The following is a 144,179-nucleotide window of genomic DNA, read 5'->3' as shown; positions in this document are numbered from 1 at the left end:
CAATCTGGATTAGATCAGTCAAAAATAAACAGAAATCTTGTCCTTAAGGAAAGTGACCACTAGAGGAGAGCTGTAAAAGTGACCCCAGCCGCGTGGCTCAAGGGATGAGCGTCAACCTGTGAACCAGGAGGTCGTGGTTCGATTCCCGGTCAGGGCACATGCCCGGGTTGTGGGCTCGATCCCTGCTGTGGGGCGTGCAGGAGGCAGCCAGCCGATCAGTGGTTCTCTCTCATCATGGATGTTTCTATCTCTCCCGCTCACTCTGAAATCCATAAAAAAATATTTTGTAAAAAGTCACTCCAGGGAACTTAGCTGCAAAAGTGGTGCTGGAGTCCTCTTGCTTTGGTTTGATGAGCAGTGGAAGCCCCGCCCACTGTGCTCCAAACCAGGGCCAGAGCTCTGCTCCTGCTCCTGGTCAAGATGCCCAGCGTGCTGGGGACACGCGGGGTCGTTTGGACAGCATTCTCTCTCTCTCTCTCTCTCTCTCTCTCTCTCTCTCTCTCTCTCTCTCTCTCTCTCTCTCTCTCTCCCTTTGGCTGACTGTGCTGTCGGTCAGTCCAGAGAAGTCTGAGTGCTTCTAGAATGTCTGACAGATTGAGGGAGGCAGTGAAGTGAATGGACTTGGGCTTAGAAACCGAGAATCCTTCAAGAGCCACGCTGAAGTTCAGTCTAGTGTGTCATTACACTAGAAAGATTCCTCCTGGTTCTTGTTGAACAAGACTTGGTCTGAGTGCAGGACTAGTTTGCCATAGCAGCGGGCAGATGGCACTAAACCCCTTTTGCTATTCAACCTTAGAATTCCTGGGTGAGAAAGGAGCGTCTTACTCCTCCATCCCACCTTCCCCAGTGCCGAGTAGCATCAGGTCATTGCTTCTCGGTCACTAAGTCTTAACATCATCCAATCTTCCCAGGATATGCCCCTTGCAAGGCAAGTTGGGCTGCCCGGGCATCCTGCCCCGTAGGGTCCCCCAGCCTTGTCCTCGGCCGATGATAAAAGGACCTGGACCTGGACCTGGATGTCCTAGACTAGATCAGTGGTTCTCAACCTTCTGGCCCTTTAAATACAGTTCCCCATGTTGTGACCCAACCATAAAATTATTTTCGTGGCTACTTCATAACTGTAACGTTGCTACTGTTATGAATCGTCATGTAAATATCTGATATGCAGGATGGTCTTAGGCGACCCCTGTGAAAGGGTCATTTGACCGCCAAAGGGGTCGTGACCCACAGGTTGAGAACCGCTGTCCTAGAGGTTAAAGCTGACTGTGGAACATGCACACCGCGTGGTTGGCTGCTTTCGAAGTTCAATGTCACGTGTATGTACTGAGTGCTCCTCAAAGCACTGTAGTTCTGAGATCTCGTTTGTGATCTTGCTTGATCCTAATTAATAACACCTTGTGCTGCCATAAGTAGTTGCGGTTTATAAAACACTCCAGCTTACTTTCTTCAGGACAAATTTATGAGGCAGGTGGAATTAGGCCCCCCTGACAGGTGAATTAGCTAGTTCTCAGTGAGGTTACGTGGTTTACCCAGAGTGCTTCGCCAGTCAGCAGCAAAACCCCAGTCAGAGTTGAACCTCTTAACTCTAAATCCAGCGCTTTCCCCAGCAGCCTGGGAGTGCAGTCGGGTATTGCTGTTTACATGTAATAGATGAGGACATTGAGCAGCGATTAAACAACTTTGCCCACAAAAAGTAACTTGTGACTGAGTCTAAGAAATAACCCACATTTAAAAAAAGATATTTGTATTGATTTCAGAGAGGAAGGGAGAGTGAATCATGGATTGGCTGCCTCCTGCACGCCCCACACTAGGGATCGAGCCCGCAACCCAGCAATCAAACCGTGACCTCCTGATTCATAGGTCAACACTCAACCACTGAGCCACACCAGCCAGGCTCATCCACTTTCCTTGACTCTCAGTCCCATGCTCTTTCCAGGGCCCCAGGAAGCTGGGAGGGGGAATCTGTGAAGGTGGGGGAGAGTTTGTGGTTAAAGGAAAAGATATCTAATATGTAAATCCTATCTCACAGGCGATTACAAATATGTAGGGTGTATATATCATCACAAGGTACAAAGCAGTGGCAAAAGAAAATCTCTACTCCTCTGTTCCACTTATGGAATCTGTCGTCTGGCTGTCCTGTTATATTCTAACAGGGGGTGTGTGTGGAATGTGTCTCCCTTGTGAAGGCTGTGATTTTGTGGTGAAGACATGACAGGTAATCATACAGAGTCGCACCTGCATGTCCCACCCACCAGCAGAAAGTGATGGAGTCAGCCCCGCCTTCTCGATGACGTGTGCTTCTTTTCCTTTCCAACTCGAGTTTTACGGACAAGGTTCCAGGGTTTCTCTAGACCAGTGATGGTGGATCCAAGACACGCGTGTCAGAGGTGACACGCGAACTCATTTTTTTGGTTGATTTTTCTTTGTTAAATGGCATTTAAATATATAAAATAAATATCAAAAATATAAGTCTTTGTTTTACTGTGGTTGCAAATATCAAAAAATTTCTATATGTGACACGGCACCAGAGTTAAGTTAGGGTTTTTCAAAATGCTGACACGCCGAGCTCAAAAGGTTCGCCATCACTGCTCTAGACTGACAGCCAGATGGTGACTCTGGAATGAGTCCTGTCACATGCAGGGGGACCATATCTCTTGCTGTCACTGTGCGTCCACTGACCCAAACCAGTTAGGGCATTATTAGAAATTCTTGACCGGATCTCTTTAAAGGCATGGGTTGTATTCTGTTCATTTTGGTGTTCCCCGAAGGTGTAGGAAAATGCCTGGTACGGGTTAAATGCTTCAATCTTGGTTGGATGAGCAATTGGATGATGGGCAGAATGAGAGAGAAATAGAAGCAGAATGACTGTGACTTATTTTTTATTTATGAAAAAAGATTAGAAGGTTTAGTCACAATTTTAGACCAACAGACTGACCTCTTGGGTGGCAGGCTTCCAGATTACCAGCCTCTCAGCTCAGTTCCTGGCAAGCATGAGGGGCCCAGTAAGGTTTTGTTGACTGAATGAATGAAATACACAAACAAAATGGTCTGAGATTCTCCGACAAATATGGAGGTTGGCCTTGGGCTTAATTTATTTAATCATTTAGCTTAGTTTAGAGGCCTGCATTTCTTTTCCTTGTCCCCGACTAATCCTTAAGCATTGGGGACACTAATACCCCTAAGATACGTGAAAGATGATACAGGGAAGTTGAGCAACTTTGTGAAATACGGTACCAAGTAAAGGCGCACTGGTTATTTTTAAATCCGACTTTCCTTGCTTGGGTTTCCAGCATCCGAGATCATTAAAAATAGATAGCATTTAGGCCCTTTTAGACACCTGTGTTACTTTATTTCCACCACTAATTTTGCCTTTTCTTCCTGTGGTTCTCTGAGGTTGAAGAGAGAAACCTCAAGGTCATTTTCAATGTCAGGCAGTTTCATTGCTTGGGGCCCATATTCCTATTCGAAGGCTGCTTTATTCTTACCTTCTGTTCCTTTTCATGAAAAGATGGTTTGCAGAACTATGCTAGATGCAACATTTAGAGTTGAAAAATTGTAAACTCTGAGATTAACCTAATCACTCAAGTGCTATTTGGATTTAAAATGTGTAGAGAATATTTAGCTAGGTGACCTACCCAATGATACATTCAAGCTTTTAAAAATGGATAGTAGGATTTCATCATCAAATAGATGGCAGATTAACATTGTCTCATTTTTAAAGCTTTAAAAAATATATTTTTTTAATTGATTTTAGAGAGAGAAGAAGAGGGAGAGATAGAAACATCAGTGATGAGAGAGAATCATTGATCTGCTACCTCCAGCATGCCCCATAATAGGGGTTGAGCCCATAACTGGGAATGCGCCCTGACCGGGAACCGAACCATGACCTCCTGGTTCATAGATTGAGCTCAACCACCGAGCCACGCCAGCCAGGCAATAGTGTCTCATTTGATCTTCATATTCTCTCCCATTAATAACCCATCTGGGACTGGCCTGAGAACCCTTCCTCACCCAGCATCAATGCAACTCACACCACATCCCCTGCTTATCTCCTCCTTATCGCTTTGATTTGGTTCCTCGTGGCATTAATATTCATATCTGTTTCCCTTCTGGACTGCAGATTTCTCTGAGGCAAAGTCTTCCTTATTTATCTCCTCCCCACCCCCAAGCCTGCCATCATGTGTAAGAAATGTTGAATAAACGCCGACTTTTCCAAAAAGGGTACCAGACCCCCCAAAAGTACCAAAGACAGAGGCATCAGGGCTCGTGGACAGTTCTATTCCGCTTGAATCCTGTCCACACCGATGCCAGTTGGCCTTTCATCTCTCCCTCCCTCCAGCCTTTCTTTCCTCCCGCTCTGCTTGTTAAAAGGATGAAACTGTTGACTGGCTGCGTCACTGATGGAATCTCAGGGAGTGAGGAGACGGGCCTCGGAGGCCAGGCTCTGCTCTCCGAGGCACCAGGCACGCGGCTGTGAAAGCCGGCCAAGTGCTTGACAAGCTGCAAAGGCGCTAGCTTTCAGTTTCGCTCTGAAACACTGTCTGAAATCAATACGCATCGCCTAGACTGCGGGGAAGATGGGGAGCGTGCAGCGCACTCTGACATTTCAAGAGCATCGTGCCGTTCCCAGGGGTGGTCTGGTCTCATCTGAGCCCAGGGTAGTGCTGGTGGGGGAGGGGCCGGAGGGGTTCTCTTCGAAACCCCCGCGGGCAGCTTTTGATCGGTGCCAATCAGAGGAAAGAAGAGCTGACACCCCGGGCTTGTGTTTTGATCTCGCAGGGCCTGTTTTAATTCATTTAATTGATTTTCAGGGCTGATGTCACCAACAGAGGGATTCATTTTTCCGCTGGGCGAGAGAAATGGAGCGAAATGGGACATTTTGGGGGAGATCCCCAGGGCCAACTCATGCAATAGGTGGGTGTCTGGCCTCACCAGTGGACAAGGCCACCAATGGGCAGGGGCACCTGTGAGCTGCTGGCATACGGGTCTGGAGAGAGCATGTCGCCGTGGCCAGTGCGGCGCCTGGCAGAGCACTGATGCTTTCAGAGCTGGGGCTCTTCCCCAATGACTGCATCTCTCTTGTTAGAACCAGTGTAGGCACATCCCCATGTTAAGGGATCATGTCCATGGAAACTTAGGTACGGAGCTCACTGCCACTCCTCATTGGGCATGTTTTAGCACCCAGTTTCTTTTGTGGGCACCTCCTCTTCTCCCTGGTCCCTTTTTTCCTGCAACTCCCAGCACCCCCAGTTGTTCTTCTCTTGTGTCCTCAGGCTATTTCCCTCCTGAATTAAGTGACAACGCATCCTCATGGGTCCTTCTGTCCCCAGCTCCTTCAGCCTCTAATGAAGCCCCTCCTCTGCTTTCAGCATCCTCATTCGAACACAGCATCCTCCTCATTTCTAACGCGCACACTCTCCAGTGCTTCTCATTATTATCTGGAGGGCATTTACAAAAATACTTGCGCCCGAAGGTCACCGGTTCCGTTCCCGGCCATGCCGCAGGCCCGGGTTGCGGGCTCGGTCCTCAGTGAGGGGCCTGCAGGAGCCGGAAGATGGATGTTTCTCTCCCGTCGTTGATGTTTCCATCTCTTTCTCCCTCTTCCTTCCTCTCTCTGAAATCAATAAAAACATATTTTAAAAAAACCCATTTGAATTGGGTCATTGCATCTTGGCCTCTGTCGCCACAGCAGGCTCTGTCCCTGGCCTCTCCTTTTCCATAGACTTCTTTCCTGGGAATGCAAGACGGGTGCCTCTCAGACACCCCCGTGCTGTTCGCTCACTTGTATGCAAGCTCCTCTCCATCCATCAAGACTCCGCTCAAATGCTTCCGGTTTCGCTGCAGAGCAAGCCACGACCCGCCCTCTAGAATGTCAAGGGAAAGGTTACCGCGTGACACAGTGCCTCCACTTTGCCCCCAGAGCAGACCCGTGACCAAGGTCATGGCAGAGTCTGCTCCGTGTTCTTGAGCTGGGTTTAGAGATGATCTCTTTGGGATAATGTAAACACCACCCTTTGCCTAAGTATTAATTGGACTCTTCTGCATTTTGTCATGATTAAAGCATTTGAAAAGATAGCTTTCTGTAACGAAGTTAGAGGCATTTTTATTCATGTGCAGTGGGTTGGATCAGTGATTCTCAACCAGGGTCCATTGGGCTCCCCCCTTCTCCTTCCTGCCACCAAAGGGGACATTTGACAATGTTTGGAGACATTTTTGGTTGTCATAGCTGGGGTTTGCTACCGGCATCTCTTTGGTAGAGGCCAGGGATGCTGCTGAGTCTCCTACCGTGCACAGGACAGGCCCCACCCACCCTCTCACCAGAAACATATCTGGTCCAAGATGTCAATAGAGCTGAGAAACCCTGAGTTAAACGAAATGGCCTTAAAAACCTCTTCCCCCCGTCTAACCTGAAATCCTTTAAAAATACTCGTCCCTTCCAGCACAAGCCGAGTTAAAGGAGTGAGGTACTGACTTATGTGGCTTTGTCTCAGCTCCCTGTGGAGGAGATGATCAGTGCCTGGAATTCCTGCCTTGCTGTCAGTTATCGGCTTTCTCTTGGTCTCTGGTAGCCAAGCTCTTGTTGCCGGGGGGGGGGGGGGGGGGGGGGGGGGATGGCGGCGAAGGGGACGCTCTCAGGATGGGTCAGGAGATGGAGATCTCGATCCACCTCCCATCTCCCTGAAATGTGCCTTTAATTAGAGAAACATTACCTAATAAAATCAGGTTAACACCAGGTCAAAGAAGAGATTAAGGAGACGGGAATAGATCTCACTGATAAGAACTAGGATTATGACTTCAGTGTTTTAGAGGAAATAATTTATTTTTGCGGTGGATAGAGTCCTCTCAAGTCATTTAAAAATATAATTGTTACATTCCTAACCCTAAGAAACTCCCACTCACGTGCCAAATATGCTGGGTGTTGCCCCTGGCGTTCCATCTCCAGTACACTAAGTGAAATACAGATGCCTGTGTGATTATTTTATATCAGATTTCAACCTGACTTCCAGCCCTTGTCTGTATTTATACATTAATTAACAAATTACTTTTTCAAGGCATGTTTTGATGTCTCATCTATTTCAGTACTCTGTTAGCTCTTGAGCAATGCAGATGTGTACAGAATGTGGCTCTTACACTTGAAAAACTGATGAAGTCTCGTGGAAGAGAGAGATTTTTAAGGAAATATTTAAATTTAAGGGGATCACTATACAGAAAGGCAAGGCGCTCTAGGAAGACACACATAAGACAAATCCTGTTTAGGGAATTGAGAAAAATTTTATGTGCAATATAATGAGTTGGGTATTGAAGAATGAATAGTTTTCCAGGCAGAGGAGTGACACACAGAGGCAAGAACTTACTACAGAGCATGGAGTGATATAATGTGACAGGGATGTTATGTTATTTCAGATGGATGGCTGAGATGAGGTTGGTTTTATTCTCTAAAGTATGTTGAGCTCTTTGGGAGGAAAGAGTTCTGCCCTACTCTTCCTTGTACCCCCCAGGGCTTGCGACAAAACCAGGCACAGGGCATCTCATTGGTTTCAGCATCATGAACATCAACACCAGCACGGGATTGTAGATTGTATGCTCCAAGTCCCTAAGCAGAGAAATAAAACGATGAGGGTTGGAGGTACTGGGAGAAGTTAGGTAGCCACAGAAGTAGAAAGTCTGATCATAAGTCTGATCTGGGTAAGTTGTGATAAGAACCACGGCAGAAAGAAAGAAGGAAAGAGGAGGGATTCTAGAGATATTTGTAGGGAAATCTAATAGCACTTGGCAGACAAAAGAAATGGGAGAGAGATGCAAGGTGAGGTGGAGGTGCCACCATTCAGCTTTCAGAACCTCATAGTAGCACCCATAGATGCCGTGGATCCGTGGTCGGCAAACCGTGGCTCACCAGCCACATGCGGCTGTTTGGCCCCTTGAGTGGGGCTCTTCCACAAAATACCACGTGAGGGCATGCACATACAGCGCGATTGAAACTTCGTGGCCCATGCACAGAAGTCGGTATTTTGTGGAAGAGCCGGTATTTTGTGGAAGAGCCACACTCAAGGGGCCAAAGAGCTGCATATGGCTCGCGAGCCATGGTTTGCCGAGCCGCAGTTTGCCGACCACTGCCATGGATCATCAGAGGTCTGGTCTGAAGATCTGGTGATTTACGGTGATTGTCTCCTGTGCTTTGTCTTCAGGGACCTTGGCTACTGGCATCCTCTGTGTCTTCCCAGCGTGGTGTTGGCCTCGCCATCTCCTTGCCTTGCCAGCCCACCACTCCCAACTCTAACCACAGACTCAGAACACTTGCCTCATCTCTAGATGCTGGTGACAGACAGCCCATTGGCTCCTCTTGCTCTCAGCAAACTCATCACCCACGCTCATCACACACAGGAAGAGGTGAGTAGACCTTTTCATCACTTTGATGATACAGTTGGCATTTGAAAGAAAGTGTATTGTGATACAGTAGCCCTAAGGTATTTCCCTCCTTAACAAGATTTACATAAGATTAATAACATGTCTGTTTCTACCAAATTAAATTTTGAAACACATTCTTGTTCTTCACACCAATTTGGGACATTTGGGGGATATGAAATTATCTTTAGCATACACAGCAAAAGACAAACAACAGTCTATAGCAGTGATGGTGAACCTTTTGAGCTCGGCGTGTCAGCATTTTGAAAAACCCTAACTTAACTCTGGTGCCGTGTCACATATAGAAATTTGTTGATATTTGCAACCATAGTAAAACAAAGATGTATATTTTTGATATTTATTTTAGATATTTAAATGCCATTTAACAGAAAAATCAACCAAAAACATGAGTTTGCGTGTCAGCTCTGACATGCGTGTCATAGGTTCGCCATCACTGGTCTATAGAGACCCAAATGCTGTGAGATCTACATTTCTGAGTCTCTCAAGAAACAGAACCCAGCTGCTCCTAATTGCTTTCACCTTTTTGTGTTTGACGGTGCCAGGAGATTTTCTTAGCATTTATTTTGAAAGGAACCCACCAAATGTATTCCTTAAATGTCGGGTGATTCTGATTTGCCAAACGGCTCCTCCGTAGGCTTGACTTGGTATAACAAAGCATCTCTGAGGCCCGCTTCACTGTTTCAAACCAGGAACTTTCACGTAGTCTATCGCCAAGCAAACAACATTATCTGGAAAAGTGCGTAGGCCAAAAAGATCCAAGTTTGACTCCCCAGTCTGCCGTTTTCTTGATGCAAGAAATGTCCCTCCTCTATGCCTCAGTTTATAGAAGTAGTATTGCAACATTGTGTGAGTATAGAGCAGTGACAGCGAACCTTTTGAGCTCGGCGTGCCAGCATTTTGAAAAACCCTAACTTAACTCTGGTGCTGTGTCACATATAGAAATTTTTTGATATTTGCAACCATAGTAAAACAAAGACTTATATTTTTGATATTGATTTTTATATTTAAATGCCATTTAACAAAGAAAAATCAACCAAAAAAATGAGTTCGCGTGTCACCTCTGACACATGTGTCATAGGTTCGCCATCACTGGTATAGAGTGTGTATTGAACGTATCAGCCTGTCGTAGGTCCTTCCACAGAAGTTGGAGCTTCTGGCTTAAGGCCTGGCTCATGTTCAAGGAACACCAAACCACATAATTGCCCTCATCCCCTGTTAATGCATAAAGAATTTAAACTAGTTGGTCAGTCCAGCACAATGTGGTCATAAAGATATACATTTTCCAGTTTGAGTCTTTTTACACATGGAAATTGGGTAGACGTGGAACCCAGGGACTCCGAGTTAATAAGAAGCAATTGAGTCCATGGCCTGCAAGGCAGAGGTGGGGCCAGGTTGTGAGAAAACCACAAGGAAAGGGTGGACAGACACAGTCTGATGTGTCCCGTCTCCTGTGAACCAGTCTATACACAGGGTCCTGTTCTTTTACATTTGCTCCTTATGACCAATCATATGCAGTGAGATATTCCTGACTTGATCTATGGATGAAGTAATACATGGTCCGAGAGGTTAAGCTACTTTCCCAGGTCACATGGCCAGTAAGGATTAATAGTGGGTATGGCTTCCCATTACATAGGTCTTCCAATGTCCCATGCTCCTTCCTGGGGACTGGAAATGAGTCCCTTTGTCTATAGTAAAAATTATGTGGGGGTTTTGCTATCCCCACTCCCAGAGAGAAGGCTGTTGGCATTGACTGTGACAATAGAAAGGAGGCTACACTCAGCCATGGGGGTCAGTCCCTACCTGTCATCCCCAGGAGTTCTGCTCAGGCTCGGACATTGTCCCTATGGGCCCCGCCCTGCTCCAGGCTCTGACTCCTGCCACCCTCTGCCTTTACTGGGAGTCTAGGCATGGATGTGGGGAGTGTCAGGATTGGACACGCATGCGTCATGGCATCTTGGAGCAGAAGTGGCAGCAGCTGTCTCCACCCTGGCTGGCAGTGCCAAGGTGCATTTTGGTGGTGACCTGGGGGGAGTGAGCCACTCATCTACCCCCATTCTGGGTACCTGGCATGTCTTGGCCTGCAATTCCATTTGCCATGAGTTGAGGTGGAAGGCTCAGGGTAAGAGGAAATACTGGCTCAGCTTCCTCACCACGGGAGGAACATGGTGCTGGTCCAGCAGCTTGCAGGAGGGGGTTCTTGGAAGTTGGTGGACTGTGGGCCAGTCATGCACACAGGCATGTACACGGAGTCCCAGGGAGGGCTGTGTGTGAGTGTACCTTGCCTTTGCCGTTTGCGCACCGAGTCCTGCTGCGAATTTAGAGGACAAGTTGTGTGAACTAGTTACCTGGGGCCCGTGTCCCTTAGTTGTGTGGCCTAACTGAGCCTGCAGATCTGAGTTTTTGGCTGTGACACCCAGGATGCACCTTGAAATGACCTGTGGACTGTGCAGCCAGGGTCCCTGGTACCACTTGCTGTGTATGAAACCCTGGGAATGAGGGAATCCCTTGTTTCTCCAGCAGTTGAGTGCCTCTGTTCCCAGCAGTCGCTCTGACTCTCAGCATGACCTTCAACATGTAAAGGTGGGTCACAGCGCCCTGGAATGGGCCCTTGATTGTGGAATTTTCGGCTGTTAACGCTGTGGACCGCCTGGTCCTAAACTTCTCCTTTCTTACAGTGATTAGCATCCTGGCCGCCAAATCTTCACCTGCTCATCCCTGGGTGAGTTTAAAGCCATCATTTAACTTCCCTGATGATTGACTTTTATTATTTAAGGGCAGAAAAAAACAGCTACTAATTGAACGTGCTGTGGAATATTTTTCCTCTCGCTAAGAAAATACGTTGGTTGCTGGCTGGGGACTTGTGTTCAAGGGAACCTGAAGGAGCTGAGCAGACTTTGTCTGGCCCTGTACCCCACGGGCTGCATGTGTGTTGGGAGGCGTCTTGGTTTCGGTAGCATAGTAAGCTGAGTTGCTGTTTTCCATTTGTGAATCGAGGGGGGTTTTAATATTAATTAACCAGGGGGAAAAGTCAGAGAAGCCAAAATCAAATCTTAATGACTCATTGTTATGGAGGAGAATTTTAATCTGATTTATAGAATTTCCCTCTCCCTTTTTAATGAAAATAGTTTTATTGCTTTTAGTTACAAAGAACATTTCTAACCAACTGCTAAAAAAAGAAGAATGTTGGTACTGCCAAAGAGAAGTCCTACTGGGCCTAGTTAAGGAATAAAAAGAGGTTCATTTATAATTAAAATTGTTCCTCAGAGGCAAATTAACACATATGTTCTTAACCTAATTACTCTGCACACATGTGCATGCATGTGTGTGTATGCGTGTGTGTGTGCATGCAGGTTAAACAACTACTGTGTTTGCTTACTGTACTGATTGCGTACAGAACTCCCTGGCTCAATTAGCAAAGGCAAAATCCGCTCAGGTTTAGGAGCCCAGATTCTAAAAGAGAAAAGTCAGCTCATAGCGTGCGCCCCATCCATCACACCCCTCTTCCCCACCAGGGTTTTGAACCGACTGAAAAATAAGATACAGGAATAAGGTAAGTGGAAAACAAAGTATTACTCTTATTGGTGGCAAAAGTGACTGAAATGTGGCTTAAAACTGAGAGCCATGTGGACCTCTGCCTAGCAAACCTGTAGGGTTAGCCGCCCTCTCCATTCTAGGCGTCGGCAGAGTGGATGGGCCAGGCCTGCATGAGGGAAGTAGGAGGTGAAGTTATCAAGGAGAGTGGAAGCCCTGAGAAGTGGCTCCTGTCCGTGGAGATATACAGTGGGGCCTTGACTTACGAGTTTAATTCGTTCCGTGACGGAGCTCGTAACTCAAATTACTCATGTGTCAAATCAACAGTGAGTGAGTGAGACACGTGATGCCGGGCTGATGTTGTGGCGTTCACTGTGACGTTCGCTGCGCCAACTAGCGGTGGGGTATCTGAAGCTGGCTCGTAACCCGAATTTTAGCTCGCAACTCAAAGCAAAAAATCGGCCGAGAGACGGCTCGTATCTCGAAAAACTCGTTAGTCGGGACACTCATAAGTCAAGGCCCCACTGTATGGGGAGTGAACAGGAAGTGGACCACGATGTAGTAGGTGGAGCACAGGATTGGAAGCCAGAGGGACTTTCAGCGCTGTCACTGCTGACGGAGCTGGGGCGTAGTCTCTCAGGGCATCCGTTTCTTCATTTTAAAAAGTAATGATCTGCCCCGCCGGCGTGGCTCAGTGGTTGAACATGGACCTCTGAACCAGGAGGTCACGGTTCGATTCCTAGTCAGGGCACATGCCCGGTTGCAGGCTCAATCGCCAGTAGGGCGCGTGCAGGAGGCAGCTGATCCATGATTCTCTCTCATCATTGATGTTTCTATCTCTCTCCCCCTCGCCTTCCCTCTCTGAAATCAAATATATATATATATTTTAAAGTAATGAGCCCGGCTGAGGAAAAGTAATGATCTACTTTGCATGATTATTGTGAGGATTGGCCTTACATATACGCGTGTCTAGTAAGTGCCCAGACCAAAGAAGGCATTCAAGAAGCGTCAGTGATGGTTACAGGGTTGAAGGGTGTAATAGAAATAGATGTATTATTCAAGTGGACATGGGACGGGAGTGTCCTGGATGTGTTCCCACCTCCTGCCTCGCTCCCCGGCGGGTCATTCTCCAGCGAGCTAGAGATAGAGACAGACGTTGCCTCGGCAGAATGGGTTGGGCTTGCCCTGCAATTTGCTTTGTCGTCCCTGGCACTCAGATGACTTTGTGTGACTGTGTGGCGTCTCTTTCATTTTACCAAAATAGACACTGTATCCCTGTGTCACTGGAGAAAACCCTGCTCTGCCCCCAAGCCTTACAGCAACTTTCCATCAAATTCCCTAGACCAGGGGTGGCAAATGTCAAGCCCGCAGGCCGAATAAGGCCCGAGAAATCATTAGGTCTGGCCCTGCCAAGGCATTAGGGCTGACTTAATTAAATGTCTGACCAAATAGAGCAGGCTGATTTTTAAACTGATAATACTTGTATGGCCCGAGAATGATGTTATCAGTATCCACATGGCCCATGGCAGAAACAGGTTCCCCACGCCTGCCCTAGATGCTCTGCCCTCTACTTCCGGTCAAATCGGCGTCTCTAGCGTCTGCATTTTGGAAATAGGGGAAGGGTCACAAGTTTGCTCCCCGCTGGCCCTTGGAAGGCTGCCTGGTTCTGGAAGTTGCAGTGAGAGGCTTGCCATGACTCATCTCTGCTCTTTTGTCCCATCCAGAGAAGGGCTCCTTTGCTCCAGGCTGGCGTTCCATTTGTACAGACCCGTTTCCTGCCAAAGGCTCTATTTCCCCCAAAGAAAATCAAAGATGTTCTGAGCCGTTCATTGATTCTGCATATGAGGAGGTGATGACCAAAATTTCATTAAAATTAGCGAGTCTGCCCTGGCCAGGCGGCTCGGTTGGTTGGAGCATTGTCCTGTACACCGAAGGTTGCGGGTTTGACTTTTGGTCAGGAATGTGTAGTACTGGAGGCAACTGATCGATGTTTTTCTCTCACATCGATGTCTCTCCCTCCCTCCCTCTCTCTCTCTCTCTCTCTCTCTCTCTCTCTCTCTCTCCCTCCCTCCCTCCCTCCCTCCCTCCCCTTCATCCTCTCCCTCTCCCTCTCCCTCCCTCCTCTTTCCTTGCTCTCTAAAAAATCAGTAAAAACATATCTTCAGATGAGGATGAAAAATTAATGAGTCTGAAGCCAATTTTTTAGAAATGTATACCTATTTTCCATTGAAAGCATATGCCAGTTTTTTTGCTAGACAGATTTAAGATTTGGATACTCATATCGTGTACTGATTATCAATGTGCGACCACTGCTGGATTATTTAGGAAAGATGGACACATGTGCATGGCTCTATCTCATTTTCTTTCATTTCCAAAAGCACAGAGTGGATGGCCTGTATTCAGTGCTGAGTTTGCCAGCAGCAGCAGGGATGTGCAGGCATCCGGGACGTCTCTCCTGTACCTCCTTCTCCCCGCTGCCCTGTCTCTACCCTGGCAGGGCTGGTGCAGGTTTGACAGAAGCTCAGCCTGCTCGTTCTAGTCTGGGGCAGATTTGCATTTGGACTTGCACTTAGGTTTCTTGGTTTTATCCTTCCGGCTTGTCTCCTCCTGAGTGGCAGGATTAATAGCGCTGCTGTGTCCGCTCCTGGGACTCAGCGCGGCCTCGGCCTCGGCCGGTGGTGGGAGTCCCGGCAGCCTCCCTGGCTCCCCTGCCCTGCACACGGGACCCCCATGGCCAAGGGCTCTGCTTACTCTTTTTAAAATCCTCACACACACACATGCGCAGACACATACACAGAGACAGACACATACACGTTGTTTTTTTCTTTTTTGAAACTGGGTTAAAAATACACAAATTTCCTTCGGTTTTTAGAATGACTTTTTCTATGTATATACATGTATGTAGGTGTGTATAAATACAAATGCATATAAAAATGGAAAATTATAGCCGTAGCCGGTTTGGCTCAGTGGATAGAGCCTCGGCCTTTGGACTGAGGGGTCCCAGGTTCGATTCCGGTCAAGGGCATGTACCTTGGTTGCGGGCACATCCCCAGTGGGAGATGTGCAGGAGGCGGCTGATCGATGTTTCTCTCTCATCGATGTTTCTAACTCTCTATCTCTCTCCCTTCCTCTCTGTAATAAATCAATAAAATATATATTTTTAAAAAATAGAAAATTATATATTTATATAATATATAAGAGTATATATTTATATAATATTTATCAGTGTTTTACCTCTGTAGTCAAATCTCAAGAAAAGGACCCTTTTTGGGTAATAAGGTGACCGCAATGTTTCAGATGGAAATGAGAACTTGGCAATCACTTCACTGCAAACTACCATCCCACAGTCAGAAAGAGAAAGGGACCAGGATATCAGTCATGACAGAGACCGTTTCCACAGTCAGTCCTGCTTGAGGACATCCGATTAAAACCATAAAAGGCACACCACGCGGAGACCCCCCCTCCTGCCCCCCGCATCTGACACACTGTGAAGGTGAGGAGAGCCTCTAGAAATAGAATCCTGCACCAAACTCCAGGGCCGCAAGCCTTGTAGCAGCTCCTCCGGGAGGGCCAGCCCTCCACGCGTTGTGCGCGGTGGTTACGGCTGGGAAACGCTGGGAGCCTGTCATTCGGGCCACATTGTTCTTTGGAACAAAAGCCACAAGTCAGTTGCGGTTGGGGAGCTTTCGTGTTGGACGTGAGGTAGGGGTCAGTTTTTCAGGGAAGGAGGGTTTCCCTCTGGCACCCCGCCGTGAAGAGAGGCTTTCTCCTGCGCTATGAGTTGAATTCACTCCTTGGGTTTGTATTGTTTCCTCTGGACTTCTGTGACTTAAAGTGCACCCAGCCTTTTTCAGCCTTCAGGGGGATGTGGCTCCGTGGGCGGTGCGAGAACCATCAGGGTACCGGAGAAGACAGACGTGGCTTGTCACCCCCAGGGAGGTGGCTCACGGCCCCAAGCCGTCGGCACACGCAGGCCGTGGAGGACGCTGGCTCATCTCTATGCTCTACTGGGTCCTCTTCCTCACTTACTTGAGGCGCATGCGTGGTTTACCGGAGCTCTCACCTTGAATACCTGCAAGGAGGCATTCACGGTCACTGACAGGACACCTTCCCTCTCCTGGGCAGAAGCAGATGAATAACAAACACGCGTTCCGTTCAGCAATGACACCAAACAAGGGACGCCCAGCTGGAGACTTCATAGTGTGTGGTCTGGAGCTGTGTGTTTGAAGTCTGTGTTCAGCGGGGTGGCCAGGAGTTTGTGACACTAATGATACCCGTGGCGTGCTGGGGCCATTTCTACCTGTGGTGCCTCTACTGGAGAGACTGTGTGGGAGGCAGGAAAATGCCCCGCGTGTTTGGAAATGCTAGAATTACCACTGCTCGAACTAAGTCTGATCTGTTCGCCTTCAGAAAGAAAACCCCCAGGTGCAAAAACCATTGGCGAACAAAGAGTTTTATTTAAAGTCCATCTCTCTTTCTCCCCCTCCCCACTCACCACTCTCTCTGGCAACTTCTTTTGACTTCAAGGGGCCAACAGTCTTGAGACCTTTCTTATGAAAACAACATTGAGAACCGTATCGCGAACATCATGCTGTTTCCAAAGGTATTCTTTTCAGAATGGTTTAGAAACGTCTAGAAAAAATACATGGAGGTCCATTTGGGACTTTGAATCATTTCTGCTTTGGACACTGGGAAGAAAGACTTGGGGTTTCAGTTTAGTGAAAAGATAAAGAACTTCAAGGTATGCAAAGCATATGCATCCACATAATCACATTGTTACCCTGGCTGTGAGCACTACCTCGTACAAGAAGGGACATTCTGAGGAATATTCAAATTTGTTCTCATGACAAATGATACGAAAAGGGTAATTGAGAGGACTTTCCCTAGGATTCCTGGTCACTAACAAACTGCATGAATAAAAAACATTGTTTGCCTCTTCAGTCATCTCTTGCCTCTTTCCTTGAGTGATCTGAAGAATAAGGTCTAGTGCAGTGGTTCTCAACCTTCTGGCCCTTTAAATACAGTTCCTCATGTTGTGACCCAACCATAAAATTATTTTTGTTGCTATTTCATAACTGTAATGTTGCTACTGTTATGAATCGTAATGTAAATATCTGATATACAGGATGGGCTTAGGCGACCCCTGTGAGAGGGTCGTTTGACCGCCAAAGGGGTCGCGACCCACAGGTTCAGAACCGCTGGTCTAGCGAATCGTGCTTGATCAGAGTCAGTAAAAAAAGACCAATGACCTGACTCAGCAGTCAGACTGGAGGAGTTTTCTTACTCAGCCTTTTTGTTGTATTCAGATCTTCACCTGATTGGGTGAGGCCCACCCACATCGGGGAGAGCAATCTGCTTTCCTGTGTCCTGACACAATGTTATTCTCATCCAGAACCAGCCTCACACACACCCCGCATAATGTTTTACAGATGTCTGGGCCTCCGTGGCCAGTCAAGTTGAAACCTAAAAGTAACCATCAGAAGTGAATGCTATGGGCTGAAGGTCTGTGCCCCCCTAAAATGCATATGTTGAAGTCCTAATCCCCAATGTGATAGTATTGGAGATGGTGCCTTTCGGGGGCAGTAAGGTTTAGATGAGGTCATGAGAATCGGCCATTTCTCCAAGGTCTCCTAGCTCTTGTAGTGAGAATACCATCAAAAACTTAGATCCTGACACTCGTCTGTTTGCTTTTCCTGGGGTGTTGTTTCTTCAAGCCCCTTTAGTTGCCAGAGCAAGGAAATATATACATGCATGTGCACATGGATATATGTAACCATCTGTATCTCTCTGTTAAGCTAAATATGACTTGATACTGATATCTCCAACTGTTATCTCATTGGTCACTCTAGCCTCCTCCCCTGCTTGTCTATAACCTCTCCCTCAACAGTGAGAAGCCTGGCTCCCACCATCCATTCATTTAATTGTGATATTCCAGTATACATATATAGCGGTCTCAGAATTATTAACACCTGTCCCATGAAAAACAGCTTTAACAACCAGAGCACAATGAAAAAACAGATTTCATTCATTGACTTTTCCTCCCAGTGAGCTTGTTTCATTTAGATTTGTAATACGGTTAGATTCATTGATCACCATCTGTACTCCACCCTGGGACCACCTGACCTCCTAAATGATTTTTCAAGTTCATGTCCTTGAAGGTTCAGTGTTTATGCTGTGAAGTTCTGTGGGTTTTGACATATAGATAGTCTCAGAGACAACAACCCCTGGAATATCCTTTTACAATAAATATTTAATATATATTTATCTTCACCTAAAGTTTTTTTTTTTTTTGGATGGATTCATGGTTTTACTCATGAATCCATGTATTTCTTTATTTAACAAGCACATAGATAAAGTATTTACTCATTTAATATTCTTAGCATTCCTATGAGATAGGTGCTATTATTATCCTTATATTACAGACAAGGAAGCTTGGGCAAAGAAAGGTTAAATAACTTGACAAGGTCACACAGCTAGTATGTGCTTATCACCCAGGCAAACACAGCAACTGCGGCCTGTTGCATAGATATTCATATCACATGGGTCCTTGGGTGCAGCTGAGCAGGTCTGCGTGCCTTCCTGCATGTATGCTGTGCTCTGTGGTCCAGGGCTGCAGAGACACAGCAAGCAGGAGCCATGGGATACGCTTTGAACAGTTTCCTCAGCGGTTGTGACATTGATGAGATAGAGTAATTTACAGCTGCTTTGCTGAATAATTCACCAATCAGATCATTCAGAAAAGCAGCAAAGTGTGCAATAGGGAAACAAGGGAGGAATACAATTGGATCGAGGGAGGATAAATAGCAACCAGCCAGGCTGACTGCTGCCCACCAGGGCCAGCGGTGGTGAAAGGCAGGTCTCTGGGCCTCCCTGTGCTGCCTCCAGGAGGCACACGTGATGGCCTGCTCAGCGTGCTGCTTCCTACATCGAGCCGTCGAGAGCCAGCGTCCGCTTTCAGTGGACAGTGAACTTGTCTTTCTCTCACGTGTCTGTTCATTCTGCATGAACGTGTAAGTTACTGTCTAGGGCAGCGGTTCTCAACCTGTGGGTCGCGACCCCTTTGGGGATCGAACGACCCTTTCACAGGGGTCGCCTAAGACCATCGGAAAACATATATAATTACAAATTGTTTTTGTGATTAATCACTATGCTTTGATTATGTTCAATTTGACACAATGAAATTGGGGGTCACAACATGAGGAACTATATTAAAGGGTCGCGGAATTAGGAAGGTTGAGAACCACTGGTCTAGGGTGTGGAGCAGCCCTGGGTGTTAGGGTCTCTCTCGTAGAATCCCCTAGACCAGGGGTGGGGAAGGTCTGGCCCGTGGGCCGTATAAGGCCATGGAAATCATTTGGTCCGGCCCTGCCAAGGCATTAGGGGTGAGTTAATTAAACGTTTGACCACATAGAGCAGGCTGATATTTAAATGGATAATTTTTATGGCCCACGAATGATGTTATAAATATCCAAATTGCCCTTGGCAGAAAAAAGGTTGCCCACTTGCTGCAAATTGCATGGCTTCTAATAATGATCACATGGGGAATACTTTGCAGTTGGTAAAGGACTTTGCATGCGGTCTGTTTAATCTATGCAACTTACTCTTAAGGTCAATGTCACAGGTTACCTGTGCCTCAGAGGGGAGGACCAGTGCATAGGAGGGTAAACCGTCCTGCTCAGAGTGTCTACAGTTCAGAATTCTGACTCCAAATCCCCCGTTCTTTCCCGTCTTCTTCACTTGTCTTAGTCTGATACGCCACAAGGAAAGGAAAATCAGATTTAACTCAGAGAGCTGGCCCTCGTGATAACCATTCCATTAATTTCAGTCATTTCTGCTTTCTTTACTCCATCTATTACTCCACATAGACATCTGTGTACTATCACTTGGGAATCAAAGACATGTGCCTTGTAGCATAACTTCAAGATTAAATGACCATTTCGAACGCTCGTTTTTCTAATCTTGTTTAGTGCCTGTACCACAAGCACTTTTGCTGCACTCTGGGCTTTCGGAGTGACTTATCTTAATTAACCGAGAAGAAAGCAGAGTGACCGGGAGAAGAGCAACGATGCCAGCTTTAGAATCGATCCAGACACATAAATAGATGGAGCAGGACTTTCTTCAGTGTCTCGCAGAGAACCTTCTAGTCTGGCTTAGAGAATCTTCAGAGAATTATACTAAGGAAATAGTTACGTCCAGCTTACCATTTCTCATAGTTGAGATGCCAGATGATTTTTTTTTAATATATTTTATTGATTTTTTACAGAGAGGAAGGGAGAGAGAGATAGAGAGTTAGAAACATCGATGGGAGAGAAGCATCGATCAGCCGCTTCCTGCACACCTCCTACTGGGGATGTGCCCGCAACCCAGGTACATGCCCTTGACCGGAATCGAACCCGGGACCTTTCAGTCTGCAGGCCGACGCTCTATCCACTGAGCCAAACCGGTTTCGGTGCCAGATGATTTTTTAAAAAAATATGTTTTTATTGATTTCAGAGATGAAGTGGGGGGTGGGGGGGAGAGAGACAGAGAGAGAGACAGACAGACAGACAGACAGACAGACATCAATGATCACTGATTAGCTGCCTCCTGTACGCCCCACACATGGAGCCTGCAACCTGAGCACATGCCCTGACCAAGAATCAAACCGTGACCTCCTGGTTCATAGGTTAACACTCAACCACTGAGGCCACACCAGCCGGGCCTGATTTTTTATACTAGCAGTAATCACTACTAATTTTATATTGTAATGTATAACCCAAAAAGTGCTTGAGTCAGTATTTGTATGTTGATTGGACATCTCCAACTTCCTTCTAATGCTGAAGGCATATGCTGAGAGCTAGACTTCCCAGCGTCTTTGTCATTTTACCTAGGTAAATGGGCCATTAGTTAGAGCATCATTTCTTTGCCCATTTTAGCATTGAATAGAATTTCCTTCCAGTTGATTTATGTGTTGTAGCGATATTTGCACACCAGAACATTCCCTATCAATGTGTCATGGCTAGTTGACTTATATTGCAATGACCAGCTAGGTCCTGCCTTTTCTCTTGTGGTTGGAATTATGGTTCATTGTCTACTTTTGGTACTTGGTATGTTCGAATGTTTAATGCATATTTTGAAACTCATCTTTTTCTATCGTCACTTGAAGTTAGTCATTGTATTCATCTCTGACCACTGAAAAACCTTTACAATCCCATCTCCTTCTCTTCTCTCTACCATGCCATAATCTGTTGTTATCGTTTTTTATTTTCATTAATCAATAAAGATTATATATCAACTATTGTTTAAGAATACCATCATTTATTTTGGAGATATCACATCATCTTCCCTGTTACGTAATTAATTTGTAATTTTTCTTCGTGCATCCTTGAGTGATTCAGATCAGGTTTGGTGTGATAAACCATCTGCATTCTGGCATGGCCAAAGTATATTTTTTCTTTTCTGATATACAAAGTGTCCCCAAAAATATGTGCACACTTTAACAGCTGAGAACTCAAATTTGAAAATGAAATGTATTTTAATAAACACTGCCTTTATAATTATTCCAAGTGTGTGTATACATTTTTGGGGACACCCTACTTACATACATTTTTTTTTTTTTACCCTTGACTGTATATAGAATCATAGGGTCCAAATATCTACTCCTGAAACTTCAAACATGTTGCTTCTGATTTGTAGTAATTTTCTAGTGATGCTGGTAAGAACCAAATGTAAATTTTTAAAAGGGATATCTGTTCATTTCTTTGAGAATTTCATGCTTTTGTCGTTATCCCTGGAATTCTAGTTATATAAGGTTGTGTTTTATACGAGTTGTTTATAATTTTTTTCATATACATTTTTAAAAAATATATTTTATTGATTTTTTTTTACAGAGAGGAATGGAGAGGGATAGAGAGAAACATCGATCAGCTGCCTCCTGCACACCCCCCCTGGGGATGTGCCCACAACCAAGGTACATGCCCTTGACCGGAATTGAACCTGGGACCTTTCAGTCCACAGGCCGACGCTCTATCCACTGAGTCAAAGTGGTTAGGGCTCATTTATACATTTTTTAACCTGTTAGTGTGCTTTTCAGTATAAAGAGCTATGACTTTCTTCATATCAAAGACATTTTTTTTCCTGGACTCAATTGATTAATTAATCTCTACCTTTTATGTCTTTATGCTTTAGAACTCTCACTAAATGGAAGTTGTGCTTTCTAAATTAATCCTTCAGCATTTCTCACAGTGGTTCTCATGTCCTAGGTACATTATAAAATCACTTAAATTAAAAATGCCCTCAGCAAGGAACACAATGCCTAATCTTGATGGGCTCACATATGAAGAGTTCAGTGCACATGAAATGTACCCTGAAGACAGAGCCAGATTATGATACTTGGAAATGGGATTTAACGTGAAGGCAATGACTTGAGCTAAGGCGTGGAGAGACACTGGGGAGGTTCCGGTGGCAAAAATCTCCCCGTTAGAAGAGAGGGTTTGGGCCGAGAAGTAAGAAAATACACAGCTGGAGGGTTCTGAACACCAGATACAGAAATGTAGGTACCTCATGGAGTGGCCAGTCAGAAGCCCCAGGATGGGGCCCGTTCCTAAGATGCCACAGAAAGCTGAAGCTGGTTAGCTGTCTGGGTGACGCAGCTTGGAAGAGAAGGGTTGAAGGGTGGTCAGTTAGGAGGCTTGATGAGAAATGAGAAGGGTTAGGACCAGCGTGACGCTGTTAATCAAGGAAAGGAGAGATGGAATGCAGGAAGGGAGAGAGAAATGAAATAGGTAAGGACATGGCCACCAGGAAAAGTTAATATCAGGAAAAGTCGAAGCTTACGAGAAACAGAGGCAGTCAAAAAGGGCTTATTTTGGTGGAAAGATGATTTCAACTTTCGATGTATTGAAGTTCCGGTTTTTGTAAGCTTTCCCCTGGGGCAGTGGTTGGCAAACTGCGGCTCTCGAGCCACATATGGCTCTTTGGCCCCTTGAGTGTGGCTCTTCCACAAAATACCGACTTCTGCGCATGGGCCACGAAGTTTCAATCGCACTGTACGTGCGTGCCTGCACGTGGTATTTTGTGAAAGAACCGCACTCAAGGGGTCAAAGAGCCACATGTGGCTCGCGAGCTGAAGTTTGCCGACCACTGCCCTGGGGCAATCCAACAAGCACATAGAAATGGGGTGTTAGCAAACAGGGGAAAGGAACCCTCCTTGGCCACAGTATGAAGGGTACAGGTGTCATCTAAGGTGTTTTCCCCTTGGGGGGGTAGAGGGGGGCTTAAAACCTCTCTGTGAGGTCAAGATAACACTTTATGGCTAAAACAGTAAAGAGAAAGGAATTTAGGGCTAAATTGACCATAACACTTCCTTTGTCATAAGAATTTAGGGGAAAAGAGAATTACAACTTCTTGGGGACATTGAGGACTTGAGCTGGCCTTTGGTGGGTAGGGAGGTCTAGCATGGGAAGGTTGACATGGATGCTGTCTTTTATTTATTTTTATATATATATATTTTTATTGATTTTTTTACAGAGAGGAAGGGGGAGAGATAGTTAGAAACATCGATCAGCTGCCTCCTGCACATCTCCTACTGGGGATGTGCCCGCAACCCTGGTACATGCCCTTGACTGGAATCGAACCTGGGACCTTTCAGTCCGCAGGCCAATGCTCTATCCAGTGAGCCAAACCGGTTTCGGCAGGATGCTCTCTTTTAGAATTAGCAGGTACCCATACGCTGTGGTCATTATGAGTAAACGTCTTGACAAGTAATTAGTCCTGTTGAAAGGCAGGTGCGGGATCCCCACGCACTTGTGGGCTCTCTGCTCTGTGCCCAGCTCGGCATTGTAGGCACTCCCGTCCTCCTAAACCCGAGGTAGGTCTGCGGCTCCTTAGGGCTGTGGCTGGCACAGGGCCACCAGTTTAGCAGCAGATGCAAACTGTGCAAGTGCAGGAATCTGTGTCCTTGTAAGCAGGACGGTGCTTCATCCCTTGGAAAGTAATATAAGGCAAGATATACAGCGTGTAGGTGATTTTGTTTCCCAGGAAAATCTAACGGGCATTTGACAGCTGAGCACCCTCAGGATTGGCACCAACAGACCAAAAAAAGTCCTTTCCCAGCAAAGAACAGACTGTCATCTCGCCACACTTTCCCCGCATTATCCTCTCCCTGCTTTCCTGGAAGGGAGTAAAACACATGATTTGTATGTGTGTGTGCATGTGTGTGTGAGAGAGATGTGACATTTGCTCTGAGTTCTGCAGAGCAATATTGGGAAGCCAGGTTTCTCCCGGAGCTCTCGGTGATTTTGGTGGGAAGCCTTTCGCTTAATATTCCCAGTCCCTGCTCCTCTGGCAGGCCTGGAAAGGGATATTCTGGAACCGCTGATTCTGCAGATGGAGACTTGCCCCCGCCTCTTATGACTCAGCTCAAATGTCATGATTTCCAGGGAGCTTTGGCTCTCCGGCTCCTCTGGTCCCAACCCAGTGCCTCTCCATGCTGTTCCTTTAGCTGCATTTACAGCACTGACTCCTATGGCTGTTCATTGTTGGCTGAGTTATCGGTCAACCTTGAGCTTCTTGAGTGGGAGAGGCAGGGATAGTCATCTGTAGATGCCCAACGCCAAGGCCCCTTTCTGGGCCATTGCAGGCCCTTAACAAAGGCTTGCTGAATGGAGGGATGAATGAATGGATGGCATTAACGATGAATGAATGGATGGCTGAGCTGAGGGCCGGCATTAACGCATGGGCTCAGCCACATTTTGTGTCCACGTTTTGTTTGGGTCCACATTCGTGAATGAGCTCATTATTGTTACTCAGTCTATATCAGTGTTTGAAACAATTCCATTAAAGGGAAGAATCCTAAGTCTGACGTTTAGATAGACTTGGGCCAGCAGCCACTTGGTGGTGCGTAGCTTGGCCTCAAGGCTTCAGAACTGCGCTCCCTCCAGTCTGGTGGAGACTTGGGTGGAATGAGATACAAGTTCTGAGTATACTTGTCACCTCTGTTCCTCATCGATTGGGAATTGTCATTTGGGCTGTCTCTCTTTGTAGGCCCTTGTCCAGGGCTGTGGCGTCCTTAGGTACCTACGCCTGAAAGAAAAGGTAGCCCTTCTCTGAGGGCACGTGACTGGCGTGGCTTGATGAGAACTCCATCTCTCGTTGCCTCACCCTCGCTTTTTGGCCATCTTTGTGCAGCACCCATGTGTTTAAGCTTCCCCAGTGGGCCTGCCCGGCCTCCCACAAATCCTTGGGCCACCCCTCAATGACCCTCCATCCCTCCCTGCCTTCTGGGCTTCGGGAACCCTCTCCCTGGTGTAGGGTGAACTGGAGAACCTCAGAGTTTGTTCCTCACAGGTTGTTGGGAATAGAAACCTGGTTCTTCCAATGCCCCAGTCCCCTCAGGCTCTGCCCACGTGGTATCACCTTATCAACCCCAGTGACTCATCCAGACCAAGTCGAGGCATTTTCCTGAACACGCAGAAAGTTACGCTGCCAGCCACACAAAGTAGAAATGCCTGCAGCCAGGTTTGTAGATTCAAAGCAATGGCCTTTTTGGGGGGTAGTTTCCCTAGAGTTGTATATGAATAGCTCAATGGATTGAAAGACCTTCGCAGCTACTTGTGATCCTAATTACTTCTAAAGGGTAGAACTGGAATTGATACCCAGGCCTGTGGGCTCCAGGTCTCATTATTTTCCCATTTGCTGCGATGGCCCAGGATAGCCTGGGATGGTGCTCATCACACTTCTCCAGCTGAGAGTGCTGCCCTTGGCAGACGACGCTTCAGGGACATGGGGTGGGCTTTCAGGGCAGCCTGCTTCCTGTGGGGAAATGGTGAGAATGAGCCTTCACTGAGGGCAGACACCAGCCCCCTGTGGCCCTGCTCTTTCCAGGCCTCCACTGACACCACTGGGTGTGGTAGGAATTAGAAATGTATCCTTGCCCGGCCGGTGTGGCTCAGTGGCTGGGTGTTGACCTATGAACCAGGAGGTCATGGTTCAATTTCCTGGTCAGGGCACATGCCCGGGTTGCGTGCGGGCTTGATCCCCAGTGTGGGGTGTGCAGGAGGCAGCCAGTCAATGATTCTCTTTCATCATGGATTTTCCTATCTCTCCCTCTCCCTTCCTCTCTGAAATCAATAAAGATGAATTTTTTAGAAAGTATCGCTGAGTTTTTGTAGTACATAGGGAAAGGGCAGTGATACTCAAGCAGCAATAGGCCTGAAATCTTAATGGCCCAGCAGCATTTATGGCTAAACATTGTCACAAGGAAACACTCATTTCAATAACGAACTGCAAAGAAGTGTGTCTATGGAATGTTGAGCCCAGAACACATTTGCAAAAGGAACCAGAGAAAGGAACAAAATGGAAAGCAAACACTCTTTCCAGTATTTCCAAGGCTCTGATGTTTGGCCCTGGTTGTCAAAGAAAAAAATAAGATGGAAGTACTTGGGACACATAATGAAAGCTTGTGAGCCAGAATGAAATTCCAGCTGCTTTTATTAAAAGATTTTATAGGAATCCGTAGGGACACTGTTGAGACCGTTTTAATTTTGGTTCTCCTCAAATGGCCTCGCATCATTCCCTGATTAGTGGATTTTTTGGACTGGGAGGAAATGACTTCTTATTATTGACTTGATATTTAGGGGATGACACTCTCAGAAGGACAGGACAAGGAATGAAGAGCTCCTTTTGTGAGTGACACAGAAAATCCTCCCAAAACGCACACTTAACAGATGCTCTTTGATGAGGATAACTCATTATAGTGGGGGACATACATTTGCAAGACCTTATCATGATGAGAAAGTTGTCTTATGTTTTGTGAATTTACAGATATAATTTTTCAAAATATCTATTTTTATTGATTTCACAGAGGAAGGGAACAGGAGAGAGAGAGAGAAATATCAATGATGAGAGAGAATCACTGATCGGCTGCCTCCTGCATGGCCCCCATTGGGGATCGAGCTCACAACCCGGGCATGTGCCCTGACCGGAAATTGAACCGTGACCTCCTGGCTCATGGTTTGACACTCAACCACTGAGCTACACCAGCTGGACTGCATATATAATTTTTAATTCATTTCTATTCTCCTCCTACAATTTTAATTCCCTTACCTCTTTTGTAATTAATGCTGAGAGTTTTCCTTTGGGTGATCCATGCAAAAGTGGGTATTATCCATAATGAAAAGGAAAAGGGTTAGGTTGTGGAGTCCAGAAAGCCATGAGTTTGGGATCTATAATTGATCTGTTTAGTTAGTTCACTAATTTGAATTAACTAACTGATTAAAATAGGGAATTTGCATAAAGAGCCTTGAATACAGCTTGGCATGTACTAAGCATTGAAATAGTCATGCTCTTCTCTCTTTGCTACATTGAAGTGCTCATGCTAACTATCATAGCCAACTTATTCTTCAACACAACACTTGGAGAACATCAGAGGCAACCAGATGAGCTTTTGATGAAATTAATATATTACCTCATTTATTTATTCAGTAACACTTATTAATTCCAGACATAGTGAGCCAAAGTAGAATGCTTTACTTGCTATAGTAATTTCTTTAGTCCTGAGACTTAAGTTCTTTGGACTTTAAGTAAAAAAAAAAAAATGTCTAGTTTTCTGAACATACAGGGTCTATTTTGGAGAGTCAACTGATTCAAAACACATGGAGGGGGAAAAAACTAACATACGATTCTGTTGTCAGTTGACTGATATGATTTATTTCTACGTTTGGTGGACGTGTATTTATGTACGATGCAAGGTTCTTATCCCAGTAGGAAAGGTTTGCTGGCTTAGCTTTGAATTTACTACATCGATAAGAGGTAGAGTGAAGATATATTCTGTGTGTGTGTTTTTTATTTAGGCTTGATTTATATTTATTGACTTGATGTACTTATTAGTAAAACCTTTCTTACTTTCAGAAGTGTTCCAGGAGCTGCAGAAAGTGTTTGGGGGACGTATTACATGGGCTTCCCTCAGACACAGTGGTTTTGTGGCTCCTTTTGAAAGATTCTGGAAAATGCTCTTCTTGACCATTTCCTTTTCACGCCCTGGGATTCCTTGTGAGGCCTTGGGAACAGCAGAGCCCAGCTGTCGGAAGGTGTGTTATGATGAATGGAAATTAATGGGCGATTGAGGCCAGAAGGAACCAGATAGTGAATGTCCACTTTCTCAGGGGGCAACAGTGTGAACAGTCCCATTGCTAACCTAGTGAAAAATCGGCCTTAGGAAAAAGGACTTCCCATTTCCAACCTGTTATGAGAATACAGTTGTGCAAAGATGGGTGAGACGATGCTTTGAGCAATCCTTGATGAGGCTGGTACGAGAAATAAAACCATTCATCTCTCCCATTCGACTGGCTCTTGTATCAAACAGCTATGTAATTATCTTAAACCAGAACGGCCTGAATGGCTAAGGACAGAAACTCCCAAGGCTTATGTTTCCGTCACCCACAGCTGCTCATCAATAAGAAAGAAGCAACTGTTCCAACAAGCACTTTCTCATGACAATACAGGGCATTCAGGCATAACCGGGAAAAAAAAAAAAAAGGAATCCGTCCATGGATTTGTGTGCACTTGTGCGATGAATTTGGCTCAGCGCTTCGCTTGATCAAAACCAGGAGTGCCAGAAGCTTATTGTTGTTAGACTAAGTTAACCCGGAGCCCAGCTCGTTTCCACCCACCCGACTGTTTACCATTAAGATCCTTGGTGGTCTTAATGCCCGGTGTCTGTTCTGCCGCCTGTTGAATTTGCCATGTGCCGCGTTGATAATTCAACTGGTTATCAACAGAGTGTAAGCCAGTGATGGCGAACCTTCTGAGCTCGGCGTGTCAGCATTTTGAAAAACCCTGGTGCCGTGTCACATATAGAAATTTTTTGATATCTGCAACCATAGTAAAACAAAGACTTACATTTTTGATATTTATTGTATATATTTAAATGCCATTTAACAAAGAAAAATCAACCCAAAAAATGAGTTCGCGTGTCACCTCTGACACACGTGTCATAGGTTCACCATCACTGGTCTAAGCCACAGAAGGCTTCCTGGGGAGAAAGTGTGGTCAGTTGGAGGGAACCCTGGGTGAGGAATCTGGCCATGTTCCCTTTGGGATCTTGGGAAACCTGGCTTCCTTTTCTCACCTGTAAACAGGACTTACCTGGCTCCCAGAAGCGCTGTGATCTAAAATACCGGTGGTTCTCTCTGTACACCCTGTACTTCCTCACACTCCCAGCGCCTCCTGGACTCTCCACCTGCCACTTGTTACGCAAAACGTAACAATACTTTGAGGTGCTGCCGCATGCCAGCTTTGCCCCGGGACAGTTCCTGTTCTCCCAGGTTCTGGGAAGGAAGTCATGTCTGCCTCCCCTGAGCCCATTCACATGTTCTCTCTGTTCTTTCTTGGTAACATCCGTGTGACTGACCACTGTCTCCATTTTGTTACCATCTCAGGAGCATGTAAGGTGTTCCTGTGGACTGGCTCTGCTGCAGCTCAATCTGCCTGGGAGCCAGAGGCAGAAACGGGCAAGTTTTACCTGCTTCCCTTCCGTTTTCATCAGCCCTCCACTCCCCGCCTCAGTGCTGTCAGGACCCTGGTTTCTAATTCCTTCATTTCCTCTTGCACCCGCTGCACCTCTCCAGCCTCCTGCCAGTGGATGCGTTGCTAGGCCCTCCCAGTTCTTCACGGCTAGTCTGTTTTCTTCTGAGTTTCCCCAGGTCTCCCGCTAACAATTGTCTACAATGCATTTGTGGTCTCTCTCAAAGACCTTTCTGGAATCTGACCAGCTTGCCTCTGCTTAAAATCGGTCAAGGACCCTTGATTTCAAGTCTTTAAAGGGCAGGCTTCACAAGGCGACCTGTGCAGAGCCCAGGGCCCCATGTTTGGGTTAATGCTCTTGCGGTCCTTATCTGGAATTCTTAATGATTTTTAACCTAGGGGACCTAACATTTTATTTTACTTTTAAAATGTATTTTTATTGATTTCAGAGAGGAAGGGAGAGGGAGAGAGAGAAAGAAACATCCATGATGAGAATCACCGATTGGCTGCCTCCTGCAGGCCCCCTACTGGAGATGGAGCCCGCAACCCAGGCATGTGCCTTCACCAGGAATTGAACCCGGGACCTCTTGGTCCATAGGACGATGCTCAGTCCACTGAGCCACACCAGCTGGGCCTAAAATGTTATTTTGCACTGGCTCTGCAAATTGTGTGGCTGGTCCTGTCTTTGGTGTAGAATCCAAGTCCTGTAAAGAGCCTTCATGGCCACCTCCCCTGATAGAACATGCTGGTCACCGCACGTGACCCTCAACCCTCGCTTTTCTGCTTCTCCCCTGCAGGCTCCCCCAACCGTTTGGTCTGGTTGGTGTCATTTAAGCAACAATTCACCCCCTGCCTGATGTGTGCTAGAGCCTACAGTCGGCTACTGGGAATACACAGGTGAGGGAACTGGCCTGGGCTCAGAAAATACCAGCTACACACAGATAATGACACAACAGTTTGGGGCGTGCAATGTAGGACACATGAATATTGCATAAGCCACACACACACACACACACACACACACACACACACACACACACGACTTCTGTTTGATTTTACCAAAAGAGGATTATATTTTACTTATTATCCTGAACTGGTACCTATTTTTTTGTAATTTTTCTCTATTTATGTAAGGGTTTTCTCATTGTTCGCTTTAAAAAAAAAAGCCACATTATATATTCTTTTTCTTGCTTTTCTCGCTTAGTAATTCTGTGTAGGTCTCTCCTAAATCAAGGATGAAAACAAAGTCTGGATTATTTTAATAACCCCCTTTTAATCATTTCTTTGTTTCTATCATTAGCTTCAAGTTCATTTCCATTCCACTGCTTTGTAAAGGAATATTGAATAGTAGCTTCTTTCCAACTCGAGTTACTTGCTTATTAAAATGAGATATTCAGTTCTACCCTCAGATTTATTTTTTTCAATTAGGCAAACTAGCATATTATTTGGAAATTTTGTTGTAAATGCTGGCCTTCCCTTGCAATTTTGTTCTTGAAACATCTGTGTATGGAGGAAACAAGTAAGTCATAAAATAATTCCACAAATAATATTCAGATGAAAACTGCCAGCTCAGCCTCATTCTACAGCCACGCACAAATTCTGTTTAATTAATCTCACTTGTGCTTTATGTCCTTTCTCCGGTCCCTGTCCTCTTCCCAGAGAACATTGGGGTTTTTTATAGCGTTCCCTTTCCTCCCTCCATGTAGCCATAGGTCACTGCCGACACCATGCTTCTCTCTGCGACTCCACCAAGACGCCCCCCATGCAGGTGCCAGCTGCCTTTGCCTTCCTTCCTCAGCCAGGGGGGCAGTTAGCAAGTCGAGCCTGCCTTTTCCCCCCAGATGTGCAAAGGTGGGCAGTTTTTATTGAATCTGAATTCTGGAATCACCAGTTATTTTTTCCTAGTCTGGGTTGTCTGGGGTAGGACCGAATTGTGATTGGGAGCCTGGGGGACATGGCAGGGAGCAGGACCAATCAGAGAGCAGAATCTCTCTGTACGTTTAACTCACCTTCTTCCTGTTATGTATTTAGTTATGTATTTGCTCCTTGAAGGCGGGACAAAGCAGAAGGAGTCCCATCAAGACTCGCTGTGCATCCCATAGAACCTTCTGCAATAACGTAGATGTTTTTTCTCTGCCATCCTCCGTGGCTTAGCCACGTCTACTGAGTTTGTGAAATTGGCCAGCGTGACTGAGGCATAGAGCTTTAAATACTATTCCATTTAAATTTAAGTTGGAATAGCCCCATGTGACTGCCGTATTGGACTGTCTTGACCAGGGGTCCTCAAACTTTTTAAACGGGGCCAGTTCACTGTCCCTCAGACCGTTGGAGGGCCGGACTATAGTTTAAAAAAAAAACTATGAACAAATTCCTATGCACACTGCACATATCTTATTTTGAAGTAAAAAAACAAAACGGGAACAAATACAATATTTGTATTTGCATGTGGCCCACGGGCCGTAGTTTGAGGACCCCTGGTCTTGACTGTGAACTAGGCTGTTGAGCGTGTGGGCAGAACACCACCAGCACCACGGAAGTGAGTGACTGAATATGGGAGTGAAGGAAAGTCAAAGTCATGGCAGGTATTAACGCTGCATTTTTCATACTCAACATACACTCCCACCCGCCCACAAGCATGCACCTGGCAGGGCTGGGTTGGCTTCAGTGTAGGAGGAGGCCGTCGGTAGCCTCCGGAATTTGTGAGGTGTCTTAGCTGGCACTGAGGGAGGCCAGGTGAACAGGGCCGGCTCGTTCTCAGCCTCGCTTCACCCTTGCATAGGGTCCTGCCTTCCTCTGGGCGCAGGGAAGCCATCATGAGGCCAAGGATGTTGGCGTGGTCCCCTGAGTCACCAGGAAGCAGCAAATCCTCGCTGGGCGAGTGCCCTGCACTGGGAGGATATCCTGAACATGCTGTGACCTGAACAAGCACATGTTTATCTTGTAACATAAAAGCCCTCTGTTGGCCGCACAGCCTTGCTAAGCCAACGCAATCCTGAAGCCTGACTCAGAAGGTGGTAAGTAAAGACACACGCTTACCCTCTCCACTCCTGCAGCCCACGCTGGCTGCACATGCCCGGACTGGGGCTGCCTTTGCTGTAACAAGGGGTATGTTCCCAATGGCACATTGATCCGTCTGTCTGTTGATGATACAGGAGGTCCCAAACCCGTTGGCTCAGTTCTCCATTTAGAACTGGACGGGAAAGGCCTGGCGTGGGAAGTTGCACATCACTTTCCAAAGTGTGTGAGCAGGACGGCGTCGGCTTGTACCTGCAGGTACAGGTGGGCTCTCAGCAGAGATGCCAGTCTCCAGGCTACGGAGCGAGAAAGGCCTCCTGACCCTCCTAAATGCAACACCAGCTTTTCAGCAGCCTTACGCACATCTGCGTGCCCTCGGCTGCCGGCTCACTGTTGGGACTCAGTGTTGTCCCGGGGAAATCGGCCTTTTCCATGGCTGGGCTGTGCTACTCAAGGGACCTTTATGTATTCAGTCAGCAGGGACAGAAAATTCCAGCAGATGAAGCATGTTGTATTTTTGGTTTTAATAATATTGTGGAATAAAGTAGTTGCTTATGCACTTTTATTCCACTGAGTTTCTGTACCTTTTCAGATGTCTCCGGTTCCTTGCACTGTGGCCCTGAAATGAAGCCATAGATCAGTCTATGGGGATTGGATGTACTGGGAGAATAGCATTCTGCAAAGACAGAAAAATAATAGATTGATATAAATATATTGGGGCCAATTGCTTATCTACTTGAAAAAATACCTCATATCACACACAAAAATTATCTATATTTCAATACAATCTTTACAAAAGTGTAAAGACAAGACAAAAAGGTGGTAAGTAAAGACACACACTTACCCTCTCTGCTCCTGCAGTTTTAGAAAAATAGAGTGACATTTCGGCATGTTCAGCATCTGCCGTCATGGGGTCACAGCAAGGCCAGGAGGACATCTCTGCAGCGGCCACTTCACTCATGCCAGGCCCCTCGGTCCCCATGAGACGGAGCCTTCTCCCAGTCAGTGGCTCGGAGGCCACTGGTTGCAGCAGCAGGACCATGTGGGCATTGCACACACAGGTGATTCAGTATACACCTGGCCCATGAAGCCAGAGGAAGAAAGAGCAGGCTTGCTCTTGACCACGTCTATCCTCAGTTTAATTATTTCATACGAGACTCAGGTCCTTGCCCTCATGACCTCATCCTTTGTCTGGCCTGATTCCCAGACTCCCTCCGAGGTAAAACCAGCCCTAGGTGAGGTGGCTGTGCGATTCAGCGCTGTTTCTTCCATTTCCATGCAGGTCCTGGCTTTCACTTCATTGTCAGAAGGCGAGGAGACTACTGTCTGGGCCACTGAGAAACGTGACCAAGGTCCCATTGTGTTCTGGGCATGCGTCCTCCACCAGTGGTTGCAATTAAGCACCACTGTCCCTTAGCTTCGTCTGTTACTTTAGTCTGTACTTATGTCTACATTTTATTTCTGTTAACATACCTTGACACATGTACCCCTTTCCACGGATCCCCCCCGCAGCCCAAGCCCGCCAACTCAATACTGTATGCTTGCGTTGTGACTAGAACTTCTGCCTCACATTCAGAACAAATGGCCAGACCTAGGTGAGTTGGCTGAGGAGAGCAACAAGGAGAAGGTTCTGGGAAGCTGTCGGCTTCCCCCTTCGGCCAGGCCTGTTTCTCTCCTCACAACCCTCCCCTTCGAAGGGAAGAACTGAAAAAAAGCAAGTGGAGAAAGGGCACCTTACAGGCAGGGTGATTTATGGGATTCCCGATCACAGGCATCAGTGCTGCGTCCAGCTTCCACATTTTCATTTGAGTCGAGGTAGAAACTTAAGTGGCCTTCCCAGTATCATATACCTAGACGTGAAACTCAAGTGAAGTCAACAAGCTCACTTCCAGAACATTCCAATGCGATGTCTGCAGCAACCTCTGGAACACACACGATAAGTCTCTAAACCGGAGTTTGGGAAGGCGGCAGGGCATTGTGCTTCTTTGCATACCGTGCTTTATGCCAAATAATAAAATGAATGTGTGCAAAAGAAGAGCGCCATTTTAATTTTATAGCCTGATTTATAGTGATCTAATCATTTTGATGAAATCGTCACTTAATATTCATGACAACTTCGTGAAGTCTGAATAAATCATTCTGCTTTTGAAATTTAATTATCACAGGGTGATTGGCTTTCACACAAACAGGGTTAACTGGTGAAAGAAGGGCTCGGATATGAGTCACATCTCCCCAAGGGGAGCCGCGACCAGAGCCCAAGCAGAAGAGGCACCTCTCATTCATAACAACGATGTATCACCTACTGTTTCCAGAAAAATCAAGTCACTGAGCACCAGCCCTCCCTCTCGGTGTGACCCGTTACTACGGAGACCACAGGGGATCATGACACAGCATGTTCTCTTCAACAGTTATAGCTTCAGATGTCGAAAATGACAACAGAAGCCAAGAATGAAGTCATACTATAGTAGTAATTTTTTAAAAATAAGAGTCCCCAGTTCTGGCATTTTTATTTACAATAATTAAATTTGAATGCACCCAAATTAGTTTGAACCAAAATTAGAGAATGGAAGATCCATTTGAGAAGGAAAATATAAATAAGCAGAAATTATTTCCCATCTAATTGTAAGCAGTTGATAAGGTGTCAGGGAGCATATTGAAGGCTCCTTACCCAGCATCCGAGTTCCCCCCTCCCCCCCTTGGGATATTCCTATAATCTATCTTCCCATGCAGGAGGGATTCAATTTCACACATATTTTTGCCCATGATGTTTCCAGGATAATGCCAACCAGTCTGTCAGAAACAGAAAGAAAGACACGCTTCTTTTGCTGGAATGTTATAGGTTGTTCCTCGCGCAAGTTAAATTCCTGCAAAATTGGAAACTTAAGGGTGATTTGTTGTGGTTTATAGTTTTATGGACAGGGAGCCAGAAGAGATGCTGGGGGCCCGAGGGCTGAGCAGTTTTATGTTGTAGTATGTTGTCGTAGGGGATGGAATGAAGACTCCAGGGGATTAATGGAGATAGCCTGGATTTGCCTGGCAATTTTCTTGAGAAACAATAATATTTAGGGGCAGAACTGAGTCTAAAACACATTAGTACAGGTTCAGGTCACGTGCTTTTCCTGCTGTACCTCACTGCCTCCAGTTCCAAGTCTTAGTTCTCCTCTCCTGATCTGCTGTGATATCCAGACAAGTTCACCTCCGTCTGCCTCTCCTGATCCAGGAATTCTGATATGACTTCTGTTTTTAAGAATGTCATTGAAGAGCCCTGGTCAGTTTGGCTCAGTGGAAAGAGCATCGGCCTGAGGACTGAAGGGTTCCAGGTTTGATTCCGGTCAAGGGCATGTACCTTGGTTGCAGGCTCAATTCCTGGCCCTAGTTGGGGCGTGTGCAAAGGCAGCCAGTCGATGAGACACATGGATGTGTCTCTCTCCTTTCCACTCTCTCTAAAAATCAATGGCAAAATATCCTCAGGTTAGGATTAACCCCCCGGCCCCCCCAAAAAGAATGTCACTGAAGAAAATTTTTCTTCCAAAATAATATTTTGTGCGCTGACTTTTAAAATGGCTTTTCTGCTTTAGCTTATTTTGCTAATCATTATTGCTTATGGGGACAGATTGGCAATCGCTCCTAAAATTAATTACTGACCAATGATGAATTTTCCCTTTCCCAGACCACATATTAGATGACATGGTAGTTTCATATTTCTAGTCTGTGTCCACACACGAGAACCTCACCACCATTGCCAGAATCTGCATAATACAGATCAGCTGGATTGCTTCAGCATCATCATTCATTTCTAAATAATAGCAGCAAGTATTAGCTGCTGATCATACCGTGATATTGATCATCTCCTTAAAGAAGGTACTGATGCTAATTTCATTATGAAGGTGCTATGTCTGAAAGCAGTTAAGTGCATTCCTAAGGTCCCAGGCTGAGTGGTGGAACCAGGGTTTGCAGCAGGATTTACTCACTGTGTGTGATCTCATTCACTGTCTCTGGCATGAGCTCACGGGATCCCAGTAAGAATGAGAGAGGCCTGGGATCTGAATCTGATTCTGTAATGTGGTTCCTCCCCACCAAGCGGTCATTTGATTTCTGAACATCTTGGTCATACTTTACAGTCTCATGTTTAGTTTCCTTTTTTTAATTTAATTTTGTATTTTAATATACTTTTTATTGTTGATAGTATTACAAATATCTCCCCCTTTTTCCTCCGTTACCCCTCTCCTCCCAGCCCCCACCCAGTCCACCCCCATGTCTTCATTACCCTATTGCCCGTGCCCATGGGCTATGGCTAAAAGTATTATTTTCATGTTTTTAAAATAGTTTCAGTTCTGTTTATTTTTTGAAAGTGACCAGGTACACACCTTATATTCTGTGTCTGATAACTGTAACATCTTAAGTTGTTCCTTGCACTGCTCTTTTTGTTTTTACAGATTCTTATTTACTTTCTGCTGGCGCCTTCTCCTCCAGAGAGTAATTATATTTTGTTGTAGATACACGACCAGCAACAGCTGAGGACAGCCTGAGTGTAAATGCTTAGCTGGAGGTGTCGTGGACACGTACGGTGTGGCTCTGCCCTCAACTTCTCGTAAAGCCTGGCTCAGGTTTACAAATCCACAGGGGAATGTTTTCCTCCCTCTACCCAACTCCAAGAGAGAGTTGGGCAACTCTTTTGCTCTCCTGTTTGCTCCATGACTGTTCCCTCGTTCTCCAGAACACGGGGACTCGGCTTGTGGGGTCCCGGCCGTGGCAGGCACTTCTTAGTTGAATGTCATCCTGGGGAAAAACCCGTGCCCGTGCTAGTCTCCATGCTGCATGGACGCATGGAAATAAAACCAGGCTTCATCAAGATAGATGAATCCAGGGTAAGCACTGCATTCAAAGGGTGCTTGCCTTTTGGTTTCAGACTTTTACTACATACTTGGTTTTGAAGAATTTTTTTTTTACCTTCTTGAAAATAAAGGGATTTATTTGAAATTGAAGTGCGTGTGTGTGTGTGTGTGTGTTATTTTTCCACAATGGGTTTTGTTTTTTTTCTAACTGTGTTTTTATTGATTTTTAGATAGAGAGGAAGGGAGAGGGGGAGAGAGAGAGAAACATCAATGATGAGAGAGAAGCATCCATCGGCTGCCTCCTGCAAGCCCCACACTGGGGATCAAACCCACAACCTGGGCATGTGCCCTGACCAGGAATTGAGCCCAAGACCTTTTAGTTTTATTCCTCACTTTATTTGTTCCTCCTTTAGTTTGATTGATATCTGAAGGCTTTGATAAAAATGCATAATCAGGCTGCTTTTGAGATTTTCTCTTTATTTCTGATTTGAAAAATTTTGCTACCAAGTTTCTAAGTGCTTTTTTTTATAGTTTTTATTTTTTAACATTTTTCTTCATTTGTTTTGCAGTTTTTTGAATTTATGGCTTGATGTCTGATGTCTGCTTTGGAAACTTCTTAGCTGTTGTCTCTTCAAATACTGCCTCACTATCCTCCATCTTTCTGGTTCTTTAATTACACGTACATCAGAACTTTTCATTGTCTCATATATTTTAATACTCCTTTCTGAATCTCCCCATCTACTTTCTCTTTGCTTCAGGCTAATTTATCTACTGCTTTATCTTTTCACTCACTGGAATTCCAAACATGAGCAAAGCCAAGCTGGAAGCCGAAATGGCCATGAAAACATAACTTTGAAAACCTGACCTAGCAATTTATGGACTAACAATGGCATAAGTTTGTTGGTGAGGAACCAAGCTAGCACCACCTCTTATATCCAGATTCACTAACTTCCCCCCTTTGGCTAGTTGGTCTAGAGCAGCGGTTCTCAACCTGTGGGTCGCGATCCCTTTGGGGGTCGAACAACCCTTTCACAGGGGTCGCCTAACACCATCGGAAAACACATATATAATTACATATTATTTTTGTGATTAATCACTATGCTTTAATTACGTTCAATTTGCAACAATGAAAATATATCCTGCATATCAGATATTTACATGACGATTCATAACAGCAGCAACATGACAGTTATGAAGTAGCAACGAAAATGATTTTATGGTTGGGGGTCACCACAATATGAGGAGCTGTATGAAAGGGTCGTGGCATTAGGAAGGTTGAGAACCACTGCCGGAAGCGCCAATTATATATGTTAGTGTGACAGTACAGTCATGTAAGTGCGCTAACTGCGTACAATAAAGCTTTGGGACAGTCTCACCATTTGTATGCCATAAACGCCTATAGATGCAAGCAGTGGAGCTTTTTTTTAATTAAATTCAAAATATCATGGCAGTTAACTGGTTAAGAAGTTTCCCTGCGACAGGATTCGGGATGCTCTCATTCAATGCACATTTGCACATATCTGAGCGACTAGTTCATCTTTTGACTCAATTTCTGGTGAAGGTCCACCTCCATGTTCCTCAGTGGCCTGTGATCCAGGTGTGACCGACCCTCCCAGCTGAGGGATTAAAAGCACATTCGTGTTGGCCTTTTTGCTTGTTTGTTTCTTACGCGTGTTAATGGTTTTGCCACAGGCGTGATGGAGGCCATCTTTCTCAGCCCCAAACTGGCTGCTGTGTGAGTCCTGCAATATGAATAATTGGGCTTCGGCATGCGAGCCGTCTGGTCATGGTTCATTTCAGAGTCTGCCCATGGAAGACCCTCCGCCTTGGTGTGGCACCTCACTCTCTTCTCATGAATTCTTAGACACTTGTTTCAGAGGAGACTAAACTTCCAGGGGCGAGGGCAGACCCCCAGGCAGATGGCTGAAGAATGATGGGGTTAGATGACAGACCAACCTACATTCCAGGCAGAGAGCGATAGCTGGGCTGGTGTGTGAAGGTGGTGAGATACTTAGGAAATGAATTATGTCAAATCCCTGATTTTAACCAGCTGTTCCCCATCTCCAGATGGACAGAAAGCGTTCAATTCCCCCTTGTCTTCTGTGACAAACAATACATTATTATAAATTAACGTTTATTCAGAAATGTGCACAACAGCTGCAGGTCGGGTGCAATAATGTGATAAGCATATGAAAAAAAAAAAATGCCTGATGTGAATGAAGCCTTCTGAAACAGAGGGAAAAGTACAGGCAATTACTTCGGCTGTGTCTTGCGAGCGGCTTGGTTGTTTTGTCTCCTGTCCCTTTTCAAAATACGATGCTAAATCCTTCTGTCTGTAGGGGGATTTTTGCTGTTCCTGCGAGCTTATAATCTTTCTCCTCAAGACATTTTATTCATTCTGTTTTGGAGAGCAAAGTTTGCAGCAAGCCATAGGGAGAAACTCACAGAGTTTGTCTCTTCTTTTCATGAGCTACAATCTTTTCTTCGGTTAATTCCCAAACGCCTTTGCTATTTGTTCCTGAATAACCGGTCACGTGAACAAATGAGTTAAAGCAAGTTTTCTTGCTCTTGGGAAAACAAACTCATCTATGATGCTATGACTTTAATTTCTTTTTTTCCCCTTCCATTTAAAAAAGACGACCTTCTGAGATGAGATCTTGTTGGGAAGAAACTGAAAGTCTAATTTGTATCTGAAATTTGCATGAACTACAGAGAGAATGGAGTTTTGGTTTTTTTTGAGCTCACTTCCCTCTTGGATCTACGTGGGATAAATGGGCTTGGTTTAGAAAGCCAGGGATATTCGATGACCTTCAGATGGACTGTGTGGCTTTCCCAAGGCATTCGCCCTGGCGAGATGGGACCCGTGGATTCTGTATTCCATGGGTTCTCATCCAAGGTCATTGTCTGCTTCCTTTTGCTCTTCATGTTAATCCTAGAGAAGCTACAAATGCGAACCCCAAGTCATACAATGGCTCTGAAAGAGGTCACCCTGCCCATTTTGTTTATAAAATACATAGATTCCTCTCCTCGCCCTAGGCCTAGGTCGAGGGAGACAATTTCTCTAGGGGAGAGATTTTAACCTACCCATTGAGAATCAGACGGGTATATGCAAGCTCTTCCCTCGCCCCTAAACACATCAAAAATTTCGCAGACGACATACAGGAGTTAGGAGGCATCCTGAAGACATTTCATGTACACGAACAAAGAATTTTTGCTTTGCAGGCACGTGGCGGAAGTCTCAAAACCCAGGCTTTGGAGCTAGAGAGACATGATTTTGAAACTCAGTTCTGCTACTTAATAACTGTGGGAATTTAGACCAAATACTGAAAATCATAATGCACCAGTTTCCCCATCTATAAAATGAATATTATAGTACGCATCGAATGCATTGGTTATGGTGGATATGGAAGTGCCATATAAACCATGAGAAAGGAAAACAGAACAATCACAGCTTGTAATCCTGTCCTGTAACTCACCAAACAGATAAAATGTCTCACACGATGCCACGCAGCAAAACTGTCAAAACTCAAGTTGTTCAAATACCAGCTCCTTCCGACCTGCATGTTCTGAGATTGGACCCTGAAAACCCGTTTTCCCAGTAACTCTGCATGGTCCCAGGTGTTTCAGAGATAAGACCGCTGAGGATTCCAGCAAATCACCCAGTTTTTAAGTCCTGATCAGCCCCTGCCCAGGTCTTGATTAATAAGTGTCCTAGCCCTAGCTGGTTTGGCTCAGTGGATAGAGCGTCGGCCTGCGGACTGAAAGGTTCCAGGTTCGATTCCCAGTCAGGGCATTTGCCCTGGTTGTGGGTTCAATCCCCAGTAGGGGCCGTGCAGGAGGCAGCTGATCAATGATTCTCTCTCATCATTGATGTTTCTATCTCTCTCTCCCTCTCCCTTCCTCTCTGAAATCAATTTAAAAAAAAAAGATATATATTTAAAAAAACCAGCCTATAACTTCCCTTCTACATTCCCATTCTGAGACACTTCTGGAACTGTTTGATCAATAGGTTTCTCTATTGAGTGTCTTTGTTTCTGGGCTTCAATGACTACTAGGCACCCCTTGAGGGAAGAAATTGTTTTGCCCTTTTTTTTTCTCTTTTATGCAGTATCCTTCTAAGCCCAGCTTTAATTTGGGGAAAAGAAGTGTTTCCCCAAAGTGTGTGGAGTTTGTTTACTACTCTCACTGTTGTGGTCACCTCCGGATGAGAAGGAAAGAACAGAACAAGACTGGGGGGCTATTTAAAAGTGGGCTATAGCCCGGCTGGCGTGGCTCAGTGGTAGAGTGTCAACCTATAAACCAAGAGGTCATGGTTAGATTCCTGATCAGGGTGCATGCCCAGGTTGGGGGCTCCATCCCCAGTAGGGGGCGTGTAGGAGGCAGCTGATCCATGATTCTCTCTCATCATGGATGTTTCTGTCTCCCTCTCCCTTCTTCTCTGAAATCAATAAAAATATATCTTAAAAAAATAAAAGTGGGTGATAGCAGTCCTTTTCCGTGAATGTTCATATCTTTTGCCTGTTTTCCCTTGTGTTGTCAGTGTTTCTGTTTCTAGGAACTCCTTATACATTAGGGGAATTAACCCATTTTCTCTTATGTGAGTTGCCAGTATTTATCCCCCCATTGGCCATTTGTCTGTTCACTGCGTATATGCTTTTATTTATTTCTTTTGCTTTGTCTTTCAGAAGAACTTACTAAATACCAGTAAGTCGACCTCAGCCCAGTTGTCATATATGCAGACCGATAGACCAGTCTTTTAGTAGTTTCTGAGTTTGAGTTGGAGTTATAAAGATCTTCCTCACCAAAGATAAAGTTTCTTGGGGGAAAAAACAGACAAAAAATTAAATAAATAAAAAGATAAGGGAAGTTTTTTAAAAGAAGAACAAACACTAGAGATATGAAAGCAAATGTAGAAGTGTGGTGATGACGATAGAGGGAATAGAAAAATATGGAATTGATAGGAAAGCAAAGGCAAAAACGTATAGAAAGTTTCTAGTCCATAAAGGTAGCATCTCAAACCAGTAGATAAACTATTGGCAATGGAATAAACAGGGAATTGAAACAATTGGGTCACCATCTGGAAAGACTGAAAAGTTGGAACTTCACTCTGAATAAATTTTAAATGGATCAGAGATTTAACTGTGAAAAATAAAATTCGTTATAATTCTAGGAGGGAAAGTCATTTTTAAAATAAGTTTGATTTCTCTATCTGGCCCCCTGGAAATGTGCTAGTTACCTTCCTTCCCCGCACGATTCCTTTTGTACTAAATGTCCAGATTCCCTGTAAATGCATCGACACAGGAAGGACATTGGTGGCTGCCTGGCACTGGGAGTAGGAGCAGGAATTGAAACTGCAGTGGGCATGCGGGATCTTTGGCGGACACAGAAATGTGCTAACCGTGGACTGTAGAGATGTCACAGTGATTGAATTGTACATTTAAAATGAATGAATTCTGGGATTTGCACATTATACTTCAATTAAGCTGTTCACATCAAGTATGGCTTAGTGAGACAGCTATTCCTGGGCGGAAAGAGCCAGAGCTACCCTCTTGCCGAAGTATGTGTCTGTCCAATGGCGATCCTTCACCAAGACTAGGATTCCCAGTGTGGGGCATGCAGGAGGCAGCCGATCCATGATTCTCTCTCATCATTGATGTTTCTCTCTCCCTTCTTCTCTGAAGTCAATAAAAAGTATATTTTTTTAAAAAGAATAGGATATTCAGAATAGAGGTGTCTGTGACTCCCTGAGGAATGAAGAGGTAGAGCTAGAAGGAAGGGGAGATTTCCTTCTGAACGTCTACTCCCTTCCACTGGTTACCTGGCTCCCAGTGGGTCCCAGCGACCTGTGTTGGCAATGGTGTGCTACCTCGTGCCCATAGACGGTGACCAGCACAGCCTGCCTCTGAGTTGGACAAGAACCAGCATCCTTCGCTGACTTCAGCCCAATTGTTGCTTCTCTGGCTTAATTGGCTTTGCATGGAAGTGCTTCAACCGAAAGCATATCATTTTTTTTATGTTTTTTTACGGGACAGTGCCAGAAAACAATTAATTTCAAATACACAGCTTTTACATCCGAGCCTGCGGTTCCTGTCTGAGGCAACATTTATTTATGTCCCTGTCGGAGGGAGATAACACACCAGCTGAAGGAGCAAGCAAATGCAGACCCCTGGGAGTAGCCTTGTTGTTGGTCTGAGTCTTCTCTTGGCTTTTGCTTCCTGCAGCTGTGGCTGCCTTTGCAAAATGGTAGCAATCAGCGGTACCCAGGGACCGTGGCTCTTCTTTCTCTCTTGTTTGAAAATTTAATTTATTAGATGAGTTTATAATCTGGATTGGACCCTAACAACTGTGGGAATGTTCCCATGAAATCTTACATGCAAAGGAATATGATTCGAATTCCGGGGGGGATTTTCATGCCCCTCTCAACTCGGACTCTGGAAGGAAAAAAAAAAGAAGGGAGGAAGGAAACCATAGTATCTATTCTGTTCATGTCTCTGAAGAACCTACTAATATTTCATTCACCCTGATATGTCTCTGAATCTGTGTTTTATTATGCTCTGCTGGGTCCTGTTGCTGTCATTTAAACTCATGAGGCTGGCCCTGGCCGGGTGGCTCAGTTGGTTGGAGCATTGTCCCGTGTACCACAGGGTTGTGGGTTCACTTCTAGGTCAGGGCACAGCCTACGTTGCAGGTTCAGTCCCCATTCAGGCCACATAAGGGACGAAACCAGTCAGTATTTCTCTCTCAGATCCATGTTTCTCTCCCTCCCTTCCTCTCTCTCTAAAATCAATTTAAAAATCATATCCTCGGGTGAGGATTTAACAAAATGAAAAAATAAACAAACTTGCAAGGTTATCTCAGAGCAGGATTGCCCAGAGGGACAGCCGCACAGCAGGGTGGCACTGGGGCACATGGCGTTCTAGATCCCATCTGAGGGGTGTGGTGGGCAGCTCCGAGGAGATGGGCCCTGAAGGACAGCATCATCCATTGCTGTCTCACTCCATTGTGAACTGGAGAGCTTTACAGTCACCTCTGCTTAGATCTGAGAACTCCTGTTCCCTTGGCCAACCTTCCCTCTCCTGGTCAGCCAGCTTGCAATTTCTCTTCTGTGCGGATGGAGCCTGCTGGTGCTATTTGGTTTAAATAAGCCAGGTAGCCCGGCTGGCATGGTTGAGTGGTTGAGTGTCGACCTATGAACCAGGAAGTCATGGTTTGATTCCTGGTCAGGATACATGCCCGGGTTGTGGGCTCGATCCCCAGTGTGGGATGTGCAGGAGGCAGCTGATCCATGATTCTCTCTCATCATTGATGTTTCTATCTCTCTCTCTCCCTTCCTCACTGAAACCATACAAAAATATTTTTTTAAAATAAGCCATGTAGCTTGTGTTAAAGAGTTGTTTCTATTTAAGAAGAATTTGGTGCTAATGAAAATTGTCATATTTGTTTGTTCGCAAGTGACATCAAGCAGGGAAAAGAATATGCTGATCATTCTTGATTCCTTGAGTAGTCTAATCCCATATCAACATTTTCTCTCTTCCTTCCTCCTTTCCTCTCTTCCTTCACTTAGACCCGTGGTCGGCAAACTGCGGCTCTTTGGCCCCTTCAGTGTGGCTCTTCCACAAAATACCACGTGCGGGCGCGCACGTACAGTGCAATTGAAACTTCGTGGTCCATGCGCAGAAGTCGGTATTTTGTGGAAGAGCCACACTCCAGGGGCCAAAGAGCCGCATGTGGCTCGCGAGCTGCAGTTTGCCGACCACTGGTAGACAAACATAAAGAATACAAAATATCAGAAGAGCAGTACGTAAGCTCACGATACAGGCAACACCATAGACTCGCACACTGTTGCGAATGTTGAACTGAAAATCTGGCTAATGGGCAGAGCAGCAGAGAATCATCTTCAGATGACCACACAGAGAACACATGCCAGTTTCTCTAGAAAAGTAAAAAGTTCTGGCATTTGTTCTGGAAGCTACCATCTCTGATTCTACATAGCGTAGGATTCAGGTGTCATGCAGTGGGTAAGGCGATGGCTTTATAATAAAATGGATACAGCTTTTAATAACCCTGAATCTGTAGCCTTTCCAGGGAACACTGAGGTCTGATACAAGTGTGCGTCCTAGTAACACGAGAGCCCGGGCAGTTTTGTACAAACTGATGTCGCTTTCTCATTCTCTGGCTTACACGATAGATGAAGCATGGAATTCATTGAGAAGTGGATTATCTGGTTGGTTTTCAGACCACACAGTATCAATATCAATGATCTTGGCAAGGATTTTGATGAGAGTTGGGCAGCAGTAGCTGAGAGATATGTCCTCTGTCAGATACCATCATGGAATAATTTCTCCCCTCTCTAACCTCCCACCAATTTGGCGATGATTCCAAGTCATCATCCTGAAAGCAGAGCATGTGCTGGGGAATCCTTGAATGCTGAGGACTGAAGCATCACCAAAGAATTGGCTTCACCTTAGAAAAAATGGGGAGGTGGAGGAACCTCGGTATCTTCGGTGAATGCTGATGTCTCTCTCTTTTTTTTAATACATTTTTGTTGATTTCAGAGAGGAAGGGAGAGGGAGAGGGAGAGATAGAAACATCAATGATGAGGGAGAATCATTGATTGGCTGCTTCCTGCACACCCCCCATCGGGGACTGAGCCCGCAATCCAGGCAGGTGCCATTGGCTGGAATCGAACCTGGGACCCTTCAGTCTGCAGGCTGACGCTCTATCCACTGAGCCAAACCAGCCAGGGCCTGATGCCTCTTTTTGACAAACAGCACAGCGCAGCTCTGCGGAGCTGTCCATCTTGTTGGAGGGCGATCACTGCTTGCCGTTTCAGACTCCAGGTGAACCATCTGTATTCATTACGCTGGTGGAGGGGGTGGATAAGTAGTCCCTTCTAGTTTAATAAAGGTCTGGTGTCACAATGGCAGTTTCTCTAGAAAACCCAGGCTGATATCTGCATTATTCCGTAACAAGAGTTCAGTGTAGGTCCGTTCAGCTTTTGTTGTTGTTGCTGCGATCTGATCATCTACCTTTCCATTAACAACCAATGTTGTCGCATGATTGCGGAAGCACACTGGAATATCACCAGGCATTTGTTTTCAGGAAGCTGGGAGTTTCCAAAGGCGGTCATGATTTAAGACTCTGTTCCCTTGTCTTATGATCAACCTTACTCAACAAATGGAAGGTGCTCCCCACTTTCGTCAATTTCTAATAGAGGTCCTCCTATCCCCAGCTCCTGGGCATGGAGTCAGTGGTGTTTGGGGTGGATTAATGAGGATCAAAACAGAAGAACCTTATCCAATGGGAGCCAGCAGAGCAAGGGAGTAAGGACACAGTGAAGGGTGTTAGAGGAAAAGGGGCACATAGCTAAAAATATTTATTTTTCCCCAGTAGGCGGGGCTCAGTGGTTGAGCGTTGACCAGGAGGTCATGGTTCGATTCCCAGTCAGGGCACATGCCCGGATTGTGGGCTCGATCCCCAGTGGGGGTGTGCAAGAAGCAGCCGATCCATGATTCTCTCTCATCATTGATGTTTCTATCTCTCTTCCTCTCCCTTCTTCTCTGAAATCAATAAAAATGTATATTTAAAAATCTCTAAATCACCTCCTTATCCTTTTTGGTACCTGGGCGAATTACCACAGTTCCTGCCTCTGGTGAGTTTCAGTATCAAGTTGACCTCTTATAAGCATTGCGGAGACATGATCAGACCTTCTGGTCATATTACTCTCTTCTGGGTCTGGTTGAAAACACTTGGAAGTATGGGACTTACTTTATTTTATGGTCTAATGTGTCCCCTGTTGGAAGATCCTTCCATCCTCTGACCTTTCTGAGTGGCCCACACCCCAAGTTCTGAAAATGGCAAGAACACTCTTCCATGACCTGTCTTTCCCGAGGCAAAGGGGCATTGCTTGCTGCCTGAACAGAATGTCTCATAAACCACCGTGGTCACCAGGAAGCCGGCTGGTATGTAGGCAGAGGTGAGAAGCCATGTTTTCCCTTCCTCATCAGGTCCATGCAATTTGCATATCCCATTATCTGCTTATTAACCAGAGCATCTCCTGACAATGGCAGAGTGTGAAATACGCACACACAGTGGGATATGCAGCAAGGGAAGGTAATCAGGATTTGATCTAATGCAACATGACGTGCTCACAGCACAGGCAGAATATCAAATGGTCCATGTGAAACTCAATCCTTGGTGTAATCTTTCTTTTCCATCCATTGTTCTTCCCTTCATCTGAATGCCATACAGAACAGTATGTAAATAAGGCTTTCATTAACAGGCTTCCTTTTATCTTTATTCAGTTTAATTGTGACTTCTATTTTTTTAGCTTAATTTATTCTGGGTGCGTGAATATCTGGGTAGATTAGCAATATGATGGAAAAGAAAAAAATGAAGCTATTCACTGACTTCTGGGTTATGTATCCTCTGTACCATTGAAGTTAGATATATAAAAGCGATTTCTTTGAAAGCAGGAATAGTCAGAGTTAAAATAAATGGTCTAAAATGATACATTTTTTGGAATTTGCTATGTATTAACGTTATCCTCAGGGACCTCTCAGAAATACAATCTTTTGCACTTTACCTTCTGTTAAAACAGCAGAAGATGTATAATGTCTTTGCAAGGAGGAAAACTAACAGTTACATAGGTGCCCTGGGCCACTACTCTGATACAACACACAGTAGCTGATTGGATTTGCACAGCAACCCTTGAGGAGGTCATTACCATGACTGTTTCTGTCCTCAGCCAATCAGGAAGCTCACAGGAGCGAAGGAGGCTGCCTGGGGGAAGGGGCAAGTAGCAAAGATCCTCTCTACTTGGAGCTGCCAGGACAAAGGTGATCCTGAGGCTCTTATGCCCGGGCATTGGGCTCTTCAGTCCTGTCAGACTAACTGTGCTGCTTAGTGAAGAGTCGCTCTGTCCCTTCCTGGCACCTGGGCTGTCATCGCCGGCTCCGTCCTCAGCTGGGATGGCCTGGGTCGCCCTCCAGTCTTGCCGCCGCCACCCCTCCCTGTGATGGGGTTATGGGATGTAGACCCTGCTGCAGGCCGCCTCATTTATTTCTCAATCCTCTCTCAGAAAGAACCCATGCTAAAGGTTGCATTTATTTATTTTATATCTGGAGTATGCTTGATCAGGCATCTGGAAAATGGGTAAGCCTTCTTTTTTTAAAAAAATATATATATTTTTATTGATTTCAGAGAGGAAGGGAAAGGAAGAGAGAGATAAAACATCAGTGACAAGAGGGAATCATTGATTGGCTGCCTCCTGCTGGACTGAGCCCACAACCCAGGCATGTGCCCTTGACCGGAATCGAACCTGGGACCCTTCGGCCTGCAGGCTGGTGCTCTATCCACTGAGCCAAACCGGCCAGGGCAAGCCTTCTTTTTTTGAAAATGCAGAAATATTCAGTGAACACAACACAGCCACAGGAATTCAGCCACTCTAGTCATTGTTCTGGAGAAGATATCTAATGCCAGTAAAATTAAAACCAATTTCTGAGCCTGCTTAGAAAGAAACTTAAGCACCTTTGGAAATGAGCCTTTTAAAGAGAGACGCTGGCTTCTCGGCTCTCCTCGCCATGGCACTTGGCTGCATTACCAGGTCCTGGTTTAAACTTGAAGGTCAAATAGTTAACTTATGATAAGTGATACCATATTGAGGTTGGAGCCAAGGCAAAGAGTGTGGGAAAGCTTATAAGAAAGCCATTAAGGTTCCAGTTCTTCTGACCTGTGAGGACTCTGGATAGAAAAAGTATAGATTCTTGCAATAAGCACTTTGTGAGGAAGCCAGAGAGGGCGTGACTGGCTGAGCTGAGGTCAGAGGGAAACGCGGTTTCAGACCCTGACAATAAGCCCATTTAAGGTTCTACTTAAAAGCTGTCCTCAGAAATGTCAGATTTTCCCTCTCTCTCTTTTTTTTTTTTTTCATCCATTCTCTCATTGGATAGAAGAAGATTCAGGTAATAACATGTTTGATTTAATAGAGAGCTGGGATAGCGGCAGAGTGGGATGCAAGTCAGAAGGGCTTGGCACCCGGCCGGGATCGCTCAGTGGTTGAGCATCAACCTATGAACCAGGAGGGCACAGCCCGATTCAGGCCCATGCCCGGGTTCTGGGCTTGATCCCCAGTAGGGGGTGTGCAGGAGGCAGCCAGTCAATGATTCTCTCTCATCGTTGATGTTTCTATCTTTTTCTCCCTCTCCCTTCTCTGAAATCAATAAGAATATGTTTTTTTAAGGGCTTTGCATCTGTGCTGAGTACCTGGAACCCTTTCTTAAAACTAGCAAAGAACATCAAAGCAAAGGGTGCCATGATCTGATTATTTTTAAAGACAACACTGGTGGATAGTGGAGAGCAAGAAACGCTTAATTATTGGGATCTTGTCTGTACATGGGACCCTTCTCGTTCATCAGCGAGAACTTTCGAGGGGTTTCTAGAAGCAGCTGCCCCTCAGTTGTGAGACCAGCCATACCCAAGTTCGAGGAATGCAGAAGGCAGAAAAGGGGCAATTGGCCAGCAGTTTGGAGGCAGTGTGGCTCTTGCACACCTGTTTGCATTAATTTGAAGGCGACATATAAAAGGTGAAGGGCCACGATAGAAGCGAACAGGAGATAAGCTAGTTGCAGCCAAGACAACATCAGTGCAGATGTAAATTCCTCCTCCTTTGCCTATCTTCATGCTGTACCGGACCCATTAATTACAGATGCTTTTAACAATGCCAGCATAAGATGGCAGGACTCAGAAGCTAAGTTGCTTATCACCAATCCCTATGTGACATTTCCTCACTTAAGATTTGAGCTCAGGGGTTGATGGAGGTGAGGTGGGTGGGTAGGAAGAATAGCAGGTTGCTGTAGTTCAGAACGTACTGTTAACATGGAAACAGATTTGCACGTACCTCATTAGTTATGTAACTACAGCTATTTATATGGTCATTGGTCTTAATTACATGTCTCCATGTGCTACTGGGTTCAGTTGAGACTGTGTTATCCTAGAGAGAAGTAACTGGACCTGTTGGACTTGACTTTAGCTTAATGATGACTCAGGCTCAAAAAGGTAACGCTTAACTCAATGTTGACATTTCCCAATTTAGTAAGGACTAATGACTAAATAGCCATTTAATTAAAGACTAAGCAATTTAAATCATCCTGTCATAAAAATGCCTTAGAGTTACACAGTCACTTGCTATTTGGAAATCGTCATACACTCTGTGGTATTCTCTGAAACGTCTGCTGTGTTAGTAGGGTCATACGAGCGCCATAGTTAGCGTGGAGAAACGAGGGGTAAGGGCTTCGGCAAGATCTCTCGCCTCAACCCCTTCTCTCCAGGGCTGTGTGCATTTGGTTTCTTCCATCACAGCAAAGCCACATGGTAGTCATTCTCCAGCATGGACTCCCAAGAGCCTTAACTCTGCCGCCCCAAAACACTGCACTGGCAAACCCATCTTTTGTGGATTTGTCCGCTCAGGCGCAAAATGTCATTTTAAATTTTTATGGATTCCAGGAGTAGGCTGGCCAGTTGGAACCCCTTCATCAGTGCCCTTCAACTTGGCTGACTGGTGCCAGGCAACATTCTCCAACTGGCCTGCTGCTCATGTGCTCATATTTCCCATCATGCGCTCCCCTGGTCCCAAGTTCCCTGTTGCCATTTCATGAAAGTCCTATTTTTAATTACAGCGGATTTATCCCAAAGGGTAGTGCCATGGTCATCATACAAAATAGCTAGTTTCTGAGTTTCTGCTCATGGTTGGGGAGATAGATGCAAGAGAAAACGGCTTCAATCTGGAACCGATTACTTGGCATGATAGATGACAAGCGAGGACCCGAACAGATGGAAAAAGGGCTGAGAAAAGAGGATCGCTCACCTGATCCTAATTACACACACCTACCCTTGGAAGTCTTGCTGCCAGACATCTTGAACAGCTCAGGGCTAGGAGGAGAAGAGGTCCCCAGGACTCAGAGTAAAAATGCAAACCTCACTGCTGAACAAAGGGGTCACGTGAGAAGAACTGGGGGAAGTTATTGCCTGACAAAGACACCTGGGACGTAACATTCTTACCTGGGCTGAAATTCTTACCTTTTATAATCACACATGTGATTGTATTCTCCAGATGTTGGCACCTTCGAAGGGCTGAACACGTTATAGATACTACTTTATAAAGGGAAGCTTGGACTGCTTTAAACACACAGTTTCCGTTATTTAAAAAGGAAATTCAGAGGGTATAATGTACATAATAATGATTTGATCATCTAGCAAGGGACTGAGTACCTGTCCCGGTGAGGAACACAGTTGACACTCGGCCAAAGATTAAGTATCAGCCTCTGAGGGTAGAAGGACTAAGTGGGAGAGAAAGTGGGCAGAGTTTGTCCAGGATCTGCTGAGTGCCAGCAGATATATATAATATATATTTATATATACATATATATATTTATATTTATATTTATATTTATATTTATATTTATATTTATATTTATATTTATATTTCAGAAAGGAAGAGAGATCAAGAGAGACACAGAGACATCAATGATGAGATAGAATCATTGATCGGCTGCCTCCTGCACGCCCCCTACTGGGATTCAAGCCCGCAACCTGGGCATGTGCCCTGACCAGGAATCGAACTGTAACTTCTGGTTCATAGGTCGGTGCTCAACCACTGAGCCGTGCCAGCCGGGCCAGCCTTTTATTTTTTAAAATATTTTTTTTCAATCCTAGACTCTCCTTCTGGAACTTGAATGCTGCAGGTATTAGATCTTTTTGCTGTTGTCCCACAGGTCGCTGAAGCTGTTCATTTCCTTTTCCAGTCTATTTTCTCTCTGTTGTTCTGCTGATGTTTTCAGTTTCGCTGATTCGGTGCTTTTCACTCTGCTATGATTGAATCTCTCCACCCACGTTTAAATGTTGCTTATTCCATTATTGTAATTCTATCATTTCCATTTGGTGCCTCTTTATAATTTCTCTTTCTTTGCTGAGATTTGCTGCTTTTTTTTCCAGGAGAATTTGTAATTGATTGTTGAAACATTTTAAAATCCTAAGCAGACAATTCTACCATCTGATTCATCTCAATGTTGACATTGGGTGCTTGTCTTTTCTAATTCAAATTGTGGCTTTCTTGGTTCCTTGGACAACTTATGTTTTATTTTATTCAGACACATTGGTTATTATGTTAGGAGACCCTTGATTCATTCTATTTAAAGCTTCTCTTTTAGCAAGCAGTAGCTTTGCTTAGATTTAGTGCATAACTTCTAGCCAACTTTTGTGAGCTTTATTTGCACTGACACTGTAGTGCTCAGAACTCTTACAATGCTTTTTGTTGTTTTTTTGTGTGTTTTTTTCCTGGTGCTGATGGAACCCCTCCTCAATCCCTGATGGTGACATCTCCCAGGGTTACCTGGTGTCACTGGGCCCCCTTGTGTGTGGGGGGGCTGTTGGGGACAGAAGCCAGTGGACCTGAGTGTCCTTATGTCTCTGGATGGAGCTCAGGGAGACGCAGAGCTTCCTGCTGGTACTGCTATCCACAGATGGGGCTGCCCGCCCGGCCTGGGTTAAGGGTGGGAGGTGGTTGGCCGGGGGTTGGCTGCTTTGCTGCAGGTGGACCGGACCGCTTGCTGGTTGGGGAAAGAGAGGGAGGTGGGCTTTTCTTGTTTGGTGCTTCAACCAGGGCACGCAGGCCTTGCTTATTCTTTGTGTTTGTCGGTGGCGGTTCTGGGCCGTGGGTCTCTCCAGAACCCAGCCTGGAGTAGATGGGACAGAAGATGATAACCCAGCAAACTCACCACACCCTTGTTCCTCAAGTCCTAGGATTCCTAGCCAGTCCTCCTCCTGTCAGCTTTGCAAGTCCGCTTATCATTGTCTGTCGAATAATTTCCAGGGTATTTGATCAAACTTAGAACAGAAACAAATGAGGCTATGTCATCTTTCTCAGAACTGGATGTCTATCCAGTGTGACACTTGTGAAAAGTTCATTCTGTTCTAAGTGAACTTGTAAGGTAGGGAACAGTATGCATAGTATTGACCTATGTTAAAATATACGAATGATACTTATAAACATGCATAAAAAATGGTTCAAAGAAATATACAAGTAGCATTTTTTTAGAGTGAGGAAATTAAGCCCGATTTTTATGATGTCGCATATTCATCTGGATTTTACAATTATTTTTATAGTGAACATACTAGTATATTGATTTTGTAATCTAAAAATAAAGGTTAGGTCTTTTATCATGTTACCGGCCTTTGGAAAAAAATTACACTGACTGGAAAATTAAATGTAATCATAGGGAATAAGGTTCTAATTTTGACAGGAAAAGCTGGGGGTGGATAAAAGGCTTTCTCAATCCTTAAAGAACTGTCAAGGTAAAGAGGGCTTAAACTAGTATGCTTCCCCCAGAGGCAAAATCCAGAATGAGGACAGAAATCGCAGGGAGGGACATTTGGCTGAATTGGGTAGAGAACTGTTATGACATCATTTTTGTGTAACAGTGTCCTACTCACTTGTCAAGTGTGTGAGAGAGCTTGTGTGATGGGAAGGTCCGCCAAGGTGACAATACATTGTCTTTGCCAAGTGTGCCCCGTGCATTCTAATGACCTAATTATCCAGATGAGAACACCTCCTCGAGACTTGACTGTTGATCAGAAAACAAATTTGTCTCATTGGGAGAAAGAGCCTGAGAGGGAATATTTAATATTACAGCTTTCCTACTAATTTTTCCTTTAAGAGGGACACCCACTTCTTTGATTCTCTCCTGGTGCCGATGATACAGGTCCGATCTCCATTTTGGAGGTAACAGATGGTGGCGAAAACTTTATTCACCTTCTCCCTATTGCTAAAGAAGAACAAACAAATTCTCGCTGTAACATCTGGCTTCTATCTTGTCCGACTATCTGTCATTTTGGCAACCAGATGACTTTTCCCCTGAACACTTTCCTTTGTGTTTAACGGTTTTAAGCATCTGAAGAAGGTACCCCACCTTTCGGAGGTGTGGACGAGAGGGGGGCAGGGGTATGAGACACAGCCCTGACGGGAGGGCCAGAGCCCTGAGTTCAAGTGTCTGTGCCATAGCCCACTTAGGGTCTGACGCTGAGTTACCTGCTCACATCTCTCCTTAGCCATGCTCCCCGTAGATACCCTAGTACAGGGGCATTTGGTACATGTTTGCTGAAATCGTATCTAAGTGCCTGCATCTGTAAAATACTGTCTTTGATCTACGCGAGTGGTTTTCAGATTGTGCTTGGGACATTGTCTCAGGCCCAGTACATTGTCTCAGGACCCTTCGTAAAGAGAGCATAGGAGTTGCAGGGAGAACTGTGGGTGCAGCATTAGCCTAACCCAGCACACTGACCAAACCAGAGGAGCAGAGAAGCAGCTTCGGACGGGATCTGTGTGGTGTAGAAACTCGGCCCCCTTAGTTCTTTCCAAGTAGAGCAGTGGTTCTCAACCTTCTGGCCCTTTAAATACAGTTCTTCATGTTGTGGCCGAACCATAACATTATTTTTGTGGCTACTTCCTAACTGTAATGTTGCTACTGTGATGAATCATCATGTCAATATCTGATATGCAGGATGGTCTTAGGCGACCCCTGTGAAAGGGTCGTTCGACCGCCAAAGGGGTCGCGACCCACAGGTTGAGAACCGCTGAAGTAGAGTTTTCCACGGCTCAACCTGGGGAGTTTGCTTTTTGCCTCTGAGCAATTAAAGCATCTCCTTTAAGAGCTAGCCAAAGCCAAGCCCACCTTGGGTATCAGTGGAAGGAGCCACAGGCCTCCGTACAGAACATGAAAGGAGCTTTGAACAGATGCACTTTGCCTGCATCAAATACAAATATTGAGTTACTCCAAGCGCACATGCACCTTAACAGTTCTTTGTTCTCAGGAGAGTTCAAAGCCGGCTCTCTCTCAAGTGCTGGGCTCCCAGGGATGGAGCCAGCATCAGAGGCTGTGCACGGAGAGGCCTGAGGAGAAATCAGAGGGCCCAGGGGTCTTTCCAAGGCTGCTGGCCCCCTACTGGGGATCGAGCCTGCAGCCTGGGCATGTGCTCTTGACCAGAATCAAACCTGGGACCCTTCAGTCCGCAGGCTGGTGCTCTATCCACTGAGCCACACCGGCTAGAGCTGGAATTGATTTTTGAATCTAGTAGTAGATGGGGGTCAAAATTTATTTTGTCCCAAATGGCTTTCAATTCATTCAATACCTCATGTAGAAAAAAAAAACACCCTATCCCCACAGTAAATCAAGTCACCATAGAGAATTGTGGTGGTTTCTGGGCTCTCCTTCAGCATTGTGTTGGATTTATTAACTTATTAATTGCTGCATTCATCCAATATACATTGGGTGAATATTTAAAGATTCTTCTGAGTTCTCCTTTATGCCTATAAATCAACATCCTTGGGATGCGTTCTTAGCATCAGGAAATCGCAAAGGCATAGAAACCCAGCCTGCTTATCTCATCACGACCCCCTGTCTACCTGCAGATGAACTTGAGTGAAGAATGAAGTATGTCAAATTGAACATTTCGCTGCACGAGAAAAGCAATGTTATCTGTTGGTTTGAATAGATGCATTTATTCTTGAATTTGTTCCCAGGACTGTAGTTATCAGTTCGGAGTCATTTCATTCCTAGGCTTTCACTCATTTGCAGTGTCTTCTGCTGGCTCAGTAACCTTTGCAGTAATTACATCCAATGTTATCAAGCATTGCAAGCAATGGCCTTTTAAATTACCATTTTAATTCTTATGTTGGATATTACTTAAAGCAAATTTTATCTTTAATCTGAAATAAATTACAACGTCATAAATATTTATTTAACTTCTTGGGGACATTGTTCATGCTAAATAAGATAACATTGTAGGTTGTTAAGCTTACTGTGAAATCTGCATTCATTTACTATTTAGGAGGAAAAAACTAAATTAGAAAAAACACATAAAACTAGCCATTAAAGTCAGGACTAGTTACTGTTCCCCCGGATAACATGACATTCCTACCTCCATAATATTCCCTTGGTTTATTATTGGTTCAGGCAATTCCCTTCACTTCACAATGCTTTTTCTTTATCTTGCTATAGATTGTCCTTCAAAGTTGAACTTAAATGTCACTCCCTCCATAAAATTTTCTTCAGTGCTTCAACTGACATTATTTCCTCATTCCCTTACGATTATATGGCTCTTCCAGTAATTTCGAAAAACAGTTTTTAATTGAATAATTTTTCCTGGACGGGCACATATAGGAAATTCATCTTAGTAAATACATCACCCATTCCTACTATGGCATTATGTGTCTCCTGGGCACCCACAATATCTGGGCATGTGTCCTTGACCAGAATCGAACCTGGGACCCTTCCGTCCGCAGGCTGACACTCTGTCCATTGGGCCAAACCCGCTAGGGCCAAGAAACGTTTCTTAACCTGACTTGGGTAGACTCAGTACCCAGAACAAAGGCGGCCGCTGAACCTTAATTACCTGGGGCTGTTTTCTTCTCCGGGAAGAAACACAGAACTCCAAGTGTAATCATCTCTTCGCACAGGCTTCCCCGTTACTGAATCTTTAATGTCATTAATTGGCTGGCTGTGTGATGACAAGAAAGGAGTAAACACCGTTTGCAAATCAATTGCATTCTCTTCTGCACCAGCATTTGGTTTTCCCGGTGAATAAAAACAATTACCAGCCTTTCACTGGCTGGGCTTCCAGGGCCTGGCTGATAAGATTATTGAACAAAAAAAATGTTTCTCAGAGAACATACCTCTTGTTACAGATGCTAATTGGAGGTTTTCTTCTCCACCGACGACTGCCATTAAAATCTCCCCATTGGTTTCATGGGGATCAGGGGTGAGACCAGAAAAGCCAGTATCTTAGGCTTTTCCAGATACAGAAAGCTCATTTTTAAGTGAATAATTTTATGTAGTCCATGAGTGGTGTTAGAAATATCCAAATGGCCCTTGGCAGGAAAAGGTTCCCCACCCCCTGCTCTAAGGGAAGAGGAAGCAGAGGGCAAGCTGCACGTGAAGGAGAGAATTCTGCCAGTTGAGAAATGGCACTCTGGTGAGGAGAGGAGAGGGCCGTAGTGCTGATCGGGGATTTTGTGATACTTCCGGACCCGTGTGAGAGCCACAAGGATGCTGGGAATGACGACGCTTTGCTGACTCTTAGTGGAGCTGTTGCTTCCTGGCTGGGAGCGATGAACACTTGCATCTTCTCCTTGGTGTGGCCACAGAACCCTGGCGGAGTCCCGGGCGGGAGCAGACAGAACTTCCAGGAGAACCACCCCTTCCTTCAGGTGAGGAAACTGAGGCTCTGAGTCGACCTCAGTGCTCTGAGGTCTTCCCTCCAGCCTCTTCTCGCCTGGCCTAGCCATGTTGCCATGTTGCCATGTGCATCTTTGCCAGCATCTCAGACCCAGAGCCAGTGCTGCCTTTGCAGTCGGAGAGCAGCCACCCTTAATCAAAGGGCTTACACTTCAGGCTCCTCCCTCGGGGTTCTCTCTATTATAGGTTGATGATGGAGAAGCTTGGGCTACGAATGAATTTCCGTATTTCTTCCTCGTCATTTACTAGGGAGCCACAGACTGTTGCGGGTGGAGCGTTGGGGATTATGTGACAGCTTGTGCAATGGGATAAATGTGGAGTAGACAAGTGATAAAACTCCAAAATGCCATTTTCGTTCCTGCCTCCTAGGACCCACCCACCCCGGCACCCAGGCCATATTCTGTCTTCCCTGGCAAAGGCCCTCTTCCCTGAGACTCTGAATGGGCATTGCGTGCAGTTGGTTTCTTGGGGAGTTTTCTCGGGAAATTGCCTGTAAGGGGGTGAGGAAAGTGGGATTGGGCGGGGCGGGGCAGGGTTGAACTGCAATGAAGGTGTGATGGTAATTCCCCAAAAGGAAACTCAGGGCAGGGGGGTTAGCAACAAATAGGGGGATTGTTCCTAGGCCCAGAGCAACAGATGTCCCATATTTGCAGATTTCCTGGGAAGTGTTTTTTTTTTTTCTCATCTTCTTGAGAGGAAGCATATATTATATGGATTATAAATTATGAATGTGTATTTGCAGATAGCACTTCCTTATATCTTATAAACTTATAGGATGGCCACATTTAGCAGCTATTGTGTGTGCGTGTGTGTGTGTGTGTGTGTGTGTGTGTGTGCGTGCTCGCTCTTGTGCCCACACATATGCCCACACGTGTGTTTACATAAGCATCAAGCTACCCTTTGCATTTCAATAGACACAAACCCCCTTGGGTTAGAGCTTTCCTATTTACTTGTTTTGCTGGTGGGGAAAGCCGAAGTTAATTATTCCTGCTTTTCCAAGAGCACAATACGCTCTCAGTCTGGGGTAATTAGGGAGTCTAATTAACCTTTAAAAAAAAAAAACAACACATAGCTTTATGGTGGCTATATCCCTTCATTAGTTTAGTTTGGCTCGTCTTAACTGGCGTAGATGGTACTGCTGATTTGCATATCTTTTCCCATGGTACTTAGTGCCATAACTTGTAATGAAAACACATTTAAGGTGCACTAGAGATCAACTCAGTGTGATTGCCTATGTCACAAGCAGAGATTCTTCCAAAGGGCTACAGATCTGGCTTCATATTTACGGCAAGGCACTTAATGGTACAGCGTAGAGAGGGAAAGCTTTCTGAGCAATCATTTTCTAATAATTAGCTGAGGGGTAATTTGGGCACCATCACTCAAAGCACTTTAATAATGTAAAGTGAGCTATTTCTGGAGATGTTCATGGAAAGCAAGCTCCTTGGAGATGGCAGAGAGTTCAAAGATCTGTAAGGATGGCTATTAATTATGGCCCAAAGCCCTCTTTCTGGTATCAGGCAACACAGTTATAAAGCAAGATAATGCGGCATTCAGAATTCATTGCGCTGCTCCCTTTAGACATGGGGTGCTTTCGGCCAGCATGAAACGCAGGCCGTGGTAAAAGCAGGCACGTCACAGTGGGAGAGCATGGTACCATCCCCTGCTGTACCTGCATGCTAATACCTCTGACTTCATGACGAATACGCAGCAACGCTTAGCATCCCATTAGCAAACACACCATATTCAAGCATCCCAGCATTAAAACAACGAAAATAACTGCGCCTCTCAGGACCTGCTCTTTCTTCCACTATATCAAAGAGAAACTCATTTCACAGTGGAGCGCAGAAATGCATAGAGTGGGACCTATGTGACTTTTTAAAAAATGTATTTTTATTGAGTTCAGAGACGAAAGGAGAGGGAGAGAGAGATAGAAACATCTCAGATGAAAGAGAATCCTGCATGTCCCCTACTGGGGATCGAGCCTGCCACCTGGGCATGTGCCCTGACCAGGAATCGAACCGTGACCTCCTGGTTCACAGATCAGTGCTCAACCACTGAGCCACGCTGGCCGGGCCGTGTGAATTTTTTGATGCGCACCTGCCCTTCTGTGACGAGACGGAAGTGTTCTCAGCCTTAAACCCTTCCCTTTCTTCCCTCCTTCCCCTCTGGTCCCACTCAGGCATTCTGTCCTTGCACGGAGTCCTCAGAAGTGCACTGGGGTTCTGTTTTCCTGTGCCCAGTAGGTCCCATCTTTTGCATCGCCTGCGTACCCAGGCTTGTGATAGGACATCCACCCTCCAATCTGGTGCTTTCACCAGCCATGAGCTGCCCCTCCTTTTTTTTTATTTGCTAAGAAGCAGGAGTGTATTCTGCTTGTCGCAGTGTGTTTCTGGCCTTGGCCTCTCTGCGCCTTGGCTTTGAAATAGCATCAGAATCACAGGTGGTACCCAGCCGGGCTGTTTCAGACCAGGCTTCTGTCCTGAGCGGGACAGAGAAATGCAGTCCTCAGCTCGAGGTTTCACATTGTGCGGGAAACATACAGAATGCTTTAGTGCGGAGCCTGTAACACACTTAGGGTTTCCTTTCAGCTCCGGAGGCAGAAAAGAGAAAAAGTCAGGCTACAGCGCTCAGTCTGTTCTGCTTATCCACGCCTTCAACTGTTTTAAAACAAAAGAACCGGAAACCCTTCTCTGTGTGCGCTGCTGTCTGGCATTTGCCTTCTTAAGGGGCAAGCTTTTGTAAACACCGCGCTCCTCAGGGATCGAGGACTGTTTGTTCTTCCTTCTTCTACCGAGTTGCACCAAAGCCACATAGAAACTAATGAGAGGTTTGTTATTCAAGAAAAGTTACAAGTTTGCCAACAGGGGCCTTGCCTAATCTCATTGCAGACACATCAGCGACTGTACATGTGTGAAATGAAACGGATCGGGCTGATCGCTGCCCGTTGGCCTGTTTTTAGCTTCAGACAGCACTCCCCATCCGACAGTTGCAGAAATGGCTTCCCTCAAGGGCTTATTGCAGTGGTCGGCAAACTGCGGCTCGCGAGCCACATGCGGCTCTTCGGCCCCTTGAGTGTGGCTCTTCCACAAAATACCGACTTCTGCGCACTGGCCACGGAGTTTCAATCGCACTGTACGTGCGCCCGCACGTGGTATTTTGTGGAAGAGCCACACTCAAGGGGCCAAAGAGCCGCAGGTGGCTCGCGAGCCGCGGTTTGCCGACCACGGGCTTATTGTAATGTGTGAGACACTGACAGGGTCCCTTTGCTACTTCATCAAATGCTCTGTTAGTGGGGATCAGAAGTCAGATTAATAACCCCCAAGATTTATCCCAAGAAAGGAAGTCTGACTGAGGAAGTAGTGTCATCTTGGCTGTGGGGATGGATGTGTTGCTGATGGACTCCGAGTCGCTGGGGAAGAGGCCTTGCCGTGTCATCCCAGGAGCTGTTCTAGCACCTGCTGCAGAAGCCCCTGTCAGCCCCTGTTAGCACGAAGAATGTTCCAGGGCCCTTGTCAGTAAAATGCAGTGTGATTCAGTGTGTTAATCAGGAGAATGCAGGCCATTCACAGCACAGACCCAAGGCATGAATGGAATTTTCCAAAACTCCATGCTCGGTAGCCTTCATGTGGAATGAAAAATTAATAACCCGCTGGAATCGTTCATTATAAGATTTGATTAAAGAAAAGGTAATGAAATCTCCAAGTGATGGGCTTGCTGATTCGTCTGATTCCGAATGATTAAGGTCAGCGGGTCAAGGGCATGAGAAGGGCTCCCCCTTCCAGAGGGGACGAGCCACCCTGCATCAGTCTGTGGGCTTGCACAGCTCAGGAAGCCTTTCGGGAGACTTAAAGGGAAAGGCCCCATCTGGCTGTGCACCCTGGTATTTGTTCTGCTTGGAGCACTGAGGGTGGGGTGCTTGGGGCGGCTGTGTCACTTCAGGGCCTGGGCCCCCAGAGCTTTCAATAACTCCTTCTCTCCTTTCAGTTCTCACTCACCATGTCGCCTTTGAATGCTTTTCTGTGCCTTTTTAAAGCCTAAACTATAACCAAAGCAAGTTGAGAACTGTACGACCACAGTGTCTATAATTCTAAATACCAAAAAAAAAAAAAACAGAAAGAAAGAAAAGGAAATAGCAGAATGTCAAGGGTGAGATTGTTCAAAAGAATCACCATTACATCATGATTTCCTTCTTCCAGAATCTTCCCCGTCAGTGCCAAGGGATTTTGTAAAGACTTGAACAACCTATCTCTCTTTTATTCTGCAAATCCCACAAGATGGTTCATTCTGGAGGGCGGGGCGGGGCGGGCCCTTGTGTGCTGGCTTGTGGAGGAAGGGGGAAAGGCTGCTATCGCTGCTGTCCGGGGCAATTTGTAGAAACGGAAAGTCTCATTTCCCAGAAAGCCTCTCTCCCACAGATGCGTCTGCCTTTCACCTCCCAAGGCCAAGTCTTCCAAAACAGCACCACCATCTACTACCCGCCCCCCCCAATGGCGGCCTTGGTTTCCTGAGAGGTCTCTTAAGCCCCTTCACCTCCCCAAGCCCTCTTGGCCAAATCACTCCATAAAGGGCTGGTGGGGCTTTCAATTACAGAAATCCTCTTCAGAGGTTAATGTCTGCAGAAGGACCAGCCCTCCTCCCCTTCAGCCTCTTCCCATGGCCCAGGGAGCAGGCATCAGTTCCTTATTGGCTGCCACTATCTCAGCCCAAGGCATCGGCTGAGCTCAGAAGGTGGGAGGCTGATCAGGAGACCTGCGCATTGCAATGGGAACGTGTCTCTGTCCTTCTGCTTCATCACATCCGCTCTACCACCCTTTGGCCAAGACGCAAAAAGACTCTCACAGAATGCAGGCTCCCTCCTGCGTCGGTCCAACATCCTCGAGTTCTCTGGCAAGTGGAAGGAGAGGAAATAACACAGAAAGGGATGGTGTGGCTCAGGACAGCTCACTTCCCCTTGGTGGTCTCCAGTGTCCTCTGTAGATGGAACCAATAACGCTTGCCTTCCCCAGGCGGTTTGGAGTCTCTGAATACTGTTAGTGAAATCTGTGCAAACCATAAAGAACTATTACAACACCACGTTTAAATATATACATTATATAACATTTCTATATATAACTATATTTGTATATATGATAACTATATACACACACACACACACACACACACACACACAATCACAATATGGTTTGGGAGGAGGGGAAGGCTGAAAGGGAAACACTGAATTATTACCCCAAGAAATTTTCAGCTTTGCAAGAAACAAGCTTTAGGAATGACAAGGGCAGACAGATTTAATCAGGAGCCCCTCCAAAAGCAATCAAGATCAAATGAAGTATAATTATGGTGATCAGTTCGTGAACTGCAATGCCATGTTCCTAATTTGAAGTAGTATGAAGGCCTGCATAGTGAATCAATCTGTCATTGCAAAGGTAATAAGATGTCCATGTCTGATGGGATATATTCTGTTGGATGGAAAATGTGTCATTCTTTTCATCAGAAGCTGCATTAGGGTCACCAGTTTTTAATTTAATTAAAATTAAATGAAGGAATTCTATAAATCTAGCCATCCATCTATCTATCTATAGCGTTATTTATTTATATATACTCGAAACAATAGATTTCATATAACTGGTTATGCAAGTCCTCCTCCAGTTTCTCCTTAAAGGTTATTTGCTCTAAGAAGCCCTTCCTACCAAATGAAGTCAGGTTCTCTGGTTATAAAGACCCGGGTTAAGCTGGGATCTTCCTCTACAGTGTGTCTCAATCTGTAGTTCTACTTTTATTTTGTGACTCTCTGTTTAGTGTCTAGACTGGAAGACAGGAGGGCAGAGAGTGTGACTGTGCGATCCACATGGAGTTTAGGATAAACCCACCCACCCCGCTGTGGCCTGGGAGGTGCTGTGTACTTCGGCCTCTGCTTTCCACGTCATTCTTCTTCTTGTTCCTCAATATCCCCGGCACGTTTCCCCTTGTGGCCTGTCCCACTTGCCGGGACCTCGCTTCCTCTAGGTTGTGCCTGGCTGTCTTCCATGCAAAATGTCATCCAAATGCCACTGCCTCGGCACTGGCTTTCCTGATCTAACACATCGAAATAGAATTCCCCACCCCAGGCACCCTTCGTCTCATTGCCCTCTTTCATTTCCCTTAGCGCACTTGTCACCGCACGAGCTGTCTTTCCTAAGTACGTATCTACCTTCTTATGTATGCATTTGTGTACTTATGACCTGGGTCCCTTCTAAGCGGTAGGGCAAGCATGTCATACTCGCGGCCTGCGGGCCACATGCCTCGTTTATTTGGCCCGTGTTAGCCTTTGAGTTGTGCTCCCAGTCTTAGTATCACTTACGTTTTTAAATTGGAAGGCCTGCGGAGGGCAACACTTAACCCAGAAAGTTGAGACAGCAACTGGACCCCTAAGATACCTTCAACTCTAACCGCCCACAGATATTAGAAGAGTGGAATGTCAAGGATGGCTGAACTGGAGCCACAGGTATATTTCTTTTCCAGGGAGAAAAATCTATCATTTTTGGAACTATGCAGCGTGATAAGCCATCTGTTTTTATCTGTAAACATGAACGCTATTGATCCTTCCTATGTAATAGGGGATCATGCTGACCTGCTCTCACATCATGTTGAAAACTTCTCACTAGTAGCAGATTTCTCCCTCTCTCTCTCTCTCTCTCTCTCTCTCTCTCTATATATATATATATATATATATATATATATATATATATATATATATATATATACACACACACACATACACACACACACACACGCACACATATATACACTGAGTGGCCAGATTATTATGACCAGCCCATCAGTACAATGAAGTGAATTAGTTATGCAAATAATAATAATAATAATAAAACCTTGAGAGTATTTGCTTAGGAAGTTTTCAATATTCAGTATTTTTGGAAGTGTCAGTGAGGTACTGATGGGCTGTTCATAATAATCTGGCCACTCAGTGTGTGTGTGTATATATATATATATATATGCTTCTAGATGTATACATTAGATATTCTTGATGAAACATTTGACAAATTTCTTCTTTGTAGATAGAATCTTAGCATCTTTCAGTGAAAATGAATTAGCATTTGAAAAAGAATCTTGAAAGGAAACCCATCTTTATGAATTAATTTTGAGTTAAAGGCTGATCGTTGGCTTGATTGGGTCTTTTAGGTAGTCTCAGTTATTGGGATAATTTCCCATTTTCCGTGTCCTGTCTGAATATGAAAACTTTTACGTCAATGCAGCAGCATGTGCCATAGAAAGATGAGGTGGGGCGGTCATCCAGATTGGCCAGCATTCCGTTTTATGCGGGCACAGAGAGATGGTCCTGAGAACAAATGTGAGTATCCTCCGAGAACGACACTGGCAGACAGCTGCACAGGGTGGGTGTGGGGTTGTGCTGAATGGGGGTGGGATCATCTGAAGCTGTAATGAAGCTTTCTGGAGGTTGTCTCCGACAGGCTGTGTGCAGGGGGTGCACACATGCAGCTCAGCCCTCTGAAATCTCAGCCCTGTGCTTGCTGTCCGTGGAGCAGCCCATGGGAAGCAGATGGCTCGGTCAGGAAGCACATCCTAAGAGGAGCACCAGGCCCTGGGAAGCACTCTGTGTGCAGCAGACGGCTGGTCTAGGCCAATGGTCAGCAAACTGCGGCTTTCGAGCCACTTGCGGCTCTTTGGCCCCTTGAGTGTGGCTCTTCCACAAAATACCGACTTCTGCGCATGGGCCACGAAGTTTCCATCGCACTGTACGTCCGCGCCCGCACATGGTACTTTGTGGAAGAGCCACACTCAAGGGGCCAAAGAGCCGCATGTGGCTCGCAAGCCGCAGTTTGCCGACCACTGGGCTAGGCCAAGGAGGCTTAGCACCACGATCTCTTTCGCCCACGTATTCCTACACACTGCGGGCCTTCCTTACGCCTCCCTACCTGAGGAGTAATTCTTGAGATCAGCTGGCAATTCTTGCTTAAATTTCCTTTCACCCAGTAACAGTGATTTTCTTTCTTTTTTATGTTAATCCTCACTCGAGGATATTTTTTCATTGATTTTTTAGAGAGAGTGGAAGGGAGGAGTAGAGACAGAGAGAAACATCGATGCGAGAGAGACACATGGATTGGTTGCCTCCTGCACTCACTCGCCCAGATTGGGGCAGGGGAGGGGGTGAGCTTGCAACCAAGGTACATGCCCTTGACTGAAATAGGACCCGCCACCCTTCAGTCCGCAGGCTGACAGTCTAACCACTGAGCAAACCCGGCTAAGGCACAATGGTTTTCCATTTAGTATTCTTTTCTTGTACTAAGGGGGTGAGTTTGTGAGTCCTAGCTGAGACTGGCAGTGTTCCCATCTTAAATTAATATGTTGGAATTCTGTTTAAATGTGACCTTGTTCCGGAGAGATAGCCGCCCTGACTGTTCCAACAAAAATCTCCCTCATCATAGATCCTAGTGTGTGTTGACTTCACTGCGTGTGTCCTATCTGAGCAGCTCTCTCTGGCCTGCATGAGGTGACATTTGATCTCATTTTGCTCACCTGAGATATCCATCAATGCACAGGACTCTGGTAGGAGTAATTGAGCATTGAGGCAAGTTTGTTTTCTGGCTTCTAATGTATCATTTTTCTTCCCAGTTCCTCAACCTCAGGCTCTTTTCCTCACCTGACAATCATCTCATAAGTGACTCTTGTCAAGGTGTAAATGACTGATACCATTGTCATTTAAATCTATAAATTGCGTAAGCATACATTTCTAAATCAATTACGATTCAGGGTCCTGGAATTCATCACTTTTTACAGAGTTAAACAATGCTTTCTTTATCTTTATTGTTTAATTTTTAATTTTATATATTTTTTCTCCCGTTCCCCCACCCCCAGCCGTCACCACCCCATTGTCTGTATCCATGGGTTATGCATACATGCATACATCTTCAGTGGTTGATCTCTTCCCACCACCCTCCCCTGCCTTCCCTTTGAGGTTCAGCAGTCTGCTTTCTTTATCTTTAATTTCTGGATGTTTCTCTTTGCTGTGCACTTCTCCCAGCTCTTTGGGGACTCGACTTGTTTTGTATTAATCCCCAACCGTGGCTCTGCTGAGGGCTTCCTGAATGCACAGCAGGCCACGATTGTGAATGTACGCAGAAGACTGCTGGGCGCGTGAGGCAGCTGCAGGGCTGTGTGGTTATACCCACTGGCGCGTCGAGCCATTTACTCTGCAGAGAAGGCAGCCAAGTAATGGCAGCCAATTGAGGCAGGCGCTTCTTGGGGGATATTGACACTTCGTCCTTGATTCTCTGCGGATTAAAAGAAGAGAGAAAATGTAGGAGACTCAGATACCTGAAATCATACCTTTAATTTAGCTTAATATCTATCTGTGCCTCAGTTCAGATTCCCCCAGAAGCTGACCCCGGGAGAGGATTTAAGGGCAAATAGTTTATCTGGGCTGGGCAGAGGGTGGGGGGAGAAACACAGGGAAGGGAAGGCGGCAGATAGAAGGTGCTCTGTTAAGCCAGCTGCCACCAGGGGTGATTGGTATTTGATCCCGAAAGCAAAGTCTAGGTCAATGATGGCGAACCTATGACACGCATGTCAGAGGTGACACGCGAACTCGTTTTTTGGTTGATTTTTCTTTGTTAAATGGCATTTAAATATCTAAAATAAATATCAAAAATATAAGTCTTTGTTTTACTATGGTTGCAAAGATCAAAAAATTCCTATATGTGACATGGCACCACAGTTAAGTTGGGGTTTTTCAAAATGCTGACACGCCGAGCTCAAAAGGTTCGCCATCACTGGACTCTAGGTCATGGTGTAGAATACAAGTCATGGCATTCACCCAGCTGAAGGGCAAGCAGCTGAGGGATTTATACACCGACTCTTGAGTCATTGGTTATGGGTGTCTCGTGGGATTACAGTTTCTGACACTGCTGGCCAGCAGCACCTAGGGACTCAAAGAGGCCAGCACTCATGCTCAGAACTCCTCCAGACCAAGGGATTGGTGGGCTCGATGGATATGGGGGAAGCGTTGGGAGAGGACTTCCATTTCAGTATTGGATGATGTCATAGAATTGTCAGGTGAGATTTGCTAATCGAGCCAAGGAAGAGAATTTCCAAGGAGAGATTGAGCACAGTGCACAAATTTTGGCAACAAGGCAGGGGTGGGGAGCCTCTTTGCTGCCCAGGGCCATGTGGGCATTTATAACATCATTCGCGGGCCACACAGAATGATCAACTTCAAAATTAGCCTGCTCTGTTTGGTCAAACATTTCATTAACTCGCCCCTGATGCCTCGGCAGGGCCCTGTAGGGCCCACGGGCCAGACTTTCCCCACCCCTGTAAGTGCAACCGCTGTTCTTCAGTGAGGACATTGAGGTTGTAGAGATGAGCGTGGCCTGAGGTCATACGCTTGAGAAAAAGAAAGGCATCATTAACAAAAGGAAGAAGTCTGAAGCCACAAAGATGAGAGGCTGGCCATTACTCCCGAGCATCATGGGGGCGCAGCACCCTCCTGGGTGTCCTACCTGCTTTGAGGAGGTGACTCAGAGGCAGCTGGACTCCAGAGTGTCTGGAAGGGTAGCCAGCCTGGTCATTTGCAGAGGGTACTTCCTATTTGACTACGTTTACAGCTTCATTCTAGTCAGAGACATATTTTTCCCCGAAAGAGCCCCATGATTAGATCAATGTAAGACCTTGACTTTGTAAATAGCGGGTTGAGAAGTTCCCTGGTCCCGGCATAACTCACTTAAACACTGTCTTGCAGGTGGGCCCACTCTGCTTACGGCAAAACTCACCCGTTTTGGGTTTCAGACTTCATATTAAATATTGAAAGCATGCTGGTTAGTCATCTTGTTCCCAGACTCTGAAGGTGTATTTTGTTGGGGAATTGAAGCTATCTGTGTAAGGTAGATGAGTATCTTTATGTTATCAATCCAATGGAGATGTAAATCAATTTATTTTTCTTACCTTGTGTCGGATCCAGAGAATTTAATGATCATTTATTTAGCCCTCAGTATTTTTAGGTTTTGACCGAAGGAAGAAGGTGCAAGTAAAAAAAAAAATGGATGAGAGTCATAATTCAAACTTCAGAAAATGTTAAAGTCATTCATTTAAAAATATTTACTGTGAAAATCCTATGCCAGGTACTGGGCTACGTTCTGAGGGTACCACGTGAACAAGAGGGACACTAGCCTTGAGCTGGTGGGGAATAGAAATAAGTCAAAAAGAAATTGTCAGACAGTAACATACACATGGGAACTCCGAGTTTTCTCTCCTTGCTGTTCACCAGCCCGCGGCTGGATTGGATGGGGATTTTAGTGTTCTCACCCTGCAAGAAAAGAAAGAAAAAAAAATTATTCTAAAGGCTTGGGTTGGGGGTTCGGGGCGGGCCAGAGAGGTCCATGAGGAGAAAAGGGGACATACGTAATACTTCCAACAATAAAGATTTTAAAATTTTTTTTAAATGTATTGAAAGTAAAAAAAGAAAAGAAAAAAAGAAAGAAAAATGTTCTTCAGTAGCAATAGAATGCTAACTGAACTTGTTCCTGGGAACTGCATTTAAAAAGCTCCAGCTTGCGGATCAGTTCTTGCTTTGACACTGGATTCTGTTTGCTCAGGTGGCCAGAGGCATTCTGGGAGGCTCGGTCTCTAGGTGTGTTCCAGCGCTTGCAACTCTGTGCATGTTCAGTGGGGCAGGATTAAGAGAGAATAACGCCGACATGTATTTTTTAAAGGTAAATACTCTAGACGGATGTGGGGAGATTTTCCTAAATGTTTATCATAGGATCTCTGGGGGGGGGGGGGCGTCTACCTTGTCTCCCCACCTGGAGTCTGGCCGGCAGGTCTGCTGAGCTTGTAGGGCAGGTCCTTCAGGAATCTGCTTGCAATGAGAGTCTCCTAGTTACCACTTCTTTCAAGGAAGGAGGAGTCAGGCACAACCTGGTGGCCGGAGGGGTGGAGCCTAGTGACATCGTTAGTGCTGAGTGATGAATAAGTAACTTGGATTCTCAGTAGAATCCAGCTCAGCCACCAAGGAGGGACTGTTGTCTTCATCATAAGGAGAAAAACATTTCAACTAAAAACTGGTGCCCTGACCGGTTCTCTCAGTGGTTAGAGCGTAGGCCCATGAACCAAAGGGTCTTAGGTTCAATTCCTGGTCAAGGGTATATACCTTGGTTGCAGGCTCAATCTCTGTCCTGGTGGGGCATGTGCAGGAGGCAGGCAATCTATGTGTCTCTCTCACATCGATGTTTCTCTCTCTCTCTCTCTTTCTTTCTCTCTCCCTCTTTTCCTCCCTCCACTCTCTCTTTAAAAAGTCAATGGAAAAAATATCCTCAGGTGATGATAAAAAATAAAGTAAAATAAAAACTGGCACTGCTCTTCCATCAAACATATGTAAGTTAGGGGAAGCCAACATTGCCATACCAGGACATCAAAAAGAAAGGCAAAGATACTCCCTCGGACCACTGTCCAGCTTGGGCGCCATAGGGATTCAATGGATGGAGGAGATGTTGGGTGGGAGGTGAAGGAAGTGGCAGCCACCTCCAGTGGAACTCTGAAACACGCGGAGGACGACGGGAGGAATTTCCTAGCCCTAAAGAGCTCATAGTTGTGGCCGTGCGTGGCCGTGCGTGGCAAGTGCGCAGGCTCCCCTGGTGGTGGCGTCCAGTGGGTGGCAGTAGCAGTGGTGCCTGGCAGGTACCATCGGCAGTGCGGGGCCCTGGGTGCTGAGGGACACGTTCCTAGGTGCATGGGCATATCCTGTCGGGACCCGCAGGAACCCTCGCTGGCTGGATGTACAGGGTTCCTTGTCTGAGCAGGAAGAAGCGAGAGCCAGTAAAGTCTGTATTGGAAGCCGGTGCGCATCTGTGCTCTCAGGGGTGGACTTACAGGAAACTCCGGGCAATTTTCCTCCTCCCACACCTCTCTTTTCAAATTATTACTGGATTCTGGAATTCCTGTTTCTGTTATACAAGGGACTTTTACTTGCTGCTGTAGTCCCATCATTTAAAAGGAGTGACGCCTATTTTGAAAGAAACCTTTGTCCCCAATGGCCCTGTTTTTCGTGCTGCCTGTAGTTGCATCCCAGGGTGGTATGCGGCTTTGATGGGTAGAAAATGATGGCGGTTGTCAAGCCCCTTCAAAGTCTTGCATAAATTACCAGAAAAGCTGCTTTTATTTCCCTGTAAGGATGGTCCATCATATTCTTGGAAAGATATCTCCCGACACCGCAGGGGAGATGCTGCGGGGTCTTTACGTGGCTGCGCTCTCCCCCCCAGGATAGTCCTGCAGCCTCCCCTCACCCTCCCCCCTCTCCAGGGCTCCTTATTGCATGTGCTGTTTTCTGCCACCTCTTCCCCCACAGTTTAGTGTTTGAGTCCCTGCCCTGACCATGGCGGGGGGGGGGGGGGGGGGTGGTCTAGATGGAAGCTGCTCTTTCAGCTGTGATTTGGGAAATTTCTCTTTCACCCTGGATTGAAACCAGTTGGGAGAGATGGGGCATAAAAGGCAATGCATTTTAGCCATCTCCGCTAGAAAGCGAACATGAGCACATCTGGCTGTTGAATTCTTGAGGGACAGGATGATCGTGGGCCTGTAGGGGTGAGTGTAGGGAGGGGTGAGTGTAGGGAAGCGTTAAAACGGAGGCACATCTGAATCCCCTTTGCTGGCAGCTGCTCTAAATCCTTAGAGGTAAAAGACATACAAAATAGGAATTCTTAGGGCATCATGGGGAATTTAGAAATTTTCTAGAAAAAAATATAGTTTGCTTGACAGTTATTAGCAATTTATTTAAGTAGGTCTGGTTATAATAGTGAGTAAAAATTTACCAAAAAAAAAAAAGCTCTTTCAAAAAGAGCTTTCAAAAGCTCTGGGAGTGAGTCTGATAATCTTTTCTTTTTTAAAAATATATTTTTATTGATTTCAGAGAGGAAGGGAGAGGGAGAGATAGAAACATCCATGATGAGAATCACTGATCGGCCGCCTCCTGCAGGCCCCCTACTGGAGATTGAGCCTGCAACCCGGGCATGTGCCCTGACCACAAATTGAACCATGACCTCCGGGTTCAAAGGTCAACACCACTGGGCCACACCAGCCAGGTGAGAATATATTTTTCCTGCTGAGTGGCTGATATTAGACATTCAAATAGCTCTTCTCCATGTGCATTCTGTGGGATTTGAATAGATGCATATAATCCCAACCTGCCGTGCCCTTCACTTGCTAATCCATCCCCACACCAGTGGAATATTCATGACTGTGGAGCCATAACACTTTCCATAACCTCTGTTATTTGCTCTCTGACAAAATTAAGCACAGTCTGCATTTAATTACTCAGCACTGGACTTCAGCAGGAAAGAATTCAATTTTGTAAAATAACAAAGTTTGGGGTAATTGCATGCATAGTCAATGCATATTTTGTCCATTCAGTGGTGATCTTGAGGGCTGGTTATTATTCCTTCCCCGGCGAAAGGAATGTTACACTCTTAAGGTCAATGTCCTCATTGCCTTAATGAACAGCAAGAAAAAAATGAGTGGAACCTCAGACATTTCTGTTTTGGTTTTAGGTCCTTTTTTTCGCATTTAGTATTGTGGCCACAAAATTTTGAGGCCTTGGCAGGTTTTTCTCTGGATATTTTTCTTGAACCCCTTGTCTAGATGAAGTGTGTATTCTGGTAAAAGGTGGCGTATTTTCTTTTTGTCAGAAACAATCATTATATAACTGTCTTATTGTCCAGGGGGAGAAATAAAAGTCCAGATGACAAAGGAAAGGTCCCCCTTAGCCCAGGGGTGCACGTGGTTCCTCAGAGGCATTCGTTGATAAGGAACTTGGCTTCAAGCTCTCAGATGTTGGTGTGACCCATGTGGTCCATTTTTCTTCCAAATGAAGGTGTTAGTTTTAGCTTTCACCCTCCAGGTCCAGCACTCTAGCATTAATCCAAGAATCTTCTGTTCCTTTTCTCACCATTCTTCCTTCCCTCTGTCTCTGCTCTCAAAACTGCTATGCATAGCCCAGCTGGTGTGGCTCAGTGGTTGAGCGAAGACCTCTGAAGTCAGGAGTCACGGTTCGATTCCTGGTCGGGGCACATGCCCGGGTTGTGGGCTACTGATCAATGATCATCTCTCATCATTGATGTTTCTCTCTCACTCCCTCTCCCTTCCTCTCTGAAATGAGTAAAAATATATTTTAAAAGAAAATAGTATGCACACACCAGAAGCAGGAAGTCGGGAAAGCAGGAAGTCGGGAAAGCAGGCCCTGAAAACAATGCCCTTTCAGTGTGGCTCATGTTGGGCCTCCCTTGAAGGTAGGCCCCTCCCAGTCCTTCAGCTGAGGCTGTTGTAAGCCCTAAAGTGCGGGCCCCTGGGAAGGACGGACGAGGAAGAGGAAGGGGTGCCGGCGGGACTGAGGGGGAGCTGGCTCTGGCTGTCTCCTGACTTCCCAGGCTTGATATTTGGGGCAGAAACACCTAAATCAATCCCACCAAATAGAGAAAACGAGAGGGTCAGCCTCTCCTCCCCCGTGTCCCCACCTGCCCCCCGCCCCCGCTTTAGTTCTGTGTCGCTTCTGTTTATATGGCTCATAGGGAGTGTTCTGTTCGAAGAAAGTGCTCTGTATCGCAAGAAGATTGGAAACTCCTGGAGAGGCCTAAAGGGCTTCCTTCTATAGTTTTAGTGGCACCTTATCTCAGAAATGGTAGGTGACATACTCAGAGTCACAGAGCTAAGAGGAAGCCAAGTCTTATATCCCTATGCCAATTGCACACTTACCCGTCTACAAAAGCTATAGTCATGCCCTAGCGGGTGTGGCTTACTGGATAGAGCATCAGTCTACGGACTGAAGGGTCCTGGGTTTCATTCCAGTCAAGGGCACATGCCCTGGTTGCGGGCTCAATCCCCAGTAGGGGGCGTGCAGGAGGCAGCCGATCCATGATTCTCTTTCATCATTGATGTTTCTATCTCCCCCTCTCCCTTCCTCTCTGAAAGCAATAAAAATATATTCAAAACAAAAGCTATAGTCATTATTAGAGACAGCCAATACCAGCCATATTCACAACCAGGAGATAGACACTTGGTTTTATGGCTTGTTGCTTTTGCTTAGAGAGTGTACAGCTTGTCAAAAATGAGCCGTGGCTAACATCAAACTTGGGCATCCTCAGCTGTTGGCTAGTTGTTTAGTTTCAAGGTTTATTGATTCAAATTCCTGTAAAATTAGATCCAGCTTCCACCCTTGTCCACCCCCAGCCTCCCCTCACTGCTAACCCTGTTCAAGAAGGAATGAATCTGTGTTAGCAGCTGGCTACATTCTCCTCCTGTCCCCACCTTCCACAGTGTGAAGCAAGAAACACAAAACACATGGATGCTCCTGAATAACTCCCGCCCCTCAGAGAAGGCTACTCAACACTGACCCAGCCCAGGCCTGGCCCATCCATCCGCATGCTTTAAGCTAACCCTGGGCACACCGGCCCCCTTCGGACGGGCAGCCACGAGGCAGTTCTGATTTGTAAGCCTGAAAGGTCCTCGGGTAAGAAAATCAATTCAAACCCAAAGTGACAGTTCAGTTTTTATGAAGTCAGCATTGTCTGGCCTGCATTATTTAATAAGGCATATCTCGTATCTCCTATGACCTCCGAAGAGTTAAACCTCCAGGACAGTGGGGCAGTGCTATCTGTGATGATTTCCCCTTTAATGACTGGAAGCACAGGACTCATTATTCTGCTGACGGTAGGCTCTGCAATGGTTTTTATCTCAGCTCGTCCATCAGAAGGGAGTGAGCCTCAGAAGATTTCATTGACCTCATTTCAGCCTTGGGACACGTCTGTTTAAACGTTTAGAATTAGCACCCAACAGGAATAGCACTCTCGGGGGTATTCTGACCAGCTCTGGGGTCCAGTAGAAGGGGCATTTGCAGGTATGCAAGGTGGGCTACTGCCCAGAGACGACAGGCGGAAAGCCTCACGAGAATGTGATCGGCCTCAAAGACTTCCTGTTGAGACTGACACATGCAGGGCCAGCAGCACACACAGGAAACAGGTGTGAGGAGCTGCTTGCTTCAGAGCTGTGATTCCACATGCACACTCTCTTAAACTTAAGGCCACTGTAGTCACTGGAAAAATTCCAAATTCCAGTGCAGTGTTGGGGTTCAAATTGTGTCTGCCAATTTCATGGGTTACTTTTTCTTTTTCTTAAAAAAATTCTTATTTTTTAATCCTTACCTGAGGATATTTTTCCATTGAATTTTAGGGAGAGTGGAAGAGGGAGGGAAAGACAGAAACATCGATGTGAGAGAAACATCGATTGGTTGCCTCCTGAACGTGCCCCGACAAGGGCCCGGATCGGGGAGGAGCCTGCAACCAAGGTACGTGCCCTTGACCAGAATCGAACCCGGGGACTCTTGGGTCTGTAAGCCAACACTCTATCCACTGAGCCACACCGGCCAGGGCTCATGGGTTACTTTTCTGCTAAAATTGTATTAAATGATTGATCTGTTTATCCAAATATATAATTTATTCTGATGTAGGAGAAGCGGTGCCATTTCCCTCACTTGTAAAGTGTATATAATAGGAAAGAACACTTCTGCGTAGAAATTTATAAAACTTGAGTTGGAACTTCTAAGAACAAGTTAGGCCAGGGTGTGACAAACGGTGACCTACAGATCCAATTCAGCCTGCCTCCTGTTTTTGTAAATAAAGTTTTATTGGGACACACATGCCCCATCATTTTCAGGGTTCTGTCTCTGCTTTTACACTACAGTGCCAGAGGTCAGTGGTTTCCACGGAGACCATCAGGCCTGAGAAGCCAAAAATATTTACTTTTCAGCTCTTTCCATAAAATGTCTGCTAATTCCTGAATTAGAGGGTAAATAATCTGTGAGAGGCGATATCTGCAGAAGCCCCCTGAAAGAACAGGGTATTTATCAGGTCAGGAAATCAGAGGCAGCTGCCCTGAAATCTAACCAAGACTAGATTGCCAAACACAACTATTTGACAATTCATTATTTTAGCTGAAGAATAACTACTCCAGATCACATAACAGAACTGGAATGAAACTCAGGCCTTCTGACATCGACTAGCAGATCTTACCACCAACTCCCTTGCCTTCCCCAAATCATAATTAGTCCCGGGCCAGCCACTTACAATGGAAAAAGAAAGAAAGAAAGAAAAACACCCCACTCCATGGCAGCCCATTTCTCGAAAGTTTCCAGGCTAATTTTATAGATGTAATTGGATTGGCACGGGCCAGGTTTGTCTTCGTCAGAGAACGCATTCATTAGGTTGTAAGGACAACCCCAAGCGGGAGGCAGCCTGTGACAAATTACAGGAATAACAAGGCTCCGAGTGGCCCAGCGCGCACCTGGCCATCCCACCTGGGGCTGTGATTTCATTACCCCCATAAACCAAGCCAAGGTCAGGTTTAGTCAGACTGCGATTAAGAGGCCCCCAAGGAGAGGCCAGGTGCAGAAGGAACTGGTGTGGATGCAGCGAGAGAGATGCGAGCGGGTCCCTTTCCGGTCCCCACGCGGGCCTGGTTGCGACAGCTAAGTGATGAGGCTTAGGGCGCTGGGTGCAGGGACCCTGAGCAGCGGGCCAAAGGCCAGAAAACCTGGCTTCCATTTGTCTCCGGTCTGTGTTAGGAGGGTTTTCATCAGCTGCCGGCGAACGTAACCCTGTACATTTGCTCAGGTGCCACGGGTCCCCTCTGAACAGGGAGAGGAAGCCTGCACCTTGATTTGCTGGTCAGGAGCTGAGCTCTCTGAGCTCATGCCAGTTGGTGAGAGTGAAGCCAGAGTTCAGGGGACCTGGCCCCGCTCCAGGTCTCCCAATTAGATCTGCTTTTCCAAGTGGCTCTGCAGGTTCAGTGTCTTCCTCAGAGCGGACCACGCAACGTGATTCCTGCTCGAGGCGTGCCTGGTGCAATACCGATTTGCTCAGTGCCTTGCGTGAGATTTGAGGCAGAGGCTGCACAGAGTATCGGTGCCAGGCTTTCGGAATAGCGCCGTGTAAGGTGGTCTTAAGGGTTTCTTGAGACACAGTGGGTTACTGCAGCCATGGCTGACGCTGCGTCAAATGTTCAGGCATCTTTAGGGGGTACATGTACTCTAGCAAAGCCCGAGTTTCCCGTGGTGTCCAGAAATTACAGTGGGCACTTGGAATAAATGGGGAAACTTCTTGACTGACAAACAGGATCCAAATGCTAGATTTGAATATACCATGATCTTACTATGCTTCATAAATCATTCACAAACCCCCCGGGTACCTAAGCTCTACATTATTTAAAAATATATATTTGTATTGATTTCAGAGAGGAAGGAAGAGGGAGAGAGAGAGAGGAACATCAGTGATGAGAGAGAATCACTGATCGGCTGCCTCCTGCATGCCTCCCACTGGGAATAGAGCCTGCAACCTGTGCATGTGCCCTGACCAGGAATCAAACTGTGACCTCCTGGTTCATAGGTTGATGCTCAACTGCTGAGCCACACCAACCGGCAAAGCTCTACATTATTTTAAGCAGCTTGATTCCTTCCATATTATGGATAAGTGGTGAAACTAAAGGCTAGAATGTGGCTTGACAGGGACTTGATCAGGGCACATGGATCCAGGAGGTGATCCCCCGGGGATTCCTGGATTGGAAGGCTCTAGGTCAGATGGGTAGTTACTGGGGTGTCTAGAGCCATGGTCGGCAAACTGCGGCTCGCAAGCCACATGTGGCTCTTTGGCTCCTGGAGTGTGGCTCTTCCTAAGCCTTAGGCGTACCCTAATTAAGTTAATAACAATATACCTACCTATATAGTTTAAGTTTAAAAAATTTGGCTCTCAAAAGAAATTTCAGTCGTTGTCCTGTTGATATTTGGCTCTGTTGACTAATGAGTTTGCCGACCACTGGTCTAGAGCGTGTGAAAAGCTACAACTAAGGTGTACCAAGGGCCAGCGCTGGGAACACTAACTTTGGTCTTCAAGTGAATGAATCAGTTTTATGGCAGGAAATGCACAGCAAAGTCCAAGGAGTTCTGAAGCAATGTAGACCCTACAAAGCCAGTTTTTTAAAGCGCGGAAAAATAGGGGAGCGATACCCAGAATCCTGAGATGTTGTTCTGTGTTGGAGCTGGAGTTCTTGCCTTTATTTTATTTCATTTTTTTTTTTTTTGGTTTTGTTTTGATTGGCTCTGTGGTGCAGGAATATGCCCACTTTGGACTCTTTATTAACTTCCTTGCAATCTGTTTAGATTTTGTTGTTTCTGCTAGAATTACCCCGACAAATGATTCCAAGGCATACCTCGAGGCTCAGTTATTGATTGATTTGGCGAGGTCCAAAGCCCATTTTTTAAACCTCAGTTATCTTGCTGATTTATGTCCAGATGTGCAGCTGCACACTTTTTCCAGGCTTTTGGGTCTCATGCGGATATTATGAAAGCAAAATAAACTGAGATTTTAAAAAAAGAAGAAGAAGAACCCAGCAGGTGTGGCTCAGTGTTTGAGCATAAACCCATGAACCAGGAGGTCACGGTTCTATTCCCTGTCTGGGCACATGTCAGGCTTTTGGGCTCCATCCCCAGCAGGGGGCGTGCAGGAGGCAGCCGATGCATGGTTCTCTCTCATCATTGATGTTTCTATCTCTCTCTCCTTCTCACTTCCTGTCTTTGAAATCAATAAAAGCATATTTTTAAAAATGAAAAGTAGCCCTTACCAGTTTGGCTCAGTGGATAGAGCATTGGCCTGCAGACTGAAGGGTCCCAGGTTTGATTCCGGTCAAGTGCATGTACCTTGGTTGTGGGCACATCCCCAGTAGGGGGTGTGCAGGAGGCAGCTGATCGATGTTTCTCTCTCATCGATGTGTCTAACTCTCTATCCCTCTCCCTTCATCTCTGTAAAAAAATCAATAAAATATATTTTTTAAAAAAATTAAAAGTAAATATGATTTGCTTAAAAAAAAAAAAAAGATGAAGACAGAGTGATTGTGCCAGATATCTTTGGTGTCCATCACTTGATAACATGTAACCCCACAGAAGCCTTAATAACAATGATGATTTCCGGTGCCGCTGTCGACTTAAAGGGGGAGCAGTAGGTTCAACTCCGAGGGATGAACGAGTGTCTTCCCAGCGTCGGCAAAGCAGAGGGTCAGCTCTGCTCTGTAAGCATTTGAAAGCCTAATGAAGAGAACTAGTGAACTGTGGTCTCCTTTCCTCCTTCCTTCCCTCTCTCTGGGATAGCAAACTGGTCCCAACTTGGCTAAGAGCCCGAGAGGAAGAGGACTGCATGATCTCAAGTGCAACCTGCAGAGTCCATGTCTCCAGCAGCCCCCTAGACCTGGCTGACCTGCGGGGCTGGGGCACTAGGGGGCAGTACAGCAGCAGTGGGGGATCTGCCACACATCAGCTGCATCCAGGTTGTGTTCCTGAGCCCCTATCTAACGTTCTCTTGGTGCAGATATCCAGGAGGAAGACATGAGACTTCTGAGCAGTGGCCTTGAGGAAGCCCTCAGTGGGAGGGCCCCAGGGCTGGCGGCCTGGTGACTCAGGGACCCATCCACCTGGTGACTCAGGGCCCCACACGGCAGGCTCTAGCTCTCCCATTTCCAGAGCTGCTGGTCTGATAGGAGAGGTTGGCTATTCAGATGACTAAACATGCACATGACATTTTGATGTATTCTTTGAATTTTAAAGTCCCTATTTTATGTGTGGTTCTTCCTATTCTGGCCAGAGGTTTTGGAGAGGGGGGAAATATAGGAAGAAAAACCTTTAGGAAATTGGAACATGCAATAGAGAAACATCCTTTGTGAAAAAGTGAAGAGCTACGGGTAATGTGTTGGAACATTAGTTAGTGAGGACTCTTCCAAATAGTGGCTCGTATCAAATTAGTTTGTCTTAAACATCCCTATGTCCTGAGAATTATGGTTGTGCTGCTGAAATTTGATTTTGATTCATTCAAGCTGGGTTTGGGGGATCCCCTGTGGCAACACAGTATTAGAAATACACTTTTTTTTCTTTTCCTTTGATGGCTTTAGAAGTGAAGTTGTCTTCCATGGATCAGTGGTCATGCTTTTGTACTTGTTCTGTGGGGCATGTTAACTCAAATAACAAATCTCTTAAAATGGAAAGGGTGGTGTGCCTGCCTGCGTGTGTTTCTTTATTTCATCCTCCCTCGTCTTCTTAATATAATTCAGATCCTTAATTCTGAATGCTCATTATCCATGTTAATAATTTGTAATGAGTGCCTGTCTCCCACGTGCCAGGCACTGTTCTAGGTACTTGGGAGACACTGAGTAAAGTATCTTATTCTTTTTTTTATATATATATTTATGTACTCAATTTATAAAATGAAGATAGACTCAATGTTTCAGTTAAAAAGAAAAAAGTAGACAAACACAATTGTATGCAGCTTATAAGAAACACATTAAAGTTAAGAACTCAGAAAGTAAAGACATGGCAAAATATGTTATGCAAATCCTAATGAAAAGAAAGGCAGTGTAGCAATATTAATAACATAATATTGATTTTAGGAAATAAATAGTTTTGAAGATTGAGAGTGGTATTTCATAGTAATAAAGATTCAATTTACTAGAAAGGCCTAAACATTCTAAATTTATATGCTCTTAATAACATAGCCTCAAAATATATTCAGCATACATATAACTAGAAGTAAACATATACTAACTCATAATCATTTGGGGAGATTTTAACACTGTTTTCTTAGTAATTGATAGAAAAAACCAACCCATTAAGGTATAGATATATAAGTAACATGAATATAAGACAGGATATAATTTGCATACATAAAATACTGCAACCAATAACTGTAGAACGTATAGTCTTTTCAAGAGCTGAGAGAATACTTACCAATAAATAAACAATATTGAGACATAAAAACAAGTTTCAATAACCAAGAATTTAATCAGATTAGTTTACCTTCTTACAGAGGAAATAAACTATATGGGTCAACAATAAAAAGAAGATACTAAATTTTGTAAATTAACAAATACACTCCAAATAACGCATGAATCAAAGTTGAAATAACATCAGGATTAGAAAACACATATTTATTGGATATTCTGGATGCGTCTATAAATTGTACTCTAAATTGGAAGAGCACATTTTTTTCCTAATTTATTGTTGATGACTTTAAAACAGAATTGGATTTTGTCTATCAAAGTTGTATCTAGCAAGTGTGAAAAATTCCCTTAGTAACTCTAATCATTTGTAAAATAAAACTGTCATTCATAGATGATAGGGTTGGAATGTGTAGAAAATCTAAAAGGAGCTAATTCTAAACATGAATATAAATATAAAAGGTGTAGAATAGGAAGAAGCCCTCTTTTTCACCTTGAATAGTAAAAGCTAAAACACGGAGTGGAAAATGGCCAATTAAACTCATTCTTTTACCCGGCGACACATGAATGGATTACGGTGTTGAATAGTAACAGCCTAATCAGGAGGTGGCCTGCACTTAACCTTATATCTAGACAGCAGGTCTCAGATTAATGATGCATTTATGTGTGGTTCTCCCATTAAAGTCTTGTAAGTTCATGGCATCTCGCATTAAGAAAGAGCAAAATTTGGTGATGATAAAGAAATATAGTGAATATTAAAATATATATCCCCACCTGCATTTCTCATGCTCAGTAGGAAAAGCATTGCAGACATTTCCAAGGATGTCACCCGGTGCTGTTTTCCTAAGTACAAGGACGTGTGCATGGAGTTGCCTGTGGCTTATCATTTCTTTCATCCCAGTGCTGGTGTCTCCCCCCACCCCCTTCATTTTGTATTCATGTCTCCCCAGGCTGCAAGGAGATCATCTCATTTAGCATAACACGCCAGCTAAGTGGCATGAAGAACCAGGAGAATTAGCAAGTAGGCTTGCTGTGTTCTTCATTTGCTGGAGGAGAAAAAGTCACTTACTTTTTTGTTGTTGTTGTTATGCCAGTCATTGAGGGTTAAGAAAAGGACTGATGTCCCCTGGCTGGGTAGCTCAGCTGGTTAGAGCATCATCCCTATATGCCAGGGTTGCAGGTTTGATCCCCAGTCGGGGCACACACAATAATCAACCAATTAATGGATAAATAAGTGGAATCTCTCTTAAGTCAGTCAATAAAAATACTTTTATTTATTTTTTTTTCTTTTTATTGCTTAAAGTATTACAAAGGGTATTACATATGTGTCCATTTTATCCCCCCGCCCTAGACAGTCCCCTAGCCTCCCCTATCCCCCAGTGTCTTATGTCCATTGGTTATGCTTATATGCATGCATACAAGTCCTTTAGTTGATCTCTTACCCCCCTACAAAAATACTTTTAAAAAGAAAGTGGAACACCTACTGAGAGCTCAGTACCCTGGAAGCTACTTTCATCTCTGATTTTGAAGCAAGACGAGAAAACTGGGGAAATGTGCAAGTTAGAATCCACTGCACCAGGAAGCTTAGGTCTAGGGTATTCTGTAGTACTTCTTTTCATTTTGCTCGAACATAGAAGAGAAGGTGAGAAAGTTAAGCTGCTGATTACCTATGTTAAAAAGTCAGAAGATTGCCCGGACAGCATGGCTCAATGGTTGAGCATCAACCTAGGAACCAGAATATCACGGTTGGGTTCCTGGTCAAGGCACATGCCCGGATTGCAGGCTCAATCCCCAGTAGGGGACGTGCAGGAGGAAGCCCAGCAGTGATTGTCTCTCATCATTAAATTTTCTCTCTCTCTCTCCCTCTCTGAAATCAATTTAAAAAATATCTATAATAATAAAAGCATAATATGCTAATTAGACCGGACAGTCGGATGACCTTCCGGACGAAGCTGAGTCTGTGAGGGCCGAGCCCCTTGCATGAATTTCGTGCACTGGGCCTCTAGTGTATATGTATGTGTGTGTGTGTGTGTATGTGTGTGTGTGTGTGTGTGTATGTATTAATATATATATTATAAAGTCAAGGATTGAGGAAAACTAGCAGCAGACTTCTGTCCTCAAACATTGTCCGTTTGTCCACTCCCATAAATCAGATGTAGTTGCAAAGATGTGTTTTGCCCTGAAGTTATTGGCGTGCAGGTGAGAGGAGCCTGTTGCCATGCGTGTGCTGGCTCCGGCAGCTCACTGAGGAGGGGAAATAGTCTGAAAGGGAGGCCTTGGAGGCTCTGGCTTGGGTTTTCCATAATTGGATACAAATACCAAGCTCTGGAAGGGCACTGCTGTGAGACTTAGCATGGGATTATTTAATCATAGATTGGGAGAAGCAGAATCCCGTGTTTGCCGAGAAACCACAAGGTTGTGGAGCATAGCTGTGGTCACAGAAGAATGAGCCTACCACCGGTGTGTGCGCACCTGGTTCCCGGGAGAGTAGAAATCGTTTATTTAGTCATCGATCCATTTATTTCCTCATCAGAACATCCTAGGGCACCTACTGTGTGTTGGGTCGTGTATGGGTTGAATTGTCCCCGAAGTAGATACGTTGAAGCCTTAACCCCTAGTATCTGTAAATGTGACCTTCTGTGGAAATAGGGTCTGTGTAGCTGTGATTAGGATGCAAATTGAAATCAGGCCATGATGAAACAGAGTGGGCATTTACTCCAGCACGACTGGTGCCCTTATAAGAACACTGGAGAGAGGTGGTGGGGAGGCACAAGGAATTAGAGGAGATGCTACTTTGCAGAGGACGTTCTTGGGGAGCAGTAAAAATGAACGTGTTTTCTCACGTCTGATGATGACGTCAATGATGACGATAAAGATGATGATATTTTATCACCATTTGCTGAGTTTCTATCAGGCCAGCTACTCTTCTGTCAGACATGGTCTTACTTAGTTCTCTGAGCAGATCTCCAGAGGAACTATTACCGCCTGCATTACACAGATGAGGAAACGCACTCTCAGGGAGTTTCAGTAACTCCCTTCAAGGCTCCACAGCTAATAAAGAGAAGCAGTTCGTGATACGCCCTTTGTACTCCATGGTGTACTGGTAGATCTTTTTGAAATCATAAGCTCGGGTTTGAAAAAAAGTCACAGTGCTCCCAGTTTGGTTTCTGTTCTGGAGCTGGTGGCAGATTTCACCTTGCGCATAAATCGCCCCACCCTTGGAAATGCAGTTCTGCCCCCGGGGGCCTATCCACAGTCACCTCTCGGACGCTGTTCCCTCACTCACACTCCTACATCCGGCACATGTGCCCAGCATGAGGCTCGGTGCTGTGTGCCAGGTGGCACTGCCGAGGCTGAAGCCTTGATCACATCAGGCATGAGGCTGGTTCTGTTTTCTCCCGTGCGGTGGACCCTGCCTTTGAATTCTACTTGCTAAACAGCAGTGGGTGTCAGCCAGCTGGGCTCACCCCACCCTACAATTCATCAGACACTTGCATGAAGTAAGGGACTCTCAGTCTTCTGTAAACATGCTGGCAAATACTTTTATTTTCTGTTTTGCTTAGCATTTGGATAAATCTTGGTTAGATAGATACAGATATATACTAGTAGCTGTATAGATGTATAGATGTATAGATATATATGTAGATGTATAGATATGTGTGTGTGTATATATATGTGTGTGTGTATATGTGTGTGTATGTGTGTGTGTATATATATATATACACATATATATATATATATATATATATATATATATATATATATGATTAAGATACCTTCCTGGGAATAGCTAACCATATTAAGTTCATGAAGTGTTAGAATAAGAGCATCCCTTTATCTCTTCCAGGTTTCAAAAGATTAAAATGTAATTGACAAACTGTCCCAGCTAAGCGGAGCCTAAGGAGATGATGACTAAATGTAATTGTGGATCATGGATGACATCTAAAAGGGACATTATGTGAAAATTGAGGAAATATGAATTAAGTATGGACTTTAGCTAATGATAACGTATCAATATTAATTCCTGGATTGTGTCAAATGTACCACACTGATGTTAATAATAGGGGAAACTAGTGTAGGCTATATGGAAACTGTCCCCTCTTGGCACTTTTCCTATAAAACTAGAACTATTCTAAAATGAAGAAAAATTGCCCGGCTAGCATGGCTCAGTGGTTGAACATCAACCTATGAACCAGGAGGTCACAGTTCGATTCCCAGTTAAGGCACATGCCCGGGTTGCAGGCTCGATCCCCAGTTAGGGGTGTGCAGGAGGCAGCCAATCAGTGATTCTCTCTCATCATTGATGCTTCTATCTCTCTCTCCCTTTCCCTTCCTCTCTGAAATCAATATAAGTATATTTTAAAATGAAGAATTACATATGATTGACACATCACAGCAGCTCTTTAAATTTCTATCTGGCTGATTCCCTCGTAGGACCTTCATTTGAATTCTTCTTAAGTTTTCCAGACATCTTTCTGTGATGTAAAAGGAACTGTTTAGATGGCTTGGAGCAGGGTGGGTTGGAAGCAGCTGAATTCTCGTCTGGGTGGCATCTCTGTCAAACATGGGAAATTGGTAGGTAGGAGCCAATGGGGGAGAGACCTGTCCAGGACTCCGGGGAAAGGGGAAAAGTATGCAAGATTCTTGCCAAGAAGCCTTGAGGAAAATTCCTTCCTGAACTAAAATTTATTGACGAAAGTAACTCGATCTACGTCAGAGATAATCTTAAAAGCCATATCGCGTGGTGTTTCTATCACAAAACCCCCAATAAGAACTTTCAAGGTGAGCTTGTCAGAGCAGAAACTTTCCCCCCGCTGCTTTCTTTAACGCTGAACTTTCCTTTTTGTTTCTGTTTTTCCATTTAAAAGTAACAGACTTGCCCTAGCCGGTTTGGCTCAGTGGATAGAGAGTTGGCCTGTGGACTGAGGGTCCTGGGTTCAGTTCCGGTCAAGGGCACGTACCAGGGTTTCAGGCTCGATCCCGACCCTGGTCCGGGTGCATGCAGGAGGCAACCAATTGATGTGTCTCTTTCACATCGATGTTTCTCTCTCTCTCTCTCTCTCTCTCTCTCTCTCTCTCTCTCTCTCTCTCTCTCTCTCTCTCCCCCCCCCCCCCCTCTCTCCCACTCTCTTTAAAGAAAAAAAAAAATCAATGGAAAAATACCCTCGGGTGAGGATTAAGCTAAAAAAGAAATCATAGATATTTTTTTTACGTAGAGAAAAAAACTATTAATGTTTTGGTGCATTCCTTTAAGTTTAAATAAGTCTTGCTTTACAGGATTTTTGGTTAATTTATCAGAAAATGCAAATGCTTAAAGCTTTTTTTTTTCTAAGAATAGGTTATCATATTTTACCTCCAAGGATTCTGTCATTTAAGTTTGTTTCTTACTAAACTCGAAATATTTGGGGCTTTCTTTTGTACGCATGAAAACATGTGTTTAGTTATAGCCCATTCAGGGTGTGTTGAATGTCGGTAAATTCTTCATGTAACCTCGCCACACCCTGACTCCTCTCTGACTGTGCCCTGCAGAAGCATCACTGAGCAGCAAGGGATTCTGGGAAGAACTCACAGGCGGTACCTGTGAGCCATCAACGAGGAAATGTGGGGGGAAAGGCAGTGATGCATGAGATACATCCAGTGGTGAGAGTCGCCTGCTTTGCCATTTGGCCTTGAGTAAATGCAACTCATTTATTGATATTTTTCTTCTATAAGCTGCGTATTATATATATAATTTAATATATATTATATTGATTTTAGAGAGAAAGGGAGAGAGAGATAGAAACATCAATGAGGAGAGAGAATCATGGGTCAGCTGCCTCCTGCACGCCCTACACCAGGGATTGAGCCTGCACCCCGGGCGTGTGCCTTTGACGGGGAATTGAACCATCATCTCCTGGTTCATAGGTCGATGCTCAACCGCTGAGCCACATCGGCCGGGCTATATGCTGCTTCTCTTGATGCCGTGTTACATTTCCTGGTGTCTGCCCTGTTCTTAGAGCTGTTTCCAGAAACAAACAACAGAAAGACATCATGGAATAAAAAAGACTAGAACTGACTCTTTCCAAGCACCAAGCGCAGCACTCCTGGATCTATAGCTCTCAGGTGCTATTGCTCATGGCCCGCTCTTCTGTCCCAAAGCCCCCACTGCATGCTGGTCACACCGTGAACTTTGAACCCAGCTCCTGCAGTGAAAGCTGTCCCAGACCCTGTGCCCTTGGCGGTCCACAGAGTGGGACCTGCAAACGTGAAAAACATTAAAAAACCAGTTTGTGCCCAGGATGACATCATAGCACTAGACCTCTGCTGGCGAAGGGCAAGAAGCCATGAAACCTCCTTGCTTTTCAGCCCTGGTCCTCGCACCTTATAGTGTTTCCATTTCTAATAGGTGTTGAGAGAATTTGCAATAGCCTGTGGACATCTTGACCCAAAGATGGAATGGCTTGAGGAGACCCTGGCCTTAGATGAATGGTTACGTTCATGCCCTTGGACCTATTCATCATTAGCGAAGTCTGAGTCATGTCTGCTCCTTACCACACAGAGTCTATAAATCCAGGGATGGTCAAACCATTCTTCTAGGTTATTAAATTATACAGTGGGATTTTATCATGCACATCTTGGCCTTGGAAATTCATCATTTTGAAGAAAGTTTATGACTACACGTAGCTGTAAAATTACTCCCAAATAAATACTCTGCTTGGAGAGAAATGCAATATTTGCTCTCACGGAAATCCATTCAGTTTCTGTTGTTTGAGCTATAACAGTTGCCTTACCTTTCACTATGAGAATATGGTAAAAGGTATATTTCCAGGTTAATCTCCCTGTCTTAATATCTTTAATCACATCTGCAAAGATCCTTTTCCCAAATAAAGTAACATCGACAGATTCCAGAAGTTTGCACCTAATGTTTTAAGAGGACATTATTCAGCCTCCACATTGCTGAGTTCCCAGCTCCTGTCTTAGATTGAAGTTGTACATATGCCTATATGCTTATCTATTTATTCTGTGATTTTTCTGGGCCATTTTATTTTATTTCATTTTTCCTTGGGAAACTTTATGGATGTACATACTTGTACATACAGGGGTTGTATACACTATATATGACTATTTAAATCAAATACTTAAAACACCCAAATACATGTTTAGAAGAGTTTATTTTAATGACTATAGTTAGAGCAGCCCAATTTAACAAACATTAGAGCTCCTATTACATGACGTATTTTTGGATGATCCGAAGGTGAATAGGGCAGCTTCTGAAGTTTTCAATGATAACATTTTAAACTTTCAAATATATATAAAAGTAAACATTATGCTTGATTGGATTCAGTGCAGCCTTCGTGGTAGCTAAGTTTTCACCAGTACACACGCTGAAAACTCAGATAGTTCGCCTTTCCCTGCCATGGGGAAAAGGGCCCAAATCTCTCCACCCCACAGCTAGCTGCTAGGTTCTGCTGATTGTCCAGGTCAGCCTCGTCTCCTAGAGATGGAGCCATCGCAGGAAAGGCAGAGCAGAGCTGGAGACGTAGGGCAAAGACCCCTTCCCCGTGTGTGAAGCAATAACATTGATGTCGATGATCTTTAGCGTTTATTCCAACAATAAAATGAAAGAATTATGTCAAACATATGCTTCTAATCAACAGTATTTTTATTGCAGGAAATACAGGTGGTTTTTTGTTGTTGTTGTTGGTGGTGGTGGTGGTGGTGGTGGTGTGTGTGTGTGTGTGTGTGTGTGTTTAATGAGTCCATACCCTTTGCTTTTAAGCCACAAATACTGTGCTATCTTTTTCTCTCTCCTGTCTTGGGGATGCTGGCAACTGCATCATTTCTATCAGATGGGTCACAAGTCATTCTGGACCCCCTCCCATGGAGATTGGACCAACCGTTATTGAATCTTGTACATTGAGCTCTCATATTTAATCCCATTTCATTACCACAGCACACCTTTGAGGAGGATATTCTTACTCATTTCCATTTTAAAGAGAGTCAATTTCAGTGTAAGTCTGATAGGCACTGAAGTGGTAGTTTAACTTGGAAGTTAGACAGCCGGATTCATCTCAAATTTCTTCGGCTTAGTAGCTGGAAGAAGAAATAATATCTGTTGAGTATTCACTCTCTATCCTATGTCACACTGTGGTGCACTAGTCTTTTTGATAGTCACACAACCCATTATTAATACCGTCATTTGGGGCTGATAGTAAAATATGCATAGAGCGATTTCCCCGAATACAGACAAAGTAAGTGGCAGAGGTAGGATTTAAACTCAGGGCTGGGTCTTTAAAAATTTCAACTATCTTCTTCTACCTGTGTTACCCTTGATTTAAAAATTGTTTTAAAATAAGCCAGAGGAAAAAAGACAAATACTATATTATTCTACTTATATGAGGTACCTGGAGTCATCAAACTCATAGAGACAGAAAGTAGGATGGCGGCTGCTGGAGTTGGGAGGGTGGAGAACAGGGAGCTATAGTTTAATAGCTTCAGGGTTTCAGTTTTGGAAGATAAAAACATTCTGGGATGGAGGGTGGTATTGGTTGCACAACACTGTGTATGTATTCATGCCATTGAACTGTACACTTAAAAATAGTTAAGCCCAGTGAGGCTTAGTGGTTGAGCGTCAACCTAGGAACCAGGAGGTCACGGTTCAATTCCTGGTCAGGACACATGCCTGGGTTGCGGGCTCGATCCCCAGTGTGGGGTGTGCAGGAGGCAGCCAATCAATGATTCTCTCTCATCACTGATGTTTTTATCTCTCTCTCCCTCCCCCTCTCTGAAATCAGTACAAATACATTAAAAATAATGAAAATGGTAAATTTTATGTAGTCTGCATTTAGCACAATAAAAAAAAATGTGATTTTTCTGTCCAGGTTTACTTGTCAACTGAGAACTTGTTTATGGAGGCCAAGGACACAAGCCCCAACATTTGAGAGTCAGAAAAGATGAAATAGCATTTGCCTCAGCGAGAGGGCCACATAAGGACGTTTCTCTTTCTCATCTCAGATCTCTGTTATCCTATGATTTTTATTGTAAAGTCTTCCCAGAGGCAAGTTTTCCCCATGAAAGGCCGATTGAGACTCCCCCTTTAAAAAGGGAAATATTTATTCTCCAATTACTGAAACTGAAGGTGGGAGAAAGAGAAAATGTAAATTGTTTGGAGGGAAAAATGTGCAGAACACAGCTCCTACCTTTGTTCCATGAAGTGTCCTCCATTTAAATGCACGGATGCAACCTGGAAAGATGACGCCAAGGAGAAACGCTTCTCCCAGGACAGCTATTGTAAGAAAGAAAAGAAAGAAAGAAAAGGTGAAGCAACCTGTCACGCAGGTGAGGAGAGAGAGTGCAGTGGAGACAGGAAGGCAGCCAGGTGTGTATCCATTACTATGCACCAAGGAGATAGGAGTGGTGATGAAGCAAATGGATGTAAATTCTAAATATTTTTATTGATTTAAGTGAGGAAGGGAGAGGGAGAGATAGAAACATCATTTCAGAGAGGAAGGGAGAGGGAAAGAGAGAGATAGAAAGATACAGAAACATCCATGATGAGAGAGAATCGCTGATCAGCTGCTTCCCGCACATCCCGCCCTGGTGATCGAGCCCACAACTCGGGCATGTGCCGTGGCTGGGAATCGAACCGTGACCTGGTTCATAGGTCGATGCTCAACCACTGAGCCACATCAGCCAAACAAGGAAGTAGAACATTTAGCCTGAAAGTGAGTTTCCTCAGGAAAGACCCTAGGATCTCAGGAAGTGACAGCAGCCAGTGGCCTGGGGCCGAAGACCTGTGATATATGGAGAATAACACGAGGGCCTCTAGGGAACGAAGAGGAGGGGCTGTGTGAGGAGCTGGAAATCACTCAACGTGAAGGCAGGAGCCTCCCCTCAGGGACCGTGAATGACCCGTTAATGCTGCCCACGAGGGGCCACGCTGGAAATGGCTGGCTACCACTCTGCTCTCTCGCCAGGACTTCCTGTGCCACTTGTTAATTCTCTGTTTCCAGCCATCGGCTTTTTCCATTTTTAGAGAAAGAAATACAGAGAACTCCATTTCTAACAAATGTCTAGACTTACTAAAAAATGACTCTAGCTAGACAAAACTCCGTGTTGCTCTCTCAGACATCATCCCAGACACCTCCGACAGGTGCTGTAATTTCCGACTTGCCAGTGAGGGGAAAGGGTAAGGACTTTCACATGCATTGAGGACTGAATGCATTCTTGGGCACCGTATCAGGAATTTCACGTACGTTTCCCCATGGTGGTCTCATGACCACCTTGAGAGGCAGGTCCTCTTTGTGCTGACGACCAGAAGTGGAAACTGAGGCTCAGAGACACGTTTTCTGAGATGGACTGGCCAACGACGGCTCTGGAGCCCAGCCAGGTGGTCTTTGCATCCTGCTGACCACACAGAGGTGCTGGGGGACCATTGGCTGAGGATGGGGAAATGCAAAAGGGCTAAATGATCTGTTTCTTTTTTTTAATATATTTTTTTATTGATTTCAGAGATGAAGGGAGAAGGAGAGAGAGAGAAACTTCAGTGATGAGAGAGAATCACTGATCAACTGCCTCCTGCACGCCCCCTACTGGGGATGGAGCCTGCAACCCGGGCATGTGCCTTGACCGGGAATTGAACCATGGCCTTCTGGTTCATAGGTCCATGCTCAACCCCTGAGTCATACGGGCCAGGCAAAGGGTCTGTTCTTGAGGAACTGTGGGGAGGCAAGAAGGAGAGAGGAGCGAAGAGGGAGGGGCAGTCTCAGGGAGCGTGTGAGAGGAAGCCTGGGGCGTCTGTCCCCAGTGCCCTATGTGCTTTCTGCTCCTGTTCCCCTGGGAGGCATCACTACAGACACATCCTCACTTCCTACCAAGTGGTTCGGTTAACTCTCTCCGAAGTTCAAGGACTCCTCATGTGCCAAGAGCTTTAGGCTAAGAGGCTGCCTTTGGAGCCCCAGCCTCCAGCTGTCGTGATAAGTAAGCTCCGAACTGTCTCTCAGCCCTGTTAGTTCAAGTTTTGTGCCCTCCTCCCTCCCCGAACTTCCCTCCTTGCTGGTGTCAAAACTAGCTATTTACAGGCCATTAGCAAAGAGTGGATGATCAGGTTCTTTCCAGACCCCATGAATAATGCATGCTGCCAGCCAGGGGGTTCGCCATCCACCACAGGGCTGTTCAGAGGCAGAGTGGCACGGAGGGGCCTGCTGCTCACTGTCAAGATCAGAACAATTTGAAGAAACAATTTCACTTCAGTTTGTGCATGAAAAAAGTTACCCTTAGCGAACCCTATTTTCTGAGCAAAAGCTAAGGCTAGGAAGCCTGCCCAGGTCTGTTCTTTCACATATTTTATTTTATTTTTTACCTCCCCTCCTCTCATCCCCCTCCCCGCTCCTCTGTAGTAACATAGCACCAGGTACTTTAACCCAGAAGCTGTACTCCTTGGTTTTCCTATTCAGCCCATGCCTAGAGCAACGATTGCATGCCATTAATCCTACCACATTTTCTCCTGTTTCCTTTAGAAAATAAGGCTTGACATTTTATTCCATAGGTCCCAGACGTGGCTTTCTACCGGACATTCTCTCTAAATGCATGCGTTTTCTTAGGGATCTGTTTGGTCAGATCTAGCAGCCTGTTAGGGGCCAGAGAGGGACCATTGGCCGAGTGTGGAAAAAGTTGAAACGCACAGTCCTGATCCAACATTAGTCACCGGCAAAGTCCAGTTTTGAGACCCGCATTGTACAGACCATTTAGACTCCCCTGTCGCCTACTCTGCAAAGCCTCCACCCTGTGATTCATCCAGTAGAAATGTCTATAGCTGATGTGCCAATCATATTTAATTCTTCCCAGTTTTAGAATAGTGTTAGAGTTATAGAAAATGTGCCGGGAGGGGACAGTTTCCACACAGCTTATGCACAGCTTTCCCTATTATTAACATCTCACATTAAACTTAGTGTGATAGGCACTGGCTGGGGTGGCTCAGTGGTTGAGCAGCGACCTATGAACCAGGAGGTCATGATTCGATTCCCATTCAGGACACATGCCTGGGTTGCAGGCTTGATCCCCAGTGGGGGGCATGCAGAAGGCAGCCGATCAATGATTCTCTTTCCCCATTGATGTTTCTCTCTCTCTCTCTCTCTCTCTCTCTCTCTCTCTCTCTCTTTCTCTCTCTCCCTCCTCCTCCTCCCTCCTCCCTCCCTCCCTCCCTCTCCCCTTCTCCCTTCTTCTCTGAAATCAATAAAAAATATATTTTAAAAAAATAGTGTGATACTTTTGACACAGTACATGAACTAATGTTGATATATGTTCATTAGTTAAAGTCCATACTTAACTCAGATTTTCTCTGTTTTTACTTAGTGTCCCTCTCTGGTCTAAAATCTCATCTATAATAATAAAAGTGAAATATGCAAATAGACCGAATGGCTGAATAGCGTAACAACCGTCCAGACGAAGCAGGGGTTGTGGGGATTGTGAGGGCCGAGGCAGCTGGGGTTGTGAGGGCCTACCCTTGCACGAATTCTGTGCACCAGGCCTCTAGTGTAGGATATAAGGGACCAGATGGTCTCTGAGCATCCTCCCCCTTTACAATTCTATGATGTTGGATGTGGGCTCATTTTCTGCAACCCTGTTGAGTTTTCCAACGGGAAGGGTTTATGACTAAGACTGCAGTGTGATGGTTGGGCTTCCCAGTCCGGGAAGGGACTTTCTCTCTTGGTTTGGGTGGGGTGAGGGACTTGGAATTTCCTTGGAGCCAGAAGATGTTTTCTTGTGAGGCTTAGGCTGCCAGATGGTATGTCCAGCCCACCAGGCAGGAGAAAATAGGGTTGATGATCATTTGTTGGTCGGAATAACTTCCCACAAGAGATGGAGGAGAAGCAAAAGGCAGAGGGAATGACTAAGCCTTGCCTTGCCCTAGTAGACAAGCTGGTGAAATTTAGAAATATATGCGTGTCTTTACGCACCCAGGCTCTCTACCTGAACTAACAGCTATTCATGAAAGTTTCCATATTAAACCTTCAGTTCCAGTAAAGTTCACAGCAGCTTCTAAAATGGCACTTGGAGGTGACAACATAACATTCCTTTGGGTCTGAGGCATCGAGGCCTGGAGTGCGAGGGCTGAGAAGGGCTTCAGAGAGGACGGGACACACAGCTGTGCCACTGCCATGTGCCCAGCGCTGAGACTATGCTACTGATGCCAGCTGGGCGCTTAATATGTGTTAGTTCTAATCTTCCTAAGAACCCTGCGAAGCAGGAGGTGCTTTACAGGAAAGGAACTGAAGCTCAGAGGAGCGTATATAACTTACCCAGGTTCACTCACGCCTAAGGTGCTGGTTTGTTTAAAAATATATCTATAATAATAAAAGGGTAATATGCTAATTAGACTGGACATTCTTCCAGACATCATTCTGGACGAAGCCGGGGCCGGAGGAAAGCCAGCCTGGATCCTGGGTACCAGAGGGAAGCCGGTGCTGGCAGCCGGGGGAAGGAAGGCCTATTCTTGCACAAATTTCATACATCAGGCCTCTAGTATATATATATATATGATTTTAGAGAGGAAGGGAGAGGGAAAGAGAGAGAAACATCAATGATGAGAGAGAATCATTGATTGACTGCTTCCCGCATGCTCACTTACTGGGGATCGAACCCGCAACCTGGGCTTGTGCCCTGACCGGGAAATGAACCATGACTTTCTGGTTCATAGGTCGACGTTCAACCACTGAGCCACGCCGGCCGGGCTGGTTTGAGTTTTTAACCCCAGTGTGCGTGACTCCCCCTCCAGTGTCGTTGCCAATCAGAGAACCCTTCCTTGACGCTCCAGAGAATGTAAACGAGTCCCCTTTCTATAACTGCTTTATTGTGTGAATCACGTGGTACTTTATTTCTGTGTTCACAACCTCCCCTCACAAGCCTGTGAAAGGCTGGAGAACAGGGACAGTATTTAATTGGCCTGTGAGTCCGCAGTACCTGGCAAACGGTAGATGCTCAGAAAATACTCATCCAGCCCAAGTCACGCAGTTAATTAGCCCCCGAGCCCAAACTCTATCCAACCCTCATGCCTCCTGGTCCAGAATATTTCACCACCACATTATTACTTTTAGAGTTTTAATCGCATCTAGTTTCCAGGTTATTCTCCCCTTGAAACCTACTTTCCTCATCCCAACCCCTGACATTATTTCTTTGAGAAGAGGGAAACTTTTTTGTCACAAGCGCAAAGGTTTGAGTTTATTGAAGACTCACTGTGTGCCCCTTGCAGACTCACTATGTGTAAAGCACTTGTGTATTTTCTCTCATTTGTTTCTGACAACTGTATGAAGTGAATGCTGTTATGAACCTCATTTTATCCGTGAGGAAGCTGAGAAATAGAGATTGTAACTAGATCAAGTTCCTAGAGCTGGGGAGAAAGTCCATGAAGAATCATTGATTGGCTGCCTCCTACTGGGGATGGAGCCCGCAACATGGGCATGTGCCCTGACCAGGAATCAAACCCTGACCTCCTGGTTCATAGGTCCTATAGCTTGAGACAGGCATGGATGGAGCTCTCTTTTGGAATAGAAAGTCTCCGCACTGAAAATCTAAGGTTTTAGCTCTAGTTTGTGAGACACCAGATAGGATTATTTCTAGTGAAATAGCCATGGTGTCTTGATCCTTAAGAAACCATCTTCCAAGGGCAGTGTAACCCTTGGGATCCAAAGTCACCCCCTTGTTCGAATCCTTGTCAACTTTTACCTGGAGCTTTTGAAACAGATCGCCCAGCACTTCCCAGGTCGAATCTCTGCGTACTCTGCTTTCTTGCAAGGTCGTGTGAAGGATAAGATTCAGAACCTTCCAGGGAGATGATGCTCAAACTGCAAAATCCTGAAAAAGCATTGATAAAGGCTTAGCTGCATTACGCTGAGACTGGGGTGTTACGGGGTGATCCAAGCGGCAAGCCTCCCTAGGTTCTGAGGCTTATATCCCTTGATGTGCCCTTTTCCTTCCCGAAGATTCTGAACCCTTCAGGGAGATTAAAATGTAATGATACAATGAATTGAAACCAAAAAGCATCAAAAATCATACTTTGAAGCATTTGAGGATAAATGTAACATTATGCACTTATGCACAAACAAGGAGGGGATTTGAATTCAGCAAATAGCTCCAGATGCATACATATATTTATAGCATATAAACTTTAAATATGTGTGTGTGTGTTTATATATATATATATTTATATATATATATATATTTGTTGTTGTTATTGTTGACTTCAAAGAGGAAGGGAGAGGGAAAGAGAGATAGAAACATCAATGATGACAGAGAATCATTGATAGGCTGCCTCCTTTGCGCCCTCTACTGGGCATCAAGCCCACAACCTGGGTGTGTGCTTTGACCAGGAATTGAACCATGACCTCCTGGTTCATAGGTCCATGCTGAACCACTGAGCCTTGCTAGTTGGGCATATAGCGTATAAACTTTTAAATAAGAGGATTGGAGGCAGCATCTCCAGAGGGAGAGAGACTACCATTGGTGGGAACACAGGCTAGCGATAAGGGGGTGACCAAGACAGAGGAGGGGGTAGGCCGGACAGCATGTATAGCAACCTCAGTGAGTGTAGGATTATCATAAACGGCTAAAGTCGGGGCTGAAAGGCACAATTCTGTCACTGGGGACCTTCAGTAGTTCATTCATTTTACAAATGCTGAGCATCATTCCTACCCCTGGGGTACACTCACCAAAGAAACAGGCAAAGCCCCACCAGCTCCAAACTGATGTCCAAACGAACAAATAAGCATCCTGGCCATAATAAGAACAAGATAAAGGAATTCCTTGTGAAAGGGACCCCTTGCCCATTTTCAGTTTCTCTCAAAAGACAGAACCTGAGACTCGTTTCAGGTATAAAGTCGAAATCTCTGACTGTTTTGATGATTTAATAAGCCATTTGCTAATAGATAATCATTTACACTACCGATATTTTCAGAGGCAATTATGAGTGGACCTTGGCAATCGTGATTCTCATATAGATGTAACTCCGTTATGTTCAACTCACAGAATTTCAAGCCGATATTCTGTTGTGCCATCTACTTGGAAAAATGTTACCTTACAGTCTGATTGTTGAGAAAGATTTCTGAGGGCTGGTAACAGGGAAGATGGGGAAAAGTTTTATAACTTTGACATTCCTGGGCTGTAGTACTTGAAGGAAGGTGAGCATTTCTGAGTGTTTCACACTGGGTGGGGTGTTACTTCTAACGTGTCCATTCAATGTTGTTTGGCCACCCTGAGGCCGCCAGGCTGGGAGCATACCAGCCAGGAGTGAAGACACTCTCAGCCCGGCCGGTGTGGCTCAGTGGTTGAGCATCAACCTGTGAACCAGGAGGTCACGGTTCGATTCCTGGTCAGGGCACATGCCCGGTTGCAGGCTCGATCCCCAGTAGGAGTTGTGCAGGAGCCAGCCAGCCATGATTCTCTCTCATCATTGATGTTTCTCTCTCTTCCTCTCTGACATCAGTAACAATATTTTTTAAAAAAAGACAACACTCTCCTTTGTAACCACTGGGAACTGGTATTGATTGAATAGAGTGTTTGGGAGAGAGAACAGCGCGGATGACACACTGGTGTGTCAGGCCTGATTTACTTGAGAAGCGAGGAAAAGGCTGACCTGGGAGAGTGGGGACCCTCGGGACTGGATACATGTGTGTCAAATAAACTGGGAGCCGTGCTGTGCGCCGGGGAGTCGGCACATCTGGCGATGGGAACATCACGTGGTGGATGAGCCAGCTGTGCAGGGAGGCAGCGAGTAACAGCGCTTGTTTATGAGCGCTGCCTCCTAGCTCAGCTCCTGGCAGCACTGGGATGACCTCTTCCCCCAGAGTCAGCCTTATCGTCCTCTTCCTTGTTCTGGCAATGACCGAGATTGAGGTGCTAGTTCGGAGACTAAAAGGCCGTCAGCAGCAACAGTCCGTGAGATTCCTCTTTCAGAAGATGCTGTTATAGAAAGCGCGTGGCCGCGGAGTTCACACACAGCCTTCTCTCAGTTTTCCTCCGTGGAGGAGAAAGATTTAAACCAGGATCAGGGGACAAATGAGTCCAGACTTGAGTCCATTTGACTTGGATTCAGCATGTTGTAGTTTTCTTTTCCAACATAAAAACATTGTGTGTAACATCACTTTGATAAATGTGTGTTTGCTTTTTTAAAAATATTTTTATTGACTTCAGAGAGGGAGGGAGAGGGAGAGGGAGAGAGAAACACCAATGAGGAGAGAGAATCATGGATCGGCTGCCTCCTGCATGCCCCACACTGGGGATCAAGCTCAAAACCCGTGCATGCGCCCTGGCCGGGAATGGAGCTATGACCTCCTGGTTCATAGGTTGATGCTCAACCACTGAGCAACACCAGCTGGACTTGCTTTTTAAAACCATGTCTGGAGCACCATCTGGGAAAACAAACCACCAGCAGCTGTCTGGGGACCTTTTGTCCAGAGGAAGTAAATTTCAATAATTCTGAGAGGCGCTGGTGCAGGGAGAGAGCCAGGGGTCTGTAGTTGACCATAGCTCTGTTTGAGCTCTGATTCAGCCACCTTTTGGCTCTGGCCAGTATAGCAATGGCAGGTTGTTACATTATCAGAATAACACGTTTTCCTGTATTGTAGATTTCAAAGACATTATTACATGGCAATGAGGCTGGACTCTCCATAGCTATCCTAGAAAGGGACCCTGCTGGCTCACTATGACTCCCCGAAGCTTTAACCCCGTTTCTACACAATGAGTCCTCTCTGATGATGAAAATTGCAAACCTGTATACAATGTCTTAATCTTTGGTCTGACCCCCGTTTCTTTACTATTGTTACATTTGCCATACCACCGTGATGTGGCCAAAGGCAATCTTGTTTTAAGAGGGTACATAAAAATAATTGAGCCTGGCCGGTGTGGCTCAGTGGTTGAGCATCAACCTATGAACCAGGAAGTCATGGTTTGATTCCTGGTCAGGGCACATGACCGGGTTGCAGGCTCCATCCCCAGTGTGTGTGTGTGGGTGGCGGGGGGGGGGGGGCCGAGCGGGGGGGGGGGGGGAGGTTCAGTAAGTAGCCAATCAATGATGATCTCTCATCATTGATGTTTCTATCCCTCTCTCCCTTTCCTTTCCTCTCTGAAATCAATACAAATATATTAAAAAAATAACTGATCTAATGAGAAAAATGGGATGTATTTAGATTAGTGCGGAATTTTTCAGACATGTTGTAAAATGTTCTATTAAGTAACATCCCAGAAGAGTTTTCTCTAATCTAAGTAGAGAAAATTCCCTTATGATGAAGGGACCCTGCATGTATACAGCCCCTGCCTCAGCCTCAGGGATCTTTGATTTTCCACTTACATGTCATATAAGTATAAATGGCACTTACTAATATAATGTTCTGTGCAGTAGGGAGTTACATTTAATAAATATCTCCTCACATTTGCTGTTATTTTGTTACCATGGTAAAACAATTTCTTGAGATTAAGTATCATAAAACATTTGAGGCTGTGTTGCAGCTGAGCAATTGAGAAAGACAGATGCAATGAAACTAAGAAAGGCGGGAAATAAACACAGGTGTGCACCCATTGAGCAAACACCAGTTTCTTCAATCAAAAAAGGGACTCAATGCAAAGCTTTTACATATTTTTTTTTCAAAAAAAAATGTTTAATATATTTTTTTATTGATTCCAGAGAGGAAGGGAGAGGGAGAGAGAGATAGAAACATCAATGATGAGAGAGGATCATGGATCGGCTACCTCCTGCACTCCCCACACTAGAGATCGAGTCCACAACCCAGGCATATGCCATGGCCTGGAATCAAACCATGACCTCCTGGTTCATAGGTCAATGCTCAACCACTGAGCCATGCTGACCTAGCCAAAGATTTTATTTTTTTATTAGCAGTCTCTCTTATTTCTTCAATCTGTTTCCACCAAACTGGGACTCACTAATAATTGCTTCCTGATATGACAGCCATAACCAGACAACAGTTCAGTGATTGATTGTGCTCTAAGCTGTATGAGACACCAGTAGGCAGGCCACAGTTTTTCCTTATTCATTGGTGTAAATTATTAAAGTATTTACAGACTAAAGTAACCAGTTCCTTTGGCATTACATGAATCCCATTTAATTCATTGCTACAAGAGAAAGAACAAAATCGTACCATTTATTTAATACCTGCTATGTGATAGGCATGGTACAGAGCACTTTGAAACCATTGTCTCCCTTAATCTTCACCACAGTCCTGGGAACCAGGTATTGTCTCCCCTCTTTATAGAGGAGGAAACAGACATCAAGGGACTCCCCCAAAGTCTCATGTGTAGGATTCAAACTCCTGTTCATCTGATCCCAGATGCCATGACCTTTGCCCCCGCTATCATTGAGCCATCAGTAAAAGTATGCCTGACCAGTGTGCTCAGTGGTTGAGCATCAATCTATGAACAAGGCAGTCATGGTTTGATTCCAATCAGGGCACATGCCCGATTATGGGCTCGATCCCCACTGTGGGGTGTGTAGGAGCAGCCAGTCAAGGATTCTCTCTTATCTCTCTCTCTCCCTTCCTCTCTGAAACCAATAAAAATATATTTTAAGAAAGGCGGATATGAGAGACGGATTTGCGCATCACAGACTTGCCCATCAGGCAAGATGCAGAGCCACTTGAAATGTGAATGAAAGTACTTCTCATTTAGAAACAGCACCACAATTACACAGCGCCTTCCAGTTATGAATATAGACCTTAATATTCACTTGAATTGCTCCACCTTCAGGTAGCAAGTTCTGTGTGTCACCCTGGGAATGACGTGATGACCAGGGTGCTGTCAGCGGCCAGTTGGAGCGGAAAGTGAATAGACATGGAAGATCAGATACTGTCCGTTCGACTGGCAAACTGCACATGCACCTGAAAATACTTGATAGAAAAGCAAACTGGTACATAGATGAGGCTCTGAAGTACAAGGTCATTGTCTGGGGGAAACTCTGCCCGGTTCCGAAGCGTTAAAAGTGGCTGCGATAGAAATCCCACCCTCTCCCCTAATCCTGAGCTCCTCTCTCATTCCGTTCAGAGGGGACTTGGCTCCGTGTCAGTGTTCAGGGCAGATACTGCTTTGCAAAGTCATTGCGACTTCCCGCTCACCTTTGTGAGGCTTCCAGAACCTCGCTCAGCTGGGGATTTCCACCAAGAGGACCCCCCACCTCCACCTCCACCCCCCACCTCCACTGGATGGGCAGGTAATGCAGCCTCATTTCACAACAACAGCCTATTTGTCTGGGTGTTTCAGCAGGCCATTCAGGTGCAGGGAGCAGGCAAAAGCAAGGGGGTAGGATTTCAGGCCTCAGCCCCTGCTTGGCGGTCATCCCTCCAAGCAGATATTTAAATTCAGCTCAGAAATGCCGTGTACCAGCTCCCAGGCAGCATGTCCTAGCATCAGCCATTTACTCTCTGGGCCAGAATGTCTCACTGGCAGAGAATGAATTTCCTCATGAAGCAGAAGGACAGACGCAAAGGGGGCCAAGGACTGACTCAGCGGGAACGTCTGATTGTAAGAAGGCTGCTTTTTGTTTCCCAAAATTCACTTCAAAAAAGCAAGTGGCTCCCATTACCGGTGTCCAACGCTGTAACTGAATCGCCGGCCCCTGCATCGCTAAACCTGCCCCTGAAATGCACACGCCCAGCCCATTTCTCCCCAGGCAGGTATGTGCCCGCAGACAGGGCACCTCGGGGAAGCCTGGCCAAGGCTTGGCTCGCAGGATCCAAGCTGACTTGCGTTGTGTGTGCATGTGGAATGATGATTGGAGTCTGACTCACGCGAGGAGGAAAGGGTGCATTTGAAGAGTTATCTGTAGTAAGTTCCGGAAGGCGATGGGATCGTGAGAGCCTTACTCAGCATCGCACTGGTGCAGGGCACGTCGGGCACACAGATATTCTGTAGGTGCTGGTCCTCATGGTGTTTACCATGGAGAAAAGGAGCGCCTCCCAGGAAGTATACAGGGAAATACTGACGTTTTCTGTGCGCACCCACCTGCCACCCCCACCCACACCATCCTTCTCTCTCAGTGGCGGGCAGATCTTCTGGGTTTGGATTCTGATACGACCTGTGATTGCCAAGATCTCTTTGTGTCTCAGTTCTTTTTACCCAAGAAGATAGAGATACTGTTTACAAGGATGAAATGAGGAAACTCTTGTACAAATGCCTCACATATTGTCTAGACCAGTGATGGCGAACCTTTTGAGCTCGGCGTGTCAACATTTTGAAAAACCCTAACTTAACTCTGGTGCCGTGTCACATATAGAAATTTTTTGATATTTGCAACCATAGTAAAACAAAGACTTATATTTTTGATATTTATTTTATATATTTAAATGCCATTTAACAAAGAAAAATCAACCAAAAAAATTAGTTTGCATGTCACCTCTGACACGCGTGTCATAGGTTCGCCATCACTGGTCTAGACCAGCGGTCGCCATCCGGTAGTCCATGGACCGCTGGTGGTCCATGAGGTCCGAAAGGTTGGTGACTGCTGGTCTAGATGGTTCCAGGTGCTCACTAAATATCAGTGACCTTTCTTTCCTTTTATATTTCCAGTAGCTGGTGTGTTCACTTACAAGACACTCAGAGCTCATTGAATTAATTCTCCTCTCTCTCTCTCTCTCTCTCTCTCTCTCTCTCTCTCTCTCTCTCTGGAATTAAACATTTAAAAAATATTTTTTTATTGATTTCAGAGAGGAAGGGAGAAGGAGAGAGAAACATCAATGATGAGAATCATTGATCGGCTGCCTCCTGCACGCCCCCTACTGGGGATTGAGCCACAACCCGGGCATCTGCCCTGACCTGGAATTGAACCATGACCACCTGGTTCATAGGTCAACGCTCAGCCACTGAGCCATGCAGGCTGGGCAGAAATGAAACATTTTAACGGCAGGGCCCTCTCTGGGTCTGGCATGTAGAGCCCTGTGCTTGGTGTGTAATAATTAAAAATTTGTTGAAAAAATGGGAAATATGGTTAGGAAAGCGAGGTCACTCCCAAGTGAGAGCTGATTCTGATTGCATTTGTGTCTGGGGAGGGATTGAGTCGGAAACTCCCAGTTTCTCCCAGAACGGGCTCTAGACCCAAATTCTCTCTACTATCTCCAAACAGGTCCCCATGTGTATATTTTAATGAAATGTCTCAATGCCTCGGGAACTTGGGAGGAAGCCATTCATCAGACACACATATGCCAGTCCTTTGAAACCTGTCACACGCATGCCTGAAAAATTATCTGTGTACTTTGTGCAGTGACAAAAGCAACACATTCGCTTCCCCTACAGAATATTAAATCCCGCCAGCAAAACAAATGCCTGGTGAGTGGAGATTGATAGGCATCTCCCCTGACAGCCCCTGGCACAGAAATCTCCCCTCAAACCAGCTTCTGCAGGGCACTCGAATCACTTGAATCTGCCCACTAGCTCCCTAGCCATGCCTCGTGGCGCAGCGTCTAACGGAGCCTCACGTAAAAGACATAACATTCAGCTGACCTTTCGCTTATCATAAATGCAGAATGAGCCTCGGGGATCCTGATCCACCAAGGCGCCATTGCAGGAAAATGTATTTCCTCTTCTTTCCATAAAAATAAATCGCCCCTCACAAAGGAGAGACAAAAACACCCACTCTCTCCCCTAATACGATTATGATGAAAGGGGTGATTTCTCCAAGCAATCATAGCTGGGGGCGTGCTGTCAATTTTTTTCATGTTTTCTTACCACACTCAGATCGTCTGGGCTCCGGAGAGAGGGCATGCAGTGGGCTGGCCTTGTGCGTGTGTGTTTTTTCTTTTAATTTTGCTGATGGAATGACGGGGTCAGATGTTTCTAATGTGGGTGAACTTTTTCTTAGTATTGGCCCCGATTTCTCCCCATGTTCAGGTTAAAAGCTGAGGGGAGTGTGGAAGCAGCTTCGGAAGAGGGAGAGGATGATGCCTGGGTATTAATGTGCATGCACACACATGCACAGATGCACACGCATGCACACACAAACATGCATGTGTTCGCATAACACACTCACTCCACACACTGCAGGTCTGCGAAAGTAGGACAAATCCTGCCATTGTCATAGGGAAAATATATGTCCCCTAGCATTGGTTTTTCTCAACAGCCCTTACGTGAGTCCCCAGGACACTTTGCTCAGGTGGGGATCAGCCAGAGTGGCTGCACTAAATGCTCTACGGTGGCCCTTTGAAGCCAAGAGTGAAACTCACTGTGGTGTAGTCAGTGTCTGCCTTGTGCCGGGAAAGATGCGAGGTGCTTTATAGAAACCCCATCTTCACGAGAGGTTGCTGTCTCTCATTGAAGATGAACAAACTGAGGTTTGGACAAGTGGGGAACTGGGCTGGGTCCCACAGCGAAGGAGAAACAGGTGGGAGGGTTGCCTCCTCCAGGCTGAGGGGGGACAACAGTCCCTGAGGAGGGGTGATGGGAGGGGAGACCAGCAGGGTGGTGTGCAGGTACCTGAGACCATTGGACCATCTGGTCAGATGGTGCTTGAAATGTGGTTGGGCTCCATCTGGGCATGAGGCTTAATAACCTAACCTGGATGGGTCACAACCTGACCTGGTAACCTCACCTAAACCGGGGCTGTTCGGTGAACTTGTAAAAACCTTACTTGGTTCATCTTGTCAGATGTGTAAGAGTGAACATGTCTAATGCTTTCCAACTCAATGTCATGTAAAGGTAAAGGACTGTGTGAGCGTGTGTGAGCTTCTGTGTGTGTGCGCGTGAACATGTGTGTGTGTGTGTGCGTGTGTGTGTGAGCTGTTTCAGAGGCTCCCTGTCTCGGCCCATAGGAAGCATGATGGACACTGTCTTCAAAAGCAAGAAACAGTACTTACTGATCCTTGTAGAGCGGAAGGAAGAGCTCAGCCAAACCTAGAAGGAAAGAGTGTATTCCTTACCCAGAACATGCCATGCAGTAAAAATAAAAGGGAGACAAAATGAAAGGTGTGGCTCAGTGGTTGAGCATCGACCTATGAACCAGGAGGTCACGGTTTAATTCCTGGCCAGGGCACATGTCTGGGTTGTGGGTTCCATCCCCAGGAGGGGGCGTGCAGGAGGCAGCCGACCAATGATTCTCATCATTGATGTTTCTATCTCTCTGTCCCTCTCCCTTCCTCTCTGAAATCAATAAAAATATATTTAAAAAATAAAAGGAAAATAATTTTTTAAAAAAGGAATACAAGTAACAGTTTCTTAAAAATCCTATCAGTTAGGAGCATAGAATCCTGTTTTTTAAGAAATGCCCTTTGTGTATTAAAGTGGCAGTATATTTGTGCCTGTTACCAGGTTTTCTTTCTCTGCTGTTAATGAATCAGTGTGAGGCATCTATAAGCCACATGCGATACTGTAATCTGGCTTCTCAGTGTGTCTCTGGGGTTCTCACATTTCATTTGGAGACTTAATTTGCATTTTTAAGAAACCACTTAGGGGAGTTTGAGAAAAAATCCAAGCGGCAGTGGTAAATGAGGACACCACAGGCTTGCTCCCCCCGCCCCCCTGCTTCTCGGCGAGCTGGCTAACGCACACCAGGCCACGGCCTGGGCCACATTCGCTCGCAGCGTGGAATCGGAGTGACCCGCGTACCACGTGGATGACTTCCTGACCGTTGCTGTCACACTGTCCTGCTTTATATTAAAGTCGTATTTTACAACACGTGTGAATGCAGTATTACAGCAGGAAAACCAGCCAGGTCCCTGGCATTCCGTGGTGTTTGGCCTCGTGCTGGGAGGAAATTAATTGCCCCTTCGAAAGCCGTGAGGCACCCCATGAAGCACCCCGCATCTGGTTCCTCTTAAAGTGGTTTGTGCGTGTTGGTGTGGATGAGTGAACGGCGACCAGGCCTCACTGAAATATTAGAAGCTCAAGGTGCCTTTGTGTGGACCAGTTATCAACAGGTCTTTAGTACAAGAGGGGCGACCAGGAAATTGAGTTAATATTTATTACTCAATCCCATAACTCGTCTGACCTTTAACACAATACGGACTCCAACTACAAAGCCGACTCCCCCGAGAATCAAAATTGAGGGTTGAATTGGTATTACCGTGACTATGATTTGTGTGTTTATACGTGGGTTGTATACATGGCTTCATATGTGTCAGGGATAAACCTCCCGTGGCAATTGCTCTACACAGTAGGAAAGAATAACTTGCAAATTCACACATGTGGTTTTGATTAAAACTAATATTTCAAAAGATAATTGTTTCTTAAATAACAGTCACCACAACTTAATATGCATACTAGGAGCTATAGCTTTTTTGACAAATATATTGAAATTTCTGTGGGTATGCATGAAAATACAAAATCTTGAACATTTATTAACCAGTCAAGATATTTAAGTGCCAACACTGACAATCACTGCATGATAATGTATTTGTAATAAATTTTTATAATAGATGTGTAAGTAAAACCAAATATAAATATGCTTTTTATTTTATTACAGTATTGCCAAATACTAGCATTAACAAGTTAATGCCATAATTATTTTAAACAGATTCCATTACTGGAAAAAATAAATTGCATTTCTAAGACTTATGAGACAGATAGGAGAAACAATATTTCCTAAATTGTGTAAATTGGCACAACCTTTATTTTTATGCAGGACAAATTAGCAATATGTTTCAAATGCTTAGTTCTGTGATCCTATCTGTATCAGCAATCCTATTTCTAGAAAGTTAACTTAAGAAAATAATAAAGAGTTGGAGGAAAGTTTCAGATACATGAGAATTAATAACAGCCTAATCTATTACACTGAATTGTGAACACAACATAAATATCCCCCAATATGAATTTGCTGAAGAGAATATATATTACATATAAAGTCTCTCTCTCTCTCTCTCTGTCTCTCTCTCTCTCTCTTTCTCTCTCTCTCTCTCTCTCTCTCTCTCTCTATATATATATATATATATATATGTGTGTGTGTATATATATGTATATATATATACATATATATATATATCCTATATACCAGTGGTTTTTTTCTGGTTTTGGTTTATAATTTTTTTGGGAAAAAAAAGATTTTGTATTCTCTAATTGAAAATGTACATGCAATTCACTTTATTTATTTATTTTTATTTTTTAATTCTCACCCGAGGATATTTTCTCCATCGATGTCTAGAGAAAGTGGGAGTGAAAAGGGAGGCTGCATGCAATCCACTTTAAATTAGAAAAATAAAGGTTTTCCCATTATAAAAATATAGTCTAATCTAAAACCATTTTAGGTAACTGTTATAGATCGCGGATAACTGGTGGCATCCCATTTAAAACATCATTTAAGGAATACTTGCCCTGGCCAGTGTGACTGAGGGCTTAGAGCATTGGCCTGTGGACTGAGGGTCTTGGTTCAATTCCTGGTCAAGGGCATGTACCTGGGGTTGCAGGTTTGTTCCCCAGCCCTGGTCAGGGTGTGTGTGGGAGGCAACCAATCGATGTGTCTCTCTCACATCGATGTCTTTCTCTCTCTCACTCACTCATTCACTCCCCTTCCCTCTCTTTCACTCTCTCTAAAATCAATGGAAAAAGTACCCTCTGGTGAGGATTAACAACAACAAAAAAGAAAAGAACTTATACTGTGTATTGTCAAAGGGAGACGCAGAGACAGAAACATTGATGAAGAAAATGAGTGTAAAGGAGTCAGAATTCAGAAGGAACAGCTCAGCAAAAAGAAATGCAATCAGAAATGAAAAGAAAAAACAAACATGGATTCCAAGTTATATTCATTTGTCCAAGGCAAAAGAAAACCAAGCAAAACAAGTTTTCTCACATGATTATCATATTTGAAAGTGTCAAGATGTCTCTTTCGACATCAACACAGCAAACATCAGGAATAAAAATGCTTTTGCAAAGTTCAGATTTACAGGAAACAGTGGAGGTTTTGTTATTTGGAATCCAGACCAAGTCAGGGTGACTCCACTGTGTTTGGTTTCTGTCAAGTACAAGATGTTTTATTTTATGTCTACCTGTGGTTTATGGAGTTCTTAGTCATATTGGACGTGGTACAAGTATCACTTTTTTCTTTCCATAATCCCTTTTCGTAGTTAATTTCCTGTTATCAAGATGTTGATTTGACTGCAAAAGTTGCTTAGAAATTTTCTCATTTTGTATCATTCATTTGATACTGTGGTTTTCGAGTAGTTTGTTAATATAGGAATAACAAAGTAGGATTAATACCTACATACTTCTCTTTTGTATCATTCACAAAACTAGAGACATGTGATATTAAACTTAAAAGTTAATTTTTGTCTGAAAGTTGAAAAAGACCTGGATTTGTAATTTACTTTTAATTTTTTTCTATTTTTACTGATTTTTAGAGAGAGGAGGAGGGAGAGGAATGGAGGGATAGAAACATTGAAGAGAGAGGAATATCATCGATCGGTTGCCTCCTGCAGGCTCCTCACTGGAGACTGAGCCAGCAACCTGGGCATGTGCCCTGACAGGGAATCAAACCAGTGACCTCTTGATTCCTGGGTTGACACTCAACCACTGAGCCACACCGGCTGGGCTGTAATTTACTTTGATGTCAGAAGTCTTTTGCTGTACACGTCAGCTTTATTGAGATTGGGACCCAAGAACCTGTTCATGGGCCTCTGTAGATTGCACCTGTGTACCTCTAAGCAAGGGGTGTCATTGTTCTCTGTGACCTCCATGCCTGTGTTAATTGCCCTGGCCAGCCAGGAGGTGACATTCTTTACCTGTGGTGAGGACATTTCATAATCATGGGACAACATTCAGTCCATTTTTCCTGTGAGTATTTGGTAGACAGAATTTCTATACATGAAACCGACTTTCCACTCCTTAATAGTGAGCGTGCCTGACTTACTGAAATAATGTTTGTGCCTGCTTATATGTATAAATCACACTTATCCCGTTATATTCTGATGGGGAAGAGGATAAATTATTACCCATTGGGCTCATGTGGACTTCATCTCACTGGAACTTCCAGGAATTACTGTACAAGGAAGACTCCCAGTTAGAAATATTAAGAAAGTCCATTTCCAGTGTGTGTCCATGAGTAGAATGTTGGAAAGACTGAAATCTTCCGTCATCAAATAAAAACCACAAGTATTTAATGAAAAAAAACTTAAATTCCCAAGGTTATTACATTGATATGAGTCTGTTCATAGTTAGAAAAGAGCAATTGATTTGCATGATGACTGAGTGTGGGCTCATGGGAAATAGTCCAGGCTTTATTTGGGGGAGCAGAAACAGGGTGACTCTCTTATTTTTGGTTTAAATCCTAGAGTTCTCAGAGGGCAAAGTATTTTTTGTTAGTTTTCTTGATCATGGCATACGAAGGATTTAGTGATACTAGAAAAAAAGGCAGAGTATCATTTTTTTCCTACTGTATGAAATGATTGCCCCGCGTCCCTTCCAGCAAAAATACAATGCATATCTCAGAGATATGGCATATAACTTTTAGCACACAATCACACGCTATTCTTCATTTGTGCTGCTGGGGACATTTTTCTGTCTCAGTCCAGCGTGCTGACTGTAATGCCCCGAAATGCATAGTATGGAAAAGCCAGACAGGTACCTTTCCAATTTCCTGGCGTTTACTCGGAGCTGAATTGTCAGCCCAGGTATGTGTGAGAGTTCAAGAAATGGCTTCAGTGTCTGCTGCTTTTAGAAAAAACGTGCCTAATAGCAGCTCTTTCATTTTACTGCTGTTTCTTTCGATGATGTGAACCAATCCTAGCTAATAAAAGAGTAATATGTAAATTAACTGTCACTGCGACAAAGATGGCAGCGCCCATAGTGGCTGGGGTGGGATGCTGGCGGCGTCGCCCCAGCAATGCGAGCTCAGCGTCCGCGCCCTGGCCAGGTGGAGGGAGGGGAGGGGCCTTGGACTGGAGACCAGGGCGAGGGACACTGGCATTGTTGCAGGCCGGGCTGAGGGTCACCTCTCCCCCATGCACGAATTTTGTGCACCAGGCCTCTAGTAAATAACGTGTCACTGTAGAGAGGGGTATATGTGTGAGTGGACAGGTGGGTTCCATGAAAGGGGTGGCATCCCTGGCACAGCCCTGCTCCTAGCCTGTCACTCAGTCCAGGGGTCTTACTTGCCCTGTTCAGTTGCCCTGGTCAGTTCCACAGGTGGACCCTGACATCCCTGGCATGGTTGTCAGTCAGCAAAGTTAAACAATTCGATACATTAAGACATACAGTATCCTTTTGAATTTTATCCATTTTATCATTCGGGAGGAAACATAAACCTGTCACTTGGATACTTCCTTTCTCCATATCATACTTTCCCCCTTAATGACACTGTCCGCTTTTAGAAAAAAAAATCTAGGTATTTCTTCACTTGTCCTTTCTGTGTTGCTTCTCTGGGGAAAATCATTGAATACTTTTCTTGAAAGCCAAGTGGCCCGAACCCAAGGAGACCTAGAGAGGAACGATACAGCTTCCCTGCCACGTTATCTTAGATCCCCATGTACGTGGGTATTGAAGATGCTGCACCCTGTGAACCAGCCTGTGGACCAACCCCAGCCCCTCCCTGTCCACAGCCTGCTTAGTCCCGGGTTTATCCTGGGGGGTCTCAGTAACTCCGGGTCACTCTCTCTGTCTCATAGAAGAACAAGCAGACCCCTGTGTTTCTGCTTCAGCACCACCCGCCCGAGAAACTCCATCAGCCTTTGTCGTGTCACTGGGCACCCTGTTGGAAGTCGACCTTGGCCTTCTCTGGGAGCCTGTCTCCACCCACCGGCAGCGCATGCTCATAGGGGCCAGGCCCTTGCCCGCCGTGCTCCTGTTCTAAAGGGGAAGCCAGCACACGGGATGGGAACGGTTCCCTCTTTCTCTTTCTCTGACCTGTGTTCCTTTGTGCATCATGAAGGGTTTTCCCAGATGTGACAGGCATCTAACCTCCCATTCCTCAGATTGTATTTATTTATGAATACACAAACCCTCTTTGTTCCAGTTTTCTGGTCTTGGCTCCTAATATTAAGAGATCAGTTTAACCCTAGCTGGTGTGGTCCAGTGGTTAGAGCGTCAGCCCTCAGGCTTGATTCCGATCAAGGGCACGTGCCTCGGTTGCAGGCTCGATCCCCAGCCCTCGTCGGGGCATGTGCAGGAGGCAACCAATCAATGTGTCTCTATCACATTGATGTTTCTCTCTCTCTGTCTCTCCCCCTCTCTTCCACTCTCTCTAAGAATCAATCAATGGAAAAATATCCTCAGTTGATTATTAACAACAACAACGTCAGTCGTAGAAGTACTAAGAAACCCCATTTCCCCCTCAACAAAGCTAAGTATTTGCAAGTGACCAGCATGTCGATATCTGATTATCTTCTGTGTCTGGGCCAATTTAGTATCTTGTCAACCAAGAATTGGATAAGATCCCTGACGGGTTAATGGGAAGGAGAGATGAATGGATTTGAAAGCATAAATAAAGGCCATTGGAAGAGGCTCACAGAGATAGATGTGAAGGTCCCTGGGCTTAAGGATTTATAGTCAGTAAGACTGTAGGGGCCTCAGCGGGCAGGCGAATTTCACGCCCGGAACCAAGTACATCAGCCCTCAAGACACCAGACACCTGGATCTTCTCACAGATAGAGTGGTTTTCCCGCAGAGACTAGGAAGTAAGAAAGGGCGTTCCAGGAACCCCTGGCTGTAGTGACCTCTAACATCCACATGCCAACGTTTTATCAATGGCGAAGCCGACTACATTCTAAATGACTGTGTGTTTGGTGGGGACTATGGCTGCAACGTGGCTGAAGACCCCTGACTCCTCGTCCTTCCTGAAGGAATAGCACTGAGTGGGTTGGTGGTCAGAAAAGCGGTTGCAAAATCAGACAAAGGAATCTCTCTTCTGCTTCCACACCACGGGCTCAGAACATAGTTCCTCGCCACCCTACCCCCCCCCTCTCCCGCCCACCATTAGTTGAGGAATTTTCAAGTAAGAAACAATTAATTTAGACCCCAAAGCTAATTGGAATCAATAGCTAATGTTTCTTCTCAACCCTCCAAATGAATTGCAAAATGATGTATGTTCACTTTGATGCCAGACTATAGATTTCTATCTAAAATTTCCCTCCAGGGCCACCTTTTCAACAAGAAGTCAGCTCTGTGTAGTTTGTCATGTCATCCCTTCCCCCATCTGCCTTCTTAGCTGTCTCCCCTTGAAACTTGGTGTCCAGGGCAAAGTTAATATTGAGGCGATGAATTAGCTGTACCGGAGATGCAGAGAACGTACGTACCTCTAAGATGTACTCAAGCCCAGAGGGTAGGGTCATGGTTAAGGTGCAGGCACGCCTAACTGGTGTGGATCAGTGGTTGAGCATTGACCTATGAACCGGGAGGTCATGGTTTGATTCCCGGTCAGGGCACATGCCCGGCTTGCGGGCGCGATCTCCAGTGGGAAGCATGCAGGAGGCAGCCAATCAGTGGTTCTCTGTCATCATTGGTGTTTCTCTCTCTCTCTCCCTTCCTCTCTGAAATCAGTAAAAGTATATTTAAAAATAAAAAGCCGCTCCCAGAGTCAAGGATTCTTCTTGGGTAAGTATAAGGATACAAAGGACAGTTTGCAATGCTGACTAACATAGAACACAGTAGCAATAGAGAACGTTTACGAAATAGTTATCATGCCAGGCACTGCTCTAAGCATGTTCATATTCTTTTGACCTTCATAACAACCCTAGCAGCTCTCAAGTTATAGGTCAGGAAAAAAGCACAGATAGGTAGGTTTAACTTCTTGAAGACACACAGCTTGGGAACTTAGGGGCAGGCATATAAACCCACGCAGCCCCTGGCAAAGCTGTATTCCTCTCCAAAGTACATTCACTAGAGAGATGGATAGGATGCTGAATAGCACTGAGTAAACATGTGACGTGTCTTCCTGAAAGGTTACATGTAAATGACATGTGCAATGTGCTTAGCTGTGCCTGGCACACGGTAAGCACAAAAATACTGGTGGGGAAAAGCTAGTTTTTTACAGCTCCTGTCATTCACAATAAAAATAACCATATATATATATATATATATATATATATATATATATATATATATATACATATATACATATATATATATATATATACACACACACACACACACACATATATATATATATACACACACACACACACACATATATATTGATTTCAGAGAGGAAGGGAGAGGGAAAGAGAGAGAAACATCAATGATGAAAGAGAATCATTGATCGACTGCCTCCTGCACGCCCCCTGCTGGGGATCGAGCCTGCAACCCATGCATGTGCCCTGACCAGAACCGAACCATGACCTCCTGGTTCATAGGTCGACACTAAACCACTGATCCATACCGGCCGGGCAAAAAAACAACCTTTAAAACTTCTGAAGTTTCTTCTTGAAAGGGGCCTTCCACAGGAAACCAAAAATCCTCCCCATTAAACAAAAGAAACGTTTTCTTTGTAAAGGTGCAATCCATTTCGGCTCTGACGGATAAAAATCAAAGTCTGAAAAGTGAACATAAGCCAAAGAACAGAGGGTCCAGACAGCAGCACACGGGGGAGCTCAGGCCGGGCCAGGGGAAGGCTGGGGAGCCGGAGTCAGAGCCGGCTGCTCGGCTGTCTCCAAGCATGGGCCGGGGCCCGCACATCTGGAAAACGAAGCCCCGGAATGAATTATGCAGGGATCATCTTGCACTTGCACAGGCATTTCTGTTTATTCACAGTCGAGGAGCGTGAAGAGGAAAACCTGGTTCGCACCTGGCATTTCATTTAGGAGGGATTGCTGCTCGCGCTGAAGGAAAAGCCATCTGAACGCGGCCGGGCCTGGCTCTGGGCTGGGCCCCAGCAGCCAAGCAGAGAGCACTCACCGGGAGCACCTGGCACGCAATTCTGCACTGTGCTCCCCAAGTGTGCCCGTGCGGGGGATGCGTGTGCACCCAGCCACCCCTCTGTGCGCAGGCCCCAGATGCAGCCCGAGTGGGAGGGGCGCAAGCACATCTGGCTCAGTTGCTAAGCTTCTCCCTTTCCCCAGGCCTCTCCATACATGTCACCAACAGCTAAGGCACTGCACTGAGCTCCCACCCCAGCATCCCAGGGACCCTTCCACGCCCCCTATACATGCTTTCATTTTGTTTGAATCCATCTTACTCCCTGGGTTTGACAAAATGTGAAAAGCTCATGGAGAAACCAGTCCGTCCTGTTCGCCCCAAAGCCACGGTTTAGTGCGGATGTCCGTGGAGTTCTCTCACTGAGCACTGTTTTGGGGGTTGTTTAAATGAAGTTCTTCCTACCACAGAACCCCTTTTCCTCCAGGCAAGCCCCACCTCTTTGTAAGTGAAGCGGAAATGTCCCTTGGAATTTGTGTCCTACGGAGGTTCACATTGTTGAAAGTTGCTCATTTAATCAAACCAGATGATGTTGGCTGCACTGATGCTCTCTGGGAGGGACCGGATGCTTTTATCTCGCTGGGAAAGGGAGCTTACAGAGCAGGCAAACTGGGAAATTATTTTAGTGATGAGGGTACTGGTTCTGCCTCCCCAAAGATTTATTCGAATGCTGGTTTCATGTGTACCATCTAATATTATCCTCTCAGCATCCTTATGAAGTAGGGATTGATCATTCTTATAATCCCATTTTTTTTCCAAATGAGTAATAGAGGCTTAGAGATTTAAAAAAATTTTTTTTTTGGGGGGGTGGGGTTAATCCTCATTTTAGAGCAGCTGGGGCATGGGGCATGGCATGGGCTGTGCTCTCTGTCCGGTCCATCCAAGCTGGACCCGCACACAACATAACCCAGGGCCTCACTCCCGAGCCAAAAGCAAAATGGAAAAAGATGTCTTTTTCTCCAGAGATACAAAATATTTTGAGACTGTGAGCCTCCGCCAGAAAGCCCGGTCTTCAGGCAGATGATGTAAAGGCAAAGATTTTTATTTTTTTTCAAGGGCCTGTTTAAGAATGCGGCTTGTGCTGAGTTCCAAGCAGTTCATATGGCCACAGTCCCTCCGTGCACAGAATCGGGGCTGTGGAGGTCCTCAGAGGGAAATGGTCTGGATCCACTTAGCCTGGCAGACTGCGCATGTGCACACAGCTAGCCCCAGATCTTATTAAAATGCAGGCTCTAATGCGGTGGGTGTGGCTTAGCACACAGCATGCCTACCAGGAGTCGAGCTTTATTTTCAGGGTAAAGGACAGCATGATCTAGTTGATATAATGTTTGGTATCATGTAATAAAAGCAGAGTTTATTCCCAAGGGTCCTTTAAAAATATTCCTATTGATTTCAGAAAGGAAGGGAGAGAGAGAGAAATAGAAATAGCAATGATGAGAATCATTGATCTACTGCCCCTTCCATGCCCCCTACTGGGGATGGAGCCCGCAGCCCGGGCATGTGCCCTAATTGGAATTGAACTGTGACCTCCTGGTTCATAGGTCGACACTCAACCACTGAGCCGCACTGGCTGGGCTATTCTCAAAGGTCTTAGTAAAAAGAACAATTTTCAGGATGGGTTAAACTCAACAATTTGAAGGCCTACAAAGTCTCCAAGAGTTAACATTCCTCATCTGGAAACCCTACAAAACCAATTATTTTCATGACATATCTTCTGTTTGCAGTTTGGTCTAATCTGAGAGGTTGGGAATCAATTGATTTTTACAGCGTTCCTGAGTTTTGCTGACATTTACTTAGGAAAGATCATTTTTTAAAAATCCCTAAACTTCAAAATTATTTCTCACACTTCTAGCACCATATCCCAACTTGATTTAAATTGAGGTTTGGTTCTATTACCTAACCCCGTGGTCAGCAAACTACGGCTCTCAAGCCACATGCGGCTCTTTGGCTCTTGAGTGTGGCTCTTCCTAAGCCTTAGGAGTACCCTAATTAAGTTAACAATGTGCCTACCTATATAAATTAAGTTTAAAAAAATTGGCTCTCAAAAGAAATTTCAATCATTGTACTGTTGATATTTGGCTCTGTTGACTAATGAGTTTGCCGACCACTGACCTAACCCCAAATTTTCCTCATTATGCATGAGACACAAGCACATCTGGCTCAATTCTTAAGCTCCTCCCTTTTCCAAGATAACTCCATAAATGTCCCCAACAACTAAGGCACCGTGCTGAGCTCCGAGAAGGAGATGGACCCCAGAAATCATTCTTAAACATTTTTCTTCCGTGTAAGTTAAATATGCAGATGCTCACTTCATCAGACTGATTTGGGGAGAGACGGTTCCGCCTTCATCTGGGGAGAATACTAACCACCGGTATGTTTCAGCAATGACTCAGGTGATTTTAAAGTCCAGTGGTTGGAATCACCGGCCTCGCAATATGGGTCCTTTAACTTTTATGCATTTGGGAAATATTTACTGTACCTGCTCCAAGCCCGGCAGGGCTAGGATTGAGGAATACAGAGACTTTTGCCCTAAAGGTCTCACCTCCAGAAATTCTTGCTCTGTTGACCCAGAATTCAAACATTTCAGCTTTTGTTTCTATTGTTCTATCCGCCGGATCGCCTTTCTCTTACAGAATCTCGGGCTGTGGCTTTGCATTGAGGGATGGCTTGTGTGTGAGCGTTAACTGCATCCACCTGTTTCACTGAGTGGCCATGGGAAACGTTTTGTGCATGTGCTGGGGTGGGGGGGGGGGAAGGTAGGAAAGACATTTATCTTTGCTTTCTGCTTCCTACGATGACCCAAGGCTTTCATTTTAATAAGGAATTTCTCTCTTGGCAGAGAAGGAAAACAGATGGTCTGTCTTTACGTGCCTAAGTGTGCTTCCTCCACACGATTCTGGAGGGCAGGCGTGTGGGGAAGGGAAGTGAACTCAGGCTGCGAGGAGCAGTGGGCGCCTGGGATGGTTGCCATGTGCACACCGTGATGGCTTTTCCTGATCCCCGCTCCGTCTCCGTCCTCACAGGATCTGTAAGAGCAACTGTCACTCAGAGAGACCGTGTAAGTCCAGCCAGTGCGTGACCAGCTCACACAACCGGGAAGGGTTTTCCCAGAACCAGCATCAATGACCAGCTGTCACTAGTACCCTTGTAGGTCATTCTGGCAAACTCATTAGCAAAGTCCTCATACAGTTAATATAAGCTGCTTAAGGAGTAACTCTCACATTCTTCCTTCGGCTTACTCTGAACATCAGGTTATTTCAACCAAATATGCTGATTTGAGCTCCCTACAGACCGTACATATGACAGTTTTGACCAATCTTTCTCAAAAGGTAATCACTGGTCAGCTGCCTCCTGCACGTCCACCACTGGGGACCGAGCCCACAACCCGGGCATGGGCCCTGACCGGGAATTGAACCGTGACCCCCTGGTTCATAGGTCGACGCTCAACCACTGAGCCCCATGGCTACTAGGCACCTTTCTGGCTCACGTGATTGGAGACCCAGAAGAAATGCGGGCCTGGAGGTGCACTCAGACCAATGGTTCTGGTCCCCTTTCTCTGGGCTGCTCTGGGCTGTGTCCTCCTCCGTGTGCCGGCATCAGCCTCACGCTGAGCGCACAGCTCCTGCCTTTCCAGCCCATATTTGTGCATTTGGATGTCCCGAGCATTGGAGAGCGTCACTTCTGGAAAATCTCTCAGACAAGTCAGGAAAAAAATTCCCTGCAAACGTCTTCTCACCTCCTGCCTGCCTGCTGTTCTTTCTCCTTCAGACCGAGTGGAATTCCAGGAACTTTTCTTTTGTTTGGGAGTCTGAAACCCGAAGTTCAGAGTCAGCCCCTTGTCGGTGGATTAAGGGGAGATTTATGACATCTGTGCGCCGCTTCTCACAGAGGAAACAGTGAGTCCGTGGACCAGAGCAGCCTCGCCCGACTAGCCAGGCAGGCACACAGCCTGACGAATTCTCTCCTGATCGTCTGCTGGGAGCTCCCGTCCCACCTCTGGGAGGCCGTGCGGGGAAGAGTTAGGGCGTCTAGTGCTGCTGGTCACGGAGCAGCCAGCTTTCTGGCTTTTCCCAGTTTCACTGTGTCAGTGTCAGAGGTTTACAGAGCCAGTGGGTGTCCCTGGGCCATTGGTACATCTGAGCTCCTGATGACCTTGTCTCTCTCTCTCTCTCTCTCTCTCTCTCTCTCTCTCTCTCTCTCTCTCTCTCTTTCTCTTAATATGTTTTCATTGATGTCAGAGAGGAAGGGAGAGGGAAAGAGAGATAAAAATATTAATGATGAGAGAGAATCATTGATCGGCTGCCTCCTGCACGCCCCCTACTGGGAATGGAGCCTGCAACCGGGGTATACCAGTAAGCCCTGACCGGGAATCAAACCTTGACCTCCTAGTTCATAGGTTGATGCTCAACCACTGAGCCAGGCCAGCTGGGCAACCTTGTCTCTTTAATCAGGAAGCTAGGATGTGGGGAAGTCAGCTGTCACTCAAACTTGAAGTAGTGAAAATCTTCTACCCCGTAAGCCCCGGTTGCCATAATGAGTAGACAGGGGCACCGCGGGAAGTGGCCGCAGTAGGTGACCAGGCGTCGTCTCAGACAGCAGCCGTCCCCGGGTCTGTGGTTCTGAAACTGTCACCACTGGGCTCATCACACAGGGCCACTGGGGAAGGGCAGGGGTCAGAGCTGCCTTGAGGGGATGGTGGACCAGAACGGCTGTAGGCTGTGTGTGTGTGTGTGTGTGTGTGTGTGTGCGCACACGCGCGCGCATCTGATAAGTATTTATAACAGGCCTTTCACAACACTACAGAAGGTATCCTGGATAATAAGGTTCCTTAATTTAGCAGATATTGTAAATATAAGGAAAAGTTATGGATTTTAAAAATCTCTTTTCCCCCTTTTTAAATTAAATTGATTGAGGTGACATTGGTCCACATGAACATGCAGGTTTCAGGTGTGGGTTTCTGTTACAAGATCTGTATATGGCACCATGTGCTCACCACCCCAAGTCAGATCTTCTCCTGTCACCTCGTAATAGGACCCCCTTTTTACCCCACCCCCTTCCCGCTGGCAGCCATCACTTTGCTGTTTGTGTTCATAAATTCCAGTTTTATATCCCACATATGAGTGAAGCCATATAGTTCTTAGCTTTTTCTGACTGATTTATTTCACTTCACATAATGTTCTCAAGGTCTATCCATATTGTTGCAAACGATGCTATTTTTTCATCCTTTCTTATGGCTGAGCAGTGTTCCATTATGTACCACATTTAACATTAAGGTATAATTTATTTACAGTGAAATGCACAAATATTACACATGCATTTTGATACATATCTGTGTGTTTGTTCTAATTGAGGCATAACTAAGATAGCAACATGTACAGATCTTAAGTACAACTTGATACATTTTGATAAATTAAACATGTGTCAGTGAAACCCCCCCCCAATATTACAAAATATATTGATCCAGAACATTTCTGTAGACGTCCTTCCAGTCCACTCCCATGTCACAGAGACAGGCTTTCTTCTGATTTTTGCCAACATAAAAGGCCAAAATTTCATAAAAATGGAATCAGACAATGAGTACCTTTTTAGGTCTGACTTCTTTCATGCAGCATAATGGTTTTGAAACTTACTTATATCATCACATGTACCAATACTTCATCTTTAACTGCCAAATAATAATCCATTGTATGCTTGTGCCAGTGTGTTTATACACTCGCCTGCCAATGGTATGTAGCTTGGTTTCAGTTTTTGGCTAGGGCACAGCTGACTCCTGCCCCCCGTTGTGGCAACTTCCGTGTGTCTTCTTGCCTAAGAAAGCCTTGTCCTCTGGAATTCTTCAAGTCTTCCTCCAGTCCTCTTTCTCCCTGAGTCCTGTAGAAAACTGGGACTGTTCTTCTCCTCCTGTGTCTTGTTCCAGCATGGACGTACAAGTCCTTTGCATTCCTCACATCCTAACTGGACATTGAGTTTCTCTCTACGCATTGTTGTTCGTCCTTGGAAAGTGTGTGTGTGTGTTGGGTGTTGTTCCAGGAATTGGCGAGAGGAACCTATGTGGGTACAGTTGAGTGTACATGTATAGGTTGTACTTTATCCAGAAATGAAGGGGGGAAATGGAGGCATTCCTGAAGACAGCATGGAGGGGAGTCTGTCCCCATTACAGTCGTGAGAGACATAAGCCCAGAACAGGAACATTTTCCTGGAAGGTGCCGCTGGGCTTGGAGTGCTAATGCATTTATCATGGCCAGCACTCTGCACCTTCTATTAAAATGAGCTGAATCATTTGTAATTGGGGAAACGTATTTTAGGGAATTTGCGTGCCCCAGATTCCTCCATTGGGAGAATGAAATGGGTCCTAGAAAAAAATCCTCTCTCTGGATATGGGATGGAAATGTTCTAAACAGGGTAAGAAATCCTACAATTAAAATGTGAAGAACATGGTTCTCTGCTAGAGAGTGAGGCAGGGTGGATTTTATTATTTTAAAATTAATTTTTAATTTTTTTCAATTACAGTTGACATTCAATATTAGATTAGTTTCAGGTGTACAGCATAGTGATTAGACAGCTCTATTCCTTATGAAATGATCACCCTGCTAAGACTAGTACCCTCCTGGCACCAGGCATAGTTATTACAATATTATTGGCTACTAGGAGCCCAGCGCGCGATTCGAAATTGCACGGCGCCGCCCACCCTCCAGTCCAGCCCTGCCTCCCTCTCCAGCCCTTGAAGCAGCTGTGGCCACTGCTGATCAGGCCCTCCCCCAGCGCAGGCACACAGAGGCCCCTGCTGCCCCGCCCCCAACGCTGCGTGCACAACTTCCTATCTGGCCGACCCGTTACGGTGTCTCGGTCAATTAGCATATTTCTCTATTTTATAGATATAGATACATATAGATACTCAAAAAAGGAGATATTTCAACAAAGAGATGTAATACTCATATTTCACAGTGTGTGTGTGAATGTAAACAGGCTTCTGATAAAATTCTTAAGCATCCTCCCCCCTCAATCTTTCTAGGCATCCCAGTCTTACAATACATTACCAAAGCTGCATACAGTTTGGTTTAGTGGCACTTGGGAGAAAGGACCCAACTGCTTTCCAGGGAAAGATGAGTGAGGGCTCATGGGAAGGTGAATGTGAAGGTGAGAGAAGCTACAATGTGAAGCCCATACAGCCAAGCAGAGACCTCCCCACCCCCAGATGTATGGCAGGGCAAGGCCCTGGGGACATGGAAATGTTCGTATGTGGGTTCCATATGGGGTGGGGCAAACGTAGGTTTACAGATGTTCATATGGAAAATACAATAATTAGTAAATAATATAAGAATGAACTCTGTTTTATAGACTCACAACTGTAAACCTACTTTTGCCTCACCCCGTATTTTGAGTGTTTATTTCAAAACAAGATAGTTGATCTTTTTTTTCCTGGATGAAATAGTGAACTCACCAGTATCACCCATAGTCTTGAACCTGTGATTATATGCACTTTGCATTGAATTCTCAACAGCAACAATGAAATTAGCGTTTCCGGATCTCTTTTAAAGTTAAAAAAGTGTTTGAGCCCTGGCTGGTTTGGCTCAGTGGATAGAGTGTTGGTCCACAGACTGAAGGGTCTTCGGTTCGATTCCAGTCAAGGGCATGCGGGCGGAAGGCAACCAATTGATGTGTCTCTCTCACATTGATGTTTCTCTCCCCCTCCCTTCCACTCTTTGTAAAAGCCAATGGAAAAATATCCTGGGGTGAGGATTCACACACACACACACACACACACACACACACACACAGAGTTGTTGAAGTAGAGAAGGGGTAAGGAAAGTCACATTGGCTACAAGGCCTAGGTTTCGATAAAAAATGCATAGGCTCCGCCATTTATTAGTCACTTGGGGTGAGAACAGAAGACCACTTGATTGCCTCTCTTCCTTTTCACACATTCAGCATCAGCAGGGCAGACTTTCCTCTTCTTCCTTCCAGTCAGTTGGGCGATGATGCTCAGAAATACGGTGTCCTTTAGGGCAGGACAGCTCAGGGCCTCTCCCTCGAATGCATATGATTGGAGAACTTCAGACTAGTTCCCAGGAAACCCAGGGCCTGGGGCGTCCCAGAATGTCATGCAGCAGCTGAATATTGTACGTGTAGCGCCCCCATCACAAAATAGAAGGGGACAGGCCCAGTGTTGCTGTTCCACTGACAGCCCATCGGTGAAAGAATTGTTTTATTTATTTTTATTTTTAAATAGATATTTTTATTGTTGATAGTATTACAGATAGCTCCCATTCCCCTCCTAAGAATAATACTTCCTTTTTAAAAAATATATATATATTATTGATTTTTTATAGAGAGGAAGGGAGAGGGATAGAGAGTTAGAAACATCGATGAGAGAGAAACATCGATCAGCTGATTCCTGCACACTCCCTACTGGGGATGTGCCCACAACCAAGGTACATGCCCTTGACTGGAATAGAACCTGGGACCCTTCATTCCGCAGGCTGATGCTCTATCCACTGAGCCAAACCAGTTAGGGCAAGAATAATACTTTCAATCCCCTTCCAATTAGATTCAAGCTCACCTCTGAGATATTGGCAGTTACAGGGGCTGAAGTTACTTCTCCTTTATTTGCTATATGCTTTATTATCTATACTATTACTACTACTACTACTACTACTAATAATAATAATAATAATAATAAGAAGAAGAAGAAGAAGAAGAATACTGGTAAAAGGGTAATATTCTAATTAGACCGGACATCATTCCAGATGTCCTTCCTGATGAAGCCAGGCAGGAGGGAAGCCAGCCCGGGCTCTGGGTGCCTGCGGGCAGCTGGAGGAGGGAAGCAGCCGGGTCCAGGGTGCCGGAGGGAAGCCGGTGCCAGCAGCCGGGGGGAAGGAAGGCCTACTCTTGCATGAATTTTTGTGCATCAGGCCTCTAGTTAGGTAATAAAAACAAAAATGCTACTACGTGTGACTTCTTGAAGGTCCTAGAAATATTTTGTGAGCCTAAATTCAGTGCTTACCTAATGCCTTCTGAAAGCTGACCATCTTGTGCGAGTCTGCACTTTGTCTACAAACTAAATCCTTTTTGGATTTCTTTCACATGTTCACGAGCAGCTCCACGCACGCTAAGCATCCAAATGGATGGTTAATCCTCCCACATGGTGACAGCATCTGCAGGGACAGCGGGAGGCACCCCACAGGGACGGTTATTGGTGGGAATGATTGAGATGACTCGTGCCAACTTCAGAGAGGCCTCCCAGCTGCTAACAGCAGTGACCCATTAGTTTTAAGTGTTACAGCTCGATTTTAAATCTGAGGTCCTCTTTGCGCGATGAAACTCCTGCAGACAAGACTGCTCTATCGCATTGGTTCTGAGCTGCCCAAAAGGAATCCACGCAGATAGAACCCAGAGGCACATGGATACGGCAAAGAAAGTGTTTCTCCAGCGAATTTGAGTTTCATTTTGTCTCTTGAATGAGTGGCTCTAATTTCCAAAATATTGACAGACCCAAGACCTCATCAGTCTTATATGGAGACATATGCGTTACATCATCAAGGTTAAAAGAACTGCAGGCCAGCATGGCTCAGTGGTTGAGCATTGACCTATGAACCAGGAGGTCACAGTTGGATTCCAGGTCAGGGCACATGCCCGGGTTGCAGGGCTCGATTCCCAGTAGGGAGCGTGCAGGAGACAACCGATTGGTGGTTCTCTCTCATCATTGATGTTTCTCTCTCTCTCCCTCTCCCTTCCTCTCTGAAATCAATAACAATATATTTTTTCAAAAGTAAAAGAACCACAGACCATCCAAATTAGAGTCAAGTTCATCGCTGCTGCAGGCTCCTTGATCTTGGTTCTCGGATCAAATCAGCGGGCAGGAGAATTCTTGCTCCCTCCCAGCGCAGGAATGCTACTCCACCTCACCCTCTGGGGCCTCTGCTCTTGCTATTCCTTCTGCCTCCCACTCCCTGTGTCACTGTGGAGCAGAGCCTCCTTTTTTAAAAAGAATGACTTATATTGCCCTGACCGGTTGGCTCAGTGGATAGAGCATCAGCCTGGGGAATGAAGGGTCCCAGTCAAGGGCATGTACCTTGGTTTTGGGCACATTCCCAGTGGGGGGTGTGCAGGAAGCAGCTAATCGATGTCTCTTATCAATGTTTCTAAATCTCTATCCCTCTCTCTTCCTCTCTGTAAAAATCAATAAAATACATGTTAAAAAAAGAAAGAAAGACCTATATTAAGGAGCAGAACTCTTTAATGGCCGGATGGAATGAGGGTATTAACAGCCACAATTAAGGACCCTGACCTGAGGCGGTCATCCCGGATGACCTACCTGGGCCCTCAATCCGATGGCAAGTGTCCTCAGAGGAGGAAGCCAGGCCGTTCCCTCGAGGCTCAGAGTAACTGAGAGGAGGCTCCCGAGATGAGGCTCACAGGACAGTGGGCATGACGCTCACTCAGAAGGGGTTAACCTGTCAATGAAGGGGCTGGATCAGGGCACACAGGGACCCCTGCCAGCATCCTGACCTTCTGTTCTGCTGGGCAGCTCAGCCCACCCTGAGGCTAAAGGACATAATTAGGCGAACAGGAGAAGTGGACCAGGGAGAGCCTGGGGGGATTCAAAACCTTTCTCTCTCCTTCTGGTGGCTGTTGCTGGAATCCACGGGGCAGGGGTGTCCAGCAGGAACACTAGGCCAGGCTTGATTGATCTTTTTGTGCCCACCTTCCTCAGTGCGTGGGAGAGCGAAAGTCACACACACATTGGTGGGTGATAAGGGTCTCTCCCTTCTCCAGCTGTTTAGTTGGACCCTATTAAGAGTCAGTTTCTTGCCGAAACCGGTTTGGCTCAGTGGATAGAGCGTCAGCCTGCGGACTGAAGGGTCCCAGGTTCGATTCCGGTCAAGGGCATGTACCTGGGTTGCGGGCATATCCCCAGTAGGAGATGTGCAGGAGGCAGCTGATCGATGTTTCTCTCTCATCGATGTTTCTAACTCTCTATCTCTATCCCTTCCTCTCTGTAAAAAATCAATAAAATATATTTAAAAAAAAAATTTCTAAAAAAAAAAAAAAGAGTCAGTTTCTTGGAGAGTTCTGTTCTAATACGTAGGACGCTACAGGGACATGTGGTCAGTGAGGTAGACTGAGCTGCCAGGAGAAATCCCCCATCGCATCTCAATCACAGGGAAATACTGAAAAAAGAAATAAGTGAAAATTGTTAAATGTCTGGGGTTTAAATCCCCCACCTAAGGCAACCCCCAGGGGGCAAGGTTTAGAGAGGGAACCCCAAGCCTCTGGTGCCTGGCAACGGAAGCTAACGATCTCCTGGGGAAAGCAGGGAATGGCACAGGCTGCAGCGGCAGGAAGGGGGGCGGGGGGTTCCAGGGGAGGGGGGAGGGCCCTCACTGCTGCCCAAGGTGAGACTCTTGTCCTTGGCAAAGAACCTGAAGCCTCCCAAGGCCAGGGTGGAAAAAGAGTCGGCCAGCCAGGACCATAAGGAGGTGTGAATTCTGAATTCAGGCGACTAATATGGCAGTGACCCCGAGCCAAAAAAATGAAATAGAAGGCTCTTGGTTTAATAGGGCCCAGGTTGGGGCACATTTAAAAGTGCCTGCTGGGCCCAACTGGCATGGCTCAATGGTTGAGCATCGCCCACTGAACCAGAAGGTCATAGTTTGATTCCAGTCAGGGCATGTGTCTGGGTTTGGCTCCATCCCCAGTGGGGGGCATGCAGGAGGTAGCTGATCCATGATTTTCTCTCATCATTGATGTTTCTATCTCTCTCCCCCTCTCCCTTCCTCTCTGAAATCAACTATATACATATATTTTTTAATTTACTTATATTTTTAAGTGCCTGCTGGGATACTGATAATTCAGAGCCAGCAGGCTAATAGTATATGCAAGAATTGAAGATCAATAACTCTCAACTTAGAATTACAAAGCCAGCAACAGGATGAGAAAAAGAATGACTTTTTTCATCAGTGAAATATAATTCTTGAAAGAAAAAAAATCAACATAGAAGAGTGGCATACGAAAAAATGAACAGATAAATTATTAAATAATCCTATATAATAAAAGGGTAATATGCAAATTGACCCTAACATCAGAACGACCAGTCGCTATGATGTGCACTGACCGCCAGGGGGCAGACACTCAACACAGGAGCTGCCCCCTGGTGGTCAGTGCGCTTCCACAGGGGGAGCTCTGCTCAGCCACAAGCCGGCTCATGGCTGGCCAGCGCAGTGGCAGTGGTGGGAGCCTCTCCCACCTCCGCGGCAGCACTAAGGATGTCCGACTAATGGTCTAGGCCTGCTCCCCCAGGCCTAGGCTGTTAGTTGGACATGCCCCAGGTCTCCCGGGCTGCCAGAGGGATGTCTGACTGCCAGCTTAGGCCCCATCCCCCCAGGGAGTGGGCGTAAGCCAGCAGGTGGACATCCCCAAGGGGTCCGGACTGCGAGAGGGCACAGGCTGGGCTGAGAGACTCCCCCGAGTGCACAAATTTTTGTGCACCGGGCCTCTAGTAATCATTATAAAAGCTAATGACTTCTGAGAGAGGAAAACGGGCTCATTAAAATACTAGTGAACAAATAGCATGACAAGTGGCAAGATCTGAGTCAAATATATAATCGCCGATGAGAAACATCTTTAAAGCAAAACAATGTAGACAGTTGAAGATATAGTGGTAGGGAAGTCTATACTAAACAAACACTAACTGAAGAAAAGCTGGCATAGCAATAATATTGGAGAAAATGGATTGAAGGTAAAGGGCTTTAAAAGCAGTTTCATATTTTCTGGATCTGTGGGATGGTCATTAATTTTATCTTGTTTGATAAAACTTTATCCCGATTCCAAGTATCAGTATCATGCACATTATATGCTTTGCTAACAATTCTGTTACATTAGAAATAGGTACGAAAATGATAACTTTTCAAAAAGCATTTGGAATAAGCACACACATATACACATATCCCAAAAGAAATACTTTAAAAATTGATAAGAAAATATGAAAGTATGTTTGATTTTGAGAATAGGAAAGGATTCCTTAGACAAGACAAAATGACCCCAAGCTACAAATTAAAACATAAATAAGTTTAATAACTCGAAAGGTATCCCTACAGAGAGGGGGGAGGAAAGGAAGGGAAGTAAAGCACTAATCGAACTTGAAAAATAGCTACAAATTGGGAGAATATATGTACAACTGATATAGTAGATTGAAGGTTGGTATTTACATTAAAGAACGTTTTTTTAAAATCCTCACCTGAGGATATATTTTCCCTTGATTTTTTTTAGAGAGAGTGGAGGGGAGGGAGGACATGGGGGAACAGAGAGAGAGAAATATCAACGTGAGAGAGACACCTTGATTGATTGCCTCCTGTACACACCCTGACGAGGCTGGGGATCGAGCCTGCAATGGTGGTGAATGCCCTTGACTGGGAATCGAACCTGCATCCCTTCAGTCCGTGGATTGATGCTCCAACCAATGAGCCAAGCCCGCCAGGGCTATAGAACTTTTATACAACAATTTAAAAAGAGAAACAAATGACACTATAATTTATTTGTAGGGACATATGTATATTAAAATATTTTAAGAAATAATTTATGATGGTTACTTTGGGAAGGAAGATAGAGAAATGAGTCCAGGGAGTAAGAAACCTCAGTTTTATACTTATTCCCCTATTTTTTTAATCCCCTATTTTTTTTTAATGTGAAACACTTTAAATCAGAATTGGCAAAATGTTAAGATTTGTTAATCTGAGTCCACAAGTCAATTTTACATTGTTCTCTATGCTTTTTTTTTTTGTTTTTCATTAAATAATTCAAAAATTTTAGAAATGGCATAGAAACCGTGAAAAAGTACCAACTTGGTGTGTGTATATTTCCTTATTGTTAGATTGCATGCCGGTATTTTTTTTTTCCCCCAGAGCAAGACTGACACATAATCCTTCAAATGAATGAAAATTCCCACTTCAATGACTCAATTAGTCAAAATAGGTTAACATGCTAATAGGTGGTTTAAGTACATAATCCTTTAGCTAATGGCAATAAATCACAGTGTTATGTTTTTACAATGTGCAGTGCCCAGACATACAAAGATCAGGAAGCGAAATGATCTTGAAGAAGAATAACAAGTTAATAAACGAAAGTGGGGACAAATTATCAAGATACAGGGGATGACGTGGTAAGTCCGTTCTTTAAGTGAAATGGTGAAGAAGTTGGCTTTAGCATTCATGCCCACAGGGCTGTCTGGGCAGGAAGCGACGGAGAACACACCTTACTAGGGCTCCCACATGATGACAGGCATTATTTCACGTAACAGGGCTTGTTGCTGTCATCCAGCTCTTTATGCATCTCTGCTCTGCCAGCCGGCTCGCGAGCCTCCCCCTCGGGCTGGCAGACTCCCAGCTCTTGGGGCAGAATTGGGTTAGAGACCCGTTCCAGATCCGCCATGATCTGCTTAGGCATATCCGTGACTCAAGCACCATTTCCCCCTAGGCCCGTGGTCGGCAAACTGCGGCTCGAGAGCCACATGCGGCTCTTTGGCCCCTTCAGTGTGGCTCTTCCACAAAATACCGGCTCTTCCACAAAATACCAACTTCTGCGCATGGGCCACGAAGTTTCAATCGCACTGTACGTGCATGCCCGCACGTGATATTTTGTGGAAGAGCCACACTGAAGGGGCCAAAGAGCCACATGTGGCTCGCGAGCCGCAGTTTGCCGACCACTGCCCTAGGCCCTTTCTGGGGTTCATTCTCTCACTTTCAGCTGGCATTTATACTCTTTTGTTTGCTTAAGACCTTGTTTTTCTTGTTTCTATAAAAATTTGAAGAGCAAAATTTCATTACTATTCATGCATTCATTCATTCATTTAAAATTTGGTCTCCTCAACCCAGAGATCTTCAGGAAATACGCCAGTGGATGTCCAGCTGCAGCCACCCAGATAGAACTGAGGAGTCCTAGGTAGCGAGGTTTGACGTCACCTGATTGTCCTCCAGTTACCTTCCTCCTCTCTCATCCTCCTGGAAGTAAGATCATTGAAGAAGGTTTGGAAAATACACATGCCAAGGAAAAATAGAGTTGTTCATCATCTCAGAAAATCCAGAGAGAAGTGCTTTCATTAAAAGTTTGGAAATCAGCCTGGCCGGTGTGGCTCAGTGGTTGGGCGTCGACCCATGAACCAGAAGGCCACAGTTCAGTTTCCCGGTCAGGGCACATGCCCGGGTTGTGGGCTCGATCCCCAGCAGGGGCCGTGCAGGAGGCAGCCGATCCATGATTTTCTCACCATTGATGTTTCCATCTGTCTCTCCTTCTCTTTTCCTCTCTCTGAAATGAATAAAAACATTTTAAAAAGTTTGGAAATCATTTGTAATACTTGTTTGGAGAAATATGTTGGACTTATATTGGTTTTCTATGCTATATTCTTGCCGAAAGGGGGACACTCTCAGAGGTTTTTGTAAGGGCTTGGTTCAATTTTTTCGTCTTCTCCCTCCACCCCGACTCACCGCCGCCCCTTAAGCAACATGTCAGAACCTGTCTGTTGAGTCAGCACTGGATTCTCCAGGCACAGCCACCCAAACGCTGAGGGATTAGGGTTCACTCCACCGTGTCTGGCTCCACTTCAACCCCAAGGACCCAAATTGGGAGCACAAATCCCAGCTCACAGGCACCGACTTGCCTTTGTGACTAATACAGCCCTATCTCTCCTGGAACCCAGAGGCAGTGAGGGGCATGGCTGGAAGGGAGTGCCTTCCCCCCCAAAAAAGAGCAGTGATGGCAAGTCTGACGTCAATGAGCTGCCTTCTCTGTGCCACTAGCACCCCATTTGGCCAAAGAGTGACCTTTCGTGGAAGTAGAGACGCAGTGAGCGGAGTGCCAGGCTGCAGAACGATCCTCCCGTGGGAGCTGAACTCTGATGCTCACATAGATTTTACACTCGGCCAACTGTCCACCGTATCATCTTTGCTATCGTCATTCACTACAGAGGCAACACGTTAAGCCCGTGGTCGGCAAACTGCGGCTCACGAGCCACATCCAGCTCTTTGGCCCCTTGAGTGTGGCTCTTCCTAAGCCGTAGGAGGACCCTAATTAAGTTAATAACAATGTACCTACCTATATAGCTTAAGTTTAAAAAATTTGGTTCTCAAAAGAAATTTCAATCATTGTACTGTTGATATTTGGCTCTGTTGACTAATGAGTTTGTCGACCACTGTTTAAGCCAATGGTGTTATGCTTGACATTGCCACCTCTCTACCCATCTTTGAATATTCCTGCTCTTTTCTAAAAAAATTATATCTTTATTGCTAAAAGTCTTACATATGTCCCCTTTTCTCCCATTGACCCCTTCTAGCCCACCCTCTTCCCCTGCCCCAGACCTTCATCACCCTATTGTCTGTGTCCCTGGGTTATGCATATACCCATACACGTTCTTGGGTTTATCCCTTCCCACCTTCCCTCTGAGATTCTGCAGTCTGTTCATGCTTCTATGTCTCTGGATCGATCCATTTTGTTCATTTATTTTGTTCATCAGATTCCACCTATGAGTGAGATCATGTGGTGCATGTATACCGTGGAGTACTATACAGCTGTGAAAAAGAAGGGTCTCTTACTATTTGAGACAGCGTGGAAGGAGCTGGCGAGTATTCTGCTAAGCGAAACGAGCCAGTCCGAGAAAGACAAGTTTCCTGAACTCTTTTGGATTTGAGAAGCCAGCTCTTCCCCGAGGCTCTCTAAGGACGTTGCTGCCACACTGTGCCTCTTTCTGTTGATGGTGGACTTGACGAGCCCGTCCTTGTCTTGGCCTGGCCTCCAGCCTCCTGTTAGGGTGCTGGTCATGGTCAGCCTTCCAGGGGGAGGAGACCTCCGTGGCCTCTGAGGCTGCGGGTCACGTGGCAGGGGCCCTTGTGGACTCAGCCTTGGTTCCCAGAGACGAGCACACCCTATGCATCCCCTTCACATGGGCCAGTGGTCTTGTCAAATAAAACTCTTTACCTTTTCACGGGCAAGGATGTAAGCAGTGCGTCATGATGGATGTGTTTAATTGATTGGCCTTTAATATTACTTTATGTGAGGGTTTCTCAGCTTTGGCACTATTACTTTACTATTAACGGGTTTTTAAAAATATTTATTTTTATTGATTTCAGAGAGGAAGGGAGAGAGAGAGAAACATCAATAATGAGAGAAAAATCATTAATCGTTGCCTCCTGCACGTCCCCTACTGGGGATCGAGCCTGAAACCTGGGCATGTGCCCTGACCGGGAATCGAACCCTGACCTCCTGGTTCATAGGTTGACGCTCAACCCCTGAGCCACGCTGACCGGGTGACTATTAAATGTTTTGGGTAGAATATTTATTTTGTGTGGGGGGCTGTCCTGAGCATTGTATACTATTCGACAGCATCTCTGGCCTCTACCCACCCCATGCCAGAAGCCTTCTCCCCATGGTGATAGCAGAAATGCCACCCGATGTTGCCAAATGCCCTCTGGAGAGGTGGGCAGAATTGCCCTTGGTTGAGACCCACTGCCTGAAACATTTATCTTTGGGAGCCAGATTGCTGTTGTTTGCAATTGTAACCTTGGAAACAAATAACAGATCCCAACATCTGAGTATACACACACACACACACACACACACACACACACACAGCATCTTCATTATACTGTTACTTGGGATTCCTGGGTGCCTAGCAAATTAAAACTCACCAGTTTTGTTTTATTTTGCTGCTGTGCTTTAGGGGAAAAGGCAGTGTGATCTGGGTGTGCATGAGTGAGATAGAACGATGTATTTTCATAATAGAATTTGAATGTGGAGCAATCACATGCAGTGAAGTTAAAGGCTACCTTGTTTAACATGCACTGGGCATAACGTAGTCAGCAGGTTGCAAATGGTGGAATATAGATTTTCATTATCAGGCCTGCAAGATGTATTTCTCACACTAAATGACCTGGATTTGTGAGTTGATGGGAGGTATGTAAATTGTTTGGTGCTATAACTAAGGCGTAATATGGCCTACCTCAACTGTTTATTGCCATTTTCTTAATTTAAGCACATCTGCTACACTTGCAGTTTTTGCAGTTGCTCTGTTTGGTTAGTATGTTACTGTCATGGTTTCTGTCATGGCTGTCGACATAGTATGAAGAAGAATGTCATGTACCTCCCAAGGCTGGAGAGAGCAGAGATGGGAAGTCTGACCGTCTCTAGCCTGGGCATACCCGTGGGATGATGGGAAAAACCATGGAATCTGTTTTCTCACTGGCTGAAAAGGGGCCCTCCCTGTTCATTTTCTAGTTCCTACCTGACCCTCTGTCTCTTTTTATAATAATTCATCACATGACCATTTTAAAGATTCTTTTTAAATTCTTTTTTAAAAATTCTTTTGGATAACATATTCCATCTGCCCTTTATTTTTGCTTGTAATCTGGCTGCCTCCGTTCAAATTCTAGCTCACCACTTAGGAGCTGGAAAATTTACTTTCACTCAGGAGTGATCATCAAAATGTGTAAAATGAGGGAGGCATGAACAGGTGGCAGTGTAACCCAGCGGCGGATATTAACCTGGGAGTCACTGAGTCATGGGAAAGCAGCGGTGGGAAGGGTTCAAAGGGGCGGGGGAGGGGGGGAGGTGACCCAGGGTAGGGCCTGTAGCAGCCAGAGTACAAGAGCATGTCAGACCTGCCACTGGTATAGAAGTATATCAATATCTTACCAGCAGTAGCCTGGATATACCAGTGGTCGGCAAACTCATTAATCAACAGAGCCAAATATCAACAGTACAAGGATGGAAATTTCTTTTGAGAGCCAAATTTTTTAAACTTAAACTATATAGGTAGGTACATTGTTATTAACTTAATTAAGGTACTCCTAAGCTGGCCTTTGCTAAAAACGTCCGCAATCTGATGGAGGTACGTTCGCTGAGGTCGACCCCTTCCAACTCTCCCATCCACACGCGTCTTGTATACTTGTTTCGTCTGTCTCCTTTCGTTCATCCTCTCTGTATGTCCAAACCATCTCCACACACCTTTCTCCCTCCTCGACACTACATCTTCTTTCACTCCACAGCGTTCCCTAAAACTAACTTAATAAACTTTACTTAAAGTTTTAAGTCAACTTCGCACTGTACGTGCGCGCCCGCATGTGGTATTTTGTGGAAGAGCCACACTCAAGGGGCCAAAGAGCCGCATGTGGCTCGAGCGCTACGGTTTGCCGACCACTGGGATATACCAAGCCTGGTTAAGCTTCGTTTGCCTAATACAAAATGAAAATCAAAATACTGCATTGCACATTTGAAACTTCCTTAGAGAGTAAATATTAAAAGCTCTCATGACAAGTAAAAAATTCTAACAACAAGTGGTGATGGATGTTAACTAGATTTATCATGTGGTCATTTCACAATATATACAAATCAATAGGTTATACACCTGAAACTAATACAATGTTATGTGTCAACTATACCAAAAAAGGTATATGTAGGTCGCTAAAATTCCAAAGTTATTCTCCTTTGAACATAGAGAGAGAATGTACCTCATTGCATATGTTTCTTCTAACAACGGACACTAGACGACTATTAGGAAAACCAGGCAAGTTCATGGTCCAGACCCATTTCCACTGGACCACATGTGGTAAGACATGAATCCGAGACTCAGCTCTGCCACCTGTAGGCAGGACCTTGACCAAACCACTGCTCTGCACTTAACACATCGCGGACGAATCACGAGAATTCTCACTTCCTGTTACACAGTGTTTTACAAAGTATCCTACTTTCAAAAGATATTAGCTTGTAAGAACATGTTATAAATAACTTCAAAACGCAATGGGTATTGAATTTTAAAGCGTGCCTTTAACATTTATGTAAAACTACTGGTCCGCAATGTGTTAAGTTCCTTGCCAACAAAATAAGGGAAGCGTCCTAGACAATATTCCATGTTGCTTCGAGATTGAGCATCTCATACAGCGAAGTCTTTAAGGCATTGGTTCTCAACCTTCTGGTCCTTTAAACACAGTTCCTCATGTTGTGACCCAACCATAAAATTATTTTCGTTGCTACTTCGTAACTGTAACGTTGCTACTGTGATGAATCGTCATGTAAATGTCTGATATGCAGGATGGTGTTAGGCGACCCCTGTGAAAGGGTCATTCGACCGCCAAAGGGGTCGCGACCCACAGGTTGAGAACCGCTGCTAAGGGCTGTTGAAAATAACCAGGGCTCAGAATGCTTAGTCACAACCTTCCATTAAAGAAGAAAACCAATACCATCCTCCTCTAGGCCTGGCCCATTTCAGGGCAGGTGGAGGAGGAGACAGAAGGAAGTGGGGGTGGGATTGGGAGGGAGGGATGCAGGCGATTTCTCCCAGCTGCTCTTATAATGAGGAAATAATGACTTAATGTCTGGGCAATTTGTAAAGCAGCTGCCAGTGGGGCAGGGAGACAGCTGTTCTTAAAAAAAAAAAAAAAAAAGAATTGGGCCTTTTCTCTTCCGTCTCCCATAGTGCACAAATGAGCAATGCAGTTTCAAAATCAGTGATTAACTCCCGGGAAGGAATGGTCTTTAGGAACCTTGATGAGCACGGGGCTGAGGGGTTGATGAAGTTTCAAACCTCGCATTTTAGGGACCAATCTGAAAAACATGAGAATCTGCCCGGCCAGTGTGGCTCAGTGGTTGAGCATTGACCTATCAACCAGGAAGTCATGGTTCCATTCCCGGTCAGGGCACATGCCCAGGTTGTGGGCTCCGTACCCAGTAGGGGGCGTGCAGTAGGCAGCCAATCAATGATTCTGTCTCCTCATTGATGTTTCTATCTCTCTCTTCTTCTCCCTTCCTCTTCAAAATCAATAAAAATATATTAAATAAATACATAACATAAAAGCATGAGGATCTGATAGAAATAGAAGCTCACAAAAAAGGCCTACCAGCTCCCCTACTTGATATTGCTGTAGTTGATAGTCATTGTTTTTACTTAAAGAAATACCATCTCAGAGCAACTCTCTCTTTTTTGGGGGGCCCACTGGGTTTAGAACAAAAGAAGATCCCATTCTCTGAGGGCTTCGGCTGGGCAGGCAGGGAGTCTGCTCAGTGCAGGAGAAGGGGATGATGAGAGGAAAATTTGGTGCCTCCTCAGTAAGTATGTGTGAGCAGGTAACTGGACGAGAGGGGCCTTGAACATATTTTCTCATGGGATCCTCCCCGTCATTCCGGAAGCTCTCCCGGTCTCCACTGTGCAGATGGCAGAAGGAAGCCCAGTGGCCTCACTCGCTTATGGCATTGGTGTCTGCAATCACGTTGAGAATTTGTAACAGGTTTCCACTCAGCCTATTGGAACCCGGAATCGCCACTGTGTCATGTGGGACAAGTGACGTAGCCCGTGGAAGGCTCGTGTCCACCCAGCACAGTGCCCAGTGCCCAGTGCACTATCATTAATCCTGCCTGGCATCAAAGCACAAGTCTGTCACTCCCCGTGTCTGTTCCCAAAGTAACACAGATTGGCGGGGAAATTTTAAATAAAACCAATAAATGCATTCAGCTGTAAGAAATCCACTCTTCACTGCTAAAGCGCATGTGTTCGTTTTCCTAACATCAAACGGCCTTCACTCACCACTCTGAGTTTTCCCTGGAGTTGTCAGTGGTCCAGGCAGGGCCTGTGCAGAGTCGTGCACCCTGAGAAGAAGCAGGAGCCCCTCTCGCCATACACTCCCCCTGGCAGGCAGGAAGGAAACAGCAACCTAATCTCATCATCTCCAGATTGAACAAGATCTGCCGTGTCACAGACCTGCTTAGCCAAGGAGCAGCTCCGTGGCCGCCTTCCCCCAGCTGTCTAAATAGTTCTCAGCTCCCACCCCGTCTTCCTCCTCTTCCTCCAGGAATCCTGCCCGAGGCCTTTAGGACACTCTGACCTCGTTCTCCTGTCCAGGCTCCCAGCGTCCTTTGCATCTGGGCCGCACACTTGGGAACTTGTTTTGATTATCATGTTCATTTTAAACCACCATTTGTTTGCTGGCGTTGGAGACCATATTGGCGGCCATTGTTTGGCCCCTGCGGAGCTTAGCATTATAAAAGGAAGTGTTAGCCCTAGCTGCTTTGGCTCAGTGGATAGAGCATCAGCCCACAGACTGAAGGATCCTGGTTTCAATTCCAGTCAAGGGCATGTACCTCCGTTGCAGGCTTGATCCGCGGCCCTGTTCGGGGCACATGCAGGAGGCAACCAATTGATGTGTCTCTCTCACATCGATGTTTCCCTCTCTCTGTCTCTCCCCCTCTCTTCCACTCTCTCTAAAAATCAGTGGAAGAATATCCTGTGCATTTTGGGATGTTTAGCAGAATATTTGACCTCTAACCACAAGATGCATCCCCTACGTCATGACAATCAAAAGAAGTCTTCAGACATTGCCAGATATCCCAGGAGGTGGGGGCAACATCACCCCAAGATGAGACCCATTCCTCTACTCTCTTTAGGTGAGCTCATTCATTCTCATACCTTGGTTTACCACCATCACACAGATAATTTATAAGTAGCATTGCCATCTCCTATAGGCACCAGATCCACATAACCATCTTCTCTCTTGACATGTCAGTCATACTTCTATGACTCAACTAAACTAAACATGACTAAAAATTCGTAATTCTCCTCCCATTTCCTAAAACCTAACTTCGATTCATCAGTGAACTCTTGCTCAGTGGGTGGAATGACCGTCCATCCAGTTATCTAGTTATGCAAGTTCAAACCGAGGTTCATTCCCAGCCGCTCAAGCCCGGCCTCATGCTAGACCTACACGTGAGAATCTCTGTAGGTGGGATCCAGCATATGTAAAGGTCCATAAGTTTTTACAACGTGCATCCAAGGTTGGGAGTCATTGTCAGCCGTGGCCGGAGCCAGCTCTCCTTGGCCTGAGTGTCACTGATTTCACAGCCTGCCGAGTCTATTCTACTGGAAAGTTCTCTGTTGCTTTAAATGTATGCGGAAGCCACCCTTCTCTAGCTCCGAGCCCTTCCTCACACATTTGAAATCTCCAACACCCAATATTGATTTATTCTCTGCTTGTTGGAGATGGCCTTCCAGGAGACATAAATATTTGCTGTCAGTTTGGCTATCCTTTGTTGTCGATGGTTCTATTTTTAAAATATTGCAGTACTTATGGCAAGGAGCCAGTTTCCAGATGTGAATATTATGTCAAGTACTTTCAAAATATTTAGTGCTTGAAGTAGCTACCATCTATTTTAAGAAAAGACTTCTGCCTGTGTCTTATTTTCCCCTTGTAGTCTTTGGAGGTGGGGGGGGGTACAAGAACAGGGGTGCCATCTCTCTTGATCCACCTTGGTGAGGCTCGCTGCCATGGTATGCTGCTGGGATGAGTGATTCATGTTACCAGCTTTCCCCGGGGCCTGGCCATCCGCTGGACTTCCTGCCAATCCTTCTCTCTCTCTGTCTCTCATTATTTTGCAAGTCTTGGAATGATGACACTGCTTTTGGGTCCAGAATTGTTGATAATCATTTTGCTCAGCCAGAAAATTATTAAATGGCTTACGATGATGAAGACTGTGTGGCGGTGATGGCCATATGAAATCTTTTACTGTGAAGTAGGACCGGCCTCTTTTTGGATAGCAGAGTCCATGTCAACCCCTCTTGACACCGGGGTTATTGATTTGCTTATATGAAATGAGTAGTTTTGACCCAGTGGCATTTTGCTCCCTATTCTACCATTTTGCGCTCTGGGATGGGATGTGAAATAGGCCCTTCCCTCTCAGGTTTGCCTGAAACTGCAAAGATCAAGAATAAAAGATCTTGTTCAACTCAAGGGAAGAAACTGAGAATTGGGCCACTTCCTCCCAACCATGCTATACCAAGCAAGAGATGGGGCGAGGATGAATAGAAATGCCAGACGATTTCTTACCATTTGGAATGCAACTTGACCCTTCCTTCCTTCCTTCCTTCCTTCCTTCCTTCCTTCCTTCCTTCCTTCCTTCCTTCCTTCCTTCCTTCCTTCCTTCCTTCTTAATCCTCACCCGAGGACATGCTTAGAGAAAGGAAGGGAGAGAAAGAGAAACATTGATGTGATTGAGAAACATCGATAGGTTGCCTTTTGAATGCTCCCCAACTAGGGATCAAACCTGGAACCCAGATAATGTGCCGTGATTGGGAATTGAACTTGCAACCTTTCAGTGCACAGATGCCCAACCAACTGAGCCACTCTGGCCGGGCTGCATGCAACTTCTTCTTGTTTGGGTGTCTGCATGGTTGTTACAGATTTCTGATCATTTCCAGAGCCTCATAAAGCTATTTGTTTCTAGCTGTTTATTTGATATTTCCTTGGGGGAATGAGGACCGGGAGCATACGAGTTCACCATCTTGAGGATATCACAATAGTTTAGACGTTTTCACACATTTGTGAAGGAAGAACTGGGAGGGATTCCCTTTTTTAAAAAATTCCCTTTTAAAAATATTTTTTAAAAGTTGATTTTAGAGAGGAAGGAGGGGAGGAAGATGGAAGTGTCAATGATGAGAAAGAATCATGGATCGGTTGCCTCCTGCATGCCCCACACTGGGGATCAAGCCCGCAACCTGGGCATGTGCCCTGACTGAGAATCAAACCGTGACCTCCTGGTTCATAGGTTGACGTTCAACCTCTGAGCCACACCAGCCAGGAGATGATGTTACAATTTTTATTCATTTTCGTGCTTAATTTTATATTTAAAATTGTGTATCCTTTTTGTAAATAGTTTCTACCCCAAGAGCTAAATTTGGTCCTGGCTGGGGGAAGGGAAAGTCTTAAGTGTGACACAAGTTTTAATTTTTATTATTTAACTGAACATATTAATTTTTTAAAAAGTCATTTTATGATCATCTTTTCTCTTTTTTCTTTTTCTTTCCCCCCCTGAGCTATGAAATTGATCCATGTATTCAGAGTCACAGAAAAAAAATCTATTCTGGGTCATGGAAATAACCAGAATAGACTGTTGGGATTGAAAGTAAACTCTGTGTGTATGTGTGTGTGTGTGTGTGTATGCTATCTATCTGTATTTAATTGCTAATATGTGATTATATAGAGGTCTTGTAAGAAGGGAAATAATGATTTTAATTTGAGAGTCTGTATTTCATTTACGAAGTGTTTATGAACACTAGTCTTGTAGTGAGATAGACTTAATTTTTATGTTACATCCATTTGATTGACTTGGAGATGTTGTTTATTCTCTAAAAGCCTCAGTCTTGTTTTTTCATCTGTAAAGTGAAGGTTATAGAACATGTTTTAGACTGGTAGTAAGAAGCAAATGAGCTTGTGCAAATAGGAATTTTAGCATAATTCCTAATATGTAGGAAATGCTAATATTAAAAAATAGGAGTTATTGCCCTAACTGGTTTGGCTCAGTGGATAGAGCGTCGACCTGTAGACTGAAGGGTCCCAGGTTAGATTCCGGTCAAGGGCATGTACCTTGGTTGTGGGCACATCCCCGGTAGGGAGTGTGCAGGCGGCAGCTGATCGATGTTTCTCTCTCACTGATGTTTCTAACTCTCTATCCCGCTCCCTTCTTCTCTGTAAAAAAATCAATAAAATATATTTAAAAAATAGGAGTTATTATCACCATCCTTACCTGTTAAGACACTTGGAGAAGCAGGTAGTTTGGCTCACCTACTTTATAGGTGGGCAGATCGAGGCCAAGTGTTTAAATATTTTGTTCCTAATTGCTTAAGAGTGGCGGCTATAGCTATAGCTTGTAAAATGTAGAAATTATCAACATCTTCCTTCCTCTTTCCATCAGCTCATTAAGAACTACAAATTATAAATGTTTCCAGATTCTGAGCTAAATGTCCAGGATCTGCTGGAAACATTAGGCAGGTGGGGTTGAATTTGGAACTTTTCTAAGAATTTAGTCCCTTCAGTGCTCATTTTGCTGGAAAATCAATGACTTTTGCCAAACACGTTGTTTTCTTCTCTTGACAAAAAGCAGATCAGCAAGTTTTCGTATTGCACTATTTTTAATGGCTGGAGCATCAGCATTTTATAACAAGAAAAAATCAAAGTTCTTTAATATTTGGACGAGAAGGGCTTATAAAAATGTTCACATCCACGCACCATCTGGAAAAGAAGGTTTGATGGGCTGCTGAGGCTCAGGGGCCCTAAGCATCTTGGTCAGTGACCTCTTATTTAAGACATGTCCTCTGCAGGACACCACAACACTCACCTTTCTATAGCTTTACACTGCGAAGGACTCATCATGGAAGATTAAGACATATATGCATGAATGGCCAAGACTTCTTACGGGGGAATATTTTAAGGCCAAATGAACTGCAGGTTCATGAGTAAAACCCAACTCACCTGGGCTTTTTACTGCTCCACTATCGTCCATATTCATAAGTAGTTATGGCCCGGCCAGTGTGGCTCAGTGGTTGAGCGTCAACCCATGAAACAAGAGGCCACTGATTCAATTTCCAGTAAGGGCACATGCCAGGGTTGCGGGCTCGATCCCCAGTAGGGGGCGTGTGAGAGGCAGCCAGTGGATGTTTCTCTTTCATCAATGTATCTCTCTATCCCTCTCCACTACTGTCTCTCTAAAATCAATGAAAAAAATACATATATTTTTAAAAAGTACTTATGGACTGCCTCCATGAGCCCAGCACTTTGCAAAGTGCTCCCAGCAATTTCTCCACCCTCGCAGAGCTCAGCCAGATGAAATGCCCCCACTTCCCACAATGCCTCAGGTTTGTGCACATGCAGCAAACGGGTCCTAGGACATGTGTTGGCATAGAGCAATGATGGCGAACCTATGACACACGTGTCAGAGGTGACACGCAAACTCATTTTTTTGGTTGATTTTTCTTTGTTAAATGGCATTTAAATATATAAAATAAATATCACACATACAAGTCTTTGTTTTACTATGGTTGCACATATCAAAAAATTTCTATATGTGACACGGCACCAGAGTTAAGTTAGGGTTTTTCAAAATGCTGACTCGCCGAGCTCAAAAGGTTCGCCATCACTGGCATAGAGGATGATTTGCCCCCATATGGGAGCAGGACAGGGTTTCGTGGATCCAGACAAACTTGAACTGAGGGAGAACACCAATGCACACTTACATTGAGCCGAAACTGCTATTGTTTCCAAGCCAAATAGGCCTGCAGGAAATTGTGCTAATTAATTAATTTCTTATCAGTTTACAGATTCAACTTTTGACCTCAATATGCAAATGCATGCAAATGAATGCAGTGAGTCTCTCCTTGCAAGCTCCCCAGTTATGTGAGTTAAGCCTGGCTAGGGGAGGCCACTCCGTGGGCCCCCAGCTCATCACCTGACTAAGGGCATATAGAGATGCATGTAGGTCATTAGTGATTATGCTAAGGTTGAAGGCAGACCTTTCTTTTTAGCGGGTATTTAGGTGAACTGCAGACTTAAATTTTGTTTTCTTCCATAATGAATAGATTTTCTATTGGCCTAAGTTTTATTACATTCTGAACACAAAACTTTTTTTTGATGCCATGCGGGTACAAGATGTTTTCTTGCCCAAGGTACATGTGTCCCGGTCACAGTGCGGACCTGTGAGCTGGCGAGTGCTCAATGAAAGTTTGCTGCCCAAACTCTACCAGCGGTTCTCAACCTGTGGGTCGCGACCCCTTTGGGGGTCGAACGACCCTTTCACAGGGGTCGCCTGAGACCATTGGAAAACACATATCTAATTACATATTGTTTTGTCATTAATCACTATGCTTTAATTATGTTCAATTTATAACAATGAAATTGGGGGTCACCACAACATGAGGAACTGCATGAAAGGGTCGTGGCATTAGGAAGGTTGAGAACCACTGCTCTAGACCCTCATCCAAGCGGCTGCCTCTCTTCCTCTGGGTCTGGAAGCCATGACATTTCCTGTATCACCTACTGTTTAATGAATATCTACCCCTCAGCGAGAGGGAAAGTCAAAGAAATCTAGCAGGTTCCTATCAGTCCTGTGGAGAGTTAAATCCACATATTCAGCAGAGAGAGAGCTAGACTTAGAAAAGTCCATCTGTGGTATGACTGGCATTGGCAAGGACAGCCTCTTTGGGCGAGAGTGGGGGGAGAGAAGAAATGGGAAAGCCGTCTGGTTCCTGAGGTTCTGCAAGTGTGGTCCCTGGGCCAGCAGCCTCTCCTGGGCATCCTCCCAGCCTTCGCGAATCAGTCACTCTGGAGTAGGTCTAGCGGTCCTTGTGTCCACCTTCCCGGTGATCCGTCCACTTTCAAGTTTGAGACCCATTGTGTAGTGAGGCCACGCCCTTCCACTGCATCATGGCGCTCCCCATAGTCATGTCATACCAGAGTCAGGCTTTGGTCAATGTAGGGTAGCATTTTAGGTAGGTAACAGACATTCAACTATTTTTACCTCTTGTACAGAGACCTTATATTATCTACTTTTGCCCTGGTAGTTCTTAGATCGGATCCTGGAAGAATAAATGATTAATAAATAGTTGTTGAGCCTGGCTGGTGTGGCTCAGTGGTTGAGTATCGACCTATAAACCAGGAGGTCACGGTTCGATTCTCACTCAGGGCACATGCCCAGGTTGTGGGCTCCATCCCCAGTATGGGACGTACAAGAGGCAGCCGATCTATGATTCTCTCTCATCCTTGATGTTTCTCTCTCCCTCTCCTTTCCTCTCTGAAATCAATAATTAATATATATATATATATGTGTCTGTGTGTATATATATATATATATATATATATGTATATTTTATTGATTTTTTTACAGAGAGGAAGGGAAAGGAATAGAGGGTTAGAAATATCGATGAGAGAGAAACATCGATCAGCTGCCTCCTGCACACCCCCTACTAGGGATGTGCCCACAACCCAGGTACATGCCCTTGACTGGAATCAGATCTGGGACCCTTCAGTCCGCAGGCCGATGCTCTATCCACTGAGCCAAGCCAGTTAGGGCAATAAAAATATATTTTAAAAAATAGTTGTTGAATGAGCATGGATGGATGGAACTAGAACCATGGCTCTGAGCACCTTGGATTCTGAGGTGCTCACAGACCACGAGAGGGGGTGAGCCCTGCACAGGATGGACAGGAAAGCAGATTTCTCCTTGCAAACTCATGAAGTCAGTTTCATATGCCAAATATTATTTCTTCTAACATTGCCCCACTGGAACCTGAATTGCTACAAGAGCAATTCAGGATATTTTCCTCCCTTCAGCACTGGCCTGTTCCAACGTCTTACATAACTAACGTTCAGAATAATATTTCTCTAGGGTCACTTTGCTTGCATAAGACTTTTTAGAAGTCCTCCACTTGGCGGGTTGGTGCATCCATATAGCATCGTGTGAATTCCTCTCTGCTAATAATATAAGCGTCTCTCCACAGAACCGGAGTTTTCGTTAAACTAGGAGATTGTCTGGAGAAAAGGAATGCGTTCATTACCTTGTGAAATTGTTTCTGCATATTCCTGGGATTTAGCAATGTCCCTGAAACCGGCTTATAAAATGTGTCGTGTGTGTTTATTGAATACGTGAACAAAATTAGTTCCTGGCCATGGACTTGATGCTCCTCCTATAATCCTTTGTCCCTGCCTTCCAGTCTTGCCCATTTGCTCTTCCATTGCTCTCATCTTTGGCCCAACAAGTCCCCCTGGAGTCCCACTTCTTGCTCAATTGGTTGCTCAAGTTACCATTGGGCCACACACTCCATGTGCTGGGGTAACACCATATTTTGGGTTTATAATGAAATACATGGATGTGAGCCGTGTCGTGGAGAGCCTGGGTCACACTTAAGGGACTTTGCACGTCTTTGGACTTGATCTCTGGTCTAGAACTCCGAGAGACTGGCTTCTTGAGCAGCTGTGCACTCTCCTACTTACAGACTTACTCATTAGTCAGCTTCAGATGAAGATTTACTTATTCTTTGTAATAAGATTGACAGCGTGATGAGATGTCAGACAAGAACCGTTGGCTTCTGGGAAGTGAATGGTGGTCTCTACAGTAAACACTTTAGAACTGATGTTTCTTAAATTTTTTCTTTTTTCTGAGGGACACCCAGCAGAGCCTTCTCCCTGCAAGGAGGGTCTGAAGCTTCATTTCAGTGTTGGCCAGCGTCCCCACTAACCCCGTGGGCCACTTAGGGCCAGTTCTCAATAGAAGCAGTTTCAACCAATTCTTCCTCTGCAAGGATGGGGGATGTCAGTCCCCTCGGGCGAGAGCTTCTGGCAGCTTGGCAGCTTGGAAATGCGTCCCATTGACACACAGCCTACTTTTCTGAAAGGACGTAAAGCTCCATTATTTAAGTTGCAATTAGTGGCTTCCCACAAATTACACAGCGCTTCCGCAAGTGCTGTCTCCCGAAAGTGCTTTGTCGACTGGCTCGTGGAGTGTACATCATTGGTCTTTATTGGCCAAATCTTTCTCTTCCCTTTTTACTCTCACCACTTAGATCCATATCTTCACAGGTGCGAACCCCAGGGGGCACCATTTTGGTGTGTACAAAGCCCCCAACCAGGAAAACGCAGAAGCAATGTCACGCCTTGCCTTCCAAAGATATTTTATTTTCTTGGCAGAAACATTCATTTTTGGTATGTAGGTGTTACCTAACCTACGCCCGTTTATCACCTTTCTTATAGCAAAGAAAAGACAGTTATGAAGAGAACATATTTGCAGTAGTTCCATGTGGTCAGTACTGAGCCAGATAGATCTTTTCACAGAAAAGAAAAACAAAGTTAGTAAATGTGACAGGCTGGTTCTTGAGGCAAAACACCCTTCCGATTGCAATGGACACGTGAGCAGACAAACCAGTGACTCCATGCCATTGAACGAGGAAATAGTTTTGTCAAAGGCCTTTGGCCTCTGCTAAACAGGTGTTGGGGAGACTTGAAAAGGAAAAACTATTTGGCAAAGGCAAAGTAGATGTGATCATTTCAGGGAGACAGTTGGTTGATCGAACATCAGCATTCAGGTGGAAACTGAGAGCATTGTGATAGGTGACCCCTAAATAGAGGCTGCCCAACTAGTGATTGTCAACCAGGAATCAAGGCAGGCCCAGTGCAGGGGTTGGCTA

The sequence above is a fragment of the Myotis myotis genome, unplaced genomic scaffold, assembly GCF_014108235.1.
Source record: "Myotis myotis isolate mMyoMyo1 unplaced genomic scaffold, mMyoMyo1.p scaffold_m19_p_23, whole genome shotgun sequence".
NCBI classification, from domain to species: Eukaryota; Metazoa; Chordata; class Mammalia; order Chiroptera; family Vespertilionidae; genus Myotis; species Myotis myotis.
Note: the sequence above shows the minus strand (reverse complement) of the source record.